Raw genomic sequence first — 142,284 nt, 5'->3', positions numbered from 1 at the left:
GATAAAAATACCCACTAAAATGTGCTCCAAAGGGCAGAAATGTTTTAACTGAGAGGCTACAGCTCACTCAGTCACAAGAAAGAGTTAAAAGAAAAAAGCTCCCATAGTAATTTTAGAGAAGGAAGGAAGTCTCTGAAACTATTTTCTATTCAAGGGAATAATCCTTATTTCTGCTGGGGAAGATGTTTTATAGATTGTGTACATAAAAAGAAGAAATCCTTATTTATCTATTAATTTTGTTCTGAAGGAAAAGCAAAGCATTAAACCACCATACATACAAACTTAGTGGAATGAAACAGAGGGAGAAAAAAATTATGCAGGCTTGTATTGTCTCCATCTCTTAAAACCTTCTCTAATCTATGAGTTAACACCTTAATTAAGCTTTTAGATTAATATTTTAAAAAATAATGAGAACAATAATATGCAAAATATAAAAAATATATGCAGTTGCTTGCTGTTTTCACATCTTAAACTTCAGCTCCACTGAAGACACTGAAATCTATCACTCTGTTAATATTTATGGAAGAATATAAATTGCACTTTCAAAAGATTTGCACATCTTTGATAAGAAAAGGAAATTACATGCGATAATGCACAGTGAACTGGATCTCTAATGTAGTACAAGCTGCCTTGAGGGCAGAATGCAAACTATATGCTGACATTTCTCATTACACATGTGTCAAATTAAGGCTCATTAACTTAAAACCAAAACTCTTTACAGCTTATTATTCTAACTGGAATAGGAAACTCAGGTCCTGCCCTCCCCCTGGCTGAAAATTAAATCAAATAACAATCGCAATAACCCAGATGTCTTCACTCATTGGAAAAGTGGAACAAGTTCCTTATCAGTAGCAGCCCACCAAGTTGTAAATGCTTTAAAATGCAATTTTAACATCAGCCCAAAAGAGCAAAAAACTGTAAGAAAAACTCACATTTTACACTGGGAAATAAAAGCAGCAAGCACTTGACTAGGAAAATCCTCCTAAAGTTCATTTTCAGGGTCAAAAACCATCCAGTGTTGCCTTGTCCAGTGGTAGCTCCTGGCAGGTGAAAGGGTTTTCTGCTGTGAGCAGGCAGTGATGGGACATGTCGGTGCAGCCTCTGTGCCCTCCTCCTCTCCTCCAGCACTTCTCATTTCTAGCAGGGGCGGAAATCAGCCTCAACAGGGTGCTTTGTCTGCATGGAGGCAACGTGGAGACAACAAAGAAAATGGGCACTAAAATACAGGAATGCCCTGGAGGTTTGTCCACCCAGCTGGAGGGCCAGGTGGGGCCCTCATACTCCTCAATGCTCACCTGAGGAGCCCAGTTCCAGCATCCATGTGAAAAATGCCAATCACTTGGGGTTTTTTTAAATTTTAAAAGTTTAATGATAATAAAATGGTTATAAAAATAGCAATATTGTTAGAGTAATAATAATTTGGACAATTTGGATTAGGACAGTATGAGACAACAGAAACAAAGAGTTACAGACATCCAGGTACCTTTTTCTGGGCTTTTCACAATCCACATGCCATCATCCTGGAGGAAAGGATGCAGTTTTTGGGTGGGGGAGTGATGGGAACCCTAATTCCCCTCCACAGCCTCAGCAGCAGCAAGGGGAGAACAAGCCCAGGAGCCCCAGTGAGGTGCAGGAGGCTGCTGGACAAGGCTTGGAAAGGAGACACACTTCCCTTGGAAAGCAGCAGGATCAGCTTGGCATCAACATCTGGGGTATGTATGGGCATGAAAGGGGGGTGAGAACCCTGCCTTGATCCAGCCACAATCCAGCTCTGGAGCTGGCTGCTGTGGGAAAGAGGAAAGAAGCTGTGAGGAGCTAGGTCCAAAAACCATGAGAGAAGCTAATGAGGTCCTTATCCCTGATCCCAGGATGAAACAGATGGAGTGGTGAGGATTTTGAGTCTTATCCTCACCACCATAATTCCTCTGCTGCAGTAGCCACTGAAATGTTCCAGCTCTTTGTGACAGGCACAGGCCAAGAAAGAAGACAGAAGGAAATCTATGGCACCAGATATGTACAAGAGTAGATAAACTTTGCTTGTTCATTCGTGTCATTCCTCTTCCTTGAGGTTAGGTCTTCCTTGTAAGACACCTCCCCTTCTCCAGCTTAATCATTTTTTACTGGTACTAATGAAATTTAAAAAAATAACACTCAGTGCAGGAAAATCTAGTTTTTCTTCCTTCTTTCTGCTATTTTCTTCCTTCTTTCTGCTCTGGTTTCCTTCCAAAGAACACACAAAGGAGGCACACACAAAAGGAGAGAGGAAGCAACAGCAGCAAGATCACATTTCTGTGCCTGCCCTCCACCCTCTGTGGCAAGAAACAAGCTGAGGGCAGGGGCTGCCACACTCAGTGGCACGCTCAATCAAGTTGTGTCAAACTCCTGGACATCTCTGCTTCCAGCCTGGGCACCTAAAGGAATTTGGGTAAAGGCAGCAACCCTGATTTCTCCTCTGTTCTTTGAAGGTGTTTTGCTGGTCCATCAGGTCGAGCAGATGGAGGCCCAGCATGCTGAAACCACTGTCCATGCTCTGCTGAACTTTGTTTCTCTTCTTTTTCTTCAGGCAAACATCTCTCAAAGCCCCTGCCTGCTTCCAGGGTACCCCTGCAGGTTGTCTGTTTGTTGGCGTGTTCACCCGGCCAACACACTGGGATGGGAATTGTCATGGTACAAATGAAATGCAAAGGGAAAGGTGTGTGTGTGTGAGAGAGAGAGAAGAAAGGTAAAGCTCCATAGTGGTAGAACTAGGTGTAAAAGAATCTCCTGTATGCATAATGAAGGCTACTACTTCCAGTTAAGCAGTTTGGTGCCACACACAACCTTCTAAACTCACAACTGAAATGAGTCAAAAGCCCCTATGGTCCAGCACACCAAACACCCCGCTTGCTGTTGGAGCAACAGGTAGGCAGGAGCAAGGACCCATTTGTAAAGGATGTAAAATGTCTGTTCAAAGATGAGCTCACTGTGGGCAGTGAAGAAGCACTTGAGAGAAGGGTGGGGGCTCAATGGCTGATGTCCCATGGTCACTGGACTCACAGAAGTGACACCAAGCCTTGGTATTCCTGAGTACTTGGTGCATGTGCACAAAATCCACCTGCAAGACTTTGCGTAACAAAAGCCAAAAGCACAGCCAAACCTGCAAAAGGGGCACAGCACTCACCTGCAGCACGAGTTCCCCATGAGATCCTGGCACGGTCTGTCCCAAAAGCAGCCCCTCTTCTAACCAACCTCTGAAACCTCCTGCACCATCAGACCCAGCTGGAGAGAGACAAAGCAGCCCATGTCTCTAAGCTCAGTCTTCCTGCCAGATGACAAGTGGGAAAATGTCAATATTCTGCCAGCTTTACCCTTCCTTTCTTGAAAAGTAATGTCATGCTGCAGTCCTGACTGGGTTTTGATCCTCATTTTAGAAGAAGGATTTTTTGGATGTTACTTGGAAGGAGGCACTCTAAGTTGTTGCACCGCTGTCTGTGTTTTCCCTTCAAGGAGAGTCCCAGGAGAAAGCATTGAAGTGCCTGAAGGTGTCTCTGGAAAGCACAGCAGCTCTGGGCTGCTGCCACAGAGGAACCCAAGGAGCCAGCATGTACCTCAGAGATGTGGCAGGGGGTAAACATGCTGAGAGCAGTTCCAGCACAGAGCACTGGCCAGAAATGCCCTCCAAGGTGGAGGGAGTGGCACAGAGAGCGCTGTGGCTGGAGCTCTGTGTGGCCACAGGCCAGGCACTGGCCCAAGCTGTGCTGGGCAGGACACGGAGAGCTGTAGATAGATAACAGCTCTAGATAACAGTGCTCTCACTCTCTTCTCCGCACTGCAGATAGCTCACACAGGAAGTAACACCACTGGATAAAACAAAGCCAGCTAGAAAATGGGCAATGATAGAAAAGCAGATGTCTCCCAGCACAGTGCTGCTAGGCCTGGCTCAGTTAGGCCTGTCCTTAGCATCAAGCTAAGGATGCTGGAGCCCTGTTTAGCCCATTGCACTGCCACACATCCCCATCTTCTGACACGCAGGAGAGCAGAGGACTGAGCACAGCCACAACAATGGGCTGTCTTTGCACACCTCTGCTCTCTCTCTGAGGCATTGTTTCCACTGCAGAAGCCGCAAAGCGCTGCACTCGAGCATTTGCTTTTGTGGCTTGCTCTTTCCTTTACACGGCTGCTCTTTGTAAGACAGCACACAGTTTCCTCACAGGGAATGTAAGTATCATACTCACATTTTCTTCTAAAGGTGACAGAGTCCCCCACATCTGAAGGCAAAATCTCAAGAGACAATATGCAGCTGTTTGCAGCTCTGAGTTCTCAGCTTAGTGATGAGCCAATAAACATTCATGCCTGAGGCTTATTTTTAAAAAATTGTGATAAAAAATACTGTTATTTGATCTACTAGAAATCGAAGCCTACAAAAAGTAGATTTGGAGCCCATCTGATAGTTTGTACCATCTTCTCTGGTATGGAACTTTGGTTATACTAAGTGGCATTCGCAGGTGAGTCAGACATCCTGCACTGAGTATCACCCAAAACCTTCACACCTCTAAATCTCTCAGCATTGAGAGATTTGTGTGTGTGAGGAGAAGAGCAAATGTGATTTTAATTGAAGTGTCAGATAGGTAATATGTGGAGTGGAAGCTTTGGGGAAGGGCAACTTCACTCTTGGGAGCTCTCCTGAGCTTGCACCCTGGCCTGCAAGGCTGGGCTCCATCTGGGATGGCAGCTAAGGGCTTCCTGATGGCACATTCCCCTCCACTGGAGCTTTTCACAAAGCAGGAGGAATTGTGGGCAGTGGCTGGAGCCTGGGAAAAGCAAAGTCAGCCCCAGCAAGGGGCACTGCCCTGCACTATGAAATGCCAAGGAACTGCTGAAACTGTAGAGTTTCAGCCATTTGGTTGGTGGAGGACACATCCTGCCTCCTCTTCACTTCTGCCTCACACAGGGCCAAGAAAGGAAAAACTCCAGTTTGAATCAAGTGGTGGAAATATGAGGATCAATAACTTAAAATAGAGCTTTAGCCAAGGGTTTGGCAGGGATGCTGACTCAGTGCCTCAGAGCTGAGTGCCTGAGCTGCACATGCCCAATGGAAATCTTCCAGAAATAGTGACACACACACACACACGCTACTATTATTGAAAAAGTTGTCTGCACAAACTTTTTCATCCTTCTCTCAAGAACAGTAAACTAACATTTTCAAACCATGAATGATGCAGAATAGTCCTCACCTGATTATTTGAAGAGAAACAATTCCTCAGCAATGTACATAACGCCACATAGAATATTCTGAGGTGGAAGGAATCCACAAAGATTCACCTCCTGTTCCTGAATAGGACAGCCCCAGGAATCACACCCTGAGCCTACATGCATTGTCCAAACAATTCTTCAGCTCAGCCACACTTGGAGTTGTTACCACTCCCCTGCTGAGCCCATCCCAGTGTCCCAAAAGCCCCTGGAAGAAAGGCCTTTTCCTGATATTCCTAAGCCCCCACCCCAACACAGCTTCATGCCATTAAACCTTTAGCCCCAGGTGCTCTCGCTCAGCCACATTTTCTTCCTTTTCAGCTGTAAGCATGTGTCAACAGCCAAACCTCACAAAAACCACCCTTCATTTCTGGTCTGAAGGAATATAATGCCTCTCAGACCAAGCAGTCTGTGGTTCACAGCAACGACTGGGGCTAGAGCAGATGGCAGCATCCCATCAGTTATTCTTGCAGATGGTGCATTTCAGTCTGGCTGATGATTTCCATCATCTGTAATGGCCCCAGATTTAGGAGCTAACTCTCAGCATCTTGTTCCAGTAAATTCAGTGACATTACTACTGCTGCAAAAGGTGTTGGCTTGCTGGCATGCTGCAATCAATCTGTCTCATACCAGAAGCCAGATAAATAACCATAAAAGCCTCTTCTAGTCTTGGCAGTGGTAAATACACAAAGACCTGTGTTAACTATAATGTGCCCCTTCATCATGAGAGAGTGGATGGGCTAGCTACCCAAGAAGGATAATAGAAGAACAGCTGCCCCTAGAAATAGATCTAGGAGAGACAAGTTGTTGCTACCATCTAAGCAATCTTTTGGACAAGATCTGACACTCCCTAGAAGCCATCAGCTTAATAAATGCATGTATACCTGATGTCGTGCCCAGTGTTTTACTCTATTACAGTACCATAAATCCAGAGAGGAATGAGTGACAGTTGGAATGGGCAGGTGGGAGGTTGAGGAGCTATGCAGGAGACTGAGCACAAACAACTGGATAATGCATTTCAGTATTGGGTGCATTTATTTCTAGCAGTGGCCTTTATAAAGGAAAGTCTTTCCTTCAAATGCAAGACACTGTTGGCATTTTTCTACTGGTGCAGCCCCTGGAGGGCATGTTTGTGGGTATAAAATGTCCCTCCTCCTAGAAGACCTAGCATAAACCTCTCTGGAGCATCACTGTGGATCCTGAAAGTGTCTGTAGCTTATTTATTACAGCTGTGATAGCAAAGCCAAAGGACCACTATGTGGCCTTATGCATCCATATAAGGAGGTCTGTCTGTTATTACTGGGAAATTAAGATGTCAATGTCTCAGAAACATCTGAATGACCTGTTAGCATAGTCTTGCTTCCTGCTGAAGGAAGAAAAGTGCCCTGGTGTCTTTCATACCACTTACAGAGATGCCCTTTGCACCATGTGCACCTGGAGCCATGAGATGCAGTGAAAATTCAAGTCCTTTCCTGCTCAGAGCAGATCCTGGCAGCAGCTCAGTTTCCCCCGCTTCTTCTCTCATCCTACAAGTTTCCTGTGCCCTGTGAACCCGGTTTTGGCCTCTCTGATGTTTGTCTGTTCCTAGATTTAAATGCATCACCCCCTGCCAGGTAGCAAGACAATGTTCAGGGACAGCAGAGCGGCAGGATGGGCTCAGCTCTGGGGCCAACACCCCACACCTGCAGCAGGAGCCACACCAATGCTGGCAAAGAGCTCTTCTCACAGCAAAGGAAAGCACAGGCACAAAGCTGCCCATCTCTCTAAACATTTACACCTCACAGCTCCTGCCAGGAAGGGTAATGGCTAAGGAGCTGTGTCACTGCATTTCTGAGAATTTCTGCTTTTTAAGACGTCAGTGAGGCAGGTGCAGGATGTTCTGTGTGATGCAGATGAGCACCTCTCCTGTGTGATGCACGGGTGGCAACTTGTGGTTTTTCACAGCATTTCTACCAGGGCAGTACCTGCAGCCCTTTTGTCACACTCCTGACAGTCAGATGGTGTCACCATTCTTTTCAGCCATCCCTTTACACTTCCATCATGGGAGAGCAGCCTTTTTGTTAATTAACATGTCCCATGTTCCCTACACACATGGCTTTCAGCAGCTCAGTGACAATTTGCTGAATTTCAGAGGGCACTTTGCAGGGCAGGAAGTTTACTGTGCAGCCTCAATGGAAAGTTACTGTGCATGCCCTGTGCCCTCACAGATAGGATGCACTGGGTTAGAACCACAGCTGCCATGGTTATTTGTGTTATATTGATATTCCTTTGAGCTCTTCAGCATCAGTAGTTCAGTATAAAAATGAGCATCTACTTTCCTCTCATGCTGAGGAAACCGTTTAACCATTGGGACTTTTTAAGATAGATGAGATAAAATTCATGGCAATGTTGACTTCTCCTGATTTTCTCTCCAGCAAAGAAAGGACTTTTCATCTGCATCTGGTTTTCCAGAGAAAGCTATAAACAGATCTTTGTACTGGCCAAATAACAAAGCTTTAAACACGCAACAAAAGGCAGGGAAACAAAACTCCTTATCAGACACCAAATCATCTGAAGGAAGGAAAAAAAAGTCCCAAACTCTTGACAGCTGGGCAGAAATGTGTACAAAAAGAAGCTGAAGTTGAACAGCTTTCACTGTGATTGCAAGGGGAATCCTGGCCCAACTTGTGCACAGGAAGGAAAGAGAGCTGGCACATCCCCACCTGTATTCAGGGTACCCAAAAAGCTGGGTGGAGTCCTGCCTTTCCATCACCCTTCTCCCATCTCAGCTAGAAAAACCCTTTCCAGAAAGTGATAAAGAAGCTGGAAAGGGTTTACCAGAACGAGGAGGTGGAGGAAGAAGAAAGGTTATTTCCTGTTTGCTGCTATCAGATTTGGGGTGATTCCTCTTCTTCTCAAAATTAGCACAGCACATTCCCTGCAAAGGGCTCAGGAGAAAGGCAGAGAGGAGGGAGGAGTCCCAGGGGCTCAGTGGGGCTGTGATGTGCCACCAGCAGAGGAGTGCATCTGTCTGGGGAACACCACCCATGGCAAATGCAGGCAGAGCAGGTGTCAGGAGAAAGCAACAGCAGTGCAGCTTTCTGCAGAAAAACACTTCATACTGCCTGAAGAGCTTGCAGGATGATGGAGGACAGACCTGCAGCCTCCCCACCTATTTAAGGGAAGAAAAAGCATCTCTGCCTGCCATTACTCACCAGCACTTCTGTACCCTCAGTCATTAACCCCATGCCCTTTCTCTCTTCCCTCTGGGTTCCTGCAGAGCAGACACTGAGTCTGTGTCCTCACCCCCTTCCTCTTTCTGTCCTGTCATGGCTCATCCTGACACCAGAGGCTGTCCCAGCCAGCAGTGCTCCTGCTCCTGGCTCTGTGTATCCCCTCAGGAAAGCCTCCACCAATTTCTCCAGCTGGCTTCAGGTGAATGGAGTTGACATTCACACACCTTCCTGAATGTGGCACCTGACACATTCCTGAATCCCACCCCTGCTGTCCCAAATTCCCTCTCCATCGGTCTGCCAATTGTTTCAGAGGAGAAATCTGATTCCTATTGCCCTGTGATTGAAAGCAGGGCTGCAACACAAACTCTCAGTGCTCTTTGCCAAAAACACCATCACAATTTCTTTTTCTTTCTTTCCTTTTTTTTTTTCTTGTTTGAAGATACCTCGTTACATGACTCTTCAGTATCAAAAAAAAAAAAAAAGCTTTTAAAACTGTTTCACTCCTTAGTTTAGGGAAAATATGTTTTGGCCTCAAAGAGGAAGTTGTATAAACCAAAGATGAGACAGCAGTGCTGGCTGGAAGATAGGCACCCAGCTGTATTTCCTTGTTCCATTTGCATATGATATGGGAGTAGACAATCATTCTCTCCAATGCACTGCATTTGCAATTCCAAAAGATTTGCTGAAAACTGCCTCCAAGTAATTCTTGGCCTGTAATACATCCAGTTTCTGTAGTGTTAGATAATACTAAAACTATCAGTAGCCATCATCTGTTTTAAAACTTCTGCACAGAATTTCCAATAGTAACTGTATTTATATTAGCTATAAAACACACACTTTAGACCATAGCCCCATTCAGTATTTTGTCATGGATATTGGCTAAGTGTGACACAGAATATGCTAACCAGAAAAATATATCAATTTAAAAATAAGCAGACATTGGCCACCCATATTTTCTGCCTCTGCAGACGGGAACTTTCCTTATGTTAGTGTTTATGGCACAATGAGCACACTACAGCTGTACATGAACTTGCAAGTGCAATGAATGATTTTATAAAGTCAGGTTCCTGCTGACCTCATGGCTGATGGGAGAGTGGGGAAACCTCTGTTGCTTGGGGCTGAAATCCCACCTCAGGCAGGAAATACCTTCATGAAGGTGACAATAATGCCATCAGCATGCATTAAATATATACATATACATATATATATATATGTATAATTAACACCTGCCAGCAAAGACATGGGGCAAAGGCTTCAAACTGAAACAGAATAGGTTTATATTGGGTATCAGGGAGAAATTCTTTTCTGTGAGGATGCTGAAGCACAGGGAACTGTGGCTGCTACATCCCTGGAAATGTTCAAGGCCAGATTGGACAGGGATCTGAGCAACCTGGTCTAGTGGAAGGTGTCCCTGCCCACAGCAGGGGTGTTGGAATTAAATGAACTTTAAGGTCCCTTCCAACCCAAACTTTTCTATGATTTGCTTGCAGGTAAAGTACAAATATCTAGAAGGGCTTAAGGCCTTCTAGGTTCTCAGTAAAGACACCCCTGCTGTCTCCAGCCACATCCTCTGCCTGAGGAGATGAGTCATGTCATCTCACAGAAAGGAAATGCAACATTTACCCTGAACAAAACCCATGCAGGGCTCAGTGGTTGTCAGAGGTCCCAGGCACTGAGCAGCCCCGCAGAAGGCACAAACAGCATCCAAACACCAATCCAAGCTTCTGCAATGACACATCATGGAATTCTGCTTCCACCTCAGACAGAAATGGGTGATGCTGCTGTTTTCACCCACTTCTGTTACCAGTTCTGTGTGTTCACCTGTGGAAATCTGTGGGGCTTCTCACTCCTGCCTGCTGGTAATAATACCAGTTTGGATTTTACAATTACACCACCAGAATTTGCTGTTTCATTTGAAGAAATAGCTTTAAAAATGTTAATCTGTGACACTGCCTGCGACAGATTCATTACACACGAACCTCTTGTTCGCTTGTTTTGAAATGAGCTGTAATAAGTCATAGAAAGTGACATGAACCTACCATGTACATGCCTAAAATCTTGAGGGGTTTTTTTCCAGCTACACAGATTTCTATCAGAAGTTCACACAACCACTGGCCATTATCAGTTTTGTCTATCTGCCCTCAGACTCACCAACTTCTACTCTTGTTTCTGGAGAGCTGAGGGTGACAGGGAAGGCTGGTGCTGCTGGCTCTGGCCCTGGTGTCTCTGCTCCCATGCTGGGTTCTCCAAGGAACAGCACCCCAAACGCTACCTGCACAGCCACAGGGACATCAGGCACAGCAGCCTGTGGTAGAGGTTGAGAAACAAAGCACTGTTTCATTACTGGGATGTGGGAGCTTTTCTGACACGATAGTTGTGTGGGGATGAACTCATCCTGAATGCTAAAGGATATCTAAAGGGATCCTTCCATTTTCTCTGCTCACCATTCTACAATTCACTTCTTGCTTGCTCTTGCTTTCACTTTGATCTTAAGTCAAGTAAGTTCATTCTCTGGTCTCCTTTTATATTCATAACCTAAATTAATTACATGATGAAAAGATTACATATTGCATTTAATGTCAGTTACTGCTTAGCACATGCCACAAGCAAGCTCCTCTCTTCCCTCCATGAGATATTGACATTGTCGCAGACATCTTTTATGAAAAATCCTTTCCTTAGGGTTTTTTCCTCCTGAGAAGCTGAGAGGCCTCAGGAACAAAATGTAAACAATGGTTATCTGCTGCTGTGGAATGCAACAGGTGGGTCTGTGATTGGCCCACGTTGGTTGTTCCTAATTAATGGCCAGTCACAGTCAGCTGGCTCAGACTGTCTCGGTCAGCCACAAGCCTTTGTTATCATTCCTTTTCTATTCTTAACGAGCCTTCTGATGAAATCCTTTCTTCTATTCTTTTAGTATAGTTTTAATGTAATATATATCATAAAATAATAAATCAAGCCTTCTGAAACACGGAGTCAAATCCTCATCTCTTCCCTCATCCTGGGACCCCTGCGAACACAACCACAGACATGGATACAAATCCAAACCTCTATTCTGTACAGTGCTACAAGCCACTGGTGGGAGGATATCACATTCCAAAACATCCACATTTCCCACAGAGCAGAGCTCCTCTCATCCTGCCAGCACTGGATCAGCAGAGAGGTGGAAGCTGCACTGCCCCAAGCCTTACCCAGCCATGACCAGCTCCGGAGAGGATGATGTGGGCGTCAGTTCCATCACCTGGAAAGCTCTCCAGAGGAAGCCAGAGGCACCTGGAGGCACTCTGGCACCAAGGACTCTGCCAGCAGCCCAGAGAAGGCAGGGCTGGCCTGGCACAGCCTCACCAAAGGCACCCAAAGAGGCAGCACAGGCACCTTTGTTTGTGGTCAAATTCCTGAGAGCAGCACGCACATTCATATCCTGTTCTCCTGACAGGCTCAGGCTGGCAAGTGTCCCTGCTCTTTCCTGGGAGATGCAGCACCACGGTCAGACTGGAAAACACCAGGAAATCCAGGCAGATGGCTCCTCAGAGTGTTGGGTTCATAGACTGCAGGGCAGGACCCTCCATGTCCAATCACACCAGCATTCCAGGGATAAACCTGTTATAGTAAACTCCAGGGGTTTGATAGGACATTCCTTTCAACCACAATCTGGGCTCACTTTTCTAAGAATGAGAACACGCCTCCCTCCTCCTTCAAAAGGTGCAGTGCACTTCAGCATCCTCTCTCACAGCTAAGGTGGTTTTAGGTTTTAGCCACAAAAAAAGTACAGATGGATAAAGATGGGTAAAACCAGACCATCCCCCTGCATCCCCACCCTGCTGCTCACAGTTTAGGCACCAGAGCAGGGCTTGGTGAGCTGCCGGGGCACACAGATGTTCTTACACATCAACACACACATTCCAACAGGGACAAGCTTGTGCCACTGTCCCACAGCCTCTCCTGGGGTGACTTACAGATGAATGTTCTCATGATCTCTCTGCCCTTGGCCACCCAAGTCAGCAATAACTTGTTATCACCTCTCCTTTATTTGTTTGTGTATAACTTTGAAAATAAGCCTGTACTTCCTGCAAAAAACAGAAAGAAACAATTATTAAATAACAAAACTTGAACAGATCTGAAACAAGGTAGAAAACAGATCTTTTTATTTGGAACAAAATGAATCACGGGTGGAAAGGAAAAAGAAAAAAAAAAAGACACCAGAAAGAGAAAAGATGGGCATGAAGATATACAGTTAAAGGAGGAGCACAGGCTGCATCACTTCTCTCTGGACCTCACAGTAACAGAACCTTTTGTCCCTTTGGAATGGCACTTTCAGTGGTAAAGGACAGAAAACCAGCCCTGGTTCAGTCTGCCTCACAAAGACCTCTCACCTCTCTATGTGAAAATTCCTTCCAGGGGTGACAGGGGTGATAACAGTGGTGATAGGCACCCCCAGCCCTGGGGCTGGCAGCAGGAAGGCAGCACTAGAATAAACCGGAGCTGGGATGCCCCAGCCCAGCAGGACAAGGCTGGCCCAGCTCTCTCATCCTCAGTGAACAGTTGTCTTCTCCAGTGCAGCTCAGAGCACCGATCAGCCTCTGAATCATGTGCTGGAGTCGAGTGTCCCCTCCTGCCCCTGCCAGAAAGTGCAGCAGTGAAGCAAAGCTGTGTCCTCCCATTCTGGTGACACTGGCCCGGTGACATTCACTGCTGCTTTAGTACTGCCACCCCAAGCACCCCATGCCACTTCTTTTGTCATTCAACTCACAGCCTCTGAGGAATGTTTGTACTGAAAGGAGTTAGAACAGCACCGTAAAGAAAAGAATTATCACCTCCCTCTTACCCTGGAAAGCCCGATTCCTGCGGCAGCCTTTAAAAGCAGAGACAGGCTGAATCACCACCAACACAGCACACAAGAGCCAAACATCTTCTAAAGAGAGTCACAGGACAAGGAAACAGCGAGAACAGTCACCTATGGCTGCGTGTCACTGATGCAGAGCCTTGGCAAGCAAGCAGAGATGAAGGACTCCCAGGTGAGTGTGCAGCCACCCTCCAGCTCCCTCCCTGGGAAACAAACCCTCAGTTTCTCAGTTTAGTTTGGATTCTGCTGGGGTGCTCATCCCTCGTTGGATGGCTTTCACCAGGCACACCTTCAATCCATTTCCAAGGGATTCACAGTGTCAGCACAATATAAAACAGGGACAAAATGACAAGGAAGGAGAGAATGCAGCTCCCCATCCCTTTTGGTCCCAGTCTGTACCATCTCTGCTTTTACCACTGTGCCTTTCTAGCCCAGCAGGCCAATTTAACACTAACAACCAATTTACCACCTCACTCTGACTACTAAAATTGTCCCATGCAGTAAATACCTTACTCTGGCAGCACATCCTGCAGCACTCTCTGGCAGTTTTGCTGGGATTCAGCTGCCTGAGACAGAACCCCTGCCCTCTCTTCACCACATCCTTCTTCCCTGCAGGTCTGACCCAGCTGCTGCACAGGCACAGCTCCCCTGAGCAGAACAGGACAAGCCTAGCAGCAAGACTTACCTAAGAGATCCTATAAACTTCTGCTGTTTGTGCAAAGAGCACAGCCCCAAACAAGCCTACAGGCACAGGCAGATGGCCAGCTTCACCAGCTTGCAGTAGCTAAACTATCACACTAAAGGCACTAATGCTTGCATTGATAAACAATCTCAGCCTTAAAATCAAGGTTTCTGCCAAAATTGCAGCCCCAAGCCCCCTCCTGCTGCAGGCAAGTGAGTGATAGCTCGGGGGCAGCCCAAGCAGTCGGATTTTGGGGAGAAGTGACCTGGACTCTCTGTCATTTGGGGCACCCAGAGGGGAGCAAAGCCAGCACCACCCCAGCTCTGCACACAGCATCTGCAAATGGCACATTTCAAGCCCTGCAAATTTCACTGCTCCTGCTCCAGGCAGCAAGAGGTGAGGGCCAGATCTGGAGCTCAGAGGAGCGGCTCAGGTGAGCACCCAGGACAGTGGGTACCCAGCTGAGACCTCCTCTGAGCTTCCTTGGCAGGGCCGGGGAAGAAACTGCCCTGAAGTCTCCTGAGAGAGAAGAGGCTTTCTCAGGAAACTTCTGGCAAGCACCTCAAGCTGTCTGTAGTGCCTGCAAAGGCAGGCAAGGCATGGGGTGGGCAGGGAGCAGGAGGAGCCCTCTCATGCCAGGCTGTCCCCTGGGCTCCTCAGTTTAGCTGCAGCTCTGTTACCAGGCAAAGCATCATAGAGCTGCCCCTCTTGTTTGTTGGTGAACCTGTCAGGCCTTGAAGCCACGTGTGTGCTTTTCTCTGGATTTTCTTTTTTTGTTTTGAATGAAGTCAGAAGGTTTGACACCTCACTTCTTTCCCCTGCTAAAATTTTCCAGACACAGTGAGACTATGGGATGCAAAGGACAAGTGTCACAGGTTTCAGGGTGGAACAGCAAGCGTGTCAGATCAGTCATCAGCTGGATCTGGGAAACAGTCTGAGGCATCTTCCTGGCCATCCATATCAACTAGGACCTCAGCATCTGGCATTTCCTCAGCTTCTATCTGCACTGGTAGGTTTTCTTCTGCCACTGGCTGGGGCTCAACACCTTGACCAATCTGGGCAGCATCTGGAAAAGGGAGAAATGGTTTATAAGTGCCCACACTATGGCTCACCCTCATGGAAATTCACCCCCTGGTCCCTAATTAGGCTGCAGGATGCCTAATCCACTCAGTCCCCTCACCCCAGGCACCTGCAAGTCAAATTTCAATTTTCTCTGGAACTACTCATTTATGCATCATACCTTAGGGCACTTTGGTATTGAAGCTCTCTGGCTTCTTAGTACCAAAGTACTTTAGTACCAAAATACTGAAGCCAAATCTATTCATTTACATCTGAATAATTCAAGCTGGCTAACAGCACACATTTAGTTCTTGCCTACTTTCCATGTGTATCTTTGCTTTTTCTTTAATTGTAAAAAAATTAAAATATGGACTACTTGTTAGTTAAACTTATAATATTTGATTTTTTTATTAAAAGCTCTACATTTGAAGTATATTAATATTAAGCAATGAGCTGAAAGACTTTTTTCCTCTTTCTTGCTCTATGTTCATGAGTAGCACATAATATTTTGAAAGCAGAGCAAAGAGCATCCAAGGTTAGATTTAAAGCACAGCAGAGCTACAGGAGGCTGTGCATGGTACAGTGAAGGACACCAGAAATGGAGACAGCAGTGCTGAGACCAGGCTATGACCTGTGTAAAGCTGCTCCAGTTCATGATGTCTCTGCTAAACCTACTTCAGCTGATGATGGTGCATTACTAGGCAAAGTGCTGCCAGCATTTGTGTTTGGGAAGCAAAATTAAAGGAAACATAATACAAAAAGTGGAGTACTTATATCAAGCACTTACAGAACAAGACATTTCTGGAGAGTTTTTATCACTGCACTCTCTTAACCATATTGTGCTAAGGCTGTGGGGGTTTATGCTTGATTTCTTTGAAAAATTTAAAACTTGACTATATTTCCACTCCAGCCTCAATTAAAGAAAATACACAAGCCTCTGGCTTTGATAGGATTTAGCTGTGTTTACAGCTCAGCATATTGGCTCCTACTGTCCTGAAGATGACTGCTTAAAAAACAGCACCAATTTTTATAAAATGTTACTCATGAGAAGGGTGAGAAAATTGTAGGAAAGCTGCTGAGTATTGGGGGGATTGCTGTTTCTGAGGTATGTGTTTTAGCACAGGAGATAGTGGAACAGGCAGCCTGCAGCCTGCTGGCAGCACCCTCTGTGGGATGCCTGCCTCTGCCATGAGTAAGGTGCTGAAAAATGCCCTGCTGCCACTCCTGCAGAAGGTGCAGCACCTTCCCTGTGCTGCCATGTCCCAGGCCCCTCTCCACTGTCACCTCCACCCCCAGCAGCCACACACAAACACTGTGTGCCCCCTGAGCAAGGTGTGTCTGACCTCAGACAGGTCTCTGCACTCACCAGGCTTGGCAGGACGGTCACTCTGAGCCTCCAGGCGGTCTCCATTGGGGGGGCTCTTCGTGCCTTCCCCAGACACCACTGACATTGTTAGCCCATCATCCTTCTCCTCCTCTGTGAAAACCAACCAGAGATTTGAAGGAAGAGGCTCCCACAGCCCCAGCAGGGCTGCTGTGAGGCCAAACCTCAGCATGTGTTTGTGTCCCCTCCTGAGGTGATGCTGGCTCTGCTCCCAGAGTGGGCAGATGCCGAGAACAGAGGGTGGTCACTGCCAGCCTGCCAGGGACCAGCCTGGCCAGGCTGCCAGGATCACAGCTTGAGGTGATCTGCATGGGCAGAGTGCTCCCAGGGACAGGGGACTGCCACCAGAAACCATTCTGGGATCACACCTGAATGAGGGTCCATTTTATTGACCATAGGAGAGGTTTTGCTGGGGGTTTTTCTTCTGGCCAGGAGCACAGGGTGAGGGCAATAAAGGAAAAGTGAGGTTTAATTCAAGACCCTGCTAGCCATAGAGGCTGGCTATCAGCAGCAGACTTCTGCTCCAGCAGGTCAAGGGAGGACAGGCTGGATGGAGGACAAGCAGCCACCCAGCTGAGACCAGGTTACTCTAAGGCCACTGCACAAACACAGTCCTCTCCAAAACTCATAACAGGAGGGTCACAGCATTCCCCACTCACCTGAAGGCACTGGGATGAACTTGTGTCTCCTCTTCCTCATGCAGCAACATATGGCTGCAGGCAAAGCCACCAGCAGGATAAGCGCACCCGCTGCACAGCCTGCCAGGATGTAAATGAACCCTGGGTACCGCAGCAGGTCTGCAGGAAGGACACAGCAGTGTTAGCTACCATGGTGGACAAACTCCTTTCTCCCTGTGGGAGAAACCCCACAGCCAGATTAGAGCTTGTTGGCATCACTGTTGCTTTAGTTTGGATCAGGGCAGCTGGCACTGTGAGCTGTGGCACTTAGTGATTTATGTAACATCGTCTAATTATGGCATGGAAATTTTCTTTAAGAGGAGAGGCCTGTGTGCAATCACTTCTGCCTGCTCTGATCACTGACATCTAAGGTAATCTGTAGGTTTAAATCAAATTTAACAGAGAAGGTGGTGGTTTAAAAGATACTACATTTCAACAAGGGAGGGAGACCCAAGGAAGCACCTCCTTGTGGCCACAGCTCTCTTCACAGAGAGCTGCAGGCACAACTTGCCAAGGATTTTTCTCAGGAAGGCAGTGAGAAGTAAAGAGAGAAGAGGAGAAAACAATTCTTATTTCTATTCACTGCTCCTGCTATTGCACACTTGGAATGTGTTATGGAGATTGTTTACCCAACGTGATTTGGTTAATTGGACACCGGTGAAAGTTGTTTTGAGTGATTAGCCAATCACTCAAAGCTGTGTCCTGTACTGTTTTTTGGTAATATAGCATAGTATTCTTTAGTACTCTTTAGCATAGTTAAAATATAGTATTAATGTAATATAGTATAGTTTTAATAAAGCAATTTTCAGCCTTCTGAATCACGGAGTCAGAGCGCATTATTCCCTGGCTGGGGCATTGCCTGCTTCCACTACACCTCCTGCTGAAGGAAAAGCTGCAGAGCCTACCCTCAGAGCTGGCATCAGAGAATCTGCTGAGGACAGTCATGTAATGCCTGCACCAACCCCAGAGCAAGTCTCATCAGAGCCTGCACTGCCTCAAGCACCGAGACTGTGGCCACTCGAGCCAGAGCTGTGGGGGAAAACCCTTCCCTGGCTCTGCTGCTGCTCGGGGAAGGATTCCACCCTGTTCCCCTGCCCAGCCTGAGAGCAGGACACGCAGCAGGAGCGGGGGCTGCAGATGGCTGAGCAGAAGGGCAGCACAAGTCACTGGGGATGATTTCCCAGCTCAGCAGCCCTTGCTCAGGGTTGCTGTGAGGGGGCAGACCCGCACTGAGCAAGCAGCTGGTGCAGGGCACAGAGACCCATCCAGGCTTGCTCCTTCACTGAGATCATCCCCCTACTTGGGGCAGCCTCTAGGAAAACTCTTCTTGCCATATGCAAAAAAAACCCACACATAAATTCCTTAAAATTCCTTAGGTAAGCCAATGCCATCCCTTTCTGAATAATTCAACTGCTTTTCAGCAGCACACATGCCTGCACAGCACAGCAGCAACCAACAGGCTCATTTGGAGCTTATTTCAAGCCCTCAAAAGCACTAATTGCTCCATATCTCCAGAGACTAAGAAGAATTTTAAATGTTCCAGGATATACTACATGCCATCATCCTCCACCTACTCACTGGGACAGTAAAAACAACTGCACACAGGTGCTCGTGGTATTTTCAGAGTGCTTGTTCCAGTCTTTTTAAGAACAGTTACAAAGTTCAAAAAAATCCATATTCAAAATTAAAAACTTTCAGCAACTCAGAAATAATTTCCCTAATTATTTTAGTTGATGAATGCTTAGAGAATATTGTGAAAAATATAAATATAAGTTGGAAATTTTTTCCCTGAATCTTTTTCCTAAAAATTTGCCACTTGTTATTAAGGTCTTTTTGAATAAAATATTGTGTTAAAAATAAGCAATAAACAAAAATAAGTAATTAATCAATAAAAGTCCTTTATATATGTTGACTTCTTAATTTCTGAACCCTGTGTGTTGAGAGCCCTGTGTTGCCTGGTAAGTTCACGGCATTTCTGCCAAATTGTTTTTTGGTTATTCAAAATTAATTTCAACAGCCCAAATGGATGTTTTTACATATATTATATACCTAAACCGAATTCAGCCCTTTCCCTGGAGCAAATAATAACACACAAAAATAGGTTCATTTAATTTAATTGAAAGTTAATGAATTATTTCCCTCTTCAATTCATTTTACTGATATCCAGAATTGCTTTAACTCCCTTTTTCCAAATGTGGTTGCATTTGATGACTGCAAAGTGGAATCACCGCCACTTTCTTTCTTTCAGATCCTTCCAACTACGTGGAGCTGGAGTGTCCCAGACAATTTCTAAAATGATACAGTATAGGTTCTCTAGTGGCAAAAGTGATTAAATTAATCACAGCAAAATTTTCAAAAACCTTATAGTTATGTTATGCCATGCCTGCAGCTTTGATAACCATCTTTTCTGCCAGAGAGCAGAAGAATCTTCACTACTGGAGGTGCAAATTAAATGATACCCAAGGATCCAGATTCTCTGTCTCATTAAACTCTGGCCTTGCTCAAGCAGAATACTCAGCTTGCAGAATACTCAGCTTGCAAATGGATAAAGTCTTAGCCTTCTCACAGACTTACATGTCTGAGCAAGGATATGGAGGGGAAAAAACCCCTACATTCCATAAGTAAATGGCATGTGTCTTTATCCATTTCTGAGGGATGGGGCTGATGGAGAGACATTTGTATAGATCAGAAAATCTTTTGCGCTTCTGGCCTAAATAAGAGGAAAAGAGATGAGGCAAAACACCTCAACTGCGTCCAGAAGCAACAGGGCTGAACCAGTGGAAGGGTTTTTATGGAATGCACTCGAAGGCATCTGGGTCATGGATGCATGTCAGAGTAGGAAGCAGCCTGTGTTTCTAAAGCAGCATAGAGGATTGGTGCACAGGAGGTGCAAATCTCCATCACCAAAAAGTAGGAAAAGAGACAGATGGAGATCCATCCTTGCTGCAGAGGTGGGTAAAAGAACCTGCTCAACAAACTCATCCCATCTGTGGTTGTAGGCTGTGTCAGTCCAAAGCACAGGCGGGAGAAGGAAATTAAGGGGTCATTTTCTAAAGGCAGGATTTGGTAACTCTGGAAGGGCAGAGTTACCAGAGGACAGAAGAATTTGATATTTTGAGGACACCAACAACCTCTCAGTTGGCTGCTGCAAGAGACCAAAAGGAAGATTTTCTGGGGACGCCATTACTCACCGTAGCTGCAAGACAGCGTAATGGGCCTGGTCCTTGTGACACTGTTCCCCTTCAAAATCTCACACACAAACTCCCCAGGCTCGGTTTTGCCCAGGTGAACCTTCTTCCCAGCATCCTTAATGCAAGCCCCCTCGGCTTTCAGGTGGGTGCCATTGAGGAGCCACCTGAAGACCAGGATCTCGTTGCTGGCCACGTTGCAGGACAGCTCTGCAGTTCCGTCAGGGAAGCACTGGATACCAATGGTCGGCTCTGCTCACACACAGCATGGGGCACGGGGAGCAGGGAGGAAAGAGAGAGGTGAGGAGAGGATTCAGGAGTGAACATTAGCTTAACAGAAGCTTCCCTTCCCAGCAATCCCAGCAACACCACATTTACTGTGTGAAGGGAGCGCAGAAACAAGTAACCCATCTCTTGAGAGCCTGCATTCTACCCAAAAATGCTTTACAGTGACTACCCCAACTCTGCTAGCAACTCTTGATCTCTGTTTTGGGGATGCCACCAAAATCTGGCATATTGTCATTTTCCTAACTGACATTAAAAAAAAAAAAAAATAAAAGCCCCTGGTCCAAGAAGATGGTGGAAACATCCAAAGCACATGCCAGCCAAAGCCCTCCTCTGTAATCAGCAGATAATCATAGCTTTGGAGGACACTCAGCCCTCCCCTCCACCTGAGGTTTGTACTTTTGCTGTCACTCTGCCCTTCTTCCATTTTAGAGAGAAACTGGCGCAAATCATGGCCAACATGGACACGAGCACAGGATACCTGCAGTTAGATACAATACCCAGACTAGGACATTTTAAAATAAATTAATTAATCATTGCTCTTACTACATTTCCCTGAATTTCTCTCTTTCAGTCTACTGAAAGGAGGAAACCCATTTCCTACACTTGCCACTTTGCACATACAAACTAGATAGAGAACTGGTATGGTTTTAGGACAGCAGGAGTAACACTGAGAACATGTATCCATGGAAATAAGCTCACAAATCACTTTCTTGCGCTAGGACATCAGTTAAAATTCTCTGCCTCCAGGAACATGTTGGCAGTGAAAGTTTTTCCCTGCCTTAGGGGTGGCAGCAGAACAGAAGGAGGAGGCAAATGTTCCCAAAGTAAATCCACTGAAATGGAAGTTAAACCCAGGTTGCTTCTGCAGTCTTTGACTACTTCCAGTCTAAGCCCCTGTTCCTCACACCAAGGAGTCACATCTTTGACCTAGTGTGCACAGCAGTTCCGCCTGTTTGCACCCAAAAGGTGTAAGGGCTCATTTGTCTTCACTGAAACCAGTTTGCTCAGACATTTTCATTACAGTTTCGTGCGCTTCCATTTATCTTGGAAGCCTGTGCAAGTGAAAGCCCTGCAAAAGGAACAGCAGCGATGAGGAGCAGAGCAAGGCTCTCTGTCTGCCTGGAGCATTGCTCAGCAGCAGGACAAACCCTCCTAAGCCTTCTCCATATTAACCCAAGCAATGATCTGGATCCTGTACAGAGAAGTGACTTTGTGTCTGTCTTTGCTGCCTGCAGGTGGATGAGCAAAAGGGAGCAGGAATTCTGAGGATACAGGGCACAAGAGGGAGACTGGCACAGCTCCCAGGGGCACCCATAGCTCCTGCAAGCTCAAACAGTTTCTTTGGAAAAATTTCAAGGCATCAGGCTTCCAACAAGTTCAAAAGCTTTTTGTTGCTAAGAAGGCCACTTACCAAACACTTCCAGTGTAAAATTTCTGGCGGTGTTCTGAAAAACAAATCCGTATTTTCCTTCGTCATCTTTCTCCACACTCCTCAGCACCAGGGAGCCGTTCTCTAAGTTCAGCCATCTGCTGGCAGAAGTGCCACACTTGGCCAACAAGGTATCATTTAGGACAGTTGTAGAGCATTTCTTGTCCTCCTTGCTCATGCTGGAGAAGTTCTGCAGGCTTTGGATTTCCAAAGAAAAGATTGCTGAGTCGCCGCTGAGCACGCCAGTCCAGATGGCAGAGCCTAAAAGGAGAGCAAGCTTGCCATGTCCATCCATCCCCTCCTGGCTGCCCCCCAGGAAGAAAAATGCCCAGGTGAGACATAAGAGGGACCCAACCCTAGGGACACTGGATCACCAGTGATTGAAAATCTGAGGAATGGGATGCCTTCTATAAGGTCCAACTTCCCCCACCTCAACAGCACAGGAATGGTGTGAACACCATGCACAACAGGGAAACAAAAGGCTGAACAGCGGGTCTTTTATCTCCCTGAATTTAAGATGACCATCTACCAGCCCCCATCAGAGATGAGAGACTAAGCAAAGAAAGGTCCTCAGGGCATCAGTGCCATGGACCTTGCACAGAGGGTAGCAGAAACAACAGCTGCAGGTGCCCAGCTGCTTTCACCCAAAGAGTAAGGTCAGAGTTTTAAATTGAACAGTCTTGCACATTATTAAGTTATTGTGTGTAAATCAGAGGTGGGTAAATGGCAGGAGCTTGGGGACTAATCCAAGGTCACACTGAGTGCTGGGACCTGGACCATGTCGCTCTCCAGCCAGCAGTCTGCCTACAAGGACCTTACATTCCCCAGTGAAAAGTTTCTCCAGACCCAGGACACTCAGAAAGTACAATATTGTTAGATATTGTTACTTTACTCAAAAAATAATCTATCTTACTTTGGTCTGACTTCCCTTTTCATGCATTAGCAGCTATTTGATGTCACCCCAAACCTGGTAGCGTCCCTAAAAGATCTTGGAGCAAAATTAGGGTGTCAGCTCATCTAGGCAAACCTGTGCTAACCCCAACAAAGAAAAATCCTACCTACCTTGAGTAACAGTTATTACCACCAGCAAGCAGAGCAGAGTCAAAGGAGAGCTGAAATCCATCTCAAAGAGCTCCTGGCATCCTACGCTGAGGAGACGATCTGGCTACAGAGCTCGGTGAATTTAGTGCTCAGGAAATGATGTCAGAAGCAAGAGTGGGAAAAAAAAAAAAAAAAAAAAAAAAGAAACTCCATAGTGGACAGATTGAATGATGTTTCAAAATAGACCTGCAAGGTTTTGGGTGACTGAACTCGGGCTGAGCCAATGCAAGCCACAATGTGCTCTGCAAAGTCCTGCAGCTCAAAGGTAGCTGAGAGTGTGAGAGTAGGGCTGAGAGGTGAGGGGAGACAAAAATATCTCCTGGTCAGCTCACCCCATTCAGGAAGATGCTAATGGAGCAGGCAAAGGAAGAACACCTATTTCTTTTATCCTTTACTAGTTTATCAAAGTACAGCATCCCCACCCAGGGAGAAGAAAGTCCAATGAGATAAAGCACTGCACATGAAAACCAGCTGATTTTCTGCAATACTAAAAATTATCACTCCTTGACACCTCATCAGCAGGAAGGAGGTGTGGGACAAGGCTCTCCCTCTGCTCCCAAAGGCTGTGTTGCCAAAGTGAACTTTTCCAGGCTCTTTTAGTGACTGAGTGGTACCTGCCATGCAGGAAAGGCTCCATACAGCCACCCCAGGCAGAGTAAAGCTTATGGGAAATCAAATTGCATTGCAAAACTAAACTGAATGTAGCCCAGAAGCCACCCCAGCTCTGCTTGGAGTGCAAATCTCAGAGATGAAACTGAAAAGCCAATCCTGAAGAAACTCTGTGAGCCAGTTATCTGGAGAGACAGGTAGGGCCAGACACTTGGCACTTTTTGAATGGCTTAAAGTGCACTGGGCATTGCACCGAGTGCCATGATGGGTTGCACAAACAACACAGGGACAGCAGGAACTGTCTCACTCACTGAAGGAAGTACACTGGTATAGCATTAGAGCCAACATCTGGATGCTTTCAGATGCTTAGCAGATGTGCTGGGGAATAATTACAAGAGCTGGGTTCAGGATGCAGCTGGGAACGTTGTATTTTTGTTTCTCTGGACACAGATATAGACACAGCCCCCTAAGGAAGCTCCATGCAGTGGGTTCACGTGTACACACACATTTCTGAGAATTGGGTAAAACCCTTGCATTGTGGTCTGCACTATTTCTCAAACAACCTGGCTATGCTTGAAAAATTCCACCTTTTAGCCACTGGTTTGGCCACTCTGACTTCTTTACCAATGATAGCTGCACCTCCTGCTCCCAGTGTTCCAGACTTACAAATTTGGTTCAAGGCTATCACAGCAATATGCTGTCTTTATCATATGTGCATAGGACAGGCCTAAATTGATCTAAGATGAGACAGAAATAGACTTCTCTGAAAAAGCAGTGAAGTGAGTCTTCAGACAGTCACAGCAGCGCCAGAGGAAGGGAGAGAGAAAAAAGTATTTACAGTAAGAAACACTTTCATTTCCTTCTGTGCTGCTGAAGTAACATGAAGAAAATCTCCCTCAAATATCACTGCAAGACTGGGGCTAACCATCTGCCTCAGATGTGCACATTCATCTTCATTTCACCTTCATGCTTGAAGGGCAGGCTGGTGGAGCTGGGGGCTGCAGTGCTGTGGTGGAGACACGAGACAGAACAGACAGCACACGCAGGGTCACTCCCAAACAGCGCCCCAAAATCTCAGAATCTCAGCAAAACAAGGTGCAAAAGGGGACTAATCCAGCAAAAGTTCACCTTTTCTTCCAGCCAACGAGAGCAGAGCCCGTTTGCAGTAAAATCCAATAAAAATATTGCCCTTCTGGTGCGGCTCTGTTGTCACAGAAGTGACTCTGCACGGCTGTGACATTGCGGTGTCCTGCATTCCGTCTCCCTCTCGGTGACTCCAGGGCAAATGAGCACATTTATGAGTTCAATATTCCTCACTGCAAGTGCCCCATACATCACACAGTATATGAAGTCCCATTAGGCTTCTTCTGTCCCTCACATCCTCACTAGCTAAAAAAAAACCCCAAAAGGAATCACAGCCGGGATAAAGATGACAGCACACACACAATCTGTGTTGTCATCAATCAGCAACCTCTTCAAGGGGCAACACTCTCAAATTTCACTCATAATGAAACTGTTAGATGAGATCTGGCAATAATTTCTAGCATTGGCTAATGAGTGATCTTGCAGCACCCTTGGCAAGGCAGAGAACTCAGTTCCCCTTTTTATAAAAAGACACAGAGTTTTGTGTGATTACTGCAGACAAAAAACACCTTGTAAGGCTTCACAGAAATCACAAGTAGAAAAAGGGGGGAGGGAAGGTGGACCAAATAAAAAACCCAAGAATTTGTAGTTAGAAGGTGAACTAAAACCTTTTTTACTTGGTGAGCTGCAAGCTCACAGGGTCATTTTGCCCCTTCACACCGAAGGCTTCATGAAAGGGGAATGGAGATTCATTCCATAGATGGCATAAGGCCTTGATGGGAAAACCTGAGCTAGCAAATAAAGCAGGAAATAACCTGTGAAATATTATGGAGAAATCTGCCCATATCAACTCTGCACAGGCTGGTAAGCATAGGCAGCACACCTATTTTTACTGTCATTAATGTGTGTCAGTGCTCACTGGGGAAACACACAAGCCCAGATTCACTCAGAGGTACCCAGCAGAGCTAAATGCAGAAGCTCAACACATGCAAACAGAAAACAGGCCTGCAGCTCCAGCCATGCACAGCTGCAGTTGCCCTTCTGTCCATCCATCCATCCATCCAAGGCAGGAATGGGGCACACACCTGAGAAAAGCTTCTGTGTGGGCCAGCAGGACCCCAGAGACTGATAAATATTCTTATGAACTCTTCCTTTGGTACATTAAACTAGTCAGAGAGCTGTGCTTAACCTCAAGATCTTTTTTGATCATAGCAATAGAAATAGCAAGCAAAAACAAAAGCAAATGCTAATGTCAGAGCCTCAAGTACAGATGATATCTCCATGACAGGGACTTTTAAACCCACAAATTAAGAAAAGGGACGTTGCAGAAACGTGCTGAGATCAGAAAGGCTCCAGACCTAACTATAGACAAGGTGCATGTGGTTTCTCCATGCTGTGGTACCTCTGGGGAAGGCACAGCCCAGCACTTGCAAGAGTCAGGGCCAATAGGAATGCACTCTCTTCTTCAGAGCACCCATGGATATTTTCATCCTTCTCTTGCTAAGATATGGAAGGAATGTCCAACATCCTATAAACACCTACAGCTCCCCTGAAATGGCTCTCCCAGCCTGCCCCACCATGACAAGTGAAAAAGAAGAGCCTGTATATGGAAAACCTGCTGGAAATGACACAATTTATATTTAGCTGTGTGCAGGGTGAAATGCTTTGTGTTTGCATGAAAAAAAAAAAGAAAGAAAAAACCCCAAACCAAATGGTTGATAATTGCAGAGCTATTCAGACACATGGGTTCAATCCTGTCACCACATGAGCAACACTCAACTGCAGGAGCACACTCCTCTTCCTTCTTGCTTTGTCTTGCCTCAGTTTGAGGGGAAAGCAGACCTTGCTAAACCCCAACTTGGAAGATGAGCTTGGGAAATTTCACTAATGTTGCCACCTTCAAACTAATATAAGCATTATTTACAAAGGCAAAGAGATTTCACAGGTTGAAATTCTCTGCAGGATTCACTGAACAGTCTGAGCATTACATCTGCTCTGGTTAGGAGAAGGTTAATGCCAGGCTCATTTTTTAAAAATCTTCAAATACAGTGCAGAATGGGGACAAAAACCACCAGAACAGCTTTACAACCATAAGACTGCTGGTGGTTGTGACAGGGATTCCCTGTCACACTCTGGCATGTGAATAACCTAAAGTGACAGTCAGAAAACTTGAAAAAGCAGCAAAAACACACTTGGTGCTTTTTCCTAAAGCTTTGCTACCACACACAAGAAACTGCAGCCACTGATACCTGCAGCAAATTAAACCATTCAAGAGCTTTAAAAAGTTGCCTTTAAGCAGCAGAGAATATTCTTTGATTACAAAAAAACAACCAAAACCCTCGGGTCATATAACTTTGTATTACTTACTAGAAGTGCTCAGAAAATGCAGACATTTGGGATAATGGCTGTCTTGACAGCAGACTGAAATTTGTTGTAAAGGCACCAGAACAGCACTGAAAAAAAAATTTAGGAGAGCCACAAACTCAAAGAGGCTGAAAAAGAGTGTTTTATAGGATCAAAGCTGGAAACACAGCTTCAGCATGCCAAGTAGGACTTAAAAGGCAGATTGCAAAGTCCTTGGTCATGACACTCTTTAACAAGGTAGCCTGGCTGGGGCCAAAACAGCAAATACTTGAGGTCTTTTATGACTAGATTAAATTTTTGCATACCCTGCTATTGTGAAATGAGTAAGATTTTCTGAAAGTGCAGGCATGGAGGCAGTTACCCAATGAAATGAATGTCTGACCATGCTCTGAGAGCAAGCCCAGGACCCACAGATCCAGCTAACACACTCATCCCTGGTTCTTTCCTCTGGAACCCTTCTGCATAGATATTTCTTTTTATCTCCTTAGAGATAGGGAGATCTGTGTGTATTTAACAAACATTTGGATCTCAGGGTCTCTCCAGTAATACAGGTCATAAAAAAAAGGCAACTTTGCAGCCAAGATTGTGTTCATAATATGAATATTCCAGCCACAGAACACTTGTGCTTGGCCAGTCTCAATTTATTTGGCCTTTACTCCTCACGTGCATTAAAGCAAATGAATCCAGGTACAGCATCTGGCCATTTATGTTTCTGCACAAATCTTTGTTGTCTCTAATGCTTCGATTAATTCTTTCTTTCTTTCTCTAATGATTGAGGATGGGACAGAGAACACAACTTTTCTCTATTCCTAAGTTGTAGGCTTAGACATACCTTGGAGAGGTTTTGTTCAGTTATGTGGTACCTCCCTGCCCTCTCCTGACAAAAAACAAATCTCCCAAACACCCTCCCTTTTCTTTACAGAATTGTAATTTGGCTGGGGAGACTTGATAGCTTTTAGCTATCAAAGCAACTGGAATTACATGTGTATTCCAATTTTCCCTGTTTGTACTTGCCATTAGCACATCATCCACACACTGTATTAATACAAAGTTATTGGTTTACTCTCCTCTAAATCTGCCTAGGATTTTCAGAAATTAAGTTGACAATCCTGCAAACCCTTGAGGAAATCCAGTCCACATTTACTGTTTTCATTCACAGATGTAGACAAAATTAAACTGGATGCACTATTATGCTGGGCACAAATCAATTACTGCAAAATATTTTGCATTAGTCAGTATCATGTTTATAGCTGTTGAAGTATCAGGAACTAGAGTCCTGGACAAATTTATAAACTGATCTTCCATCTGAGCTTAATTGAGATTTTTTTTTTTAATCAGCAAGACAGGAGTATTACAGGGAGACTCACAATGGAGAAAATGCTCAATTATTTGTCTTATACCTTCTCTTGCTTCCAGAGATAACAGGTTCTGTTTTAAGGAGGGAGGTTTGCCTCCCTGCATTTTGAGCTGTACTGGATTAGCTGACTATAAAGACCCACACGACACCCCTGAGTTCCTGGGGTATTTCTTTCCCCCTTCAGTCACATAACCATCATGTTTTGGCACATTACCCACAATATGAACACACAAATTCCTTGTGGCGAGCACTGCAACTGTGCCCAAAATTGTGTCACAAATACCTTCCCACCAAGTCTGCTGGTGCTGATTCCAACAGCAGAAAAAGAATTATTATCAGACTGTGGACGTATCTGTGCCATCATGCCTTGGGTACAAAGGTAGCTTTACCTTCTATTCATACAACATTTACTTAACCCTTAATTGTTGATCCTTCCTGGGGGGTTGTTAATATCACATAAACTGTGCTGGTATCTATCAAACATGCCTTAAATTTCATCTCCAATTTTTTAATCTGTAATTGGTTCACCAAAGCCCCCCAAGGTGATTGCTTTTCTATCTCCTTCCACTGCCAGGGCTTGGGGGTCTGCTCTGATCATTGTTCTTTGCTTTCATTCGGGTCCCGATTGATTTGATTTTCGCTTTGTTGCTCTCATCATTCCTGCCTCAGGATCACAGGACATTCTCTTTCCAGTGTCTTGGTTTTATTGCAGTAATCCTTCGGACTTCTCCAATTTAAATTTCCATTTCCCTTATTTCCATTATTACCCTTTTGTCCCATGAAATTCCTGCCTTGCAGAGCAGCTGCTAACAAGCCAGCCTTCTCTTCCTGCTGTTTTCTCTTCTGCCTTATCTTAAACTTATCCCTTACATTACACACAAATGTTGCAAGAATTAATGTCTCCTCCATGAGCTTCCCATGCCAGCCCAGAAAACACTGGTGAAAATGATTAACATCTGGGATCTACAAATAAGGAGACAAGCAAAGACCCATCCTGCAGGGCTTCTGGGTTCATTCCACCACCGAGTGAACGCCTTGTCAGCATTATTTTCTCTTTGTCTCATTAACCATTTCTTAAATCCTCTTCAGCAAAATCTTAAGGCATCTGATCCTGCCTTGGTCTGGTAATAGGAACTGTCTGGCTCTGCCCACGCAGGCCTACCATCCAGCAGACAGTTCTTTATTTTCCTGCATAATCAACACTTTCTCTTTATGGGGTAAACAGTTTCCAGTAACCATCAAACATCTGAACAAAAAGGGTCACATGCAGTAAAAATTCCCCCAATCACTTCCTGAGCCTTTCACTGCAGACTCCTTCCTGGAGCCTGGGCATTTGCTGCTGCCAAACCACCAAACCTGCCAGACCAAACGGCACCATGGCTTCTGCCCCCACTGCTGCAGAACGAATGGGGGCTTGCACAGCTGCTGAAGGGAAAGCAGAAGGTGCAGAAAGAGGAACAGAAGGAGTGATAGAGCAAATAGGAAGCAAAGGAAACAGAGACACATCTGCAGCAGCTGAGTTTGTATGCATAGCAGTGACTAAGGAGATGCCTTGGTTTTGTTCTCATTCTTTACCTTACCTTGTAAGACTGGCTTGTATAATGGTCAGTACATCCCTCAGGTCACCAATTACTCCAAACATGCCAAAAATCAGCCTGAGCTGGGAAATGGTTTTCAATATTAGCATTAAACACGTTATGCAGTCACAGATAAAACTGCCCAGTGATGGCCCCTTTTGGTCTCTGCTCCCAAATGCAGCCACAGCCAGACAGGTATCTCAACAAATCCAGAGCCCTTTTTCTTGACAGGCCATGGGTACCCCCAATTTTGCTACGATTACTCAAAATTTCTAAAAATGAAGTACCTCTCACTAAGCCTTGTCTCCTTTCCAAACTGAATGAATTATATAGAATTACAGAAATTCAACTTGTCACCCCCTCACCTCTTTCTGGTTGGGTCCCAGCACACTCCCTGTGACAGAAGTAGATGAACTCACGTGTCCCACAGATCAGACACACTCCATGATATACCACAGCCTAACAGTGGATGAGAGGGCTCCATCTGGGTTAAAAATTCTGCTGCAAAATGGATTTGAGATGTTTGTCAGCTGAGGAAGAAAGGGACACAAGAACAGAACTACAAAGTGTTTACTTCATTATCATGAGACCCCTCCTTCATCAGAAGGGATTTTTAAGGAATTTATATACCACTAGAAAAGAAAGACTAAGCATGGTCATCTGACAGCACAGACACATTTTGCCCTGTTCCCTCATGCTCAGGACCTTCACAGCATTTTCAGACACACAGTTGTGCACTGCCTTTGCCACCCTGTGGTTAACACAGGCACAGCTCTAGACCTTCCCCTGGCACTGCCCAGCACAAGTTGCTCTTTATTAATCCCTCTCTTTAGAGCAACCTGCCAACATTCCACCTCATGGCTCTCACTACCTCAAAATTCAGCAAGGATATTGTGGTCAGTTTTGAAAACCAAAAGTTAAGAAATCTTAAAATAACACAGCCACCCTTCAAATCCTCAAATCCTGCAGGGCTGCAGCAACTGAATTCTGCAGGAGAACAGCCATCAAACACCAGCAAGGACAGTCTGTGACCTGTACCTGCAGTTTTAAAGCATTTTCACCCAAACATCATTACAACTCGTCCTGCAAAACATTCCCATAAGAATCTAACTTGTTTTCCTCGGGTCCTCATGGATCAGTCTGGTGTTGGCAGGAAAATAATCAGTGTGGGGACTCACACCATGGTAGGGAATGGCTACAGGATGCTCCATAAGTAATTATGGAAATCTGAGCTGAGTAACATCCTCCATGAGGAAGTATGTTGTTTAAAGAAGAAAGCAAACAAAAATGTCTGTTCACAGCTGAAGCCAAGTTTCTACAGCTACTAGATTTGTCTATTTACTGAAAACTCAGAAAAAGTGTAAATTGAAAGCTCAGTCTTTGCCACGTCTCTCAAGCAAAACATCTGAATTTCACTTTGCTTTACCCAGTACCTCCATCACTTCTTAGAACTATAAAACCCAGCAGGAGAGGAGCCCAAGAGGACACATCTGCTCCCTGGACAGCCCAGCTCACCCCTGATGCTCTGGTGCTGCAGTGCTCAGCAGTATCCCATGCAGGAATCACTTCTGCCCACACCTGACACAGCCAGCCCAGGGCCAGCTCCCTCTGCTCCCTGCAGATCACATCCTGCTGTTGAAAGGGGAGGCTCTGTTATTTACCTCTGTAGAGCATCTGCCAGTGTCATATTCCTGCATCCTGCCTGCTCTGAGATGGTCTAGAACAGCCTCAGAACTCTTCCCATGTCCCTTGTGGCACCAAAAGCATGAAGCATTTGTCCAAGCCATTTCTGCATTTTCTTTTTTTCCCGGATAACCTGAAAGAAATGTTTCAGCTTTGTCTCTGTTAGATTCAAGAACGTGGATTCACCAATAAGTTCTGTAATTCCTTTAAATGTTTATGCTCCTGAGGGAAGAAAAACATATCTGCTCATTATTGGGATACATTCCACAGAGAGTGACCACAAGCAGGATTATTCCTTTTATCTCTTGTTAATTGGAAATGTTCTTCCTTTACTATATTTATTTGAAATACTAGCCTGAAACCAATACAGAGAGATTCACTGAGAATGCTTTAATACCTTACCTTGTAATAAAATAGCTTTTTTCATTTTAACAGCATTTCTTCCATCTCACATGCTTACACTGATTTTCCTCACCACAACAAGATGTGCAGGAGGGATGGACAAGAGGAAGCAGTAACCTTAATTAATATTCTATTTTTAATTTAATTAAATAAATATTTGTTTTCTGAAATCTACTACTACTACCTTGGAAGCAGTGCCACACAGGTTTACAAATGATCAGCTGGGAGCCTGCACACAGCCAGGGCTTGCTGTTGAGAAGGCAGCAGGTAACAAATGAGATCCCTGAACAGTTCCCCCACCAGGAGAAGGTCCATTTCCTTGTCAGGCTGAGGAAGCATTTTAGTTGTATTTGATTTAGAAAGAGAGAATCCTACTGGGAGGTCACAAGTCATAGCAAGAGTGTGTTTTGAATCAGTGTCCATCAGATATATTAATGCCTAGGGACACATCTAGAATATTGTCTTTGACACTGCAAGAAACTAAACCAGTCATTTTTAACAGCTTCCCTACAAAACTGGATCCTGACATTTGCAACAGCTGCTATGTCAGAAGCAGAAACAAACACTGTCCTTTTGTCACAAGTTGAATTTGGCATGTCTGAGTTATACAATTACTGTAGTCTGAATGAAAATAACTCCCATACAAATGATAATTGCTTGCTTCTAAAAATCTAACTGCTTCTGGGCCAAGATTATTTTGTTCTGACTAGCAAAGACTCTGCCCACATTGAAACCACCTGCCATAAGATATTTGAGTCCTTCAGCTATTTCAAAATAAGATAGGACACATTTCAAACAGCTTCCTATTGGCCTGTTGTGCCTTCTCATCCAAAGTAAATGGAAAAAAAATTCCTTGGTTCCCATCTCCAGGAACCAGAGTAAAGTGCACAAATACCAAGTCACCCCACACAGCAGCATCATCAGAACCCCTTTTCTGCTTCATGTTCTTGTACTGCTCTGGCTTGAGTCAGAGATGGCAAATTCAAGCCACTGAAGCACAAAACATGAGATTTCCTTTGATATCCAGGGCTACAGGAGGGCAGCCAGAGTGCCTGGCTGGGTACTGACAGCAGTGCAAGGAGGAAACTCAGTGCCATCCTCTACTCCAGCTGCAAAATGATGGAACCAGAGGGGAAGACAAGGAGTCACTGGGGACAGAGGCAAGCACTGACTTTTGCAGCTCTCCAGCAGCCCTGAACCCACAGAGGGACGGAGGGGTGTTGAGACAGGGAAGCAGGAAGGCAGAACAAGGCATAACACTCAAACTTCTGTGCTAGGTAAAAGACAGTAACATCTCACAGGCCAGGATGTTCAGAATAGGGAGGAGAGTCCTAACCAGTATTTTGTAGGTCCCAATATCTGCACATTATTCCACTGTGGGTCAGACTTCATGAAGGCTAAGGCAGCTTTCAGTAAGCCTTGCTGGCCTGGGTTGACCTCAATATCTATGTTAACACATATTTTTAAAAATTTCTAGCTGGCAAAGTCAAGCACTGTATAAAGACAAAAAAACTACAACAAGATGTGATGTGAAAATTTAAAATTAGCACCCAACAACTAAACAAGGAAGCTCAGTAAGAGCTCAGCACATTTAGGAGCTTAAATGGCTGGGTTTAAAAGTCTTAACTGCAATATCTTCCTTTCAGTCTTGTAACAAAAGTGTAAATGCTAATTGCAAGGATAACAAACCTTAAATCAAGAATATAACATGCAGGAGTCTCATTTAAATTATCCTATGAGCTCAAAATGAACTGACATGAACTTTTGCCAGGGGAGGTTCACATTAAATATTAAAAAAGAAAAAATCACACTGGAGGAGTGGACAGCATTGGAATAAGTTGCCCAGGGAGGTGATGGAGTTGCCATCTCTGGAAGTCTTAGAGGCATCTAGATGTGGCACTTGGAAATATGGTTTAGGAGTGATTGTGGTTGGTGCTGGGTTGAGAGTTGGACTGGATGATCTCAAAGGTCTCTTCCAACCTCGATGATATTTTGGAGAACAGAGGCAGCAGCTGCCATCTTTAACATATAATCTCTACATCATAACACAAACCAGTGTCTGATCCACACAGCCCAACACAGAAAGACAAGGACTTTAGAGTGAGAATTTCCACCCATCACACACACACACCTGGAGGTCTCTTTGGAAGAGACAAAGCTGTGGGAGCTGCTGCACACGTGGCCATGTGCCATCCCCATCCTCCTTCCCAAACGCACGGAGCCCCCATTAGGGAAGAGAGGGATGTGCTGGCCAAGCTCGGTGTTCCTGGGCATCCAGCACTGTGAGCACATAGTTCTTGGTGACAGCTGATCCAAAAATGCTGCTCCAAGGTCAAGGTCAAGGTCTCCACGCTCTCCCATCCATCATGGACACAGCACTGTGAGTTGAAAACACAGCACATGGAAAAACATCACTAACAAAGAGTTCAACACAATTAGAGGCATCAGGCTGAAACTCTGGTGATGATGGAGGGCTGAGAACATCACCTGGGAGCTGGGATTTAAAAGTGAGGACTGGGATTCACTTCCAAATCCAGCTACTGAAGTGTATGGTCTCTAAGTAAGCACTAAAGCCTGGCTTGTCCATGCATTATGCACAGAAAGCTTTGTACCAGTCTTCCTCCTTAGCAGTCTCATAAAGCTGAAATGAGAAATTTCTTTTAACTCCTGTCAAGATTTTTTATGAAATAAAGCCACAAAAGGCATAAACTGATTTTAAAAAGTATTACTGACAGCTAATGAACCAGCTATTCCTATTCCCTGCAAACACTAAGACACAACTCTCAACTCATACTCAATTAATAATGTCTAATAAGCCAACTCTGTCAAATTATATTTGTTTTATTATTATTATCTTGCTAGAGTTTATTACAGTGCTCCTTCAAACATTAAATCTTTAAGAGGAAGCTGTAAGCTTAATTAATTAATATTCTATTTTTAATTGCTTGCCTTTTTTATATTCTAAATATACTGACGTAATTCCATTAGCCGAGGCCTTTTATTTCCCAGTGGAATTCATTTCAAGCAGAAGCTGCTTAACAACAGCAAGTGCAGCATGCTTAAACACTTTAGGAACATCATTTCAAGCCAGCACTAAAATGTTGTTCTGGTCCTGCAGCTAATAAACCCACAAGCATAAACCTCTAAGAACACATCCATGACAAACTAGATATTCCAAACCAGATTAGCACAAAAACATGCTGCTAACTAGGGAATTACTAGGAATTACATAAATTTTCTTGCCTTCAAAAATGACAAGTGCACACAAAGCAGCCTGTAATGAATATTTAATATTTTAATAATTAATATAAGAATAATTATTAAATGATTTTAAATAGGTAACACTTCAAAAGTGACCTTTTCTTTGCAATTACGTATACATTTCTTCATGGGCTTGTTCATCAGGTAACCTTCAAATCCCATCAACTTAGATCCAAGTATTCTTGCATGCTAATTATTTCCTTACTATCATCTGAGCCAAGAATTTTTAGATAGAATAGCTGTTTCATTTTAAAAGAAACCCCACACCTGTAGTTTCATCAATTGCCAGCAGTGTCTGCTATGAACTTGTGGGTGAGTTTCCCTTTGTTCCATGCCACAAGCGTGGCACTGGAGATTCACATTGTCAGGCAATTGTTCAGAGGCAAAAGAAACCCAAAGGCATAGCTGCAGGTCAGACAAGGAAGATTAATTGCTAGAGACAGACTTGCATGTCTGGACTAGCAACTGCTCCTCTGGCCCTCAGCAAAAATCTTCAAACACTGCCAAATCTCCTGTTTGTGTCTGCTCTTCATCATCAAAAATGGAGATGTCTCAGAAAAAACCCTACATTACAGCTCCCTGCAGCATCAGGGCTTCCCCCAAGGAAACAAAATTCATGTAAAAAAATGTAACCTCACACAGAAACCCAAAGCTTTCTCCTCAGCTTCCAGTTTTGCCTCTGGATGTGACAAGCCATGCGAAGACACAGCAGACAGTGCAAAGCACTCCCTTGCCAAGGGAGAAATATGTGAAGGAGCCAAAATCCTGCAAGTCTCTGGAGAAGCCCGTGGTTCCAACACCTCTCTGCAGTCACCTCAGGAAGTAAATTTATTTCTGGAGTTCACAGAATCGGATTTCCCAGCCTGACAGGCAGCCTGAAACAGAAGTTTCCCTTTGCACTACGTGCACTGCACCAAGGCTGCATCTTGAGCAGGAAATTGTGGATTGAACCTGTGTTTGCTGCTTTTCTTTGCACAAATCACTCCCTTCAACAAGGACCAAGGCAAACTGCACACAGGGCAGGGCTGACACTCAGGATGAGCACCAAAACCAGGCAGAACTCCTGAGGAGGAGAACAGGCTGTCTCCCTGCTTGCCAAGCAATGCCTTGAACCCCAATTCAGCAAGTTCATGGTCAGAGAAAAGCACATTTCCAAAAGTTTTCAAATGAAACAAATGTCAGCTGCCTCACAGTGACTATCCAAAAAAACCTGCTTGCTGTTGTTCACAGACTTGCAGAAGTGAGAGACAAATCTCAAAGGCAACCATCTGAAAGATTTCAGCCTGACTAAAAATATGTGTTGCCATCCAGCCAACAAGCCAAGCACTTCTCACATGCTGACTTTACCAGAGCCTCCACAGCTTTCATTGCTACCTCCATGGGATGTGTTTGACCACAGCTTTGTGGGTCTCTTTATTGCCTGATTTCTGCAAACATGGAGACTGCTGTGAAAACCACAGCATTTGGAAAACAAACCACCTATGATTACATATTCATAAGAAAAGCGAGGCAAAAAACCACAAACCAGCTCCTTTCAACAAAAAAGCAACTAAATTAAATATTAAAACAGCAAGAAACAAGCACAAAAAGCCAGCAAATACAAGAAGTCTAAACCATGTGCAGAGATCTAAATGAGCAGGGCAGCTTAATGGAACCAGATAAAAGCTGGATGCCTGTCAGTGTCTTTGGCAGCAAATGCCATTCAGCTTCCCAAGATGTCTGAAGGAGAGCAGCTACACCAATAATTAACACATTGTGCTGTAACAGGGATGGACAGAGTGCAGCCCCAGAGGCACCTTCCCAGTACCAATCCTTGCACAACAATCTGCACAAAGGCTCATGGAATGACATCCACAAGGAGTGCAGAGGCACCAGCCCATTCACCCTCCTGCAGATCTGCTGGCCATGGCACAGCTCCTCTGCCTGCCTGCCACACTAAACTGGGGTGTTCCTCAAGTGGATAACAAGGCAGAACATTTATTGGGCAGCCAGTAAGTGGCTGAGCCTTTGCACAGTCCAAATCTGTGGTAGCCACATTTTCTGGAAAATTCCCTTGGCCCAGGATTTTGCTCCTGGGAAGCTAAGAAGCCTCAGAGAAAAGTGAAAACAATAATTCTTATCTCATTTGCTTCTCCTGTGTTTTGCTGCTTTGGAATGTGTTTGGACATTGTCTCCCAACAGCTGATTGTTCATTGGTTTCAGGTGAATTGTTTTGACTTCTTGGCCAATCAGTGCCAAGCTGTGTCTGGACTCTGGAAAGAGTCAGGAGTTTTCATTATTATCTTTTTAACATTCTGTACATATCCTTTCTGTATTCTTTAGTATAGTTTAGTATGCTTTAATATAATATAATATTATATTATTATAATTATATAATACATATAACTGTATATAATAATTGTTTTATTATATAATATATTCTCTATATTATATAATTATATATTATAATATAATAATATAACTATATTATATTATATAAATATATTATATGTAAATTATATAATTATAAATATATAATATATAAATATCTTATTATATTATATAATATATATTATATAATTATATTATATATAATTATGTTATATATAATTATATTATATATAATTATATATATTATATATTATTACATTATTATATTACATTAAAGAATGCTATACTAAACTATAGCATTCTTAAAAAAGAATATACATAAATAATATAATAGATATAAATAATATAATAAATTACCCCTCTGAGATCATGGAGTCAGATTCATCATTCCTTCCTGCCACAGGGCACCCCACAAATACAACACAAACCACCAGCAAGACCTGCTGAGCAGTGCTAGTTGGGGTTTTGGCCACAGATTTACACCAGGTTCAAAGTGGAAAGATGCTGCTTTGCAGCACCAGTCTTGCTAAAACCATTGTGCCCTTCATTATTCTCCTGCTCTGAAGAGCTGCGTGCCTGTACCTGCCCAGGTGTGCCTGTACCTGTGCAGGTGTTTGCAGGCAGCCATGCCTGAGCTTTTTGTTTTAAGCTTTGTCTTGCTGTTGGATCCTCAGGCAGGCATTGTAATCAGAGAAAGCTCAGGAGGAAATCAGCTGAATAACTCCAGCCTCCCTTGGCAGGCCTGCTGAGCAAAACCTTCCCAGAGCAGCATCCTCATGATCACTGTTAATCATTTCTTCTCAGCACCCACAGAGCTCTGGAGCCCAGATAATTTGCCTGTGCCATTACTTTGGGCAGAGAAGGCTGGTGCAGGCATTTTCAGGTGCACAGATGCACCTGGAGCTTGTCAGCCCATGGGCTCCCAGAGAAATGGAGCTGCAGGGGAACCCTCCCTTTTCACTTTGCATAATGTGATTACCCTGATGAGGCTGGGAAAATAAATATTTAAACAAATAACTGTGCTAATATAGCTCAGTCCCTAGATCAGCCATAACCTAAAATGAAGTCATTCTACAACACACTGCCTGAGGAAAAAAGTGGGGAAAGACTGACCCCTTCAGTACAAGAATGTCTCATTCCCCAGATATCACACAGCTTTCTTAGCACACTCCAGGAGGTTTATGTAATTTTAAAAATGAACAAAGCAGAGTTAAAGTGATTAAAAACAAGTTTCAAGTTCCCTCTGGTGAAAAACAAGTCAAATACAGATAACAAGCACGTCATTCATGCTTCTCCTTCCAATTCTCCCACAATTGTACACAATATTTCCCTTCACCCATTCTGACTGGCTTCCCAATGCAGTTATCTGCCTGATGTCTTTCCATCCACAGGACTACATCAGAACTGCTTTGTTACTTCCCCAAAAACTGCTGAAAAAATGCACACATACTGGTCACTGCCTTCTGCCTAACTTCTGCTGCTCAGCATGATCTTTTTGAATGTTTTCTTCTAAATACCTAATCAATGCTCTGACACAGACTCTGCATCCCCAACGGAACTGATCTCTTAATTCATTTAGCACAAACAGAAAATAATGAGGGAACTGACTCACAAATCACCAAGCACAATATTGAAATATGTCTGGGTATTACAAATACACTGGCAGACAACAGCAAGCTTCATCAATGCCACACTCAAGGGACAATTGCAGGCCATGATCTATGATGTTTGCCTTTCACTTGAGGGTGTTTCATCCACATTCCTTGAACAAGCCTTTTTTCCTCCCACAGGCAAGTGTCAGTGAAGTGAGGGAGACCACATTATACTTCAAACAGCCTGAAATGCCTCAGTGAAAAACAAGAGTGACAACCACAGTGTTTCACTGCAAAACTTACACATTTTAAGGGCACTCTACCCTTTATATGCAGGGTTCTCCCTCTAGACCTCTAAGATTACATTTTGAGCTTAATTAAAACTAAGAAATCAGTAGGTAGTATTGTTTGCAGATATGGAAAGCTCAAGAAAGAAGTTGACTAGAATATCACATTCAGATATTTACAAGGAAAACACTATTAAAAACAAATGTGCAAAACTGTGATGTAAATGACAATACAAGTTACAACATAAGAGAGCCCTGCTGCTGCAATCACAGGAACAAAAAGCTGGGGGCACAGCCTTTGGGAAAAGCAGTCAGGGCACAGGTCAGCTGGACTTAGAAGGGTCTCACAAAGGAAGCATCACTCAATAACTCACCTTTCTTATGGGCAGGCCTTCACCTTCAAGAGAATCTTCAGTGTGACTCAGTATGACAGCCCTTTCTATGCCCAGCTGTGCTTTCAGTGAAGAATTTTCTTCTAATATCCAATCTGAGCCTCCCCTGGTGCAACTTGGGGCCCATTTAACCAGCCAACTACTTAAACCTTGTCTGTTTTCTAAAGATGCAACAAAACTGAGCACCTATTGAAAAACATCTCAGCACAGTATTACTGGTTGCTTCTCTGGGGTTCCTCCAGCTCTCAGCCCCTGGCTGCTTTTGTAAGGGCATGGCCAAAAAGCCAGGTAACAGGAAATTGGGCAATTACTGTAATTAGGCAAATTAGGCAAAAACTGACAAACTGACAAGCTTTTCTGGGGATACAAACACAGCCTCCACTGACAAGATGCACCAATGTGCTGGCCAGCTGTCCCAGCAGTCTTGGGAGCTGGCTCTGATAAATTCACACAGGTGTGTTCACTTGTTCTTTGTTCTCTTTAATATTTTTTTCCAGTTACTCAAAGCTGGGAATGCCTCTGCTGCCCCTGGCTGATTCTCCTCCCTTAGCTGTTACACTCCTTAATGTCTACAAGGGATTTTTTCCTTGAATTTTCCTTAGGGGGCCTTAAAAATCCCACAATGACAGCTACTGTCTGTTTGGGTGAGGGAAGATTCCCTCTCAGATTCCTTACATTAACCCTCACACATGCCACCTACAGACTGCTGGTACACAATGTGTACCTAAGAAAACCCCCAGTGATAAATCTTTTCAAGTTCATGGCACTTGCCAAAGGGGTGAACCTGGTGCACAAACATAACTTTGATTTTGCATTTCATATGTAATTGGCCAAACACAGAGGTCAATTTCTTCATAAAGGGAGCTCACCTCATCATTTGTAAACAAAACAGGGCATTAAAAACAGCAGGTGAAATAAACAGGGCCAGGAGACTTCTTCTCCTGTGTAATGCCTTTATTAAAAAGTGATCAGCTCAGGATTGGGCGGCTCGACGGGTCTGCAGCGTCCGTCGTCTCCCAGGGCGACTCAGAGGAGGAGGATATGCGCAGCTCTGTCCACCAGGGGCAGAGCTGGGGATCAGATCCTCTCTGGGAGCCTTTTTCGGGTCTCCTGATCCCATAAGATGGTGTCAGATGTTAGTTTTTCCCACTCAGTCGGCCTGGTCTCAGCTCCGGGGTCACCTCCCATTGTCAGGGCGAGAGGGTCCGAAGGTGTTCCGCGTCTCTGCAGGCTCAGCACTCGGTTCCTCACGTCCAGACATCACTCTAGTCTCTCAACTCTTAGGTGGCTCGTTGTTTTAGGGGTTTCTCCATGAGTTTGGAGATGGGGGTCCCACAAAGCATTCTGGTCTTGCGAGTCACTTTGCATAACCCCCCCCACCTTCTCAGGTGTCTTCACTATTCTGGGAAAGGTACAACTTAGCCTCGGGCAAGGTCCCCACCCAGGAGAAGGGCCATTACCTCGCCCCGGCCAGGGCTTTTACTAATACAAAAACAACCATTAACGACAACGACCCGTGATTACAATAACAAAACACACAGAACTTGGGCAGAGCCAGTGGTCTGGCTGCCTTTTTGAAACTTTTTCTCATAAAAAAATATTAACCGAGTTTTTGTTCATAACAGTCCCCCCTCTTTTTCTTTGATCGAGCTTAAACTCTAAGCTCGCATCAACTCTCGATTTTTGTTTTGAATCTACTATAAATCTCTTGTGCACTTTGGTAATCACGGTTACTTGAACTTGTTACTTTTTTTGGTTTCTTCAGGTTTGTCTTCACGGCAAACACTATTTTACTGAAACAGATAAATAAGCATAGTAAAAATAGCAATCCTCCAAGTGCACACACAGCGAGAAAAACTACCTTTTCCCACACATCCTTTTTGAAAATCTCCAGGTTCTCCCACCCACTGGGATCAAGTGTAGGAGTTTGATCTTCATTATTTACACATGCTAACCTTTTTATTTCGTTTGAAATGTTCCTAATAATTGAATTCTTAATTTTTAATACTGCCTGGAGCCGGATAACTTTGTTTAACATAGATAGTGGGATCCGAATTTGGCTTTTACAATTTTGGATTTTCTCAATTTCTATTTCACTGTGCCTGTTCTGTTTAATTTCTCCCAAATCATTATATATAGGAACTCCCAAACTTGATCCAGTTTCTTTGGGTAATAAGAAAATTGGTTTTATCACTCTAGCAGTGCAGCTGCCAGACGAGATCAAATCTAGGGGTTTAAGGCTCCCCTGAAATGTGTTCTTAAAGGAGTTTATCTCTTTTCCAGTACACTCATATAAATACTTGTAACAAACAATTTTTCTTACTATTTTCACCATTTCTTTGCTTTTTACTAGATCTGATGAGCATCCCATTCAGCAGCATCCCATTCAAAGCACAACCAGGCTTCCCCTATAGGGCACTCTCCTAGGAGTGGCTGCCTAAAAGTGGCAGTATTGTATATTATCCAATACACTCTCTTATTTTTTTGATAAAAGACCAATTGGGAGAGGTTAACACAATCAGGGTTAGAACTGATGTGGACTCTCGACAAGGAGCTCACTTCCTCCTCACAGAGGGGTTGGTAGCATTCATTGCACGGCTCAGCTGGGCTCCCCTGAGCACCACCAGCAATCAAAGCCATCAGCACTACCCTTCCCAAGAGTCCGGTATGGGTCATCTCACACAGCCTGCCCACCCGGCCTTGCCTCTTGGGGAATTTTACTGAGGAAAAGCTTCCAAGCTCTTTAGAGTCCCTTCTACCCGCTTCTCTGGTTAAACCTCTCTTGGTCTGTTCCTTACCAATTTTGGTTTCCCCTCCCAGGGGAGTGTTCTGTAGAGGATTAACCTGGAGTCTTTAGAAATAAATTGGGGAACTTAACCAGAATTACTTATTTACAGTCCTAAACTTTTTACCAACATAATTTACACAGAACAGTCTTAAAACATTTTAAGCAATATTAGAACTCTGATACCAATTTTTTTTTTTTCTACACAGTTCAGTCTTTTTGACTCTTCCTTCTGAGAGTCATCTTTAAATCACAGTATACTCAGGTGAATTAACTTGTGAAGCAGATGAATCTTGTCCAGCACCGGGGGGTGAGAGTGATGTGGACTCTGGTCCAATGCCAGAGGGAAAAACTGGGACTCTGGCCCAATGCCAGAAGGACAAAGGGGTGGAGTCCGATCCAATGCTAGAATGCCAGAGGGAAAAAAAAACAAAAAACTGGTGTTGAATCCTGGTCCAATGCCAGGAGGTGAGAGTGATGTGAGTCCAACCTTTTTCTTTTGGTCTGCACAGTCGAATTAGTAATGAAGAGTACCTGAAACGGGCTTTCAAACACAGGCATTAATGGTCTGCAATTTAATGATTTTATCAAAACTCAGTTTCTCTGTTTAATGTTATTGGTTAATTTCTCATTTTCCATAGCTTGCATGTTTCTCTCATCAACTTCTACATACTCTGTATTTTGCAAGGAGTTGTATTTCTCAGCTAACTTAACTCCCAAAGTATTTTTATTCTCCTATTTTTCTGTGTATTTAATTCACTAGTTTTTCTGTTCTATTTTTCAAGATCTTATCTATTTATCTCTTGCTTCTGTTTCTCACTTTCACTTACAGCTTAAATACTTCTTTCAACCCCTTACACTTGAATTTTTTTTCTCTTTTTTTTCTCTTACGCCATTCTTCTACACAATACACTTCCCTCTAAGGAGATGTGGTAAAACTTATAATGCACAATCTACATTACCTCTATTCTAATTTGTCTATATTTATTCTCACACATTCCTTCACACCCTCAAGACACAAACTGGATCATTATTGCTAGAAAATCACTGTGGCTCCCCTTTACCTTGGGGTTGGCCCACAGGTCTCAGCATCTCTGGGCCTCCTGGAAGGGCCCTGGCTCTGGTTGCCTCTGGTGCATATTCACCTGTGAGGCTGTCTGCGTGTCACTCACGCTCTTACAGCTACGGCTCCCTCACACACCTGAGGAGCACTAGTCTCGTTTGCAGGTCACACACACTCTTTGGCCACAGCCCCCACCCGCCTGGGGGACACAAGCCTGGTTTGCAGGTCACACATACACACACTTTCACTGCCCCCTTCCCACGTGCCTGGGAAGTTGAGGCTGACTTTGTGACTCGCTCTCACACACACAACAAGACAACAATAAGGTACCTTTTACTTTCACATCACTTATTACAAGTTAAGTATTACTGGCCAGTTTTGGTGCTATTGGATATCCTTTCTACCTAGCTGGTTTTTTCTAACTTCAGATGTTTTTCACTATACTATACTATACTATACTATACTATACTATACTATACTATACTATACTTCTTAGTACTTTGTTGAGACAGGACATATCTGCTCCTGTATCTACTCAAAAATTCTAATCTTCATTTAAGGGTCCCACTTCAAAGTTTACCAAGGGCTCTTCTAGATGTTACATCAGGTCCCCTATAGTGTAAAGCCCCTGACCCTCTAATCGTCACCTTTAAGGATCTTCCCTAAATTATTTTGTTCCCTGGCTATTGCCTCATCAAGACTGAGTTTTCTACAAAACCTCCTGACGTGTCCTGCCTTTCCACAGTAAGAGCAATGTCGCTCTCTCAAAGGGCCTTGAGGTGTCTCCATCCCTCTTGCACCTGACAGTACTGACCTATCCTTGCCTCCTCCTGGTGGTGGACCCGCCCACCCTGCACTTTCTCTAGCTACAGCAACCATGATCTTAGCCTTGGCCTTTGCTTTATCTTCCTCCCTCCTTAAATACACCTTCAGTGCCTCTTTTAATAACTCATTAATGTCCTTCTCTTGCCAATCTTCTATCTTTTCCAATTTTCTCCGTATATCAGGCCAAGATTTGGTAACAAATTGGACTTTTAGTAGCATTTGACCTTCCGGGGTGTCTGGGTCTATTCTAGAGTACAACTGAAAGTTCCGCCTTAGGCGATTAAGCCAGGCAGCAGGAGCTTCATCTTTCTCCTGTGCACCCTCAAATGCCAATTGGGTATTAGTTCCTTTGGGAACTGACTCTTTGATCCCCCGTATTATCAAAGACCTATATTCCCTCATGGCCTTCCTCCCCTCCTCCTGGTTAGGGTTCCAGTTGGGCTCCGTTAGTGGCAATTTCTGTTCACCTGATGGCACCTGGGGTCCTGGACTGTTATCTTTCTCCCAAATTTTTATGCCAGCCGCCCTTATCATCTGGACTTCTTCTGGGGAAAATAATATACTCAGGATGGAATTCATTTCCCCCCAAGTGTAGATATTTGGACCTAGAAATTGATCCACTTGTTTGGCTATGCCCACTGGGTCTTCAACTAAATGCCCCAACTCTTTCTTGAATCCCCTCACCTCAGAAGCAGTTAGGGGAGCATTCACAAAGCCAACACCTCCCGCCACTCCTCCCATAGGAACCTCTCTGAGGGGAAAGAGTCTCTCTGCCTTGGAGGTCTTGGATCTGGTGCTACAGTATGGCCCATCTTCAGATGCCAAACTACTTTGAGGGTTCTCTGGGTTACCCTGAATGTTCTGCCCATCAGCAGGTGTATTTGCTGATAGCTGTCTATCGGGCGAGGAGGCATTTGTGTCCCAGGTAGAAGGAGGTAAAGGGACAGCAATAGGAGGGGGAGAAGAGCCTGAGTAGATATTAAGTGCAGCTGGAGAAGGCGTGGAGAATGCAGCAGGTGGAGTAGGCACTTGTGGTGGTGCAGAAGGAACTGGAGGAGATACTGGGTTTATCATAGCTGAAGCTGAAGAGGTAGAAGGAGGAATTTGAGCAGGTGGTAATGAGATGGCAGCCGGGGGAGGAACCGGACCTGCCATTTGAGGTGCTTGAAGAAGAGGATTATAAGGTGGAGGGGCAGAAGGAGGCAAATAATCCAGGGGGTCCCATCTTTTACTAGTCCTATCATCCCCTCCTTCATTCCCCTCTTTCTTCCTCTGTACCTTACAAATTCGCACCCCTTCATCCCCAACAGCACTCTTTAACCAGCAAGCTACATACAATAATTGCTCAGGATCAGTATCCCCTCGAGCTGTCAGATAATTATTTAATTGTTGGCACATCCACTTATCCTTTGTCCCACACCAAGGCCATCCTCCTTGCACCTCTAATTCTGGCCAGACTTCCATACAATAATGGATCATTTTCACTTTATCTAATCCCTCCGTGGCCTCTATAGAATCCCATTTTACTAACAGTTCTCCTAAGGGACTATTGGGATGTATATACCTCAGTCTCTTGCCGGTCTTTTTACTACTACAACATCCCATTTTTCAAGTCTCAATAAAAAATATCCCGAAGGTGCCTCTACTGACCGGGAATTTCAAAAAAAACCTTCCTCGAGGAGCTCCAGCCTCCTCCACTGAACTTCAAATTTACTGCCTGATGCTCAGGACTTTATACTGAAACAACTGCCCAATCTCTTGATTGCCCAACTTCCCAGCGTCAGGTCTTACATCTATCGGGACTTAAACACACGAAGCCTCGGCCAAGAATCCGGGTCGTGCCTGACACCCTCAGTCAGGAAAAACAACTGCCTGATTTTTAGTTTGCCTAACCCGCCAATTTTTAGGCTTCACCGTATCAGGACTTAAAAGCAAACCGCAGCCTCCTTCGCTGGGGTTTGTGCCTGACTCCTTTGTCAGGACTTACTTTGCCTGCAGGGCTTGTGAACCACCCGAATCCTTCTCGGGACTGACAAATCTTACTCGAATCCTTCTCGAGACTTACAAAAGTGCCTGACCTCCCTTTGTCAGGACTTTGGGGTGCGTGCCACTCATACACAGTAATTCACTCCGCACGCCCGGAGTGGGGGGGCCCTTTATTCCCCCTTGGGAGACGACTCACTCACACTAATTCCACTCGCGTCCCCCTGTTCCTGGCCGCTTTTCTCGCGAAAAAACGGAACCGCAGTACTAAGGGGTCCACTCTCGCTTCGAAGGTCCGGCTGCCGGCCCTCGTCTCACTCACACACACATGCGCACGTCTCCCGCTCCCGCCACCGAGTTTCTCACCAGTCCGGTGCTTCGGTGCTCCTCTGCGTCGCTGTCCTGAGCCGGTCCCTCTGGTCCTGGTAGCCAGCTGTCCTCTGAAGATCCAAGATGGCCAGTCCTGAGTCCTCTTGCGGCGTGGCTATCCCGGACGAGAGCCCCCAGCTGAAATAAACAGGGCCAGGAGACTTCTTCTCCTGTGTAATGCCTTTATTAAAAAGTGATCAGCTCAGGATTGGGCGGCTCGACGGGTCTGCAGCGTCCGTCGTCTCCCAGGGCGACTCAGAGGAGGAGGATATGCGCAGCTCTGTCCACCAGGGGCAGAGCTGGGGATCAGATCCTCTCTGGGAGCCTTTTTCGGGTCTCCTGATCCCATAAGATGGTGTCAGATGTTAGTTTTTCCCACTCAGTCGGCCTGGTCTCAGCTCCGGGGTCACCTCCCATTGTCAGGGCGAGAGGGTCCGAAGGTGTTCCGCGTCTCTGCAGGCTCAGCACTCGGTTCCTCACGTCCAGACATCACTCTAGTCTCTCAACTCTTAGGTGGCTCGTTGTTTTAGGGGTTTCTCCATGAGTTTGGAGATGGGGGTCCCACAAAGCATTCTGGTCTTGCGAGTCACTTTGCATAACCCCCCCCACCTTCTCAGGTGTCTTCACTATTCTGGGAAAGGTACAACTTAGCCTCGGGCAAGGTCCCCACCCAGGAGAAGGGCCATTACCTCGCCCCGGCCAGGGCTTTTACTAATACAAAAACAACCATTAACGACAACGACCCGTGATTACAATAACAAAACACACAGAACTTGGGCAGAGCCAGTGGTCTGGCTGCCTTTTTGAAACTTTTTCTCATAAAAAAATATTAACCGAGTTTTTGTTCATAACAGCAGGTCCAGCATGTGCGCACACTTCCATTATTTTTTATTTGGAAAATCTGCAATTTTTCCAGTCTGGGCAAGCTTGAATCAAACCTAGCAAGAAGTTTGTGGCACCACTTTGCTGCCCTCACCACACGTCTGTAATCACTTTGATGGCCATTTCAGTCTGTCCTAGGTGTCCTTGGGTGTCCTGACAGAAAGCTCTTCTTTCTGCACCCATTTTTAAGGCTGCTAGTAGATTCACCTCAATGTAAGAAGCTTAAAGCAGCAATTCTTAATCAAACAAAATATGAATACCTTAAGATGGAATTCTCCTGCAGTACCGGCACCTGCTGTGTTGTGAAGAATGTGCATCTCCAACATCATAAACCACTGGGAGAGGGGGAAGATTTAATACTTCACATCCAAACCAAGGGCTGCCATTATCTGCTTGGAAAGCACTTCACTTAACTTTCTGCAGTGTTAACAAGCAATCTTCTCCAGGCTACAAAAACTCCTTGTTTTGATGGGGCTGGAATGCTTGGAATAGAGTTTCCTGTCAAATGGGCTTGAAGAAGAGTAAGGCAGCAAACTGCTCTCCTTGTTTATTTCTCTTTTAGCAGCTCCTCAGAGTGTTGGTGCTCTCTGCATATAAGTGATTGATGTATCAACAAAAGTTTTTTCAGTGCAGGTGAAAATGGTAGATCAATACCTAAGTTTAAGAAACAATCTTCAGTGGGCAGCCACAATTCTTCAAATGCCTTTATTAAACTTACTTCTTTCTATTTAGATGGCAGTTTTGCTCAGCGTAAATGAATTTCTAAAAAAGTGTGTGTAAATTCATTTCTAAAATGAATTTCTATAAAAGCTGCTGGGTAGGTACAGTGTTCCTTTCAGCACTGCAATTCCAAGAGAAATGCAAAGGCCAAGACTAGCTGGAGCTTGCTGCAAAATGGAAGAACAGTTCAGTTTCTCTCCTTACTCTGTCATTCCCACCAGGGTTTTTTCACTGCTTTTCTCCAATTGAGAAAGTTTGGTCATTTCAATTATTTAAGCATCGTGGACTTTTTAGAGACAAAATACTTTTAACAATAAAAGCATGGGGACTTTTAAAACTGATATATTGGTCTTGTCAAAACAAAACCAAAAATAAAGGAAAGGTGATTGTTAAATCACTAGCCAGCTGAAGTTCAAAGTCATCAAAGACTGAAATTGCTCTGATGTAAAAAAATGGAGCCAAGGCTTGATATGGTAGTGTTTATGAACTATTACAGATATTTTGAAATGCAAGATGTTTTTTTATACCTTCTGTCTACATTCAGGCAGTTTTATTTTAATAGTGATGTAGTAAATGCTGGCTTGTCATTTATATCAACCTGCGGTTACTTTGTTTCTTTCCCTTTTCCTTGAAATACAGTCACATTGACCATTTTGTACATTTCATTGCTTTACACATTTTCAAGACAGACAAATCTTTTTCTGAAGATTTCTCCCAAATTACCTACTTATAATTGTTGAACTGTCTGCAGGATGGAGACAATATGGCACAAAAAGAGTTCTCAGATTTCAAAAAAATCTGTAATAGCTCAGAAACTGCTGAAATAATACACAGAATGCTGATTGGAAGAAACTTTTGGAATCCACCTCCTGCTCAAAGCAGGACTGTCACCAGCACCAGATCAGATTAGGCAGGGCCATGTCACAGTCATATTTTCTGGAAAATCCCTTTGCCCAGGATTTGCTCCTGGGAAGCTGAGAGGCCTCAGAGAAAAAGGAAAACAAATTCTTATCTCATTTGCTTCTCCTGTGTTTTGCTGCTTTGGAATGTGTTTGGACATTGTTTACCAATAGGTTATTGTTTCATTGGTTTCATGTGAATTGCTTTGACTCTTTGGCCAATCAGTGCCAAGCTGTGTCAGGACTCTGGAAAGAGTAATGAGTTTTCATTATTATCTTTTTAGCCTTCTGTAAGTATCCTTTCTGTATTCTTTAGTATAGTTTAGTATAGCATTCTTTAACATAATATAGTATCAAAAAATAATAAATTAGCCTTCTGAGAACATGGAGTCAGATTCATCATTCCTTCCTGCCACGGGGCTCCCTGCAAATACAACAGAGCCACACTCCAAAATCCTCCAGTGATGGAGTTCCAGCAACCAGCCAGCTTCCCCTTTTTGTCCTTCTGCATACATTCATGCTTAGCCTGTGAGCACAGTGATCTCCAACCCTGCACACTTCTAAGCAAATGTGCTGCATGGCACAAGCACGAGGAGGATACAGCAATGTGCCTGTCAGCTGTAGTGTTTTGTAAATTGATGGGGTTGTGTTTTCCCTTTCATTCTGCTTCAGTATTCCCATCTTATTTTGTTGACGACTGTTTCTCCATCTGTACACAGCCACGGAGCCTAATGAGCCTGTATCAGTCATCACTTCTCCAACAGAAAAGGTCTTTAATGCAAATTGGTATTTTAACTTTAACAAACAAAGCCTCAGCAGGACAGCACTGAACCCTGTTCGTGTCTCACTGCAGTTCCCAAACAATTCGGGGCACACTGTGACTAAGGTAGCTGACTAATTCCCATTGTTTCTGCCCTGCTAACAATAGCTTGAAGTGAAAAGGGAATCTGGAGGCTTTTACAGTATTTTTCTCTTCGTTACCAGGAAAGATTTTCACATTCCTGAAAAAACACTCCTTTCTTTGCCATCCTGTGGGTCCTTAACTCATGGCCAGCCTGTTTTGTACCACTGCTAAGCACAAACTAGGCACTTGGATGTTTTAGCTCCTAGAAAGGCTGGGTAATTTTCTATATTGTAAGCTGTGAGCAAAACCATCACCCATAAATGCAGTGTATTCATCAGTTGGGATACCAGGGCCAAGGTGAAAAACAACTTGGTTTTTTTACAGCTTCAGGAAATCCATCTGCACTCTCATGCCTGTGGCCACAGGGTGGCTTCCTCTGTCTGCAAACCTGCTCACGGTGCTCGGGTAATGTGGCAGGGAAACCCAAGTGTTACCGTGCCTAAGCAAACCCTTTCCCATGTCACCTCCTGTGTAGGGAGAACATCTCCAGCATCAGTGTGGGAGGAACTCAAGAAAACACACCCAAGCTCTCACATCTTCCCCCACATTTCATGGAAACATGCAGAGTCAAATTATTTCCTCTCTCCAGGTATGTGTTATCTGGAGAAATTAAGAGCCGGCAGCACAGTGTAAAAACGTGTACATTTCATTCCACTGGGGAAGCTACACATAAAGGCAAATAATTCCAGAACAGTGACTTTCCATTTCTTGTCCCATCTTGCACAGCACAGTGTCCTCACAAGGAACTCCTGCTGTGTGTCCTGTTTTCCACCACTGATTAAGTGCTATACCCCCCCAGATCAGCTGCTTTCCTGTCTGCCTTGAAGCTAAGCCTGGCAGTGAGATGTCACAGCTCCTGCTTGCTCCGTGCTGTAAGCCCAGCTGGAAATGAGGCACCACAGAACCTCTTGTTCCACCTCCCTCTCTCCATTTCAGCCTGGTGGAGTGGGGAGCAGAATCAGAAGTAAAACTTTTAGGTTGAGATAAGAACAGTTTCATGACTGAAAACGAAGTAAAATGTAATTATAATGGTAAATAATAATCATAATATAAAGGGAAAGGGGAAACAAACAAACAAACAAAACAATAGAGTGAGCACAACGCAATTGTTCACCATCCCCTTCCTGAACCCAGATTGGTCCCACTCCCAAGTAACCCCCAGTTTATACACTGGGCATGAGTTCTGAGGTGTGGAATATCCCTCCAGCCAGTTCCAGTCACCCATCCCAGCTGTGCTCCCTCCCAGTTTTCTTTCATGTAGCTGGCAGAGCATCACACACACACATACTATCATATTATCTAATCACATATATTCATTATTATCTTTTCAGTATTCTGTAAGTATCCTTTCTGTATTCTTTAGTTAGTTAGTACAGTATTCTTTAATATAATATAGTATCATAAAATAATAAATTAGCCTTCTGAGAACATGGAGTCAGATTCATCATTCCTTCCTGACATGGGGATTGTGGCAAATGCAATCAGTGTGGAGCTCTGCACTGGGATGAGTCCCATGACCTCCACACCTCACTCCAGCCATGGCAGGAATACAGGGCTGAGTGGTCAGAACAGAAATTGAGTAGCCAAGGTAAAGAGCATCCATTGTAGGACTCAGATGCAAAAACAGGCTATGACAACAATAAAGCCAAAGCCCTGGGAACAGTATGATGTGTTTGCAAAGCCTCAGTGGAGGTCCAGATTGAGTACCATCCATGCCTTGTCTTAGTAAAGCTGTGGGCATTGCCTACAGGAACCTCACACACACAGATGATCTCCCTGTTCTGGTTTTCACGTTCAAGCACTAACTCAATACACCCAAGGCTATGCTTCTGCTAGTGTTAACAGGCTATGCATGTGCTAACAGATGAAATCCCTGCAGGAGTGTCCTCTCTGTTGGTGCAGTTTGTGCCCTCCTTTCACGGAGACATGACTGTGACACTGGGAAAAGGAGGAAGTTCTCTCTTCCTCCTGACTATCTTGTTCTATAGAAGTTACCTGCTTCCTGCCACAGCCAATCTGAGCATAGCAGCAGTGTGCCAGGAACTAGGAATTTTTGCAGGGTCAGAAGGGAACTCTTCCTTCTACCCTGCCTCTCTGCTGAGATGCTCCCCAGGGCAGCGGTTGTTGGGCATTTGTCAGGTGCTGGTAGCACCTCTGAAATGCTGATGGATTTGCTCTCCAAAGTTCCTGTTTGCTAACAGCTTTCAGAGCAAAACCCTCCTGTTTGTGGTGAGCTGCCCAGGGGAAAATATCTGTGTGTGGACAGGGTTCTGACTGCAGCTCTGGAGCAGGGGCTGCCCATCAGGTGCACCTTGCAGCATGGAAATAGCTTGGAGAGGCAAAATCCTGAGAGCTGCAGGGCTGCAGAAAGCAACCTCCCTTTATATATCAGCTTGGAGCTGCTGGAAACAATCCATCTGCACAGGTGGCCCACTTCAGCATTCAGCAAATATTTGAAGTAGGGACTCAGATTAAGGTGTTTTTTTTAATTATTTTTGCTAAAACTTCCATTTTGCTCGTCTGTTTATGTTTTCCTTCATGATTCTGCAGCTTACAATTGCAGCCTTTCTCTTTTGCTTGCTCACTTTCCTTCTGTCCAGCTTTGCCATGGAGAATAAAAGATTTCAAGACTGGTGGTTTTGCAATCCCTGGCATCTGAGGTACAAAACTGTCCTGTTCACCTGAGCTGTCTCCTTGGTTCTGACACTATCCAATCCCTTATTCCCACAGTCAAATAGCTGGTGGTGCATGGAGGGGTCTGGGCACCCATCAGTTTGCAGTGTTTTGCCCACCAGTCCAGTAAGTCAGCTCCATCTGGAGCTTGAGTGGTTCTGCAGCATCTTTGAAGTGATGAAAACATGTAACTCTAAAACCACTAATGTCTTAAAAGCTTTAAAAATATTCCCATGAGTGATCTCAGCTTTAGCTGTGGTACACACCACTCCCTGCTCCTAGATTTATCCCCCCAGCATCTCTTTCCTGCTATCTTTGATTCTTACCTTTTAAAATAAAATGGGATCTTTCTTACCATTATATTTTCCCTGTTCTTCTGCTTTTTTTTTCCTGCAGCAGCTGCTAATGCCAGCCCTCTTGATTCTAACTGCTGTTGCTTACAGTTTGGCTGGTTTTGGCCTCAAAATAGTAAATACTGACAGAAAAATTCTTGTCTTGGGTGTTGATGGCATTTGCAAGGGCAGCCTGCCCAACAGTTGCATTCATGGCGGCTGTTGGAGCTCAGCAGGGATGCCAGGCTGGGAAGTGACAGAATCCAGCAAGAGCAGACAAGACATCAAATTGGGGGGGTTTTTTGGGCTTTTCTGCCTCAAGACTGAGAGTCTTGGAGGAGAAAGAAGAGATAGCAAATTTAGCAAATACAAAAATCAGGTTTTGGTGTCTAAGAAGTAAACTTCTACTTAAAATACTTTTAGGAGAGTAATAAGACTTTTGGCTGTCATTATTGAAGAAGTAAGCGTGACTGGGTTTTGCTCTTTTCTGACACCTGTATCTATGATTACTGTCAACCAATTCTGAGCCCAGCACATCTGGTGCATGTTCTGACATGCTTCAGTAGTACACAAGATGTCCATAAATGTTTGTTGCTCAGTTGACTCCATTCTTTCAAGTAACCACTCTGTTTGTTCCCAATATTCAGCAGGGGCAGTAGATTTTAAGACCTCTTAAATATTCAACTAAGATTGCTTTTGTTTGCTCCAGCAGGAAAGGTTCCTGGTTGCTGAACCTGATGGAAATGCACAGATGGACCAAGGAGAAGAGCAAGAATACAAAGCCTTGGAGGAGACACACGTGGGTGAGGAACAAGTGATGTAAGTTTACAAACACAGAGCAAGCAAAATGCTCTCTGGGCTGCCTCAGTGCTATTTGAGCTGCTCTGTTTTATGCAGGTCACATTGAGACTTTGCTCTTTCCCCCTCAGGGAAGGCAGCCTGCTTGCTTTGTCAGCTTGCAGGTAAGGGTGTGCAGGAAAATGGAATATTAGGAATGTGGGAAGGATTTTGGGGATAGGGAGACACCTGTAGCATTGCCCTTGGCTCTGCTGTTCATGGTACCTTCAAGGACAGAAAGAACCTAGAGATGTTATGAGGATCAGTGTCTTTTTCTGTTATTTCTAGAGATGAGTGATTTTTATCCCAGTAAAAACCAGCTAAAAATTGTACCTGTTTCCTGTACCAGCTGCCTGTGTTTTCCCTCACAGTAAGGTCACAGCCTGGGATGATTGCTTCCAGTAGAATCCACATCTCCCACATGCCAGTACGTGGTGTTTTTGGGGTTTCTAGGATGAAGGAGGAATTCGGAATTTGATTCTATGTTTTTAGAAGGTTAATTTATTATTTTATGTACTTATATTAAAGAAATGTTATACTAAAACTATATTAAAGATTATAGAAAGGATACTTACAGAAGGCTTAACAAGATACTAATTAAAAACCTCTTCCAGGGTCCTGACACAGCTGGTCATTCTGTTAAAACAATTCACATTGTTTTAACTTAATGTTAAACAATTTCTAAACTACATTCCAAAGCAGCAATAACAGGAGAAGCAATCAGATAATTATTGTTTTCATTTTTCTCTGAGGCTTCTCAGCTTCCTAGGAGAAGAAATCTTGGCGAAGGAATTTTTCCAGAAAATATGATTATGACACCAGTAGTCTTGGTTTTAGATGATGTTTGCATCTATTTATTTCAAACCCCCACAATGCTGTGCTGGGTGCCTGTGTGTGCATATTGTGGGTCCAGCTGATGCTGTTCTGGGGCCATGTCTGTGGAACAGTGTGTTTGCTGGGTTGTTTCATTGTTAAATTGACAATTCCACAAATCATGCTACTGTCTGACAGCTTAGTCCTGAGCAGCAGTTAACTAAACTAAAATCCTAATAGGTGTTTCTCTCAGAGTTTTGTTTAGGTGTTTTTGTGGCTGGCACTTTATGAATGTTTTTGTAAGTCTTTAAAAAGTATTTAGGATGACTTTTTCAATTCTAATCTTTTAATTGTCTGATGAACTGAAAATGAACAGGAAAATGATGAACAGAAGAATGATGGCACTTGAAAAATAAGCTGTGTCAAACTGATTTTCTATTAAATGTTCAACATTTTCTCTTGGATAAAACTTTTGAATTCAAATACCATGGTTTTGCATTGTTAATGACTACAAAGAGGTAATTACGATTTCTTGACTGACTCCGAGCATTTCTGTGATGTTTCTGTGAGTGGTTTTGACAGTTTTAATAATTACTTTCTAAGGAACATGAAGGATGCAGGATTCTGAGAAAGCAGAAGGATCTGACCTCTGAAGTGATCTTCTTCACTTTGAGGAGGAGAATACTACTACTGGAAGTGTGTCCTCAACAGGAATTCTAGCTCAGGCAACCGCTTGGTACGGGGGAGGAGGAGGGAACTGGCAGTAATAACAAAGATGTTAATATCTCTAGCATGGAAGAACTCCCTGTAATGAGTGTGGCAGTATAGACTGAAATGCCTGTTCCACCCACGAAGACAAACAAGGGAAGAAATCACAGTGTGCTTCAGGCAAGAGAGCGAAGCCATCGAATCTGTTGTGCTGCAGAATTTTTATTTTCAGCACCACATACAGGCCTGGTGCAAACAGCGATCTTTCACACAGGGGTGAGCTCCCAAACAGGGGAGATCATTCCTCAGCATGAGGAGCACAGGATCCCTAGGAAGCAAGGAGGCTGTGACCAGAATATGACTGGAATATCAGTCTGAGTAATGTGGATACATCCATGCCTCCCTTAGCCACCAACTGCTGCCACAAAGGGCACAACTTCTTGCTCCACTGGCAGCAGATCTGGTTTAAGTCATTTGGTCTCTACTCCCACCTTCTCCCTGAGAGCCTGAATAATACAGTTGTGCTGAGTAAGTGTTCACATGGCTGTGCTCTTAAGATCCATGAGATGATCCATGCTTTTTAAATGACAGACTTCTCAGAGTTCAATTAGCCCAATTTGGACCACAGGCTCATGAGGAGCATGGTATGTACCACTGAGAGGTCTGGAGTCAGAGAAAAGACTGGCCAAAAAAAAAAAAGAAATAAATAATGTGGCCAGTATTGCTGTTAGTTCCCAAAAAATACATATTTTAAGAGGTTTGTTGCTTTTCTTCCTCTTTTTGTTTTATATTTCCAAGAAGGGCTAGACCTGAAAAATCCTGTCACATTGTCGTTGTTTCTGCTTTCCCAGACCCATCAGAAAGTCCATTGCCACCAGAAGATGGAAACTACAATTCATTTTGGTGCTGTCCTTGCTGCACAAGCTGTTACCAAAGCATTTATTTATTCTGAATGGTAATTCTGCCCCCATAAAGCAGCTGAAAAGATGTCTCTTGCCTCAGAGCTGGAGTTGCAGCCAATTGTGTACATTTGTGGAAGGGACAAAGCAAGGCCAGGGGGGTGGCACTTACAGAGTAAAAGGTGCCAGGGGCACAGAAGCCAAGCAGTATTAACCCAGGTGAACTCTTCTGCTATAAAATTGTTTCTGTTCAATTTTCAAATGAGCCCACAGCATCCAATTCAGCTTCATTGCATGGTTAATTCAGGTTCCCTTAGCTGGGAGCCAGGCAGAGTGGGAGAGCTATGAACAGCTGAGGACATTTTCTGTGCCACACTTTTCATGTTCTCTCTTAGTCATTCATTGAGGTACAGGAAGAACAGGCAGAGGGCCATTTTGGGATCAGCCTCTTTCTAGAGATGATGGCAAACAAAACTCTGTGAGGACTTGCCTGACTGCATGACTTCTCAGAGAGATGGCTGTCATGTTCTAAAAATGCCAGGTTGCCACCTAACTGGTTGTGGCCAGGACCACGTGTTGGCTTTGGTGCACCTTGTGCCCCCATGGACAGCCTGGCAATGAGAGTGACTGAATGTGGGCTGTGGCAAATAATTTTACTCCAGAATATACCATACATAGAGAATATAGTACACTGATACTTCATGCAGAGCAGATGGGCAGGGACAGCACCCAGGTTCACTCCCTGGAGTTGTATTGCACAGGGTGAAACAACATAAGAGTCCTGATCAGCTGAGTGAGGTGATCAATGCTCATGCAGCATTTTTGTGTTGCCACTTGATGTCTGAAGCACCCCAGCGTGTTACCTTTCCCTTTGCTTGAATTTAGTGCTCATCTGCAGGCAGCTGTTTTCCTTTTCCAGACTCTCCTAGCTGCTTCACAAACACCAGTGTTTTCTCTCACTCCCCTAAACTGTTCTTTCTGTATTTTGACCATGACTTTTTTTTGTTTTCCCATTAATCTGAATGAGTTTAATCATGAAATCAAGTGTAATTGAGATGCTCAAACAGGAAATCATTCAAGCTTAGCTGCAAGGGCAGCTTTTCAATTGATTTTCTTGCAAGTGAGGTTGAGCTTTTCACAGAAGTGTGTGGATCTCAGATGTTCCCAGCAATACTTGGGATGCTATCCACACTCTGCCTTTCAAAGATCTGTGAAGCAGTACAAACTAGGCTTCTGCTCTTCAAAAACATTTTGAAATGTGTTCTCTGCATGCTGCACATGCTTCAGTGTTGAACTTTTAGACTTATAACTCTCTTGAAATCCTCTAAAGCCCCTTGTTGTTGGGAGCTCTGTAACTCCAGGCTCATTGATATGATGAGGGAAGTTGGGACACAGGAATGTTTCCCCTACAATGCAGCATCTTCTCTTAATTAAGAAGTGTCTCTCATCAGGATGACAGTCTGTCCATGGAGACCTCTTGATTACAGAGTTCTGCTACAGCAACTTTCCTTTTACAGCTATTCACAAGAACCAGCCTGGGTTGCATTTTACTGAAACTGGGGAGAGAGATTTTTCATGCAGGCACATTACTGGCCTGAACAGAAGGCAGCCTCAGATCTCTCTTCTGAGGAGCGAAGACAAAAAATTTTATATAGATAAATGTGTATTTCTATTTAAAGAGGAAAAAGAAAGGAAGAATAAAAAACCAAACACACACAGACTGGTCCTTAAGAAGGACACAGCAGTGGGCAGTGTATCTTTACACGTTTTACACACTTTACACATCTCTTACACACTTTACACAAGGTAAAGCTTTTAACTTTTTTGTCCTGCTGCTTTACCTGATCTCCACCCTACTGGATGTTAAAACTCCTTGCCAAAACTTTAATTCCAAGGTGAGCAGGCCTGAGGCCTGTAGAAACACACATTCTGGTTTTGCCAGGAAGCAAAGAACTTTCAAAGACTAAATTAATTAATGATTTAGAAGGCTCTTGACTGTGAAATGCAACCAGTTGGAGCCCTGCCTCTCACTACCCTGGAGTACCTATTCAGAGACAAGTGCACTGAGTGATTTGTTGCTCCAAGAGAAGATCTGATAACTGGGACATGAAAATCACTCCCACCTGCTCTGGAGAGGCTGATGGAAACAACATGACATGTAAACAGAAAGGATTTCTCTCACATAGCAAGGACTAAATGAAAACACTACACCTGCTGTAATAGGTTGTCCTGTGCCATTTGAGGCAATTTTTTCAGACTCCTTTCTCTAATTCAGAAATGGCCCTGAACCACAAATGTGTTCCTACAGCCAAGTGCTTATGGATATGTGTACAAGTTGTAACCAGGAATTGCAGTGGGAGCTGCAGGGCACCTCTCCTTGGCTGGCACAGACACCTTCCCACCCAAAGTGATTTCCTGCAGAGCTCTGAGCTGGGTGAAGCTCTGAAGCTCTGTTGTAAGGTCTTCCTCACCCTCATTAGTCTTTAATGTATGGACACCTTTCCTGCTCCATGTTGGCTTGGAGACTTCTGCAGAGGGGGAGCATTGAGGGATGGACAGAGGAGTGATAAAGAAGCCCAAAGAAACACTGAGCACTTTCACAGGTGGTAAAATAGAGGATGAGTGACAATTTTCAGAGCCAAGGGATGGTCTTGCAGAGGGAAATACAGGGCAGAGCTGGGAGCTGCTGCTCCTGCACCTGACTGCTGATAACACCTATCAGACACGATCTAAACATGTAAATGCTGTTTAGGTTACACCTACAAACGATGTGAGTCTTAATCCATTATTTACAACACTGAGACAGGATCCAAATGAAGTTGATTGTTTGTGACACAAAAATAATCAGTCCAGAGTACAGCAGATCTTAGGACAAAGAGACCACAAGAATATATTTGTACTAAAAAGATAAAAGTTTTCTGAATAAAAGTTTTACATCTCCAAGAGCAGGGGAGAGTTTATCCTTTCTCTGAAGGAGTGTGGCTCCATACAGTACCTGCATGGGTTTTTTATATAAAAATACTGGGCAGAATGGTTTTTTGTATGTTATCCTGTGAATGGTATGAGATTTATAGAGGGTCTGCTGCTCCACTGGAAAATATTTGGTTTATTGCCCAGTAATCAAAAAAATGGATTGAAAACTACTCATGTAAACTGCTCATATCTTAGAAAAAATTGGGCAGATTATTTGCCTGCAGGATAATAAAAAGGCAGATTGGTGGGAGCTTTTCCTGCTTTTATTCTCCATGGTGACAACTCAAATGCAACGACTTCGATGCTGTATGCATGGCAAATGTATAATGCCTGGTAATTGGGGATGTGGATGTCTCCCCAAAAGCTATAAAAGTGTTACATTTTCATTATAGAGTATTGTTACGTCCTTCTCCCCCTCATATTGAAAAAGTTCATTACAGGGGAGGACAATCTAAGTAAAATGACAGCAGCAAAGAAAGCCACTCACTCCCTGTGTAATGGCTGTGGTAGGCAGCAACAGAGGCAGGAAAAAAGCCCAGGCATTTGTAAACAGCAAGAAAATTGTACCCCTGGGCCAGGGCTCAAGCTTCCCTGGACTGAATTTTGCTTTTAGGCCAAGCCTGTCAACTTCTAGTTCACACTTCTAACTCACCTGCAAGTAACAGCACCCTGGAACTCCATTTGCTTTCTGAGTCATTAAATGCTGCTCCTTTTTGCCACTGCTCTCACCAAGGACAATGAAACCTGAATGCATTTGCTCCTGCTCTTTGCACTCCACACCTCTGACTGCAGCTGCCCTGGGGATGGAAACAATACGGACCCGTTTTGAAATTATGTTCAGCTTTCATTTTTAAAATGTTTCCAGTAACACCACTGCTTAGGCTTGAGAGAATATCTGGAGGGCTTGGGGTTTTGTTGTGGGCATTCTGTAATTTTTGTTTTTATAGGGGGTAAAAGTGCCTTTTTACAAAATGCCACTCATTCTACATCCAAACATCTCCATTGGAATCCCTAGGCACCACACTGAAGGCTGACTGGAGAGAGCCAAAGGAAAGCAGAGGGGTCAGAGAAGCACTACAAGCATGACAAAAAATGACAGGCAAAAGGGAGAGGAGGTGATGGCCTGCCCTGGCAAGGCCCCAGTGCAGGCAGGGGTGAACGTCAGAAAGAATTATAAAGGTCACAAGAGAATTCATGTGGGAATCACAGCAGGTTCCTTCCTTTGGTATAAGCTAACTTTATTCTTTAGATTTCTGCTCTTTCTAATGCTGGTAAATCCAGCTGGCATTTCTGAGATCACATCAAAATGATTGCTGTTTCTTCAGATTATGCAGTAGATACCTTCTGTGATCTTCCAGGAAATGAGAAAGGGACTTCATGAGCCCCAGGTGACACGAGGGTGGTTTCAGCATCACAGCTGTTGCAGAAAGCATGTACAGCCAGCACAGCCTGATGCAGATGCTACACCACAGAGGTTTCTGGAATTATAGAGGCAAATCTGCAGCACCTGGTAGATGCGAAAGGCATCTTGGCTCCTGGATTCTACTCTGCTCCAGTAAAAAATGGGCTAAAGCCCCTTTAGCTTTTATTGCCACGTGCCAAATCCTGTAACTGCTGACCAAGAACAGATCCTCATGCACATCTTGTGAAAGCTACCTGGAGAAACAGCTCCGTGCAGTTTCTCAACAATCTCCACACCATTAAAACTATGTTCAGAATAGCCCAGGCATGACAAACACTGTAGTGCTGCATTTATGTACCTGGAACAGTTTGTGGCAAGGTTCGACTGCTGCAGTATTTTGCGATTGCTCCTTCTCAGGGATTTCTCCCAGCAGCTGTCCTTTATCTCTCAGGGATGGAGCAGCTCTGGGGAGCACTGCTGATGGCCACTTCTAATCCAACTCCAGTAACAAAGGTGGGGATGTCACAGCTCCAGTCCCCTGTACCATGTGCCAGCACAAAGACCTGAGCAATTCTGGCTGCCTCTTTCAGCTCATAAATGTTGAGGGTTTCTCAAAAATTTAAAGTATTCAGAGTGCTAATTTTGTTAATTTTCCATTTCAGTGGTAATGGAGTGTTCTGAGGATCTTCACACTGAAGCCACCCATTGGAACTTTTACAATGTACTTTGAAGGAATAATGGGATTGATGAAAAGTCATTACCATTGATATTTATTTGCCCATTCCATTATATAAAAACCTTTTTTTTCCTCCAGTAGCAAAGATTACTTTTTTTGACAGTACAGTCAAATCTACTGCTAAAGCTTGATCCTGCTTTTGCTCTAGGGGCTCTTTTAAATTTTTACACGATTCTTTCTCAGTATCTGTTTTCTTAGCAAATCACTGTTGTGATGCTGTCATTTGAAGACCACAAAACTCTCCGTGTCCTTGACATAACCGAGACATCCATATCCAGTAAGAAAAGGATTTTAATTTTATGCCAGCAATAAAAATTCATCACTGGAAAACTTATAACTTAAGACCCCATATTAACCAGGCTCATTATTTCCCAGCACCAGCATTCTGCGGGTGTTCTGAAAGATGGCATAGACACAAACCATTACTCCTCTCCTGAAAAATGAGCTGTCTGTCTGTCTCTGGCCCCCTGCTCCCCTGCTGCAGGAGTCACAGGTCATTAGGGTTGTGTAGCTGTGCAGACAGTCACCCCTCACTTCTTGATTTGGTCCATTTGCTGCTGCTGCTGCAGACACATTTCTAATGGGAAAAATAAAGGCGGCCTGAGGACAGACATGATCAGTAACTGAAAATTCCTGCAGATTTGTACAGAGAGATAGGGAATTCAAAATTGTAGAGCAAGGTTGCTGCTGCTCAGATCTGACTTCAGGAAATTAAGACCTCCTTTTTTTTTCTTCAGCTGAATCTTTTATCATCTGGTTCAAACTCACAGAATCACTAGTCATAAAATCTTCAGTACTTTTCCAGGTACTTCGATTCAAGAGATGCTTCCAAATTCTCACAAACAGTTGTTTGTACAATTAAAACAGTTTTCTTAAAAGAATTGGCTTGCAACTACTATTGGCTTGCAACTATTTATAAGCTAGATACGCAAATGGCAACTTCTTACACACAGTGTACAGATGCCCTAAAGTACCAGCACTGAACAAACAAAACTGACTCAAACAAATGAAGATTTGTATTTTTAATACGCACAGCTCATTCCTGAGGGCTTGATCAAATAAACTACATTGACTGAGATAAGGGACAGAACATAACTGAAATGAAGAGATTGTAATGCTCAGGCTTTCAGTATGAGCTTAAAATATAGAGGTATTCAGAGACTGTAAAACCACTGGTTTGACCCCTTTTTGGGATAGTCAGATGCATTTTAAAATTTCTGTCAACTGTTTCCTGGATCTGATGGAAACGATAGCAGGGCTAAGCTGCCTTGAAATTCATGGCACAGGGGTTGCCAAGATTGAAACTTTAAATCTTTAAATCTTGGAAGGCTACCTCTGCACAAACAATTCTGCAATTCCACAACTGTATGTTCCTGCTGGCTATTCCCTCTCTGGCCAGGAAGACCCAGGATAGAGATTTCCAAAACTACAGCCATCACTAGAGGAGTGTGAGAGAAGAACATCATCCTTTCATCAACTCACCTTCTCACATGAAAACTGGCATCAAATCAATGGAGATTATTTCTGTGGAGAAACATCAAATCTATGGAGATTATTCTTCCTCTCCCCTGACAATTCCTGGTGGATAAACTATCTGGCAAAGGAGTAACACAGAAATTAATCTATCATTTTTATGGAGAACTGCAGTGATGTTAATATACCTTGTGTTCCAAACAGTAGTGCCAGTATGAGCATCTGAGGCCAGACAGGTTCCCAAGTTCCCAGAGGAGCAACAAAGATGTCATTTCAGAGGGTGATAAAAATAAAAGTCCATAACACAATAGGGCATTATGTTGTTTCTAGGTGTAATAGGGATCAAGATACTGGACCTTAAAATGTTCTCATCATCTTCCCTCACATGGTGATTTTAGCAGCTAAATAAATGACTATATAATACTCTATGAAAACCAGAATGTCAGGCTTCCACATGGTGTGAAGCACTCACTTCTAAATAAAGCTATTCCTGAGACAACAGCCACTAAAACCACATCCCAACCAACGTGAATGGAATGGTTTTAAGTGAAAAGGGTGACTTTCAAAGCTTGTAGCAATCCACAGTGCTTGTTCTTTTCCCACTGCTGTTACTGCTCTCTTCAGTAGTAGCTTCTTCTGGGAAACTATTCCCAGAAAGGAGTGATACCAGTGGCACAGGATGAAGGTCTGCAGCTGCCCTCTCACTGAGACTGTCCCCTTTTTGCTTCCTTGGAACAAAAAGGCCACTCACTAGAGTGGCAGAAGTGTCTGGTGGTGCTGGAAGCAGAGCACTAGGAAGGCCAGAGCACTGCTTTTAAAACAGTGGAGCAGGTGCTCCAGTTTGAAGCTCTACAGGCTCACAGCTGAGCTGCAAGGAAATGCAACAGCATCAAAACAAAACACAGTTGGGGGGGCAGGGGGGAAACAAATCATGCTCTCATCACAATAAAAGCTACTTTGACCCACTTTCAGAACAATACATCAATCTCACCTGCAACTCTCATTACACAACGAACAGAACTAAATATATTGAACAAACCAGCTCATAATTGTCTCTTTCCCCATTCAGCCCTTATCAAGGTAACATCTCATCAGTCATTTTCTTACAGTATCTGAAAGGATGTGGATTTTCTTTCGTGATTTGGGGCCTGATCAGCTGGAGGCAGTCTGCAGTTGTAAGAACAAGGCCTCCTCCCAGCACAGGTGATACAGAAAAGGCTTTAGGTATGGAGACAATTTTGATCCAAACAAGAGGAGACAGAGAGAGCAAGAGGCCTCCCTCTGCACATAGGACAGGGCAAGAGGCACAAAGGCAGCCTCACTTGTAGTTCAGGGCTGCAGGGAGGGCTGCAGAGGCAGTAGGGACGTGGCTGCCATCCAGAGCAGAATGGAGGGCACTGGAAAACAGGGCACCAAAGAGAGCCCCAGCCTCATTTTCCTGGCAGACTCCCAGAGCCTCTGAGAGCGAGTGCTGTCCATGGGAGTCTGTCTCTTACAAAAGCCTCAGCTCCCCTGGATGGAACAAAAAGTTGAAACAGTCCATGGCTGATGGCTGCAAAGGTTCACAGAGGCATGTCTTGCTTGTTGCTCTGCATCTTCTCCACTGCAGTCACCTCATGATATCCAGCCCATCAACATGACAGGTCCACAACAACTTCAAACCACAAGGGACATCCTTGTTGGGAAATCATTCTGAGAGGAAAGAGAGAAGATTAAATGTCAACAGGAAATCTCCCATTGGTACAGACAAAGGGACAGACAAAGCTTTGACAGAGACAAAACTAAACAGCAATAGCTTTGCCCACTCACAATCCAGTCCTCTCTCCCACAGCCAAGTTATTCTAATGATAAGGTTTCCCTCGTGGTGCAGATTTCCCCAGCTGGGTTAGATGGGGAAGATCCCCTTCCCCAGCAACTATGACCTTATCAGTCCTCACCAGCTTAGGCTGTGGCAGGATGTTTTGCACTTGCTGGTATCCTGGGTGAGGAATGCCTTTGGCATGAATGGCCCCCATGGGCTCACGCACCCATGGGAGTCTGTGATCTCACCCCTTCCAGAAAGATGCCCTTACATCATCCCCTGATAGCAGCCCTGTTCCAGTCCAGAAAAACAAGAGCCTTTCAACCTTTCTTTAACAAGAATCAAAGCCAAAGCAAAGCCCTGTAATTTCTGTAAGGCCTGGGTAACTTCCCTACCCCATTCCTCCTGAACTCTAGATAAACTCCCTCCGCCTTGGATTACCAGGCCACAGATGCCAAAGACATCCCTTACCTCCCCAGTCCCAGGCACATCTGGCTTTCCCCTCCATCATGGGCTCCTGTGTAGGAGCTATTACCCTTTCTGGCTGCCTATCCCCCCAATTCCTTCCCCTCTTCCCACAGCGAGTGACACCCAGATGTCGCAGACATCTCTTATGAAAAATCCTTTCCTTAGGATTTTTCCTCCTGAGAAGTTGAGAGGCCTCAGGAACAAAATGTAAACAATGGTTATCTGCTGCTGTGGAATGCAATAGGTGCATCTGTGATTGGCCCATGTTGGTTGTTTCTAATTAATGGATAATCACAGTCAGCTGGCTCGGACAGAGAGTGCGAGACACAAGCCTTTGTTATCATTCCTTCTTATTCTGTTCTTAGCTGGCCTTCTTATTAAATCCTTTCTTCTATTCTTTTAGTATAGTTTTAATGTAATATATATCATAAAATAATAAATCAAGCCTCCTGAACCATGGAGTCAAATCCTCGTCTCTTCTCTCAACCTGAGACCCCTGTGAACACCGTCACACCCAGACTCCAGGTGTCACCCTCCTGGAAAACCCCCTTCCCCATCAACTCTGGTTGGTAACCCCTGCCTGGTGGCTCTCCACTCAGCCTATTTGGACCAGGACCACCAGACATGGCCTCACTGTTTTCTTGGGGTCCTTTTTCCTCTTCTTGTCAGAGGCATTGAGGTAGGCCTGTTCCCTGGCCCTGTAGGAAGGGCCTCGGCTCAGCTCCCTCTCACTGTAGGGAGGCAGGCTGTCCTCCTCCTCCTCGTCCTGCTCGGGGGACGACGACTGCGGCGGCGGCGGCTGCGACTTCTCGCCTTTGTAGGTGGAGGGCGGCGACCAGGCGTAGTAGGTGCTGCCTCCCCTCTGGCTGGGCTGCGAGCTCAGCTTCGAGGGGGTGGCACAGTGGTCACCGCTCTCATCGTAGCTCCGCGATTTCCTGTCCAGGACGCTGCTGAGGTAGGAGTGATCGTATTTCTGGCTCCCTCCGGGCGTGCGGCTCACCAGCCGGGGAAGGTGCTTCTCCTCGTGGGCGCGCCGGCGGGGCGGGCTGTAGGACCAGCCCCGCTCCGAGTCCGTCAGCGGCTCGCGGCTGGCCCTGCAGCGCTTGCTGTAGTATTCCTCCAGGGAGCTGTCCTGGCGGGGCAGGGCCCCGCCGCGCCCGCCGTGCGACTCGGAGCGCTCGAAGCGCCGCAGCTCCTGGCTGTCCGCCCGCCGCGGCCGCTGCTGCTGCTGCTGCCCGTAGGACTCGGCAAAGGCCGCCAGCTCGTCCATGGACACGGCCGGCACGCCCACCGAGAAGCTCTTACGGGACAGCATCTCCGACTTGGATCTCTGCTGGCTGCAACAGGGAGGAGGTAGAGTTAGATCCAGCTGCACTCTTCCCCCCGGCTGCCTGCACAGACAATGGAGGGAAACACGCCCTCCTGGGGGCATGTATCATCTGAGCTGTTTTCATCGTCTTCCATAGGAAGAGAATCTATCACATCCTTGAAACCTCGGGTTCTCTCTGCTGAGTATAAAGGCAGCTTAGTGCACATAGCTCAGGTCCTTTGTGTCTAATGTTACCTGAGGTTATCCCCAGGGTGCATCTGCCCTGTCCTCCAATATGCAGGGCTGGACCTGCTTCTCCTTCATCCCAGAGCTTGTAGGTGTATATCCTGCTGGAAAAACCCAAGAGCCCAGCCATAGAAGCTCACAGCAGGGCAGTTTTGAAGCAGGTTTAAAGACAGTGAGCTGGTACAATAACCCAGTACCGAAGGAAGAAAATCCCTGCCATTGCTTTTGGAATACTGGGCTGCTTGAGGGAAGGTTGGGCTATCTCTCTTTACGCACCAGAGTGCGAGTCCTTCAGGCCTGGAGCACTGGTCTAGCTGCACCAAAGCAGGAGGGTGTGACTGCTATATAATAAAGCACACCAGCATTGGGAAGTGCTGCATGCATCAGGTATAAAGCTCAAGAGAGAGATTTGCACTTTCCCACCATGGGAAGAGTGGCTTAGTTCCCTATTGATCTCACTTTTACATCCCACTGGGACTGGGGTTTGTACCTATCTTCACCCAGCTAGGGAATCTTCAGCAGGCTCATTGTTCCTTAATGGATATGGCTTTGCAATACTCAGAAGGGGCAGAAATAAGAATAAATATCTACTTCAGGAAGAAAGAAGTATTATGACTCTTAATATGAGCAGGAATAGATGATTTTTACAGATCTGCTTGCCAGTGCACAAGTGCAGCTCTTGTTACATGTTACGAGTTGCAATCAGCTTCATTCTGACCTCATCTAATAATCTGTCCAGATTTCCTATTTCTCCCTAGCCCCTCTCTCCCACTAAGCAGAGCAAAGGCAGCAGGAAACAGGGGAGAGCTACCAGTCCATCTGTCCCTTCTGCTTTCTTCAGCCCTTTGCCAGACAGAGCTGTCCCCTGCCGCGGTGTCCCTCACCTGTGCCAGTAGCCGTCCCGCTCGTCCCTGTAGTCAGACACGGCCTGGGAGCGGGAGGTGCTGCCCACCATTCCCGCCCAGTACTCGGCGTCGCCGTCCGCGTCCCCCGCGGGGGGCAGGGGCTTCCTGCGCGCCTGCCGGTAGGGCTGGCGGAAATTCAGGTCCTCCTCGTGCAGGGAGCTCAGCTCAGACACGGTGTTGTTATCTGCAGGGGAGAAATGAGATGGGCATGGCCTGATGGCAGCCAGGCGGGGATTCTGAGGGTATCACAAACAGCGGGAGATGCCTGCGTTCCACATAAGTGACCTCACCCTCTGGGAAGAGCTTTCCACCTGTCAGCTCCCTGTCCTTGCAAGGTGGTCACCGAGCTTGGTGGGACACCACTACAGCACAGAAGTTGTGCCCCCTCCCCTTTTCCTGGCTGCCTCTGGATTTGGCCTGACTTGCCCAGCTGAAACAAAAGCAACCCCCTCAAAAAAAGATTAAGGAAAAAGTAAAAGTCTGTCTGAATCACTGTCAGTCTCTACCCCATCAAGCACACTGACATCTGTAGGCCTGACATACCAATCTGCAGAGGTCTTTTTATAGTAAATCTTGTGGGTGGAGAAGACAGTGTGCTCAGCAATGACTGTTTTAGAAGTATATATAATTTGTTCGTTATGCCTAATCTGTACAGAGCTTTGATGTAGTGTCATTCCTTAAAGCCCTTCCCTTCAATGATTTTCAGGATCCCACACGTCTGTTTCAAGTGAGCCTCTAGCAGTGCCTAACATGGGTTAGCTCTGTGTGCTGCCCACAGGAACTGAGCCCCCAGCCTGCGCTGTCCTCTGCACACAGCAGCCACAGGACAAGGAGCAGCACTGCAAGCCCTTCCCACACTCCTTGCTCCATTCTGCACCTCTGCCTCCTAATGTGGAAAGATCCTCTCTTGGGTTTGTATTCTGACACACATTAAGTGCAGCCTCGGCCTTTATTTAGGAAATAAAGCTTACCAGAGGCTATGGGAAGTTCCACAGAGAAGCTCAGTTCTCATTTTGCACCATGTCCCTATTCACCACCCTGCACCTTCTGCAGGGCAACAGCCACTCCAAACGAATGTCCTGCTTCCTTCAAGCCACACTGTGGTCACCGAGCCCACAAAAGACACTTTCAATAAAATCATCCCTCTTCTATTTTGCTATGCTGGGAATATACAGACATCACACTCTCAAGAAATTGTGAAAACAATATCCCAGCTATTATCACACCACAGGCTGTAGAAGGTATGAGTAGGATTTGGCTTTTCAGAAGCTGACGATCCCAAAGTTTAATTATACAAGTGGACAATTTTAATGAGCTTTTCAGTATCCCTCATTTTGCTGTAAGAATGATTAGGTAAGCACCAGACTTTTAAAACCAGAACATACCTGTAGATACCTACAACGTAGACTTTATCTGTCTCAACTAGCTTATCCTGGATATCATATCCTAGGGGCTGACTCTGAGACAAACCAAGTGAACTTTTAACTATGAATTTTCCAGTCTTCCTTAGGTCAGTGGGGAAAAAAAAATCAAACCATGCTTGTTTCTCACATCGTTCTCGCATCCTCCTAGCCGGGTCAAACTGAGCCAATTCCTTCTCCACATAGTACAGCACCTTCATGGAGTCCCTGTCCTTGTCAGCCTGGATCCTGTACCCTTTGCGCACTGCTAGGGAGACAAAAAGAAAACATTAGAGGAAAACCCATGTAAGAACAAGGAGCCCTTCCCACAACACTGCTAATTCTATAGCTGAGCTCACGTCTGCAGGCAGGTAGGCTGCGTCAAAACACACTGAGTCAGCCGCTGCTTCACAAGAAATTCGTCTACAGTGTGGGTTGTGAAGTTGTAAGAACTTGCATCATTTTAGAAGTTTGCAGGAACAGCAAAAACGGTTTGGAAATGCCCAGTTTGTACAACCCAGTGCATCCAGTGATGGACACTGAGCATGGTGGGACATCCTCACAGCACCTCACCCTCCCTCCTTTGAGACAGGCTCGCTCTGGAGTTGGTCTGCTTTGCCCAGCTAAAACAAAAGCAACCCCCTCATTGCCACAGAGTGATTCCAACTTCCAACTCCCACAGATGATGGCAGAGAGAAAAGCAGAACTCTTTTCTCCTTCCTCAGCACTACTGAAAGGATTCGTCATGGTATGGGAGAAGCAGTCTCAGAAGATCAGGCTTCCTCTAAGCTCTGAGTCTGCAGGAGAAGCAGGTGGCTGAGCATTTGGGAGCTGTCACTGTGCAAGACCACTCCACCCTCCCACCCCCAAGAATTCTCCTCACACAGGTTGAAGAGCATGTGGCAGAAGCTCCAGTGAATATAGAAGGAAACACCAAGTCCCACAAAGCACACCACACTGCTTTGAGATTTATACTGACTCCAGGGTGAGGCCAGCCAGGTCACTGGTAGCTGTGAAAACTGTCTGCTCTGGGATTTTTTACAAGCTTTACTTTACAGAAATGTATATATCTTAGACATGCATGAAATGCTTGACTTCTGGGAAGTCTGGACAGCTTTTTGACTTGTCCATATACCTGTGTGTAAAAAAGAAGACCCTGTACACATGGAGCCACAGCAGATTTAACTCTGGCAGGTTAGCTCCATGCACACTTTACCTACTAATAATAGCTACAAACAGCCTGACTACCTTAAGGCAGGTCTATGATCAGCAAGCAGAGAACTCCACCTTTCCACTCCTTCTTTGAAGAAAATAAAGTTTTTATAGCAGATTATTTAAGAAAGGTGCCAGCCAGGAGCTATTCCAGGATCGACAGAAATTCAAGTCAAGGTACAAGAGAGGACTACAACCCTCAAATTCAGCCTTATTAGAGAACCATCTTAAGGACAATTCACTGAGCACTACAAAATGGAACCTGCCTGCCTTGCATGGGGTTAACATGTTCCCTTGTGGGAATACTGCAGTGTTGCATGAATGCTCCTGCTGGGGAACAACTTAAACACTTGCACAGTGGTTCTGAGCCAACCTGTTCCTTCTGTTTCATCCCTCACCACCGCAACACATCGAGCTATTACCATATGGGTTGGGTAGTACGTCGCATAGTATGTGCTGTGTGGGCTGAGCAAGGACTTGGCAGAGGTATTCTTAGGCACCTCCTGCCCTAAACTGCTGTGCATGTGTCTCTGTGCACTAGGAAATAACCATGCTGTGCTTCAGGAATGGCTGTGCCATGGGCAGACTTCAGAAGCAAAATGCTTCACTGTGGGTTTGACTGTGTAAGGTAAGTGATTACATCTTGAGATATTACCTTGTGTGTCTGCACTTGGGAATGGTATAGGATGTAAAAATATAGTAGAGGTCTATCAGGGTCCTTCTTTTAATGTGCCTCCAGACAGCTGAGCTGACAGCAGTGTGTGCTTTATTATCCCAGTGAGTGAGTGAGTGAGTGCACAGTGCTGGAAATGCAGACAGTGGTTTACAAAACACAAGGAATCCTGCCTCTGCCTCCCAAAGTGGAAGCACAGCAGGCCTCCTCAAGTGAGGCTGCACTGGCTGGCCTCAGAAGTGACAGCTCTGGCTGTACTGCATGAGCAGCAAGGGCAGTTCTCCACCCCACCATCATGGCTGGTACCTCACTTCTGTCTGGTACTGTGCCAGCAAAGGCCTCTCTCTATTCCTTCTTCTCATGTGTGGGCTAGGAGCTCAGCTAAGCTGCCACCTCATTTATACACAGCCAGCAAACCACTCTGACCTGCTCATAACCTCTGGGGAACTTGAACAGGCAGCTCCCAGACTCTGTCTCCCCAGAGCCACTGCTCACACTGAGGCTGTGCCAAACACTATTTGGGCAACCTCTACAGCTCCTGGAACTGATGGAGAATTAGCCAGGCTTCATGCTAGCTTCACACTAAGCTTGCTACTGCAGCTGTGTATGAAAAAGTAAATTTCTTGGTTAACTCTGCAAGAATCCAGAAATCAATTTTGGATTTAAATCTGCAAAGATGACTGTGAACAGCTCATAAAAAGTATTTTCCACTACAGAGGAAGCGGTTTTGTCTCTATGTTTGTTTATCAAATATTTCTCATAATGATACTAAATGTACAACTTATTAAATCTCTTCATTATTCCTTCAGCTGAGAACCAAAGATATTATTGTTTCTTCCTCACACTCTTCATCTGTAAATTGCCATAATCCTTTAATCAGGTCTGAAGCATTTTAAGCTCATTTTAATTATAAAGAAATAAAGATGCAGAGATGTTGACCACATGTCCAGAACCACTTGCTGAAGTGAAAGGGAAAGGAACATTCTTCCCATATTTTCTTCTCTTGAACAGTTAATAAATTTCTAATGTTTAATTTGTATTTAAGTGGACACTATTTTTATTCTTCTGTGGGTGGAACCAACTCAGCCAAAACTCTAAGCTGTCTCCCTCCCCTGAAAGGGCAGCACTACTATTTTTTTTTCAGACAAGTATGTTTAGGAAGTAAATGATGTCTCATCCTATACCCTTTTCATGTTAAAGATCTAGGACCAAAAGCTTCCCTGTGTGCAGAGTTTAAAGGATCTATGCAAGAGCCTTTAGGTAACCACTGCACTTAAAACAGTGCATAAATTTTAACTTATGTGGTGTCAACACTTCTAAATGAGAGAGCTAAATATTTTGGGAGTTTTTTTTTTTTTTTCTTCATTCAGCCCTAAGTTTAGAATAGAGTTCCTAGGCTTAATCTGAGCTTTGCCACATGGCGTTTATGTAACGCCAGAAAATTTTCTAAATATCCTCAGGCCTGAGTTTTCCCATTAGATCCCCTCAGAGGGGTCATTTATAAGCATGGAATCCATCTAGGGCAAAATGTAAGCCAGAATTACAGAATCTTCCAATCTCTGTCCCCCAGCACTTCCGATCCCATTTTTTAAATGGACTTGACAGAAAGGTGGAAGTCCCAAAGATACACAGCTTCAGACCAGACCTACACCAGCTGTGTGGAGGACACAGAGGGTTTTTATTCTCCTTCTGAGAAAGGCTTTTATTATAAACTCAACCATTACCTGTTTTGTTTAGCTTGCTGCCTGGCCAACAAGCAAATAAGTAGCTTGGAAAAGCCACACAATGTTTTCTCTTCTATGGCCTGTCATTAGGGGATATTCTGGCATTGTGGAGAACCTTAAAAGAACAGAGTATACAGGCTATAACTCTCCCTTAGCTTCATAGCTCAAGCACCTTGAACAACAGATCCATGATCCAGACTAAGGGTTTGTCCACATTATTGCAAAAAACATTAACTAATTTTTTAAAAAGCTTAAGAATCTCTGTTGTCTTGCTAGAAAGGTTAAAGCTCTGTGATATATATACTACTTCCTGTCAAGTCCTGAGGTGAGGGATTGAGTCCAGACACCTGATTTGGCTGCATCATCTATTAAATGCATCCTTCTGTGTAAGGATCATAGGATCCTAAGAACCATTCCATTTGGCTACCAAACATATCCACTGTTTTTTATTCTGAACTTGTGCTCTGCTAGCAGAGACAAGACTGGGAGCTGTGATCTGACTCTTAAAAATCCCTGGAGTTCCCACAACCAACACCACACTCTATATGCAGTGACATCTTTCACAGGAGAAAAAAACTGAAGCACTGGGGTGTCATTCATCATTTTCTGACAATGGTTTTTGAATTGGATACATTCTGCGTTGGATCAGTGATTGATTTATTTCCTATTTCAAAATAGGAAATTTCTCCATTCCAGAGCTCTGTTTTGATTTCAGTGACCAAAAAAAAAAGTATGATTGTAGAAAGAAAATACTTTTTGTAATTCCAGAAAGATTAATATACTGACTGGGGCAGCAGAAGCATGCATAGGGTTGTTCCAGAAGCTTAATTAATTATGCTACCAAATCTTGTCTTTTCAGATGTGTTTTATCAACACACTGTCGTGAGTTAATTTAACAACTGATAGTTAGTGTGGTGCTTTGAAATCAGCCATGTAGCTGGGTCAGTGATGACTCTACATTGGTGAGAGTCGTTTCTGCTGCAGAATGTTTGAATTTAGACAGCCACTCTGATCCTGAAATGCATGTGGCTGAATAGCTGCCCTCTTTTCTCCTTGATGGCAGCTTCCTTTGCAGCAGCAGAAATGACCCTCCCCGAGACAAGAGGCACCACACTGAGATTCTAGGTCTGCTACTGCTCCACAACTCCTTTCTAGTCAGAAGCCTTTCATCTTTCACATTTCACAAATGCAAAGGCTGAACAAAAATGTGACCTACTGACTTCTGTAAAGTAGAGGACAGAGTCCAGCCCCAAAAGATCTTGGGCAGAAATACCAAGGGAATGGGTTACTTTGCCCAAAATGCCACAGGGACAGTAAAACATGCTGCAGCAAAAACTGCTGCCAGAGTCCAAGCAGTGCCCTACAGAGGGTTGGAAGGACAGTTTACAAAGAGAAAGCAGCTTGCAAGGCATTAGCTCTAAGAGGAAAATGACTCCTGCCTCTGCTCTCCTGAAATCACCTTCATCCTTTTGTCCCCTGCAAGCGCACATTTGCAGCAGTAATGAGAGGGGTCCTGCACACGAACTTGGCTTCCCATTCCCTGCTGACCTAATTAAGCACCCACAAACTGACTCTGTGTTGATGGCCCTAGAAAAGTTAGGCCATGTGCCCTAATGCAAATGTCATTGTCAGAGACAGGATTAAAATGCAGTTTCCCTGTGTTTCTTCTCTTCACACCACTCGACCAGTGACAACCGTTCCTCCCCTTCCCAGCCCAGCTCCCAGTAAGAGGACTGAAAGTTGTGCCTGGCACTGCAAATTACCATTTTGGCTTCCTGCACTGGCCTCACTTGGGGCTAAGGGAGGGGGGTGTGACTTGTCCATCAGCACAGCAGGAGATGGGACACCAGCTACAGGAACACTGGGGATGTAGTATGGACCTGGCATGGCAGAGACTGCAGGAGGGTACCCAGCTTTTGCTGCTTTGCCTGCTACATACACTGAAAAAGAAAAAGAACAAGAATCAGCATCACGCACCAGCCCCTCCAGACCCACTGGACACATGGACAAAACCTGCACCACCAACCCCACAGGAGACAATCAGACAAACGAATTAAAAGGACCAACCTGAATTTCTCTAAGCCTCAAAGGGTACTGAGGGGAGTCTAAAATATGTGCTGCATATAATAATAGTGCATATAGTAATAATGGCACTGAGAGATGCCCAGCATTACCGCTGCCATGATTTAGTGGCAGTTCAGCTTTAAAAATAACTGATGACTCAAGCAGCAGGATGAGGCTCATGGAATCTGACAGATCTGACTGAGCCTGACCAGGAACCTTGCTGGGTTGCAAGGATTTTGCACTGTTGTAGAGGACAGCTGATTTGCATTGCCAGGAAGAAACCTCCCAGGATGCTCTTAGCTCTGACCCACAACATTCACTGACACAACAACAACTTTGGAATGGGAGCATGACACTTTGGAAAAGCAGGCACAGCTGCCAAGGCAGGGAGGGCTTGGGGAATTACATTTGTAATTAACTTTGAGCATTCAACCATTGAGTAATAGGTCAGATGCTTCACTCCCTAAGAACCAGTTCTTTAGCCAAGCAAAGTGCTCAGGGCAAAGGAAACAGTATTAGCAGATTCTCCTCCTGTTCTGCCAGGGAGCAGAAGTAGCAGGGCAGATTTGCAGCAGGGTCACTCACGTGCCCGGGGACAGCAGCAGGACTCGGGACAGCAGGGGCAGCGGACGTAACAGCAGCAGCTGTGTGGGCAGCACTGGCACCAGCAGATCCCCACCAGGAGGAAGAACAGGAACGCCCCCAGGATCACCAGGCCCACAAAGACCCACTCTGGAAAACAAGGGGAGAAAGGGAGATAGTTACAGGACTGCACGTTGCTGTGGAAGAGAACGTCAGCAACATCCTCCCAGCGGAGAGCACGGGGACAAAACACACAGGTGAATAACAGAAATGGACTGGTTCTCTGTGGGTCTAGGACTGGGTCTACTCCTCCTCTTGTGTCAGAGCAGAAATGGCACATGACAGTGAGAAATGAGCTACCAAAATGTGGTCCCTTCCAGCAGCACAGAGGCAGGAGCCCTGGCTCCCCAGCCAGAAACCCTTCGCCCCACAGCAGACCTGCGCCAATGCCGCAGGACGTGCTCCATTAGCACTTGGCCCTCATCAAAGACTCATTCTTCTTGGCCATGTTCATGCCCTGCTTATGTGTTTGTTCCCTAGCCACATTCTGTTTTAATGGGACAAACCATGGTGAAAAGCAGGCTATAAATAGCCCAGCAAACGAGCCAGGCCTGCCCCTTCGCAGCGAGGCCTACGCGCGCAATTATTCTTTTGAATGCGCCGAGCGAGCATCCTATTCAGGCACCACCGCCAGCCAGGAAACCTAACAACCACTTTTTTCTTCCCCCATTGAAGCCTCAGATGATGTGTGCCAGGCCCCAAAAGGGAGCAGCTGAAAAACCCTACAAGTGAAAGCACGAAAGAGCTGGCCCACAAAAACCAGGATGGGGCTTAAAGGGGAAAGGGAGGGAGAAAACATTTCTCAGACTTTGCTGCTGGAAAATGTGGTGGGAGCAGGGCTCAGCTTGTGCCAGGGCAGCACCTACTGCCACACAGGAGTTCCACAGACTAAGGGAATGATCAGTGAACACATCTGGATCAAGAAATTACAAGACTCTGAACATACAGGAGGCCTGGACTTGGTTTTAAGTCAGAGAAATGCACCAACCTATCTCAAAGCAAGAGACAGGAGTTAGCAAGAGATTTTCCCCACTGCTGGTGGGGAAAAGACTTTAGGTGTGTACCCAGGTGGTTATTCAGCCACCTAGGAAACATGGCACAAAGCAAATAAAGACATGGTGGGGCTGCAGAGGGAAAGGGTTTATCCCCACTTCAGAGTAAAAAAAGCAGCAGACCATTATTTCCAAGCAGAAGTCCAGCATTCACTAGAGTCTCCTGGTATGGTATTATTTGAGATAAAGAAGTATTGACACAAGGATTGCAATGTGCATGAAGAATCACACTGGAAAAACAGTGCACCCCTCACCTGTGTTGCTAAGCTAAAAAGTCAAGTAAAAATGTTTCACTTTGACCATTCAAAATAGAATTTTTCCTAGTTCTTAATACAACACAAAAATAAGAAGTGTCATTTTTGATCCATCCACAGCATTCTGTTTGAACAAAAGTATGATTCTTTACTTTGCTGAAGTTTTCCTTAACTCTTTTACAAACAATTCCCCTTTTTAAAAAATGCCATTTTAAATCTAGAATTTAAAATTTCCTTTGAAAAATGTCAGTCAAAGATCTGGCATCTACAAATCAACACTTCAGAAGTGTGAAGTGAAATTTTTTTAGTCCTTTAGTTCTTTTTTGGCTGACACACATGAATTTCATTTAAATTTGCATTTAATTTTGGTTCCTGTGGAATAATATGTTGGGGTTGAACTTACTATATGCTGAGAAAAATTCAGCTAACAAGTAAGGAAAGGGCAGAAGGGAAGCATTCATGAATGGGAAAGCAAGAGCTGAGAGATTACTGACCCAGTCCCTCAAGTTCTGCTTCTAGCAGCTGTTTTGCTTAATATTTTCATAAATTACCTTGACATAGAAAATAAGAATGTGCTAAAATATCATGACAGTAAGCAGTAGGGATGCACTAAAGACTGGGACATGTTATACAAAGGGCCAGTTGTCCTTGGGTCTAAAATAGGAAATATGAAAAGCAGTATTATCCTGAATTTCAAAGTATGCAGTGTCACAGGTTCAAAGATAAGAACAATTTCTGTTCTGAACAGGACTTCACTGGTTGAGAAAAACTGAACAAGACAAATGATCCAGTATACATAGCATTACTGTCACCACTCATGCAATACAGCCACAAAAAATGGCAAATGTAATCCTAGGCCAAATAAGGGAAGAATTTCCAGCAGTATTAAGAAAATATCTGTGCCATCACACAATGCCTCCTCTGCACTTAGCTTCATCTGGAGTTACTGATGTTATACAGCTCTGGTCATCTTTGCAGCAGAAAAGATGAATTTAGGCCAAAGTCAACGGAGAGCTGGGATTTATTTGAGGGATGAAGGGACTCTGGAGCTTGCCTGGCAGCAGGGGAGCTGAAGCCTGCTGAGTTACTCTATTAAACAGAAGGCTGAGGGAAGATGTAGCTCCTGCCTGTAAATATGGTAGGAGGATAAATGCAGCAGGAAAAGCAGGTATTATAGTTAAAGATCTTACATAAATGGACAGAAATAGATGAGCAGTGATGTAGAGAGAAGCTAAAAGAAGCCCATCAAAGAAAGTGGGCCAATGGGAAAGAGAAAGGCCAAACCTTAGGCCACTCCTAAGCTTGCTGATCTTACAGAAAGATGAAATTACATGGTGCTGGGGAGAGAATGCAAGATAGTGAGCCAGACTATCCTTTCCAGTCCTGTACTTCCTAATCTGTGCCAATCTAAGCAACATCTTAGTGGCTTTTTCTTTGTTCTGCTCTCATCTTGTTTTCTGCAACCACCATGGACACAGAGAAAGAGGTGAAATGGTCCTGCTTGACACAAGTGGCCAGCTACAGCTATCCAGTGAAACTCAGATGTCAGATCTCCAGAGCTATTAGTGAACAGTTCACAACCACTCCATAAAGGACAAAAGCCTGGTAGAGGAAAAAACAGACAGCAAGTCCATTAGAAGTGTATCTGTGGTCTCCCTGAAAGCATCCTAGGAGTACAAAAGGGGGTCAGATTAGTGTGTACATTGCACATTGCAGGATACTCACTCAGCATATAAAGTGGATGTTTGAAATCAGTGTCCCAGCCACAGGGACCTGTGAGTCAGGATTTTACTTCACAGGAAGTTAGACCATTTCCTTTTCTGATGAGGTTAAGAAAACAGCAAAAAGAGCCTGCTGGCTCTTCCTTTAAAACAAAACAAAACTGGGATTCAACCAGTTCCCAATACAACTGTATAATGCTGAGATTAAAATGACTACCAAGCCAACATGCTCTGTGTCCCCCTGTCTGGAAACTACTGGTTTGTGCTCACAGAAGTATCTGCTTTTCTTTATTCAGGCAACACCAACAGCTGAAATGTGGTTTGCTGCTGCATCTTACAGTTTCTTGTTGTCTACTCACGCAGTGAGGGTACCAGAAAGATATCTGGCCTACACACCATATTTTTATACCCATTCAATAAAATTCTAAATAATGGGGAGAAAAGTGTTAGGCAATAGAGAACCAACTGTTATCTATCTGTGCTGAAAAGACCAATCCCTCTCCTGCCATGCAGGAATTCTAGGGAGCTTTGGTTTACACTGGAGGTGGGTGAGTGTCTGCCTTCTCTCTGTTTGCATCTCTGGGACAGGCTCTAAAATAGCTTCACACATTTATGTGGAGTTGCATTTTTGCACAAACGTGTGAAAGAAATGCTCCTCGGGCACCACCAGGGAATGATCAGATGACTCGAGGGCTAAATATTCTCACAGCTTTTCCCTTTCAAGAACAATCTGTTGCACAGCCTCTGTCTCCTGTGCAAGCAGTGCCAGAACTGGTGGCTCCAGTTTTGGCTAGCAAGGGATTCATCGCGGGCACGGAGCTCTCACGTCGGGCCCAGCCACCTGGTGCCACCAAGAACATGGCCTGGCCGTGCAGCACGAGAGGGGCTGTGCCACTGATGGGGGGCTAGCCAATGCTCCATTCCCAGCATTGCTGTGCTACCATCTGTGCTGATGCTGGAGCAGAGCACAGGCCAGCTCTGGGGAGCTGAGTGACTGCACAGCTGACACACAGAGCCAGCAGGGCTGAGGGGTCTCCCAGGCTGAAGCACACTTTCCTCTGTGCTAGCAGGGGGAGAGCAGAGAGCTTGAGAGAAAACATGCCCAGAACAGCTCTGGCATTTCTGCTCTCACACTGATGCATGCTGGCATGACATCACCCATCTCTGTATGTGGCTCCCAGCATCAGCTCTCTGGGATCCAAACCCAGCACTTTCCCAGTAACTGAAAGGCTTTTCTCTTTAAATCCCCAGGTAAAACACACACACAAGTGAAACATGCACCACATAAAGATGCTGCAGAAGGATAAACAGACAAGATGACAGAGGAATGGATGATTAAGGGTGAAATGACTGAATACCTGGCATAATCTCCACAGCAAAACTGGGCAAGAGATCAGCAAGCAGCCCTGTCCTGCCTAGAAAAGACAGAAGGAGGAGAAGAAGGAGAGAGGTTACTGCAAGAAAAACACACTCCCCAGCCCCTGCCTTAGCCTCCAGCTCCCTTCCTCATCAGCCCACTTGCACTCTGTGTTATGTGAATTCCTATCAACCACAGATGTCATCCTGCTCGATGCCTCTGCACTTCTGCCATTTCTGTGTCCTTGCATTTTATCAGCAGAGCTGGGGGGAAAGAATCTGGAACAGAGCTTCTCCAATCTAGGCACAAAATGACAAGAAAAAGGAGTCCCTTTAGCATGGTTACACATGGTAACATCTTCCTGGAGTTATGCTCTACACATGCAAAAGCTCCTGAAAATGCACAACAGCCCTTAAACAAAAGGACACAGTTTATTTTTGAAACATACTGATGTAGTTTCTACAGATATGAAACATCTTTAACTTAACCCAAGGCTATTGATAAATCAGCCACGTGCTTCCAAAACCCGTGGATGCTGCTCTCCATGTGGGGCTCTGTGAGTGCACTGACAACTCCAGGAAAGGAGCCTTGGAGGAATGCTGTGCATATCTGCTAATTACTTGGAGATGCACGAGAATTATTTAGTGAGACTGTGTGACAAAGCCAACACCCAATGGAAACAAACCAGCCAGGGAAGGATTCGTGTAGAAATTTTGGGATCACTTTGCAAAAGAAAAAGGAAACAAACATAAAACAAACAAAAAAAAAAGGCAAGTCAACTTCAATTTATAATTTACAACCAAATACAAACAAACAAACTCCAAGCACAAAGGCAGCTTGGTGCCTGTTTGTTTTGGCACAGAATGCCTGGGATATTTCCAGTACACAGCAAACATCCTGCACAGTGCTCAGCTGTAATTTACTCACACCTGTGCATTGGCAGAACAGCCCAAAGTGCAGCTGTGCTGTGAACTCTCCCATAGAGCCCCAGGATCATGCTGGGATTTTAAAAGACATGCATATGGTAGGAGAGCTGCACTCTGAAGAGACACACATTGTGGGCATTACAAAGGAGCAGCTAAGGGTAAGCCAATGCAAAAGTGGTATAAAGCTACCTTTAACCTCCCCACATGCCCTCCAGGTCCTGCACTAGCAGCACTCAGACATAGTGATGATGAACTGGATCCCAAGTTCCTCGGCCTCTAGTCTGTCCTTGAAGGATTTTACAATCAAACTCCCACCAGCCGCTTTTTCTCAGTGCTTCAGCAGGGGCTCTGCAGAGATCAAAAATCCACAAGGAAGCCTGCTGGAGCCATAATGAGTGTACCATGACTACAGGCAGTGCTTTGCAACTCATCAGAGCTCACTAGTACTCACAGGAACGCCCGTCCTGATGAAGTGGTCCAGAATCCTTAGCAAAAGGTAGCATGGTGATGCTTCACATAACTGCTCCCCATCTACCACTTTGAGGGAGGACTCCTGCCACCAGTCTGCTGCAACATTCTCATCTACATTTACAGAGAGTTTCATGACATTCTTTGCAGTCCATTTCCTGGAAGGATCAAGTGTCCAAGCAGCTCACAACTAGAGTGCTATGTTCCACGTGCATATTAATTATATTCCTTATTTTGATAAATCAATATGCAATTCTTTTGCAGGCCTTTTGTGCATATGTGAACAGCACCCACATGAACCACATGCATGCAGAATATGGGCAGACATGAGCATGTAGCTCACCTCCCATGTGTTATTACCTCTGCACAAGCTCACATGCAGCCCTGGTGTGAGAGCAGATGCCACTGGACAGATTGCTGGAGGTACACAGCTAATTTAGGGTGTCTATTTGCAGTAAAAAAGGCAAGGAAGTGACACCTTTAAACAGCAGAAACTCCTTCCCAAATGGTCATTAATAAATGGGCGCCTGCTTTATTTGGAACCTACCTGGAGAGCCTCGAACCCTGCTAGTGCTGGGTACCTACTATGTCCAAAAGGAATCACATCATCAACAGGGAAAAAGCATCCCTTAATACAACAGTACCTGAGAACTTGGTTAACAAACAAACACAACCAAAGCAGCTCCTCTGTGCTACCCACGAGCAGCCAGTCTTCCTGCTTGTGCAGCCTCACTTGGCTTGTCAGAGTATGTGCCTGGGGAATTTGCATCCCTGCCTTGCCCACACAGCCCTGGGGGCCCCAGAGCCCCCAGCAGGGATGCACAAAGCCTGGGAGGAGCCGAGGCAGCAGCAAATCCCACCACAGCTCAGCCTGAGCTCTGCCTGCCTCGCCCGGCCCAGCTGAGCACAATGCCCACCCCTGGCCTGCCTGCCCCAGCAGCTTCCACAGCTCAGCCCCCTCCCTGCCCCAGGCTGGACAAATCCCCTGATCAACCCTTCCCCACACCATTCCTTCAGGGAAGCCAGCAGGCTGAGGCTGCCCGTGGTTGCCCCAGCAACGGGAGGCTCCCTCCACTGCCCCCATTGAAGGCAGCTTCCCTCCCTCTGCTGCTGCTGCTGCTGCCAGCAACAAGTGGAGCAAAAATCCCTCTGTCCTGCCAACCAATGGACACAGGGACAGCACTGCCACTGGCTCTCACCTCCTGCCCTCTGCAAGCCTGGCCCACACAGGCACAGCCCAGAGCCACAGAGGGCATCCCAGGGCAGCAGCCTGGTGGGTCACACACTGCCCAAAACAGAGAGCAGGGCATCCTTTTGGATCCACAGCTGTAAGAGCAGGCAAGAGGCAGTCAGAGCACCCACGGCCAGCATCCACCCATCTCTCCATGCCTAGGATGCTCCTTTCATGGGCTTTAAGCTCACCTCCTTCTCTCGTTTCTTTCAAGGAAGTTTTTAAGTGGATGCTGGGGGTAGGTAGCAATTGGTGGGGAAGAAACAATTCAGTAAAACATGCTGCCAAGAGACCATCTGGCCACACCACCTCTACACAAAGCCCTGCCCACCTCAGAAAGGGCTGCAGGCACTCCAAGCCATGGCTGGGCACCACTGCTGGGTCACAGATCTGTGCCCCCACCCAACACAAGCTTTGTGTCCTCTGTGCAAGCTCCCACCACCGAGGGGACAGAGGGAACAGACAGTGGCCCCGTTTTCCAGGGTTGTCCCGGGTGACTGTGTCAGAGCTAGGAGCTTGTCCTCATTCTGCAAGGATCTGGGACATGTGGCATCTCTATTCCCACCGTGCTGCTGAAGGGTTTTACCTGCCCACAGTGGCCTCTCACCAGGCACCTCACACGCCCCAGGCCCCTGCCAGCCTTGAAATGCAACGGAGCTTGCAAGCACCCCATCTGCACTGGCAGAGCACAGGAGGAGGGATGGGAGAGGAAAAGCTGAGGGGATGCAGAGCAGCTCCAAGAGGTGCAGACACACAGCAGAGGCCAGCGAGGACAGGAGTTAATACACAGCAGGCAGGCAGGCGACAGAGCAGTGAGCAAATAGCAGCGGAGCAGGGAAGACCTGGAGTCAAGCACACAATTAGCAGAGAGTCTGCAGAGAAGAGACACAAAAATAATTAGGGTAAGTGGTGCAGCTGAAAAGAAATGATGGCATGAATAAAGTAGGTGCAGGTGCAGTCAGAAACATGGCAATTGGGTAAATATGGGAAATACTGGCAGTTGCATAAATGTGATAAATATTGGGTAACTATGGCAGGAACTGCTGAACTGTTTTCCTGTTTGAAGGCTGCTTCCACAGCCCAACCTGCTGCAGTGTGATCACAGGACACAGCAACTACAGAGGGAATTATTTCCTTCTCAGTGGTGGAAGGCTTTGCCAAGCCATGTCACAGCAAGAGGCCCCTGGCAAGGGACACTGGCCTGAGGAGAGGCTGGAAAGCACAGGAGAGGAAGTGTGGCCCTTGTAAATCAGCCACTTTTCCAAGGCAGCTGCTGTGAGATTTACTGGGGGAGCACGGCTCTGCAAAGCGTCCCTCTGTGCTCCCTCTGCTTGGAGTAAACTTTATCCTTTCTTCCCATCCTTCCCTTCAATTGGAGGGAGAAACAGCAGTAGCCCCTTTTGGAGATCAAAGTTTTAGCAGGCAACAAAGACCTCCAAGGAGGCTGTTGCCATGGCTGCCTTGGTAACCGCGGTCTTTTAATCACACCGGTCTGCTTTGTGAGCAGCAGCGTGTGGCTGTCGCTGGCAAATAAGGAGGAAAACAGGGGTAAAAAACCTTGGCAACAAGTAGCACTTCTAATGGGTGTGAAATAAATAATCAGGAGTAGGCTGGGCTAGGATGAGGGGAACTAGAAGCTGGTTACAAAGGAGGCAGCACAGTGGTCTGGGGCAGTGCATCCACACTTTTCCAGGTTTTTTAAGAGGAAGTGTGCCAATCACTTCCTTCCCCTGCTGGCACCACCCACCTCTGGTCACAGCTCAGGGCTGGTGAGCCCTCTCCATGGAGGTGCTCACAGACATTTTCCCAGCTGAGATGTGGGCCAACACATCCCCAACACAAGGCCACCAGCACAACTCTGCCAGCTCCTGTGACCAAGCACTGGCTCGGATGCTACTGGCAGCTCTTCAGCAAATCAGAGCAAAATCCTAAAACCAACATCATGTAAGGGAAAATTCTGCCAAGAACTTTTCAATCTCCGAAATCATGTCAAATTTCATTATACAGTCTCTCCTGGCATAGAAGAGACTCCAAACCTGGCTATATTTATACCAGCTATTGAGTCACTTTGCTGAGTAAGAACTGCCTTATTAGCATTGCACACCATACACACGTGTCCCAGTGGAGATTTATCCTCACTGAAAGTCAACACATGTCTCTATTAGCACATTAATTACTGTACAATATGCTGTGTGGATATGTATCTACATTCTTTACTTTACATTCTTTACTACTATTACTATGGGTGTGAGACTTTTTAAATTTTGGGTTTAGCCTACATGGATACTGGCTGGTTATATAAACAGCAGAAGAAGTCAGCTTACCAATATTATTTGCCAGCTGTCTCCAGAAATTAACACAAACCTCAAGTGCTAATTGTTATTTAAAGCATAACAATGGGAGAAGCTTCAGCTTCTTACTGGGGGAATTTCAGGTCTGTCAGACTGACCTTGGTGCTTGGGAAGGTTATGGAATAAAACACGGCACATACAGAACAACCAGAGGATCAGAAGGATCCAGCATGGGTTTAGGAAAGGCAAGTCCTCCTTGACCAAGCTGATCTCCTTTTACGACCAAGTGACCCATCCAGAGGATGAGAGAAAGACTCTGGATGTGTCTTCCTGGACTTAATAAAGCCTTTGGGAGTGTCTCCCACAGTATTTTCCAGCCACAGGCTGGGGAAGAGTGGCTGGAAAACTGCAATGAAAGAGGACTTGGAGTGCTGGTCAACAGCAGCTGAACATCAGCCAGAGTATGCCCAGGTGGGCAAGGAGGCCAGTGGCGTCCTGGTTTGGATCAGGAACAGTGTGGCCAGCAGGAGCAGGCAGTGACTGTCCTCTGCTCAGCACTGGTGAGGCCTCTCAAGTCTGGTGTTTATATCTGGGCCCCTCACTCTGAAAGGCATTGAGGGGCTGGAGTGAGTCCAGAGAAGGGAACGGAGCTGGGGAAGGGTCTGGAGCACAAACCTGATGAGGAGTGGCTGAGGATGTTTAACCTGGAAAGAAAAGGAGGCTCAGGGGGGACCTTACCACTCTCTAAAACTGCCTGAAAGGAGGGTGTGGAAAGATGGGTCAAACTCCGCTCCCAGGGAAGAAGTGACAAAATGAGAAGAAATGGCCTCAAGCTGTGCCAGGACAGCTTCAGGTTGGACATCAGAAGAATTTTGTCACTGAAAGGGTGGTTAAGCACTGGAATGGGCTGCCCAGGGAAGTGGTGGAGTCATCATCCCTGGAAGTGTTCAAGAAACAACAGGATGTGGCACTTAGTGCTACAGTTTAGTTGAGGTGGTAGTCATCAATCAAAGGTTGAACTCGGTGACATTGAAGGTCTTCTCCAACCATAATGATTCCGTGATTCACCATAAAATAATATTTCACTGATACACAGTATATGTAAAATTAGCTGCTGAATTGGATGGAAAAGAAAGCTGGCAATATCTGTCTAGCAAAGTGCACAGATCACTAAGCAAAGCATCAAACCAACAAGTGGAATTAGTGGAGTACTTTCTGGCCTCTTCCAGAACCTCCCAGGGAATGGAGTCACTGTTTTGTGAAGCATGTCTAAGCTATGTAAAATTTCAGAATGCAAACATCACCGAGCTTGCACAGACCTATGAGTTCCAGGGTGCCCAGCTGTGCTGAGCTGTACGTTCAGGCACTGCTCTTTAGCTCTTCCAGCTTGGGAAGGGAGCAGTGTAGCAGCTTCCATAGGTCCCTGCACCTGGTTAGTGAATTCTGGCTCTTGGGAAGGCTTATTGGGCTGTATGCAAGGCTATGCAATGAAGCTGGACTGCCTCCTGATGTGAGCTGGTGACACGAAGCCAGGATGACACTGCCACTGCCCCATGGCTCTGGTTTGAAGGTTACTCCAGGCACGCTGCATCCCTGCACTGGTACACGTGCAGCTCCCTTCAGAAAGGCTGCAATGAATTACTTCACTGAAGCCCATTGACGTTCTCATATAAAAAAGCAATACACAGGGGCTACAAATAACAATATGATTAATAGCACTGCCTGTGTTTCAAGAAGCAGGACATTAGCTGCCAGCTACTACAACAGAAATGTAGACTTTGTTCAATTTAGGATTGAGCATTTTAGATTCAATCACATTAAAAAGTTTAAAAATTAAAATGTATAAAGTTTCAAAGGGATTCATTCACACAGCTGTAATGTCAGCAAAGGCTCTCCTTTTCTAATAAAACACATCAGTGCAGGGAGATTCACTTGATTCCTGCTGTGGAATTGCTAAGTTCTGGACTAGTCTGCAGCAGAAGCAGAGTTCATACAGCTGCCAGCACACTACATCCTGTTTGGAGATTCCAAATGCCATCAAAATGCACATATATCAGAGAATCAGAGAGTCTTGTAGGTTGGAAAAGACCTCTGAGATCTTTGAGCCCAACCTATGATCAAACACCACCAGACCATGGAACTGAGTGCCACATCCAGTCTTTCCTTAACCACCTCAGAGACAGTGACTTCAACACCTCCCTGGGCAGCCCATTCCCATGTTTAACCAACCTTTATGTGACAAAATTCCTTCTGATGTCCAACCTGAAACCCCTCCCAATACAGCTTGAGAAAGAGCCCCCACCTTGCTATAACCTCCTTTCAGACAGTTGCAAAGAATAATAAGGTCTCAAGTACATTTTTAAAATATAATAAATATGTATTTTTTATTTAAATTCCCTCCTTACTCTAGAGGAGGTTCACCACCAGAAGCAGTGTTTCTGAGACAGAGATTGCCACTCCTTTTCCCTCACCTGCACTGATTCCCTTAGAGAGGGTTAAAGTCCCTGACTAAGCAGAAGATACTGAATGGTCTTTTCAGCAAAGTACATAATAAACACATGCCTAACATCAGGTATGCCTTACAAATCCTATCAGCTTTGCTGAGCACAAATGGATATAAATAAATGCTTGTATGCTTTTCTGAAATCAGTGTGACATGAGGACAGCACATGGGATTCTCTGATGCCGACCAGCAGCTCGGAGTGTCAACATGACACATCCAGGTAACAAAACCCAACTTGAGATCCCATCATGACCCAGGCTCCCTGGCTACTCAAGAGGCCACTGAAGGTCTCTGTGATCGCTTTCCTAGGAAAAAAGGAAATGCTGTAATTTGCCCAGGTTTTAGGTTTTGCTCTAAGTCATGATAAAGTGCCTTTTGATCAATTTTTCATGGTATGATTCATTGTATAATAGCAGGCCCCTGCACTTCTAGCTAAACAAACTTCCATTAATTTATTGATGCTATTAGTATGATATCTACCATTTTTGCTTCTCAGTCCTTTCATGGTTTCAACATGGTATTAAACTGCCCTTTTATCCTGGCATTAATATGAAACCACTTGAAGGGATATTTTCCTATTTCCTTTTCCATTCTGATTTTTCTGTCACCCCAAGGATAACATGAGTGGATAGAACCTCTGCTCTATTCAAAATTCTAATTTATGCTGAAATCATGCAGCAACCCCAAAATAAGCAATGTAAATTGTATCTGAGAGACCACTGTCAGCAGGGAGCAAACAGCAATGTGCTCTGGGAATCATGGCATCTCTCACACACTATCCCTCTGCTGCTCCAAACTCTCTAACAGGGAATCTGGGTTCCACCCAAAGAGCAGCAGAACAGCAAACAAAACCCTTTTATCACATGTCCTCTAGGACTGTAAAATTGCTGCAACCTACATCTGTATTCAGTGTCTCCCTCCAAGCAATGGGAACAAAAAATATCCCAGAATATGCAGAATATTAAGGAACAGTATTTTCATCACTGGCTGCTTCATCTTTTAGCCATCAATAGGGAGAGATAAAGGAAAACAAAGAGAAAAGTAACAGCAAAGGCAGAAGGAAAAGAAAAAGGTGGGAAGGGGAAGAGGGAGAAGGAGGAAAACAGGCAGGTAATCCTGGATTGCACCAAAAGCTGGAATGTTGCCTCTACCCAGGAAAAGCAATATACAGAAGCTGCCTAACAGCATGAGGCAGAAAGAAGCCCACGACAAGTCTGCTCTCATGCTGCTGCCAAACTTGGCAGAGAGCTGCATGGAGTGCAAGGTCAGCCCCAGAGGTGGAAAAGGAAAGCACATGTGGTCAAGGGTGATGCAGCCTAAGCCACATGTGTCCCCCAACATAACCACAATGAACTGGGGGCAGAGACATCAAGCCAGCTCCAAAGGAAGGGATTTCTGTGTTTTCTCCCCACAGCCCTCTGCACACACTGAAAAACCAATTTTTCCTGTTACCATGGTACTGTTTCACCACTGGTGTCTGAGCACAGTTGTAGATATACAAGAGGAAGACACCAAATCCCAGACAGGAAGGTGAAAAAGGGACAAAAATTCAGCAGCTCATCACTGCAGAGACACAGGACCTCAGGAGAGGATTTTAACAGCTACCACTGCCACCTGGCAGAGATAACCTCACCTGAACTCACACAGGCTGGTCCTGGGCCTGTCGCTAAGTGGCAGATGATACATAGATGTCACACTGTGGATTTACACAGGCATGTGACACTGTTCTCTGGAGTGACCAGACTGACCTTCCACTCCAACTGTCCATTGTTTGGCTGACATTAAAGGAGTGAGAAGAGGCAATGGCACTGTGACAGCCACTCACCCATTCAGTCTGGTTTACCTGGTGATGATAACTACAGCTCCAAATATAAACACCAATTAAACTCTGACCTTTGGTAGGAGATCAAGGGAATGCTTGACATGTTCTACTGTACACCTCCACAGATCACCTACACACTATCAACCCAAGCTTTTTAATATTTCCATCACAGGATGCAAAATCTGTACACAGAAGCGCCATGGTGAGGTCTTAAGGTAAGTTGGGAAAAACTCAGCTAGCTCTCCTGAGGCATCTAGAGTTGAAGTACTACAGCTGGCTCCAGGCATGTCAACAAAAGTCCCTGAAAGGCCCATTGCACTCTGCTTTTCTCCTCTAGCTGGAATGGCTGCTTTTCTGACCTTTACATTAAGCTCTATCATGGAAGCCACCACTGAAAGCAAACCCTGCAAACAGGGAAGAAGCTGATCCTGCTCAGCACCCTGCTCAAGGGAATTTAACAGAAACAGAGCCAAGCACACACACCACAGAGAGGGCAGGTCCTCTTAGTGGCAGCACCAGGTCAGACCAGGTTAGGATGACTGTGAAACTGCACCTCTAACTGGACTAGGGTTATCAGGCACACAAAAAATCTGCCAAACTGACATGTTCAATACAGTGCTTCTTGACAGCCTCACAGGTCAGAGGAGTGGGATGAGGACTGCAAAAATCACAGGATCTGATGTCTTCTGGGTGTCTGCTGATAAAAGACTCTGTCTCAAGTGTTCATTTTGCTGCAAGTTATTTGTTTTATCCCTTAAAAACAAGGGTTCTGCCTTTCCATAGCCCCGCACTCTCTGCAGTCATTTACGCCTGTGTAAGGTGTGAGCAGTGTGGGTGTAAACATTCCTATTCTGGTTTGGTAGCATTTGCCACCCACTTTGCCTAGGTGTGAATGACTGCACAAGGTGCAAGGCAATGGTGACAGCACTGCAGGGACTGTTTTACATAGCTCTTACACCCATAGTAATACAGTGCATGGGGATGGAGAGACAGCAAGAGAGCAGGAGGAAAGATGCATCAGGTATCTGCTGGAAAAGCAGCCCGACAAGAGGCCTCACCAAGCACAAGCAGCTCCACTGATTCTTCATTCTTGCCCTCCACATCATCTGGTGTGATAATAAGGCAGTAATAGAGGCCACTGTCTCCCCACATCAACTTCCCAATTTGCAGGTCTGCATCTGGAAGGCAAAAAAGAAAAGTCAGGTTTTCCCTCCAACACTTACAGGAAGAATGCACTGGATCCATCTCTGTGCCCCAAATCCATTTCATTTCCTTTCTAAGAAGAAGGTTTAACCTCATCCAGAATATCACAGTATTCAGGAAAAAACAACAGGTCAGGACTTCTGGCTGTAGGTGTGAAAACAGACAATGCTGCAGAGGCAGCTCACCCTGCAAGTGCCAAGAGCACAAGGGGTCATTAATGTCTCTCTGTCCTTCCTGTCACCTAGGGCATGGGTCCCAACACTATTCCTGTCATGAAAGAAGGGCTTAGACAGTGTCTCCTTACAGCACCTCAGTCATTTGTGAACAGGTTACACAGAGACAAAGGAAAACACTCCCTCTTGCAAAGGTTGATCACATTCCCTCCACACCAACGAGTCTCCACTTGTGGCTAGGTGGTCTCCCCGGTCAATCAGACACTTTGTACTTTGGAGGGACAAGGTCTCTCACACAGCCTTCCAGACAAAAATGTTTAAGGACCCTGCCATCCCTCATCTCCACCCAACCTGACTTCACCCCACAGAATCTCTTCATTCCACTCTGCCCAAGGCTGTGTGAGTTCAGGTTCATGACAGGGTAAGTCTGTGGCTGAGCAAACATGAGGTGGAGGATAAGCTTGGTATTTCAGAACTAAGAAAACAGCAGTGGCATTTGCAAGGAAGAAAAACCTATCCTGCAGAGACTGAATTTGTATCCCTTGCTGCTACCCCTTTGCTAAGGAAAATCTATATACACAGCAATATGCAGAAGTCAGGAATAAAAAGCTTCCACTTCATGGAAGGGAAAAAAGGATACTGTTTTTGAAGACCTACAGGTAATTTAAGGGAAGTGCCAAAGGAAATTATCTTTGGATCTAGGACTGGTTGGCTGAATCCTAAATGTCTGACATCCAGACATCTCTTCCCACTGAGGGAGTCAAGTGAAAATTTTCTGCCAGACTCCAGTGTCCCAAAGTGCTGAGAGTCCATTCCAGCCCCCACCAAGCATCCCTGGGGTAGGAGAGTTACCATGGACAATGCTGACATCTCTTTCCTTGTAGAAGTCTCCTATGGTGATGGCAGATCCCTGCTTGGAGGCCACGACACGGACTGTCCTCCTGCTGTCCACACAGTCCAGGTAGGGATCCCAGTCCAGGTTCCTCTTGCTCATTGTTTGCAAACCAGAAGTCACCATTCCCAGAGCTTCTCCCATCCTGTCCTGGCAGTAGGATTTGTACCTCCACTGTACCACGGCTGGCTGGGTGGAAGAAGTAGAGAAATGGCAGCGAAGCAGAGCAGGCTGGAATAACATGGCCACCTTCTTCTTCTCAGGCACAGTGACCTGCAACCCTTCCACCTCAGCTAGAAGACAAAAACATGAGTATCATATGCCTTGGCACTGCTTCAAGAGGGAGCTACTGCATTTTATCCCAGTGTTATTCTCCTCACATACAGAAAATTGTCCATCTGTTTCAGGTGCTAGGGAGCAACACTCCCCAACGTATGTAAGCACGGATGCTGGCAGCAGAAATAAGTTTGCTTTTTCATAGCTTACAGTCACAAAGAAAAACACAGCATGATGGGGCTGAGGGCTCAAATGTAGCATCCTTAAGCTGTGGAAGCCCTAACACAATGGTGTGATGCTTCACAGCTTCTGGGGCAAGTTCAAACATAAGGAAGAGGTATTTTAGGGATGGCCATGCTCCACTTGTACAGCAGGTCAGCCAAGGGGCCAGATCCTGAATCCATGACAATCCCACTGCACAATAAGTCACCTCCCTCCCCCTTTCAGTGGCACCACACCTCCTCTTTACAAGTCAGGCAACAAACAGTGCCTGGACCAGCACATTCTGCACTGGTGCCCAGCTAGTGCTGCCTGCTCTGCCAAACTCCAGAGATGCACAAAGGAGCGGATCCAAATCACACAGCTCTTCCCAGGCCTGGCAAGAACCACTGAGACAAACTGCTCCATGTGGGAGGTGTGGAGAAAAAGGGCCCAAACCCTCAAGTTTTCCCAGGGAGGAGAGGGATCTCAACATGTAATGTTTACCTAGCAGCTGACAAGAGAGCTGCAGCCTGGACCTGATGCATCAAGGCCCCAGAGAAGATGCAGGGGACTGCTGTTACACCCTTGTGTAGCTGAGGGAGAGTCAGTGAGCAATGTCAGCCTTCTAGAGAGTGAGGCACTCCATCCACCCACAGGGATATGGCCAAAACTCCCCCATGAGCCCTTCGTTGCTTCCCTCCTTGTGCTGCAGGCAGCGATGTCTGGGAGCACTCACACAACACCAGAAAAAGGGAATCAGGTTCAGTGTGGAAAATGCTACCACACCCCTCACCCAGAGCAGGTGGAAAAGAAGGAATACACAGGGAAACAGGGAAAAATAAGAAAAACAAGGAAACATTCAAGACAACAAAGCAGAAGAGAAAGTCCACACAACATCTGCAGAAGGGACTGGTGGACCTGAGAAAGCTTAGTGAGGAATGAAAAGACTGAGGACAAAGAAAGACTTCCTGATATCAAGAAGCAGTATAAGAGAAGGGAAAATGCAAGAAAGAAGAAAAAAGAGTAAAGATAAAGCATCAGAGCAAATATAAGAAGCAGAATGATGAGCAAGATGACAATCAGGAAGCTCATATTCAGTTGGAAGAAGCTGGAGAAGGTGTCTCAGCCCAGGTCAAAATAAGTACAAAGGGCTGCAGTCAGGTTGCAGGAGATTCAGAAATGATGTAGAGAAGAGAGGAAATGGAGTCAGCAAAAATAACCCACCCACTCCAGAAAGCAGAGATGAAAAGGAGATGGAAATTGGCAAAAGAAAGTGAAATGACAGGAGATATCTTTAGAATGGGGAGGGGGGGAAGGCACAGACTAAAGCACTGGAGCTTGAAGCAGACAGAGAGCAATAAATGCATCAACTGTGTAACAGCAGGCATGAAGAGACAAGGTCAAGCTGGAGACAGCTGTAGACCTGAAAAGCAAGAGTGAGCAGAGACTGCATGATCAGGATTCAGAACCAAAGGGAAGTGAAGAGGCTGATAAACCAGTGAATATTAAATTCAACAAGTTATCACTGTCTGCAGTGATACACTGTCTGCAGTGAACTGCAGAGCACAATGAAGTCTATAAATCCCAGTTGGAAATGGAAAACACAGCGTGGACAGAACCCAGGGGAAAGCTAATTGCAGAGAGGCAAGGTGGTCACTGCTACTAACAGAGTTACTAATCTAGACAGGGTTTGACCTTTGGGACTTCTATGTGAAGGCTTGAGGAGCACAGGGATGCTGTGGCACTGCACAGAAATGCTGTGTTATGCACATAATGAATGCAGGACACCATGCACATTGTGCTTGTGCCATGTGGAAGTTGCACAGCAGGTTATCAGTTCTGCCAGAAGTGCCTGGACCCAAATCCAAACACTGATGTGGCTGCTCTCCAGAGTACCACCAAGCACAGCTGAGGTCTCCCACAGGACAGGCAGGGAATGAGGCAGCTCCTGCACTTTCCTGAGACACAGGCAGAGAGATTATTCAGGAAGGGGCAGCTGGGACATCTCTGCCAGGCTTCCTTTACCCAGGGACCACGTGGCACTAAGGGAATGCCAGCACTTGCTTCTCAAGGTGAACCAAGTGGTGATGCCTAATCCTCTCCAGAGATTCATACATTCTGGGTTGCATCTGAGTGCAAGAAACATGAAGAACACCTTGAAAGCCCAATGGGTCCATGTCAGGCCAGTGTCTGGCAGCTCCAGGACCCCCCAGAGTGTGAGGCCACAGCCAGGATGTGGCATGAGCTGATCAAGTGACTCATCAGGTTACCTCAGCTTCAGGGATAAAACAGTGACACATTGAATATTGAAATCTTTCCCTTGTGAACCAAGTACACTGCTTGGAAAACACAGTGCTCTCAGCTGGCCATGCACCACAGCCCTCCTTCCCTGTTAATGAGATTAATGAGTTTGGCAAGCCAAGGACTGCTTTAATAAATGATTAGCTGAGCTTTAGCAAATTCTCATCTGACTAACTTTCCCCACCCTACCCCCATGTGAATGTCTATATCAAAAAAGAAAAGCAGCTTTTGGGAAAATACAGGAATTCTTTTTCTACCAAAAAGCATTTTGGAGATGTGCAGAAAATTATCTGGCACGTTCTACATCCTATCCCAAGCTCTTTATTAACTTCTTAAGTATTATTTTCAGATTCCTTCCAGGAATAGCATTTAAGAGCAACAGAGTGCCTCAGATTGGGAGAGTAGAGCAGAGGAAACTTTAGATCTATTTAAGTCAAATTATATATAATTATATATGGCTGAATTGGGAAATTATGCACCTGTTATTTCCACTGCCAAAAAAGAATTACTGGAATTGATTCATGCAGTATGTCACTGCTGTAAGAGTGTCCACCAAAAAGGCCACCAGGATGTCTGACTGCCTGAAGACAAGATGGTGGATTAACTGATCAGTTATGTCCAGGCATGGGGATTATAGAACCTCCTCACCTCCAAGAAGAAACTGCTGACCTCAAAATGCAGTGTAGCCAAGACAAGAAAAGCCTCAGATGTATCAGAGGGAAGAATTCAGAGTTGTTAACAGAGCAGAGAAAAAAAAAGAGTGAAATATGTGAAAAATTATGAGAAGCTTAGTGACAGCACCATGGTAGCTCTGTCTAGTTTAATACAACTAGGACTAAAAAGAAACTGAATTGTGTTGTGCTATGTTTTGACTGATGCAGACAGAGCAAAATTAGCCTTTACTTCAAAGTCATGACGGAAATGCAATTCCTGCACTCTAGAGAAGGAACCTGTTCATTGTGAATTTCACAATGTTTCAAGTTCAACAAGAATAAAATCCAGCTCCTGGGAATCTCATGACTACATGACTGTTCTCTTTCCTCTCTTCTTGCTCTCCTAAACCCAAAGAAAAAGGTCTGAAAATATTAATCAATTGCATCTTATAAACACAGTTATCCTTTCTCTTAGAAAATAAAAAGAATCCATGATTTTGTGTGTCTGTACAAATATATATACACACACAGACTCCCAGAGAAAGAGCTTAAAAATAATCACACTTCCGAAATATAATTGTATGGGGTTTGTCTGTTTCAATTGGCAATGTGCATTTGTCTCCTTGCTCTGATTCCTTTCCTGAACTATCCTCAGATTATGCATTCAAACTATGCAATCAACACTCCACACAAGCTACCACTAATACATTTCACTGGTGATTAAAGAAAATTCCAGGAAGCGATTACAGAGGGGATATTTGTAAGGGCGGGTTTGAGCCTGGCGAGCCTGATCTTCCTAAGCCCCTTCCCCGAGCAAGAGAGAAAGCAATTGAGAGGTGATAACTGAGGCTTTTGCTTTGCCACTGACCTCCAGAGAAGCCTCTGCCTCCCTGAGATGAAATGAGCCCCAGGAAGATTTAACTTCACTACACAGCCCCTAGGAACAGCATCACAGAATGGCTTGGGTTGCAGGAGACCTTAAATATCGTGTGGTTAGAATAAAATTGATCTGAAGCACCAAACCCTGGAAGTAATGGCAAAGCCCAGTGCTGTAGTTCAATGGAACATGTGTCAGGCTGCATCCTTCTGGAGCACACAAGACTGGAGTCCAAGAGAAGGAAGGCAGCACACATTATTCTTCAGGTCACATGGGTCTCCCTATATGTTCATCATATCATATCATGCATCTCATCTCTTTCTTTGCAATTATTTGGCTCATGCTACTGCTTGTCTGAGGTAGTACAGCTGATTCTATGAAACTACAAAAATTTCAAATTTTCATGTTCCTTTATTGATAGAGGTGGCAGCTGTGCACACAGCAGAATGGAAACCACTGGGTCCTGAACCAGGCACCTCAGGAAAGCTACTCCTAGACTTCACCTCAGGGCTTTGGCAGAAAAGCATCCATTGCCTGGCAAGAGACAGTGCCCTTAGGGTAGCTTATACCCCTTCCCAAATAACATTAACTGTTGGGCAAAAGTATCCTCGGTTTTGGCACCTTGGATACTCTGCATTTTAAAGTGTTGTCTCCCCCACTGCTGAATACTGGCATACCATTTATACTTTCATATGTGGATCAAGCTTGAATCAGGAAGGGCAAGATCTGGGCTTTGAGACCAGAAAGTCAGAAATTATAAAGAGATGTGTAAACAGATGAATGGACAGTGGGATCACTGAGATTGTATTGTACAGGTTCTCGCCTACTCATGTTGGACTAAGTCCAATTCAGGCAATTTATCAGCAAAAGCCATCACCATCAGACTGTGTCCAGTGCTTATGGGAAATTAATTGGATGTCTTTGTCTGGTTCCTATCAGACTTGTATTCTTAGCAACGTGACCACTAATTGTCAACTTTTTTTGGAAGCAAGAAACCAATGCCTGAACAAGTCAGCTGCAGCTGAGGTGAAAGCATGGCTCTGTTTTCAACAGCTCCACAGCAAACCAAGAATTTCAGCTCTCCAGCTACTTAACCTGGAAAGGGGAAAACCCAAAGCAGCTGCAGAAGAGCGTGGCCTGCACAGGCAGCACTCAGAGCACAGAGCTCTAACACAAAAGCACTCCATGTAGGACAGCCCAGGCTGTGCAGAATGACTGCAGCAGGCACTGGACTATTCCTTGCTTTTCCCCATTCTCTGTGGTGCTCTCCCCAGGCACTCCCAGCTCCTCACTTCACTCTCTTCATCAGCCTCCCTGTGCTCCTTACACTCCCTTTCCACAGCCCCTTTCACACACTCACCAAAGTCACCCTGGATGCTTTCAGGTGAATTATCTCTGCCCACCAGATCAAACCCACCCTGTCTTACTGCTGTCTGAAACCTGTTACAGAAGTAATTCCCAGAATTATCACTCATCAGAAGCCTGAGAGCAAAGCAAAAGAAATGTGAAGAATCCCTCCAAGCCTTGTAACACCAAGCCATAATACCTGTCCTGGGGATGGCATTGGGATTTCCACTGCTGCCAGTCTCACTCAAGGTGACCTCACAGGAATATAAAGTAAGAAAAACATGAGATTTCTTCCCAGTTATGCTACACTTGCTATGCTCTGTGAAGCCAGGCAAGGGAAGTCAGATGAACACTTTAAATCAGGACCAGTAAAAGAGTCCAACCATTTCCCTGCCTTCCCAAGAAGTGTGGTCAGCTGGCCAGAAACAGCCAAGACACAACTGTGCTCCAGCATGCCCCCTCTGCCTGCCCTCCTGAACTGTGGCTGGGAAAGAACAAGTACAGCAACAGTATACAGGGACTGAGTGCTGAATTACTGGTGGAAAAGCACTTATCAGAGAGAAAAGATCTCATTTTAACATGGACAGTCTTCTAATTGTAATTTTTCCAAGCTTGGTCCAAGTTGTGAGGCAGGAAAAATTTGATCTGCTTGTTCTGTACTAAAACTGAAGTTCAGTAGCCAGCACAGCACTATGCTCTTGTTTCAAATGCATTAGAAATTACAGCATTAATAAGAAAATGGTAAACACAAGGGGAGGATTCATTCCAGAATCAAGCTGCACTTGGTAATTTACAAGAACAGGCTTTACACAGGGACTGAGGATACTTGGCAAATTGCGTCTTCTTTTTATAGAATGAGAGCACAGTTCCACACATATCTTAACCCGTGTGACCTCACAGGAAGGAATAAAGAACGACCTGCTCTTCATCCATTTGCTGTTGTTATTAAAACACTCGCTTCAGGCACGTGGGAGAGCAGGACAGGAGGGGGAGAAGCCAAACCAAATCCATTGTGCCTCACACAGGATTTTCTGAAATTGCCCTAAGAACTCACAATGCGCAAAACCAAACAAAAGATAAACGCAAGAGCCAAAAATTAAAGACAAACAAAGGACAGAGAGGAATTGCTGCTGGGAGGAAAGGAACTGAAAGTGCTGATTAGAAATTTCTCAGCCCACCTCGAGGAGGGAGGAGGGGAGGGAAGGGAACGAGAGCCTTCTCTTTCGTGCTCCCTTTTGTCTCCCTGCTTCTTCCCCATCCTGCACTCTGTCCCTCCACCTCCCAACCCCCACTCCTGTTCCCCAGAGTGGAGTGTACCACTCCGGCTGGATTAGGGCTCCTTACCTCGGTGCAGACCTTTCATTCCTTTGCACAGCCACTGGGGAGAGGAAAATCTCGAATCCATGTTTGCTAGCTAGCCCCCTCCTCCTTGTCTGTGCACACACACGCACACACTCACACACCTTTGCTTATTTGCCTTCTGCCGGCTGTGCAAAAGGACAGCAGCACCTGATTTATGGCCGGGCAGCAGCGGCAGGAGGCTGGAGGGGAGCGGGGAGCACGGAGTGCCTCCATCCCTCAGCACACAGCTATGGATAACCTGTTGCCTGCCGGAAGCCTGTGCCTGCCAGCTCTCCACAGCACCAGCTGCACGCAGCCCTGTCTCCAAACCACGGGGCTGGAGGAAACTGGAAGGTCTTCCCACTGCAGCGGTACACCTCTCTCTCTCCCTCTCTCTGCATTGACCCTGCATGCTCCAAACACTGCTCGCTGCCAGGAATCGTGAACTGCCCTCGGTGGAAGGAGAAAAGTGTCAACAGCCCGGTCTTTTAGCTTGATAAAAAAAGTCCTGATTAGCCTGACATGTGCAGATAAAGAAGCTTTTTAGAAAGAGGGAGGAATGTAATGTCATGGGTGCTTGGATGCTATTTATCAACACCACTGTGGCTAGTAGGAAAGGAGGGGCACTGTGGGTGTGCTGCCACTCCGGACCAACTCACTGAAGCGGGATACATTTGGAAGCAGCTAAATGGCAGGGAAGGAAGAAGGGAGAGAAGGGAGGGAGAATGAGCTGGAAGCTGCTGAAGCCCCAGATGAGGCCGTGAAACCCTGGAAGGGAGCAGTAGGCAGGCACCGGTGTTGAGGATGACTCAGAGTGAAAATGCAAGGAAAGGGGTGGGTGGCTGGTGGGAGAGAGGTGTTATGACTAAAAGCCGAATTTACTGCTTGTGAATCCTAAATCTGAATAGGAAGAGGGAAAAGGCTGAGGTCTTTTTTTGTGGGATACATAGGTGACAGTGGGAAATATATGCCACTTAACCCAAGTGTGGCTGTTTTTCTTCTTTCAGTCGGCCTGGCTAAGTCATCCTACTGCAGCTTTTCCTATATCCTGCTGCTCCTGCCTGTGCCTGGCTGCTGCACCGGCTCACGGGAGGCAGATCTTGCTCCTGACCTGACACGGCTTTCTCTTTCTCCCCGGCTGCCCCGCCGCTCTCACCCTGCTGTAACCCCTTCCCTCTTCTCGCTGCCCAGCTCTCAGACCCAGCCCCTTTTCAGCTCGCCCCCCCTGCCCTCTCCCCATCACTGAGCCCTCTCTGCTCGCCTCTCCGGCTCCCTCCCCCTGCCCTGGGGGGGACTTGCCCGACCTTTAGGGGAGGCGAGCGGCGGGCTGGGCTGGGGGGCAACCGGGCTGACAAAGGCCTGGGTGAAGCTGCACCGTCACGGGGAAGGCCCCCCTGGAATTCTGCCCCTCTGGAAGCAGAGGCAGAGCAGCCCCCTCCTCTCACACCTCTGTTGGACGGCGTGTGCGGTCAGGACACGGGGTGAAGGAGAAGTTCCTGCAATTGTTCCCAGCCGGGGGTTCGTCGCCATCCCTCTCGCCAAGGACACTCCGACATCCCCGGGCCGGCCGCCCCTTCCCCGGGACGGGCGCGCTCCCTCCGAGCGCCGCCGGGCCGCTGAGGGAAGGGAAGCGCCGAGGGCCGCCCGGAGCTGCCCCGAGCCCCGGCAGGCACCGGCTGCCCCCCGTTCCCAACCCTCTCCGCCAAGTCCCCGCAAACTGCACCGCGGGACGCCCCCGAGCAGCTCCCGGCCTCACGCCGGCTCCCTCAGGAGCATCTCCCCAACGCCCCCCACAGTTTCCCCCCTCAGGAAAGCCGCGGAGCCCGGCGGGCTGAGCACGGCGCAGGGACGTCGGGGCCAGCCGCGCCTCTGCCCGCGGCCCTACCTGCGATCCACAGGAGGACGATCCATCCCAGGACGTGCCCATCCATGTTCCCAGTGGTCCCGGCGGCGGCGGGAGAGGCGCGGGGGCGGCCCCGCTCGGGCAGCGCCTCCCCGCAGAGCCGGCCGGGCTGGCGGGGCTGGCGGGGCGGGCGCGCCGTGCGGCTCCGCTCGGCTCCGCTCGGCTCCGCTCCTCCCCCGGGCCGACTCCCCGGGGCCGCCCCCGCCGCTGTCCGGGCTCAGAGGGGAGGGGGACGCGGCTGCCCGAAACTGCCTCTCTTCCCGCCCTCCCTCCCTCCCTCCCTCCGGCTAAGGCGCCTTTCGGTTGCCTGGTGCCGCTCCTCAGCCTACGGGCACGTCCCTCTGCAAGTCCTGCAGCCCTCCGGCATCCCCGCTGCTCTTACAACTTCTCCAGTGAGCGCTGGAAAATGTCCCCCCGCCCATCATCTGTCCTCCCCAAATTAGCCAAGTGTATACCTGGGGAAATGAGCGTAGATGGTTCCTGTTCTAAATTTCCCTGGGGTTTCCGTTTCCAGCATGGGCACGGCAGCTAATTATCGTAATTTTAGATAAAGGAGTATCATTATAGATGAGGAGGTGTTCTGTCTGTTAACAACGGGCAGGCAAGTTGCGGGGTGTTAAGTTTTCCTGGTAACATGATACTGAAAGATTATGAGAATTTTTTGTTTGGTTTTGGTTTGTTGCGGGGGTTTTTGTGAGAAAGGGGTCACAAACAGCCTTAAATGACATTTTAGAATATGGATGTTGCTTAGAAATTAAATGGTCCTGGCCGCAGCAAACCCACGTGGGTTTGCAAACCCACAGTACATTAACTGTACTTAAAACTTTTAAAGTTTCTGTGAAAACTTAATAAGTCAGTGGAATTATTCATGGGCCTAAATAGCTGGCTAAAATAGCATCACGCTTTCTTTTGTGGCTCAGCACCGGCGAGAAGCACAGAGTGCAAAATGGCACTCCCCATTCACAGCAGCCAGCACGGCTTCCCTTTGAGTGTTGTTCACCCTCAGGCACTTTTCTTACGGGGTTTGGCTGGTGTTTGAACCAAAGCTGGGATGCTGAAGGCATCAGTGATCCGCATGAGAGATGGGACTAGTCTCCAACTTCGTCTCATCTGGAATCTGCCAAAAAAACAGAAACTATTCTGACATTTCTAAAGCAAAGCGCTCGGTGTGTCCTGCTGCTGAAGGCTCAAGGACGCCTGCAGTAAATCTGCACAAGCTGTTTACATTCTAGCAGGTGTTCTCCGGTTGCTTGTAGATTTCTCATCATTTCGCCTTTCAGACTGAACTTCTCTGCGGGCAAAATAAGCTCTTCTTTAAAAGTGCAAATAAAAAAAAGATCAATAATTTCTGAAGGAAAACCAAACTAGCATGTTTGCTGTGATAAAAAAAAATGTGTTGAAACATCTTTGGTTGTTTTCAGACAGGAGTAGTTCCTCTGTTAGTACAGTTAAAATGGAATTGAACAAGGAGACAATCCTTAGGCAGTTGCTCTGGTTTTAAGTGTTTTATTTGGAGCTATTCAATGCTATTTAAAAATATTTTTCACATGGAAGTTTATTTTTATTCAGCATTGCTTTAAAAATAATACACACCCACCCCAGTCAGCGTCCTAATGTTCCTCTGACCTGATACATTACGAATTTAACTGTTTTGCAGTACTAGCTAAAAGTTACTATTAAGAAGTTCCTGTTACACTAAATAATGTATATATGTGCAGCAGTGCTGTTCTCCTTCAGCACACTGATCTGACACTCCACTGCCTTCCTGCATACTTGCAGGTGGAAGACAAAGTATAAACTCTCAATAGGGGCACAAATTCAGCCTCCAGCAACGTGTGGCTGCAGAAAATTCTGATGGAACTTTGCATCACCACTGTTACCTATCTAGAGGATATAATCCATGAAAGTTTGTATGGGTTGAAATAAGACGCCTAAAAGCTAAACACAAAGCTATTTTTCTCTCATTCCCCCAACTGTTTTTCCTGATAACCCTCCAAAATTTTAAGTGAAATCCCGGTTCCTTGCCTTTTTGTAACTTAGCTGGCCAGGATTCTGATCCAGAGTTTCCTGAGACAATGCTGATGTTGATATTATCTCATCTGTTTAACACTGGGAGCAGTACAATCCCTTATGCGTCACTATTGTTAGCTACCAGTGGGGTTTTTTGTTAGTTGTTATTTTTTAATCTACTCCAGCTTTTGCTAATAAATTTGGCATGCATCACTTCAGCTAAACTTTTGACTCACGACAAAGGAAGGAAAGATTTTCAATAGAAGGAAGCACCATTGTTTCACATGTAACGTTGGATTTATATCTGCTTTGAAATTCTCATAAACTTACTGTATGGTCCTTTCTCACTTAATTTTAGCTGTCATTTGTGTACATCCACCTAAGATGGATGCCCAGGCCCTGAATTGATGTTCCAGATCTCTGCAGACCTTTGATCTCCTGATTGCAACATCCGAGCTGGCTTAATAGTTAATGTTGGGATGTTGCCTTTCCTTTTAGCCCAAGACAGAAAGCTGCATGACTGCAGTTAGCCCCACTTCACCTTCAAACGGTGGGGAAATTCCTGTGCAATTAGCCAGATGGCTCCAAGCCACAGCCCAGCAGGGATTCTGTCCTTTCAAAAACAACACACTGGACTTAAACCTTCATCTCCCTCAGTCACTAGATAACTTCATGAGCAAATTCCCGCTGTTTGCCCTGCGTAATTTAGTCCCAGGCAGAATCGGAGGAATACCACACCGCAACCCTGTTTGATTTCGCTGCTGATATCCGCGACTCCACTGAGGGAGTTCTCTAAGCCGTGGGATCATGAACAAATTCAGCCGAACAATGGGGAAACAAACAAACTAATTTTTACTCATGCTGTAGCAGCTGCTGGCTCTTTTCTCTCCGTGCCAAGTACTTAATTCCTCCCTCCCTCCTCTCATCTTCCAGTACCAATCTTTTGTGGTCGCTTCCTCTGCTGATAAGCACAGTCAGCTTTTTAAGTTACCACCACCACGTGGAGCGATTTACACCAGCACCTCAGTCAGCAAGACCCATCTCGGCAGCATCCCTGCATGAAGATTTTCATGCCGTTCAGCCCCCTGGATTTCCCTGGCAGAAATTTCCATAGAAACAGTGATTCCAACAGCTTTTCTGGGATGCCATGCTAGACTCAGCCATTAGACACTGCTCTCTTGATTTAGTACTGGGATCAGCACGTCGCAGAACTGACTGGGTGACACACCATCAGTTCATAGCGTTTAGTGACTCTCTTCAGATAGCTACCAAGTAAAACTTTTCCTCGTTTGCTGCACTGGAATCTCCTATTAATCCTTGATAGCTTCACAGCAAGACACTGTGGAAATATATTCACTCTCTGTGTTGGTTTTTATCCAAGCTGCCTGGTTGCATTTGATAGCACAATAATACAGAGCTTTTACATCCCATTAACATCAGGAGTGAGTGATATGTATATATAAACTGCTACTGCTTCTTAATCATGATGTTTGTACCAAGAAATGCTTCGAATATTTAATGGAGAAATTTGGCTTTCTCACTACAATGAACCTTCAAGTCTGTAATATAAATTCAGCATTAAGAAGAGCCCAAGAGAACAGCATTCTCCTATAGTATTTACTCCTCTGGATTAATTTCCTATGCTGCTCCTGACTCATTTTTAGACAGCATGCCTTTGCTACACTTACTGACTGAACCTGAAATTTTCATTTAAAACACCAATGGCATGTCAGCAATAATGTTTTGTGAAGTTATCTCACAGGTAAATGATCACAAGTGAATCATCCCAGCTTGCCATCTTCTGTGTGTCATTACGGGCAAAAATACACAATGGGACAAACTTTGCTTGCATATCTACCGATAACCTAGGAGGTAACAAGCTGCTAAATCCTCTGCGGTTTTGGCTGTAGAGGAACTGTGGGCAGCACAAATACCTCCAAGGACTTGGAGTTCACAGCCTGGACTTTTGTGATTGCCCAATTCAGCTCTCCCAATAAAATACGCCACATCACTTCGCCACACTACATCGATTAGTTTGAACTACAGCCTGTATGTTACAAAAACGAGTCACAGATTACTTTGGGTAGGAAGGGACCTCACCCTGCCCCTAATTTAATCTAACTTCACTTTCTAGTACTGCCAAGTCAGAGGGCAAGGCATCCTTAAGGCACTTCTGAAGAGGTAATGGCAGGCTGTGATCAAAGCACCCTTAACATCCTCTCTGGAAGTTCAACAGACTGTTAGTTTGTTTTATTCCTGAGCTAACACCAGAATTGGAGAGCGCATCCCAGGCCCGGTTGCTAAAAGCATGAAAGCAGAAGTATTACAGCATCATCATCCCGGGTCAATATTTGTTTATCCATCCAGGGATGATGCTGTTACTCCTTTTGATGTAGCATCACTTAAAAAGCTCCTCTTTGGTCAACATCCCACTCTATCACCTACCTTATTAAGTATTCCTTCAATCTTTGTATTTTTTGCAAGTAACTGTGATGACTACATGTTTTGTTGAGAGCTACCAACAAGTATTTAGTAGTATGCAGCCAAGAAAAAACCTAAGAAAGATCTTAATAAAAAGCGTGATTACAATTCCTCATTTAAAATTACATTTTGAGACACCTTAAGCTAATGCTTTAACCAGGGACTGGATGGTCTTTGTATCATAAATCTGTATCCCTAATTCAGTGTTGTGTGGTCGAGTCACATGCTTCACATGTCTGAATGCATTACCTTTAGTAACCACACTTAATATCTTCTTGATGCAATTACAAACCAATGTGACAGAATGTATTTGCTGCTAACCCATGTTGATTGGCATTAATTACATTACTTTTCCTTAATTCATTATTGAAGCAAATCCTGTATCAGTGATTCTATTCTTTTGCCTGGGATCTCTGTCAGTCTAACAGGTCTGTAATTACTCAGGTCATGCTACTTAGAGCCAGATCCAAAACAAGACTTTGGAAAATTTTTGGTACCTAACATTTAGAACTTAAATCTAAAAAAAAAACCTAATTCAGCAGCAGATTGAGACTGAAAGCACACATGTCCTGTCAAAGTTGCCTAAAGGCTTACAGTTTTCCTTCTCTGCACACCCAGATAGTCCTGAGCACAGAGATGTCTAACAAACACCTAAGGCAAGGCTTTCACACATTTGGTGTGTCACAGCCAGGTCCTTCATTCCTACCTAAAAACCTGGTCTGATCTGATGCTAAGGATTTCCCAGACTTTGCCCAGGGTGCTTGGGACGATGTGGTGGTTTCACTGGAGCCCTGGCATGAACAGTGTCTGAAACTGATGGCACAGAGGGGCTGCAGCTGTAGCACACCTGGGCTGCTTTAGTGCTCCTGGTCAGCAGGGTTACAGCACTTGCCCAGCAGGTCCTGTGCATCCACAATTCCATGACTGCTGCACTGGAACCCCAACACAAATGCTACCATTTCTGGAGAGAAGACAGAGGCATTATCAGCTGTCATTTGAGTTTCCTGAGAAACCTGGAAGAAAGGTGCTGATACCACCCATGAGGCCTGGTCCAGGACATTCTCAACAGGCCCAACACTCAGCAAAGCCCTGCATGGGAACAGGGCAAGGGGAGTTGTTGTAGAAAGACCTCCTGACTCCTAGGTGTTCTAAGTTACATCCTTGATCACATAGGTGAGGTGTAAGGCACCCTGCACTCTTGCAGTCGTGGCGCTGTTGAAAAAGAAACCCAGGATTCACTAAGTCAAAAGGTCAAAAAAGAAAGCTGACTGGTTAAATCATTCACCTGGGGAAGGGAGGCCTGCAGGCTCTCATCCCTGAGATGTTTATGTATGCATTACACGTGAAACAATAAAAATTACTGGTCTATACTTTGCATCACTCTCCAGAGAATTTGTATGTTTTTTAATTTCCATAACCAGGCTGGGAAAGAAATCAGCCGTGAGATTATGTGACAAAAGCTTGTCTCCAAAGCACACAAAGGACTGCAGAGGGACAATGGCACTTCAATGGTTGGCAGCCCAACTAACAGCCTGCCCTGGCTCGTCCCACACCCACCACAAAAGCTCATCAATGGCCCATTTTCACAAGTCCAAAGAAGCATGGGGACACAATGGCAGATGAGAACCCTCAGATAGGAACTCAGAATAAAGGAAAACCATTCCAGGCTCTTCCTAGGGCTGTCCCAGGAAAGTATCAGCTCCAGGATAGACTCCAGGATACAGACTGGAGCCTGTCGTGATGAGCCAACACCACAGCAACTTTAGCACTGAGGGGACTGTATCCTACAGATCTAGGACTCATTAGGGGATGCAAGGGAAGAGTGTCGCTCGAAGACACGAAATAAAACAATGCAGACACTGGACTCTCCAAGGTAAAAAGGAGGCAAAGTTTAATTCTGACTCCAACGTTTATAGATTTCCAAAAGTGACAGTGGATTGCAGGGTGACAGTGCCTCCTCTCCAATGACACTGGACAAACCAAGAGTCCATCAAATTTCTCCTCCTCCATAAAAATGCAAAACAATACGTTATTTACAGAAAGTGTCTGAGAAAGTTTGTTACAAGAATGTAAACATCAGAAGGCTTAAAAACTTAAAAGAACTTAAAAAACAGGGCGCCAGAAGAGCATCTCAGGATTGCATAGCACTCCTCATGGGGTGCTTAGGGAAAGAATCAAAGGCAAAGAAAGGGAGAGATCTAGGTGATTTAGGAAGGAATAGGTAAGATAAATAGATGGATAAGGGGATAGAAAGAACCAGTTGGTGTGAGGGAGTGACCAGGTTTACTGTCCCCTAGAGCAGACCAGCAGCCCTCATGTCAGTGGTGCCACGAGGGAGGCACAGTGACAGTGTTAGTTACAATCCAGCTGGACTTCTCTGTGGGAAGGTGGTGTGCCCTGAGAGCCAGAAAGGGGGAGAGGATGGCCCATCCCTACTGGGAAAACCACAGCAGGAGCTGGGTTAGGCTGGGAATGCATACTTGACCTCCCTTCACTTGGATCTGGGAGTGTGCAGTTGCATCAGCCTCGCCTCTCCTGGGCTGATGCATCTGGCCTGATTCCTCCAACATAAACACCAAATATTTCCCTTTGTGAGGGAGTGCTGTAGCCCCAGAGCAGCAGGTAAGTGGGGAACAGCAGATGTAGTCACTGCCATGCTTTGTAGAATAACTTTGCTCATTCTTTCTGACAAAAAAAAAAAAAAAAAAACCTTCAAAGAAATATTATAGCCTTGAATCCTGAATTTATGAGAATACATTACTGGCAGAAAAGTCCCAGATAGTTTTTCTGTCCATATAGTACCAGGGTACATAGTCCCTATTTTGAGATGCTGGCAAACTCCATGCATTGATGGAAAAGCAAAGGCTGGCAGAGTTCTCTGGACCATTTATACTGATTTTGTAAATTCTGGAGCTGTGTTTCCAAAGCCAGGTACAGAGGATTTTAAATGTTGGCATATCAATTAACTAAATTAAGTGCTTAAATGAAACAACAACAAAAAAACCCCCCAAGTAATATATAAATACTGGCACAAGACTTCTTGTTATCTGCTGGAAGGGCTCCAGTGGTACAAATGTTATTTTCAAATCAGTGTAAATGGTCCAGAAAAGTCCTTTGCCTGCTAAGTTAAACAGCAGGCAAATGAAGATTTAAAACATGAGCTCTTCAGAGGCACTGGGCTCTCCTCAGGGCCCTGGGGAGGAATACTGATGGTGTGATGCTCTGAGGATGATCTGTTCCCTGTTTTCCTAATCTGACCCCCACCCCACAGAGGAAACTCCTTTCTCTCTCTACTGCTTATGAATTTTATTTTCCAACCACACCTCTAGCCCTAGGAGAGCTATCACTGGAGCCTTGTGTTTTTCAAACAGTTGATGCACACATTATCTGAATTTCTTTAGAAGGAAGGGCTGCTGAAGGGTGGGTCCCAAAGCTGCACATGAGAGAAAAGAATATGATGTGAAGAAAAATAAAACACAAGTGCACAGATGCACTCCTAGCAACGACTCTTACAGTAATATAACAGTAAACACTTGCCTTTCTGCCTGAAAGAACTAGGCTCTGTGCAGATGTTTATATTTACAAGATACAAGTCATTTCTTGCAGTCTTTCCTCAGAGACTTAGCATTAATGTATCTGGCACTAGACTGGAATATAAATTATTTTCCACAGCAGTAAAAGTGACTTCAGAAATGCTTACCTTGAGGTTACATCATGATTTTCTACATTTTTAGCAATGTGATTGACTCCACCTGTATGTTTAACTGCAAATTTCCTAAGTGGAACACAAACTAAACTGTTTCACAAGATTTGAGCAAGACAGAACTGCCTCCAGAATGAGCCAGCATTTTTTAACCCTCAGAGAAACCAGTCACGAGGGAGATGCCAGAGCAATCTGGTCTGAGCTTACCTGACAACAGTTCCAGCATTGACAAACATAATCAGCTAAGTCAAAGGTTTAAGCCTGAACCTCCTTGGGAGCTGAGCAGATTTACCCAAAGATGAAAAAAAGTGGCTAGATTGAGGAAAAGAGGCAGATTTTCCCAGTGATTTGGAAATGCATGGATGTGTTTCATCGCTGTTTTTATCCTCACGTCTGAGTTTATAGAAAATTCAAGAGGATTCTGGGATGGAGAATTGCCAAGACTCTTCCAAGTCAGGGCTGCACCATTTATTTTCATGGAGACTGGATGGCTCCATTGAAGATGGCTGCATGAGAAACTGATGGATACTGAAGGAGATTCCCCTAAAGGCAGGGGAACAGCAAGGAATGTGGGAGACATCACATGCCCTGGCCAAGGAAAATCAGGCCAGAAGTTAATCAGGGCCTATGCCAATATTGCCACTTCAGTAACCCTGTCTCATGTCAAATGCAGGGTCCTCTGGTCCAAGCAACCAAATTTCTGCAAACTGATTAAACTTTGTTTTAAAGCCAATTGTGATTATTGCCCTGCTGTGATTATTGCCCTGCTAGCTTCTCTTTATTAATTTATTTATTTTTTACTATGGCCAATGAAGATCATTTGATGTTTGAGAGATCAATAGAAAGCTTAAGGCAGGAAGCAACTCTGTGCCACTTATCAAGGTGATGCAGATCAGATTATTTCCAGCTCTTATTTTACCTGAACTGTGGTTCCCTATGCAATTTCAGTGAAGGAAGTGTCAGTTATGTCAACAAGACAGATGAAGGGAAAAAACCCCAACAACCACAAAAAGCAAGCCAAAACCACAAAAAGAGTCTGAACAGCAGCCTCAGTTTTGTCTAACATGAGCTTCCAAATAATTTTTAATAAATGAGTTTGCTTTTCCAAGTGCACACATGCCCACTCACCTCCTCCATTTTCCTGCCATATATCTCAAAAGAAAACCCAGGGCTCTCACCTGCTCCCATGGGGTATTTATTATCCTTCAGCACCAAAGAACATTTAAAAAAATAACTTAAGGAAAGCAGCCATACTACACTCTCATCAGGACCTGCTGTGAGGTTGTTGTCCACAAAATCATCTATGTTGTCCACAAAATTCCTCTATGTGGTGTGCAACACACCTATAATTATACACTTGAGAGAGACATTGATTATTTACTTATTCTGGAGCTGCACAAGCCTGGGTGCCTGGTGGTATTTCACAAATCAGGCAGAGCCCACTGGGCTTTCCATGCCATTACTTACACACAAAAGTGTTGTGTTAGTAGCCTCCCAAGTATGATTGGTAATAATTACCATAAAATTACATAGTTCCACCAGACTCCTATGCATGTTCAGGGGAAGGATCTTCACCTGCACAGGGATCTTTTTGACCTGGAGGTGTGATTTTTAATATTGTAATGAAGGTAGTTCACCTATACCCAGGTATGTTTAAGAGGCACCTGGATCTGACCCTGGATGATGTGGTTTTGTGATTTAGGGGTTACAGTGATAGTGCTGAGTTAGACTTAGTGAGATGAGGTTCATCTTAAGGGTCTCTCCCAACCCTGATTTTAGGATTACACAGGATGCAGGGGCTTTAAACCTTTTGCCAAGTTGGCAATATATGCATCAACACCTTGATTTACTTCACCCATAGAGCTTGTTTGCTACAGAAAGTCCTTGACTAAGGCATGCTAACCACTTACCTGGTTCTACTGACATACAGCATCTCGTTTTATTTTATGAAAGACAGGAAACCTAGGTGGATATTAGAAAGGAATTCCCTTCTCTGAGGATGGTGAGGCACAGGAACAGGTTGCCCAGGGAAGTTGCCCATCCCTGGGAAGCGCTCAAGGCCAGGCTGGACGGAGCTCTGAGCAACCTGCTCTGGTGGAAGGCATCCCTGGAACTATATAATCTCTAAGGGCCACTCCAACCCCTTCACATTCCATGGTTCTGTTCACATTGCATGGTTCTGTTCACATTCCGCGGTTCCTTGGGGCTTGTTGGCTGCTACCTGTCCCACTGATAACTCTTCTTTATTGCTGATAAGGAGCAGGCTCTGAAAAACGCTAATCACTTGTTTTTAAAATTTTAAAAGTTTAATAGTAATAAAATGGTTATAAAAATAGCAATATAATTAGAGTAATAAAGAATTTGGACAATTTGAATTAGGACAATATGAGACAATAGAAACAAAGAGTTATGGACATCCAGGTACCTTTTTCTGGGCAGCATAAGCCTGAAAAAGGGTACACGTTAACAGAGGATTAACCCTTAAAAACAACAGCCTGTTGCATATTCATACACCTCATACATGATGCATAAATTCCATTCAAACACAGGATTCTGTCTGGTCAGTGTCAATTTCTTCCTCTTAATCCTAATGGCGTTGTCCCGCCTGAGCGAGGCAGGAACAAGTTAGTTTCTCCTGATAATGGGGCAAAAAAACCCTCTTCCTCTGAAAGATTTGGGTGTCCTGTGACTGCTATCTCGCTGTGAGTCCTTTCTTTAGGAAAAAAAAGTATCCTACATAGCGCAGTTTCTATTTTAACATTTCGTTATCACCTAAAACTACATTTAACACGCTACTTAAGAGACTTAATACACCACCACTTTCTAACGCAACACATATAATATTCATTTTAACATTTGCGAAAAGCCAAATCATAAAATACGCATTTTTTCACACTGGTGAGGAGCAGGCGAAGCTCAAACAGGGCAGCACAGCGCAGGCCCGGCGGGGCTGGAAGGGGCCGCCACGGCCGGCCCGCCCCGGGCACCGCGCCGGCGCCGCCCCGCCCGCCCTCATGAGGGGCCGCGCCGCTGCCGCGTGTGGGCCGCGCTCTTCGGTGAGGCCATGGCGAGGCGCGGTGCTCACCGCACCGCCTTCCTGTGGTTCGTGCACGACCAGCTGCCCGGGCTGGAGCGCCGCGGGCTGTCCGTGGCCTGTGTGGGGGACGCCGTTCCCTACTGCTCCCAGGCATGGGAGGTGAGGGTGGGATGCCGGCAGGGCCTTTCCCGGAGGGTGGGCTCGGCGCCATTTCACTTGGCCGTGCCGCCCTCCCCTCAGGGAACTCCGGTTCGTGTGCCGTGGGTGGGGTGGTGGCGGCGGCGGCGGCATCCCCGGCTGGCAAGAATGGTTCCAGGAGGTCTCCTCATTGTGGCTTGCCCTCACTCGGAGGTTCTTCGCCTTCGCCTTGTTGTGTGTTTCTAATCAAGGCTTACGGCGTTTTTAGGAAAAAAGCGCCTGGGAGTGTTTTAGTTAACTTGGCGGCCATCAATAATGTCCTTTGGGAGGGCAGGAGTGATTTCTTACACACGGAGTTGGTTGGTTTGTGGGACTACTAGAAGGAAGCAGAGAAAAAGGTAGAAACCTTTGTGTAGCAGCTAATTTTTCTTCAAGTCCCTGACAGAGGAAGAGAAGACGATGTATGCAGAGAAGGCTCGTACATGGAATAGCAAGAAACGCTCTCAGAAGACAGTGAAGGAGGTAAATGCTGGCAATGGATGGCCCTCAGTAAGGAGGAGGAGTAGAGGGTATTTGGCTCTGTGTGCTCAGTTCCGTAGGATGCTGTGCAAGTTCCACCTGCTCGCCACATCCTCCAGCCTCTGGAGGGTATGGCTGCTTAGTAGTACCTATCATTATACGGGTTATGCAGGTAATTGTTTTGGCTTGAATTGAAGGTGGAAATACTTGATACCTCTTTAAACCATCACAGCTTGTTCCTTGGGGCTCTTTTACCAAGTAAAATGTAGTTCTCTAACACACTAGCTTTATTTTTAACAGTGTTCTGCAGTGCTTGACTTAATTTCTTTTTTCTAATTTATGCTGAAGTTGGCATTACTTCTTGTCATAGGTTCATGTTGCTTTTGCTTTTTGGGTGTCATTGGTTCAAGTAGTTCTTGTCTGATGGCCTGAAAGCACATCTTAGAGGCAACTGATTTGTTGTTCTGGAGGGGTTGTGTCAACCAGGTCAATGAAGTGTTGTGGCCTATGCACAAATAGAATAATTATACCCTGCCATTGTCTTTAGGTTGGTTGGATGTGGGAGAGAGTAGTAACAGTGTTGTGGAGAACAATACAGATGTAGGCAATTGGTTGAGTGTGTATGGTTGTGTCTGAAATGGTGCTAAACAGATAATTTCTGCTATTTACTGCGTTGAAAAGGTGTTTGTCCCTTTTGTTTGCTTCTGTCTCTTTTCCTCTCCCAGCACTTCTCTGAAGCAGAGTTACTTAAGAGTTTGAATTATATGAGGTGTCAGCTTATTTTATTTAATTTCAGTCTTTGTTGGTAGTGTAAAAAACGGTGTGTCCAAGGAAAGAAAGTCACGTTTACTGTCTGAGCAAATGGATAATACTGCATTTACTTCTTAGTGCTCTATTACAAGGTAATGACTGTGAACTATGAATTAATGGTGAAGATAAATTCAAGGATTTACATGGTGATAGAGGGAATGACAGGATGAGTGTAGTTTGCTGTAACTAGCAAAAATGGATTAGTTAAATTAGTCTAGACTAGAAGGGAGGTGTTAGGCAATGTTTTCTGGTTTTGAGGGCCTGCATGTCTGGGAAAAAGCTGTTTAAAATGTGATCATCCTTGTGTGGTGTAGCAGGCTGAGTGTGTGAAGAACTCAGAACTCCATTTTTATGTCAGAGAGAACTAAGTGAAATGGCTGGTAACTCACACATGGAGGCTTCTGTGTTTCTTTCCACAAGTTGTAGCATTTTAGAAGATTGTAATCAGGGAGAGATATGAATAATTGCTTTACCAGAGTAAATAACACCATCCTTACTGTATCAGTGGAAATAGGCAAAAATGGATATATGAGATCATGTGCTCTTGTTTTATTAATCCCAGCCCTGTACATAGACAACCATGGTCACTTTGTGTAGTGAAAGTCCACGTTCCTCTTTTGGAGGTGGCCAAAGCCTGCTTAGATGGGAATAATTCATGATTTTGTTCTAAATAGTTCAAACTGATAATTAACTTCAGCTGAGATAGTTATCTGCAGTCAGTGTACCTGGGTGTGGATGTTATTCCCAATCTGGGTTTGAGTGATCAGATCTGTAAGGCTGCCAGGTTTCTTTTCCCTTCCTATTAAAAGCCTATTGTTCATGAATGGATTTTCAGAGCAATCCAATGACTTCCTTAAGGCTTTATCAGCTTTTCATGAACCTTTTCCTAGTCAAAGACAACTCACACATGTGCCTGGTGCTTTTTTCATAAAACTTAGGGAGAAAAGTTATAGATTCCAGTTTGAAGAGTTCCTTGCCTGTGGCAAGAGGTTGAATTTAAGAAAATACTTCTTTTTTTCTTTGTATTACATTTTGTAAGTTTAGCTGTAGCTCTTCAAAGCAGTAATGGGTTGACAGAGGTACTGAAGACAAATCTTGCTTTCCTGGCCTGTAAGGATAAAGGCACTTTAATATGTTAAACTTTTCCACCTAACCACAGCTAGTAGTGGATATTGCATTTTCCTCTGATATAAGGAGCTGAAGGATTTTATTTGGAGCAAGAAGACTTTTGTTGTTGTGTTTGGTTTTTGTTTTTTTTTTTTTTTTTTAACTTTCTCATCTTTTCCAGACTCGTAGTGTGCCTGATCCAGTTCCTGCTCCTCTGACCACAAAGATGCCCTGTGTTACTCCTTTGCCAGATGCCTCTGCTCTCTCTTGGAAGAATGATCAGGGTATGGTGATTTTAGAGCAGTTGATCCTGGTAGATGAGAGCTTGCCCTTTGAGGGTATTCTCAGTGGTACCTGCACAAAGACTGTTTACATTTTGCTAAAAGCCATCTGTGTCAGTTACTTTACACTACTGGGCTACTGCTGTAAAAGGTAGAAGGACATCAAAGAAAATACTGTTCCCCCCTCCAACCTCCAAGAATTGTATCCTCTGTTTTTTAGCTCAATGAGAGTATAGCCACTAACAGTTTCTTAACAGTTACTTCAAGGCTTTAAAGAAAAAGGTAATTTTTCAAGTCCTATATTTATGATTTGACAAGGTTAATCCAAGTTCAGCATAAAAGAATACTTGTATTGATTTCAAAGGGTTAAGAATTGCTAGACATCAATGTTCAAAATTGGTATGATAGAGGTATTAAATAAAACAGGGGCCTGGCCTCATTGGGAAAATAAAAGAGGGAATATGCACTTTATGACATCCTGACATGGTTCCTTATTGAAAGAACTCTCAAAAACTAAACCTTTCTAACCTGTGCCTGGCTTCAGATAGTTGTAGTGAACACATTTGTAATCTTCTACCCAATGAATATTACATTATCCTGAAAAATGATAAAAGGTAGTGCTTACAAGGTAAGTCAAGAAGCCAGTTCATATAAGCTGTGTCTGCTGTGTGGTTAAGTCTCAGCTCCAGCTTTTTACCTCAGTCTCTTGAACTGTTTTCATGTTGTCATGGTTATGGGGGAGCAAGAAACAGTAGCTCCATAAAAAGTGAAATGCTTATTAGTGCCCTCTGTGCCAGGGGTCATGCTCTCCTATCATTGTGATGCAGATTTGATTGGGCTGATCATGCTGGCTGCCTTGAGTTGGCACAATTCATCTTTTAGCTGAATGAAAAGCATTATGATAAAGGATAATTGAGATCCATTTCATGATGCTGCTCTTAATATTTCCCAGTTGAAGTTCTGTATGGTTCCCTGGAGCTGTATCCATTTTTTCATAAGGTAGGAGAGGTGTTTTTCCTATGACCCCTGGGCTCATACAGTTGTACAGTTTAAAACCCACATAAGAGGGAGCATGACCATTCAGGCTTAGGGCAGCTGGTGTTAAATGTCCTAAAGTCTGGCATATAAAATTATTTATGTGTGAGTTACACATCTCTAGTAGAGCAAGTGGGGCTTTTTTGATGAGGGGCAGTAGAGTAAGGTTTAAACAGCTGTGTTCAACTTCACTGACAACATTGTGACCATCATGAAGAGAAGGATTAAGGTGTATTGTAAAATATTTGTCATAGTTGGATACTTTTTAATTAGTAAATGATAAATCTGTTCCTTAACATTTGTGTTGGGTATTCTTGCCACTTTCTTTGGGAGCTCATTTGGTGGAGAAACAATCCTTTTAATTAGCAGACTTCTCATCTTCTTGCCCCACAGGATTACTACCAGCTCATTTAAGTGGTGTAAGCTGCCAAATGTAGCTTGTGAGGCTGTTTTGCAGCTACTGATTTGGTTTTTCCCTAACCTTATTTTATGAAAGAGCAAAGAGATCTATCCTTAAAAAGAATTATGGTTCCTGTTGGATTGCAGGCCTCTTAACATCATGTGGGTTTAGTTGCTTGTACTTGTTGGGTTTTTTGCCCCATCTCTGCACACAGCAGGATCTCTGGAAGGTGTCCAGTGTGCCTGAGTTCTGCATGAGTGTTGTTATCTTGGATACAGAGCAAGAGCTGTGTGTTTTGCATGGTTGTTACTCTTCACTCAGTCATAGGAGAAATTTCACCAAAGCTTTCCCTGGGTGAGGGGAGACCAGCGTGGCTTCTGTAACCTCTGAAGGTGGGTTTGTTCTTTTTCTTCCAGACATGGTTGCAGACATCTTCTACTTCCTGGACATTTACAGCTACGGGAGGCTGCCCCCCCACTGCGAGCAGCGCTTCCTTCCCTGTGAGATTGGGTGTGTCAGGTACTCCCTGCAGGATGGCATCCTGGCTGATTTCCACCACTTCATAGACCCAGGTGACTTCCAGCAAAGTCAGAAGTACTGGGGTGACAGGGAGGCTTTCTGGGCTCACTGCTGCCCAGCTTACACTTCTGGTATTCAGACAAGTTTATTTCTTTGATTGTAAATGGTCAGACTTCTTAAAATACCAGAGCAGTGCTTGGTATTTTAAGAATACCAAGCAGTGAGCTTGTTTCTGAAGAGAATTACTGTCAGAACTTCATGTAACTCCCAAGAGGGTAGGCTAAACCCAGGAGGACCTGCATGTATTTGTGCTTTATATTTCATGTCAATGCATGTTTTTTAGTTGGACCTAAACCCACTCTACAATGCACTTTGTTTTTTAAAATGCATGGAACTGAAAATAAGTTTTCCAAAAACAGTTGTGGCACGTTCACAAGGCCACCAGGGAAGATGAAGCTGTTCCTTTCTGTATGGGAAGCTGTGGTGTATAGTGGAGAGTTAAGGATCTGTCCTTGGTGGTGCTGGATGCTGATTGTGCTTTCTCCTCTTGTTTGCAGAAGTACCACCACGTGGTTTTCGGTACCACTGCCAGGCTGCTAGTGAGTATTAATGGAGAAAAGGGATGGTGTGCAGAGGTGTGCAGTTTTAGACTCAGCTTATCTGACCTCTGTCCAAATGTTTTGTAAGTCTTGATAGTCCTTGTGTGTATCTTCAGCATGAAGTGCTGATTATCATCAGGGTAACTCAAAGATACTACTTTATATTTAAAAGTTCTGTTTAGCAGCTTGGCATATATTAGGAAAATTAAAATACCTGCACCATTGTTGTGTCTGGCTTGGCCTGCCTGTTTCCTTTGTGACTCTCAGTAATGTTTATAGACTCCAGTTTGTTTCTATTAGGACACTTCCTCTCCTTGTGTACAGAGGGAACAAACTTGGCCTGTGTACATCTAATACTTGCCTTTTAGAAGTGGCAGGAGTGTGAGTGTTTGCTCACAGCCCAGAGCTGCTGACAGAAGCAAGATTTTGGTAGCTTAAACACAGACCCTGTCTGTGGAGAGGAGTGTGTGTGTTTGTGTGCATATCTATGTATACAGAAAGATAAAAAGGAAGTGGGAACTGTATCTCTTAAGGAAACTGGACTTCTCACAATTTTGTGGTTTTTTTGTTGCTGTTTGTTTTTCCCTGTCCCCTTGCCCCTCCACAGGTGATGAAACCCACAAGATCCCCATATCTGGATTTCACCATCCTCGTGCTTGTTACGCGGTTGTCCTGCGGGAACTCGTTGAGTTTGCCCAGCCAGCCAGGGGTGCTCGGCCTCGCTTCTTCTGCAGGGTATGGCCAAGGGCAAAGCTCTCAATCTCCCCTTCTTTCACTCCTGCTGGATGGCTAAGGAGAGAGTTTACTCTAAAACCTAATCAGTGTGCATGTAAGTGAGCAAAGACACTTTTCCCGGAGTGTCCCAGTTCCATGCAGGAGGAAATGGCCTCTGGAAGCCAACCTTTTTATAAAGCAGAGACCTAATTTTCTGCCTTTTTATTTTCAGCCTGCACTTCTGGCTGTAATCTACTGATGAACAGGGTCTTTTGTTCTCTGACATTGTTATGACTTTGGTTAAGGGCTCCTAAGATTTGACTTAAATTGGATGTGCTCAATAATAGTCAGAAATCCTGCTTTTTTGAAAGGATATTTTTACGTTTTCGTGACTCCTTTCCCCATGAGAATTACACGTATCTTAAATTTTTGCTCAAGTTTCATTTTTCCAGGCAACAGAACAAAATGTTAGGATTCAGGCATGTTTAAGTTTCATAACAGGTCTATTATGTTTCAATTCAATTCAAATCTAGTCTTAATCCTTAAAAAGTAGGGAGGAACAAGATACTGGGTTCCATCCATAAATACAGGGCTTTGAAGAAGTATGCATGAAAGTTGGATCTTCTTCAAGATAGTCGTCAGGGAGATTGCATTCAGTGCCACAAACAATTTTGGTTTGGAGGTGGCTTTTTCAGACCTGGATAGAAGTCATGGAAGTGTCAGAATTCTGTACTGTACTCCTTTGAGATGACAGAAATTCTTTTCCCTGCAGTCTAATGACAGATTCCGAATTAACTGGTGTCTTGGTCGAATGGCCAGCATAACAGGTAAGGAATGGATCATTTTTGTCCGTCCTTTTCCCCTCCTACCCCCAGAAATAAGGGCTGTGTAATCATGGACATCTGTATTTGTTTGAAAAGCATGTCTCAAAGTTTTCATAAAAGCTGGTTCTGATAGCTAGAACTCCTTTGCATGCTCTTTCCTCTTCCTTTCTCCCACCACTTTCCAGGAAGCCAGGTTTTATTAAATCCACTGGTGGAATATCTTTGAGCTTTGATGCTGTGATTAGAGGCTGGGCTGTGAACAGGGACTGAGGGAGAAATGAGCTGAGCAGGATATCCAGTGACTCCTGTTCTCCTGGCCTGGATTTTCACTTCACTGCAGGCATTGAGAGCCACTGGGAGCTTTTTGCAGTAGAAGACCTGATAATGAAACTGTACCAGAAGAAATACCAAAAGGAGCCATCCAACGTCTGGGTGTATAGAAAACTGGATGTGTGCCTGTGGGATTTCTCCAGTAATACCAGGTGTGTTGGGTGACTCTTGGTGTAGATGTGCCTGCTTTCAGATTCTTGTGTGTTGGTACAAAAAGTGATATTTGCTTGCAGTGCTGCAGGAGAATATTGGGTGATTATGCAGTTAATTTAGAAATAGACTCTAGTGCTTCCTCTGCTACTAATTTAAGAAAAGAACCGATAATATGATCTTAGTTTTTTTTAAATCTACTGAAATTTATGTAAGTTATTCTTGGAAGTTTGCTTGGAATATGGATTTTAAGATCCATTGGGGTTATGGTTGTCTTTTTATAGTTGGGCAGTTTTGTGTTCCCATGAGTGTCTTCACCCTAGAGGGGAACCTTAAGGAGGAAGGAAGAATGTACTTTACAAGACATGTTTGGAGAGGAAGGTGAGGGTGTTTATGCTAGGAGGAACTATTTCACATTAATGGGGAGCTTGAAATGGTTCAAATGGTTTAAATTCCATTTGTGTCTTAGGGTTCTCTTTTCTCCCTGCCCCCATCTCAGCATGAAGCAGATTTCCTGATAAGCAGAGCTTTAAGCTCTGCATAAACTACTTAGGGCAAAGCTATTGAAATTTTGTCAAGTTCTGTGAAATTTTAAAGGTACTGCATGATCACTGCAACAAAAAGATGCCATTTTTAATATTTGTTCCTGTTCATCTGGCCAGACCAACTGTTCTTGTTGAGTAACAATGTAGGTGCTTCTGAAATAAGCCTGAGCTTCATTTCATGTAGGTGCAAGTGGCATGAGGAGAATGATATAATCTGCTGTGCTCTGGCATCCTGTAAGAAAATGGGGTGAGTATTGCTTGAGGAGTTGACTCCAGAATGATGGCTTTTATTTTGTTAGCATTGCAGTGCTGAGAAAAGTGTTAATTACATTAGAATTCATTGTTTGACTTCAGAGGTATTCTCATTATGCTCTGGCATATCTCTACTTTGGATACTTCTGTACTGCCTGACTTATAGTGTAGGTACACAAGGTTTTGTAACCTTTTTTTGGGGAGAAAAGAAAAGTAAATAGTTTGGAAATGAGGAAATGCCATTTATGATCTCTCTTGGCAGCAGTGGTAGCACTTAGAGAGGCAATAATAAATAGTTGTCATTCAAAAAATTCATCATGGAGTGCTATGCCCTGAAAAAAAAAAAAGTTGCTTTTCACACTTCTAAGTGCTGCATTTGATAATGTGGGGAAGCAGTTTGTTTTTATTTATGTGTAGTTGTACAACACACTGGTGGTCTTGGAAGAATGCAGGGATGCTGGCAGAAAGTCCCTCTGCCCTCTGCTATCTGTTCTGTGCATCTCAGGCTTTGGCTGCTTTTGTTTGCCAGCTGAAGAACATAAAATGCTGTGCTTCCACACATCAGCATTCAAACCCTTAGCCAGACCTTTCTTGTTTTCCTTTTTTTCTTGGTCAAGTTACTGCATCAGTAAATCCTTTGCTGGTGTGTATGGAGTCCCACTAACAGCAGCTCACCTCCCTCTGCAAGACTCTGATTGTGATCAAGGCACAAATACCAGGATTGTAAAACTGGATGCTGGACATAACCAGGTCAGATTTTTTTCAGTTGATACCCTGATTTATTTCCAGTTACCAATTTCACATGAGGTGTTTTGTCTTTGGATGCTGTCCTTTGTGACATATGTTGGGCAGCCTGATGAACTTGCAGGGTTTTGACCATGATCCATAGCTTTGATGGATGGTGCTGTATATTTCATGTTAGCAGATAAATGTACCTTATTTTGAATATTTATATTTTCATACAGAAAATGAAAGCTGAGAGTTCTGGATGCAACAAACCTTTGGGCTCTCCAAGACAGGATCAAGAGTTTGTTCCTTCTAATTGTGAGTTTGAAGCTTCCACATTTTTTTAGTGGAAACTTAATGCAGTTGTTACTTTGTCAAATTTCTGGGCTTAGATGTTGCCTGGAAGTGGTGCACAGCTCACACACTGGAGACTCAAGCAGGAAGAGCTGGCCTTTTCTTACAGGGCAGAATCTTAGGGTCAAAAACATCTCTTAATTTTGAGTTTTTCTTAGAAATGTTGCTCTCTGATTTATGCTCTTGTGTTACCTGAAGCCATTCCCATGCCCAAGTACTTTGAGGCAGGGTCATGTTTAAAATATCCTCCATGTTCATAAATCATTGTACGTACAGACTGAGCTGGTCCTTGTTCCAAGTGTTCTGACACAACTCAGTTAAAAGACTTCTCTTTTAAGGTTTCTATTTGCAGAAAAGATGTTTTACTAGAAGGCCTCTGAGCTCAGTTCATTTGGGTATTTCATGGCTAACCTTCAGAGGAGCAGGTCTGCAAAATAAATAAGAATTGAGAGTTTGCAGCTTGATACCTTATGCATAAGATCCATGCTGAGTTCAACTCTGTTCCACATGGAAATCATGATCTTATGGCATTGGTGTTTGTGGAGGACACAGCCTGCCTGATGTTTTGTATCAGAGCTGTTGAATAGGTTCAGCTCCACAGCATGAAATACAATTTCATTACTTTATGCAAGCTTTAAAGGCTGATTTGATGTGCAAACTGTATTTAATTTATTAGGTGATTCTCCATGTGGTGTGAAGACCTCCCCTTGTGGAACAAGTGTTGTACAAGGAAGAGGAGTTATTCGATTGCTGAGAAGTGCATCTGATCTATCCAAGTCTTTCAGTAATTGAAAATCTTTCACATCCAGGACAGCTGTAAATTATAGTTTTCTGTATTTCCCTAAGATAACTAGTAGTTTCTCCAGACTGCAGTTTTTCATCTTCTGTGCAAACCTTGACAGTTGAAGTTCTTGTTAGAATGATGAAACTATGGAGTGGATTTAAAGAATCTTGTTCATTATGTACAGGAAGACTTAATTTGAAGGGACCTAACAGTCACATCTTTAAAACTGCATGCTGTACTAGTTATATTTCTTAATGAATAGAGTGCAAATTCAAGATTGATTAATCAATATAATTGAATTAAAAGAATTCTTTAGTGACCAGTGTGTAAACAACTTAAACTTTTTGCTTTATTTCTTTTTTTAATAGCCTTCCCATCTCCTACATGTGGAAGATGGACTGTGTGTAGCAGTCCTGCTTCAAAAACTGATGCAGGGGAGAAAGTATTGAAGGTGTGAGGGGCTACCCTAGGGGAATTAATTAAAAGTCAGTAGTCCCAAAAGTTTGCTGTAGTAGCCATGGAAAATTTGAGTGGTCTTTCAAGGCAAAAAAGCAGATTTTATGTAAAATGTCTTGAAAGAAATACTGTGTCAAATTTATCTATCTGTTCATGTTCTTAGAGGCACAGGCTGTATTATATACATCAGGGACAAGTACTGCATATATTTTTTTTTTTTTTGCTTGCATCAGTTTTCTTTTTAAGAAATGCATGTCCCTCAAACCTTAGAGACTGAAGAGAAGTGTAGGTGTTATGGGATTGGTTTGTTTTTGGTTTTCTGATAGTTTTTTTTGGAAAGAGTATCAGATTCAGACTGATATATTTCACAAGAGTTTTGTCAGGCTGGGTAGATACCAGTCATCATTATTTGGGGGCACATAAGAAGTGCCTTGACATTTTCTAGGGAAGTTAGGTGTTCCTTTTTATGGAGGTAGTGCTGGGACTACTCCCCAAAAAGTTGTCTGTCTGAGCCTTGTGCTTAGTCCATGTGTCTCCTAAGCAAGTGATTCTGAGAAATAAGAGCTTATTTTGTTAAGTTGTTCCTAGATTTTGTAGCAACAGATGTCCAGTTTTGAAATACTATTTCCATAGCAACTAACTGTGTGAAGATTTCATTCCTTGGTAGGTACTGAAACTCAAGATGAGGTGGTTCATTCCCTTGCATAAGGAAAAAACCCAACAAAACAAATGCAAGCACAACCCAAAATGCAGCCAAAATAAGAGGTTTATTTGAGCATGCTGATCAGTGTGTCAGAAAAGGCCAAGTGCTGGTTTAGTTGGAAACCTGTTACAGTTGCTGTAAGGCCAGTTGAACCCTTTCTTCCAGTGTTCTAGGATCACTGAAGCATTTCTATTCTTAGCCAGCTGTTCACCTCTATCACTGAATTTCCTCAATTGATTCTGTATTTCCTTCCTTGGAGGCTGCTGTCCTACCTGCTGATTTTCACCAAATAAGGGCCATTAAAGCTGTAATGCTGAAATTTACCAATGAAGCACCTGGGAATGTGTGAAGTGACTGACAGTGTCTATCAAGTAGTGCTAAAGGCTTTTCTGCATTTGTATGGACTTGTCCAACTTCCTTAACTGACAGCCACTGCTGCATTGATATTTCATAATGTACAGAACTATTGTTTTTGAAGTATTTTCAGAGTTCACTGTTGCAATAAAAGTTTGTTTCAGTTCTTATGTAGGAGAGAATTTATTAAAAATTGTTGTTAAAACACTTACTCAGTATTAAGTACATAAACCTAAGAACATTTTTTACTAAGCTTAATGTATTACATATCAAGAGTGAGATAAAGAATGTGAGCAGAAGTGGGAAAATGCCATTAGGATTCTATGGCATATCTGTACCTTAGCACCTGTAAATTAAAATAGCACATAAGATGTAGAAGATCTAATTATATGCTGTAGGCAGTGGGTTGTTAACTAGGGCAGTGACTGTCTTAGTGTAATAACCAACAGCTCTAGAGGGGGTTTTTTGTAGTGAAAATGGTAATACCTGGGAGTACACACTTAGAATGAGTACACTAAGTTAAAGTAGCCCATTTCATAGTGTTACTCTGCATTTATTGAGGGGGAGCCCTAACAGCTGCTGTAGGATGATAGAAAATTCTTTCATTTTGGAGCTCTGCTTCCTTAACTGTTCTGCATTTTGCAGCTCTTGATTTCTGGAAGAAAAAATTCTGGAAAACGAGTTAATGAAGTAATGCTTCTCTCCTTTAAGTAAAGATGAGGGTTTGCAGCCTTAGCCCACATTCTAACTGCAAGGAGTAGTACTGATAAGGCACAAACTGTGTCAAAATCAGGCCAAAATTCTCACCACTTGAATGATAGAATTCTCAAGGGGACACAAAACTAAGACAGGGCAGAATGGCTCTTGAGCAGAGTTTGAGTGGTGCAGCCTGGGAGCTCTGAACATGCACCTTCCACAGGATAAAACCTAATGGTGACAGCACTCTGCATGTGGTTGGTGGCACATCTGCTGAACTGGCTAAAGAGCTGGTTTTGTAGCTAATAGATTCTATCAGACCTTTCTGCCCTCCTGTTAGAGCAGCTGACTCTCTGCTGTGACAGGAATGAGTAAAAAGTCATCCTGGTTTAGCACACACATTGCAGAATTATTAGGTATTTTTGCTCATTATAATAGCAGTAGACAAGTGGTTAATTGCACTTTGCTGCTCTGAATAGTTTTGGCCAGAATAGTTGTCTGAGGATCATGGAAACAATGACTGCAGTGACAGCTCTGCTGATCTGGTCTGCATCAGTACACTGACCTGTAATGTTCTTTTACATTCTGTTCAGGGATGTTAACATGGAGTAAGCAGCAGTTGCTGCTGCTTCTGTTACTTATGCATTGCTGGCTTGTCCACCTTCTCCTTCCAGTAAACTGCAGGAACTTGGGATGTGGCAGAAGTTCCAGCATTCTCTCAGAAGCACACATACATACTGTAGATACAACAAAACCAGGTTTTGACACCTTTAACTTGAATTTTGCTTTGGAAGGCTGATCTTACCATTAAATCTCAAGGTGAATGTGGGTTTAGCCTTGTCCTTCATGGCCAGCTGCTCATTCCCACTCAGCTGCACCACAGCAATCCTTCTTTTTGCCCTCCATGTGCTTCACCAGATGCAGCTTTGGGTGTGCTTTGGCTTTCCTGTCCCCATACCTGCACACACACAGCACTCTGTGTTTCTCCCAGGCACTTGTCTCCTGTGTGTTCCTTTTCAGGGGCGAGTTCTGTCAGGAGCTCTGTGGTCAGCCTCTGCTTGCTTTGCTGTTTGTCTTGGAGGAGGTGATACTTGAAAAATCACCAGGCTCACCTGGACCTCTTTCCAGCACTGTGTGCCGCAGGAGTCTTCCAGGCAGATCTCTGAAGAAGGCCAAGGGCTGTTCTCCTGACCTCCAGGGCTGTGATGCTGCTTTTTGCTGTTTTCCTCCCTCTTTGGAGGTTTGTGGTTACTGAAGCTAAATTTGCCCCCTGGCCTTCACATCCCTGAGCAGTTATTTCTTGTCCATAAGGATGAGATCCAGCAGGGACCACCTTGGCTCCTTGGTCACTTCTGAGTGTCAGGCTCCCCACAGGTGTCTGAAGAAGGCCTTGAGAGCTCCCCTCTGGCAGGGCTGTCTGCAGCAGACATCCCCTGTTGGCCTGTCCTCTGTGTCCAACACAAGAGCTTCAGCTGGCTCATTGTCTGTTCCCAGGTGGAGCTCTGCATCCCAGCTGCTCTCTCACCTCCCAGGGGTGAGAGAAGAAGCTGGCAGTGTGTGATAGGTGGGAAGGGATGTCATACCACCTCTGATGTCTGCCAGTTCTGGGGTCTGCATTATAACTCTAATGTTATCAGAGAGTGTGTGCCATGTCTGAGGTAAGATAAATCTTTATTGCATCCTTGGCAATGTGTCACTCATCCAGATCCTAAAAGATAGAAACAAGGCAGCAGTTTGGTGGGGATTTTCTGTGTGGAGGATCTGTCAGGTGTCAGGCTGGGCTGGAGGAAGCAGTGCTGTGATCCTGGCTAACAGCAACAGCTGATATTGGTTCCACGGGGTGTGTCCTGTGCCAGCTGCCTGGAGTGAGGTCCATGCTGAGTCACTCCCCATTAGCAAACTTGCTGCCATTTCAGGGATTCTGGCCCTTGAGCTGTTACAGTCAAGTGGTGATGTGCTGAAGGTCAGAATCTTCTGAATAAGTACTTGTCTGGGGTGAATGAAAATGTCTATTCTAGGAAACCCTGTTTCAATTTTTTTGTAAAATAGTTGTATTTTTCTTTCTTGATAAGTTATTTTTAAAACCTGCATAATTGTCATAGAGTGGCTGTGCTTTTGGACCTGTTAGTTGAATTAAAAATTCTAACCCTTTCTGCTAGCAAGGATTTCAGACTTTGCCCAAAAGTGAAGTCACTCAAGTGTATGTGTGAAACTGAGTTTATTTTCTGGCTGATAGATAGAAGTAGCAGCAGCTGACTGCAAAGACTTTAACAACATCATTCCTTTTGGCAGAGTAAATGTACTGTGGTGGAGCAGGAGAAAAACAAGTTTGTTATCTAGTTTCTGCCCTCCTGATGACTTCTGCAGGATTATCATCTCTCACTGTCACCCCAGAGTGGCCAGCCAATCAATTTTATTGCAATGATTTAGTAAAATGAAGAAATTGGCAAACACTTCTATTAATCTAACCCTGAATTATCTCTATTCCCTCACTTTTCTATGGTTCTGTCTTAGAGGTTCCCATTAAACTTCTCTGCCACTTTCAGATAATTCCCTTCAATCCCTAGTGAACAGGTGAAGTGCAGCAGAAGTTACAAATTCCCTTCTGTTGGGCTGCAATAATTTTAGTAGAGCTCTAACACATCCAGAATTAATCTTGGAGGTTTGATCATTGTATTGTGACCTTCATCAGGCAGAACATTGCCTCGGTGTCTTTCCTGGAACACTTGGTACAAATAAACAGAAAAGGAGTGCAGTTGCTCTAGCAACAGGGATGCTGGGATAATTAACTCCTGTCTTCCTGACAAGCTGTGAATTGTGCACTGTACTGAATCTGGAAGTGGGCTGTGGCAGCACCAGCTTTTGTGTGTTTGTAATACTGGAAACACTTCCCAAGACCCTGAGAAGAGTGGGGAAGGCAGTGAGAGCAGATCTTGGTGGTTGTGTGGGAAATGGGGAGGGGTGGAATCCCTGGTGCCAGCTCTGTGTGCATTAAGGCTGGCAGTTCATTGGGGACAGTGTCTCCCAAACACAAGAGCAGTCCAGGAATGCAGGGAGATTGATTGGGAAGACTCTCTTGTCTTCACAGGGATCTTGTGGCTGCATCCTGGTGCATTGTAAAGCAGGAAGAAGCAGGTGTGGGCTACAAGGGAAGAATCCCTAACCACTGGCCAGGGCTGTAGGGGTGTTGTTGGGAAAGCAGATCTGTTCTCAGGAAGGGTTCAGGGATGAGAGCAGCAGCACTGGGAGTTCCAGAGCCATGCAGTCCCTCCAGCCAGGTGTGCTGCATCCCAGGATGCTGAGGAAACTGACTGACACCTTTTCCAGGCTGTTCTCTCACCTTTGAAAGTCACAGAGAGCACAGGAAATCCACAGCAATGGGAGGCAAATGCTGCACCCATCTGTCAAAAGGATGATCCAGGAAAGCCTGGGCTGCTCAGTTCCACTGCACTCCTTGGAAAAATCATGGAGCAAGCCTTCTTGGGATGTGTTTGGGTACATGAAGGAGAAGTGGGGGACTGGAAAGAGTCAGCATGGATTTGCCAATGCTAAATCATGCCTGACAAGCCCATTTGCTTTCTGTGATAAGTTTGTGAATAGAGTTGAACATAACTAAACAGTAGTTTACTGATTGCTATGTAAAGAATAAAGTAGAAATTTACTTTTCTACCTGGTTATACATTTTCTCCCTCCTTCCTGTCTTCTGAGGGAAGTGGTTATTGAAGTTCAGTATAGATACATTAAATCTTTGGAATTAGTTAAGTATCACTAGCTTAATATATCTTCCCTCCAAACTCATTATTGCTGGTTTAATTCTGCATAAGGTTGTGGCTATACTAGAGGTAGCTCTTGGAGTTATTCCTTTTTCAAAAGACATACAAGACAGGCAGGACATTAATTCAGTCACAGGAAAACCCTGGAATAAGGCATGAGTTTGAATATGTGTGTTTGTGTATTTCTGGCTGACAGAGTAGAACAAATTGGTTGAGGAAAAATGCATGAAGCATTCTAATAAATGCACTACTTCCAAGGTATTTTAAAAAAGGTAAAAAATGATGCAACACTGAATTATCTCAGCCATAGCTCCATGTGCTTGGTTGATTTCTCATTGCAGAAGTGAGCTTAGTGTTGCAGAACTTGAAGCAGTTCTGTTTTAAATGTTGTCAAGTTGGACTCTTGCTTTTCCTCTGCTAGCTGTTATGGAATCTGCTTGCAGAGAATTAAATACATGGGTTTGGGAGTAATTTGGTAAACTCCTCTGTATTCTGTGGCTGCTTTCTTTAGATAACTTAGTGCAGTTGCTTACTGCTAATCTGTGTTTTCTTCATGCCTGAAATGACCACTGTGCAAGTGTTATTGAAGACTTCTGAAGCTGACAAACAACAATTAAACTTCACCTATCCCAAAAGTGAAGTGTGGGACAGGTAGCAGAGTGTTACAATGGTTTAGTGGCCACTGCCAGTTTCTGGCTATATTCTGGCATTATTCTGCTGATAATTTTCAAGTCCTTTCTGTGGACTTTCCAGCTGGGATCTTTGAGAATCCACAGTTATCCCTCACTGTTATTCCTGGTGGAGGAAACAGGTTGTGCTGACTAATGTCTGTAACATTTATAAAAGAAATAGCTTTTGTTTCACAGGAGAAATGTGTTACAATGGTAATTAGATAATTCACACTAGCCTTGCTTGTTACAGTGAGACTGGAATACATACCAGCTCTGAGCTATGCACCAAACTTTTTATCTGCCTTCAGCTTCTCTGTGAAATGTTCTTTTTTAGCCATCCATTTTTGCCAAGTTTTCTCATGCATCATGAGAAAAGGTACTCAGAATATCTTGCATTTCAGATTATCCATTGCCAGAGAGATTTGGATTTGTGTGTTCTTTGTAAAGAACTCCTGTGGTTGGTCTTTGCAGTTGTTATTACTACAAATGAGTAATTGTATTTTAAGTATTATGTAAAACAAAGGTAGTCAGAAAGCAAGCCAGAATTACAGTTCTGGTAGGGTGGTTTTCATAGTTTGAAATCTAGAAAATGCTGGTCCTGAGTGGGAGGATGGCTGGTTCTTCTTTGAAGTTAAATTTTAGATTTTTATTACACTAACTGTTTGGGGGTAAAGGGTATGTGGGAGGCATTGCTGAACCTCCCAAAGTTGAAGATGCAGTAAGGAGTTTTGAAAGGAGAAATCTTTTACTGCAAAAGTATCTTAAAAAACCCCCGACTTTTAATTGGCTTTAATAGCCAATGATAGTCCTTGGGGATGGACAGTCCATTCTCTTCCAAAGATACCAGTGGTAGGATTTCCCTCCACATTTGCACATAAAATGCAGTGCTTCTGATTAAATTGTTACAGTTTTGAACAAAAAGTTATTTTTCCTTTTTCCTTCCACTCCCTCCCCCATTTTGCTTTAATTAAGGATGTACTTGCCATGTACACGCTCTCACATTGTCATTTTTTCAGAAGCAGCAGGAGCAGTGGACTATTTCTGACTTGCCCATGCAACAATCAGCAGGAAAAAGTAATGTAATGAAAATTAGGAGCTCTGGGAGCTAGAACTCAGAAACTCAGGAGTCAGACAGTAAATGGGCTACTAGAGTGTTTCTAGTTCTTCTCAGCTGCCCATCTAAGTTCTTACCTTATCTGTGACATTATTATGTACTGTAGTCCCAAACAGGGGACTCACTGTTGTTTTTTCCATATATTTATTTATATGTGTATGTATAATACATAAAAAATACACATTTAACAAAATGTCTTTAAAAATCATCTTGCTTCAACCTCCATAAAAACAGTTCCTGTGTTTGAACAGTGGTGAAAGCTGTGACATTTGCATGACTCAGTAATAAACAAGACCACCTTTCCTTGATGAAATGCAGTTGGTGACCTTCAAACCTTTTGTGGATCTGGGGATAGATACATGAGCAGCTCTGTTCCTCTGTTTTCCAAGTAGACCTGATAGTTTCTTTTTTCAGAAAGTTGGAAGGCTGGAAGACTGGTTATTTTTGGGTGACTGGGTGCAGCAGTGCTCCATGTGCATCTTTCTGCTGTGAGAGTGTGTGTTATTGCTCACTGTACATCAGCTCTTATTTCCAGGGAAGCAAGAATGTTCTCTCCCAGAACTTGAAGGCAGAGCCTTTGGCTTTCATTTTATAATTCAACTTGTTGCAGTAAGAAAGAGGGATTGATTTCTTTTATACAGTCATGTCTATGCCTCAGCAGATCCTGGAGATGGCAGTGGTTTCTTCATTCGTTCTCCTCATTCTCCACATACTCCCCTTCATTCTCATGCCTTGGTGGCATCTGCCTGGAGGGTTCATTTCTGTCTTCTTGTGCCCTAAAATATTGTTTGAGAGTAGATATTTTAAAACCAGCCAGAAACCTTGCTGAAGAGATTTTGTGTTAGAATACTTTTAAACTGCTCTAAGCTGATCTAGAACTGCACCCAGCTGAAGTCCACAACTTCAGTCTTGCTGGTGATGCAAGAGGTGTGGGAGCTACTTGTTTATTTTTCATAGCATGTGTGCTAATTCACATCCAGGGTTTGAATTTGTGCTAATTCACATCCAAGGTTTGAATTTGTGCTAATTCACATCCAAGGTTTGGATAATTTGGTTCTGCCCAGAGACACAAGGTGTCTGGGATTCCTGGGCATCTCCCATGAGGAGAGATGGGAGCCACTGGGGTGGACACTGAAAGGAGAAGGCAGTGCATGCTTTCCCAGATTTTTCTCCCCAGTTTTCCACTCCATCTGTTGGTGCTGGAGGGAGAAGGAGAACCCTTGATCTGTTCATTCAGGGCTGCAGGGAGAGGTACTCACGTCATCTCGTAGTCAGTGTCCTTGCTCTCCCGGCAGCAGCAGAAGTAGGCAATGATCCCAACCACCACAATGGCAGCCACAACTCCCCCAATGATGCCAGCATACAGAGCTATGTTCATGGATGCTGTGTGGGAAGGGAGGAGTTAGCAGGGGCAGTGATGTCAGAGGGGATCAGCACAATCACTGCACTTCAAACCCCCCCACCAAACAAATGTGGAAGCCACATCTGTTTGACTACAGCAACTGGAAACAATTCTGTACTGGGTAGTACAGGAGCAGTTAGCTACTGACAGGGAGGAGCCCCTGGATCTGAACACCTGCTCTTCTTTGTCTGTAAAGTTTAGTTTCAGACATTTTAAATTCAGTGCTGACTCTGCACAGCTTTCATCACTTTTTGAACTTATCCAGTGCATTGGTGAGTGCTCTACTAGCATGTAAACCACTGGAGAGGGTCTCTCTTAAAGGTGTTCAGAAACCAGATGGTAACATTCCTCTCCTTTGATGCTTTGGCTCTGAGCTGAGATGTTCTCTCTGGTACTTCTCTTCCCCAAGGCAGCCCCATCTCTTACGTGGCACAACGCTGACTGTCATGTTGCAAAACTCCGTTCCCACACTGTTGGTTGAAGTGCAGATGTAAAAGCCAGAGGTGTCTGCTGAGATGTTCTTCAGAGTTATTTTTTGCCCTGTTGTGAAACACAAATCAGGCCAAAAAAGATAAGAATAAAAGCAGGGAAGGAAGTGGCAACAGTGGCGCTCCAGTTCCAGCCCAGGGTGGCTGGAGTGATGAGAGGTTATTAAAGCTGATGGATTGCTCTGTCTTGCTCAGGAGCTGCCATGCTCATCCCTAGGTTTTAGAGTGATTTGTGGGAGGATAAACAGAAGTGTGCTGTTTTGATTACAGGGAACATGGTATTTGAACATTCCTTTTAGAAAGAAAATTGTAGGTGGAGGGTAGAGAAGTGTTTGTGCTTAGAGAAAGCTTTTTTTTTTTTTTGCTGTTGTTTTGGCATTGGATTTTGAGAAATGTCAGATGCCCAAATCAGGACCTGGCTCTGAGAACTGGCCATCTTGATAAATTAACTTGTTCAACAAGAGAAAGCTCTTCGGTCCTGCATCTCTTAGGATTTCAGATATGAGTTATTTAGCAGTGGGGGGAAATGTTTTCTAGTCTGGGAGAAGCCACATAGGCTGTGTAGATAAACAAGAAGAACTCTAGTGACAGGGTTGCAGTGATGCTGATGCTTTCTGTCCAGCCTCACACAGCTCAGAACCACGGGCTGAAGCTCAGCTCTGTCTGCTCAGGCAGTCAGTTTGTTTGTTACATCTCCAGCTGATATGGGATGTGTAGTCCATGCTTTTGGTTTGTGAGAGAGGTCCAGATCCCTGCTCTGAAAGTAAAAGCCTGAATACTTCTTAATGACTTTCCTGTTTCCCTGGGATCTCACTGTTTTACATTTAGGATTTGCTGGCACCTAGTGCCAGATAGTAGAAGAGCATGCAAGCTGAGAAATGACAGGTCATATGCTTGCTTGATTGATTTTTTATTTTTATTTTTTTTTTAGTCTCTACATACTCCTTGTGTTTACTTGTCTCCCTCCTGGTTGATTTTTTTTTTTTTTTTTTTTGTTTTTGTTGGCTTTGTTGGGTTTTTTTTGGGTGGGGGGGTATGCGTGATGTTTGTAGCTCTTAAAGTCTCAGTCTAGAAGTGGAATTTAAATGCTCCTAATAAATCAAAAGTGATTGAGTGAGTGAAATGGGGGAAATGTGGGTCAGGTGCTGTGAGCTCTGAAGTTTCTCCTGAGGGGGTTCTGCACGCTTTGCAGCAGTGGGGCTTGTTTAGCACAGAAGCCATTGCTGGTGGTGACAGCAGGGCACCCAGCCAGCCTGGGGCACCTGGGGACAGTCACACAGGGCTTGGCCGCGGGTGCTCCGATGAGAGCACAAATGAGGTGGGAATGGGCCAGCAGAGATTGCTGTTCCAGGGAAGAACAGGGCGGCAGCAGAAGCTGTGACAGTCTGCTGTGCTCGGGGCTGTGTGTGATGCGCTGGCACCACTTAGTGGCCACTGAAATGAATGAAGTTCCTGCCCCTGGTGATACATATTTCATGCAAGAACGGGCTCTGAGTGTGGAATATCCTGTGGAGTCTCATCATCTTTAGTGTACTTCCCTTAAACCAGGAAGGGTAGGTACAAACACTTAGTCTTCCTGAAGCTGGACAGGCCAGAAAAAGCAAAGTTGTTTAATGAAATAAATCTGAGTCCTCTGTCACTGTTACACTTGAAAGAGTATTAAACCCTCCTTCCTGTATAAATAGTTCTGTCAAAGTTCTGTTGTGGAAATTCAGTTCCTTTTTCCTTCTAGAATCTGACTTAAAGTGAAAGCAAATACAGTGTTAGGGCCTGTGTGTCAGTCCTAAAGAACCAGAAGCCTTTTTCATGCTCAAAGTAGCAATGGTGTAACTTTCTCATACCCCCTTCCTCTAAGTGAGGGGTCGTCTCTGGAAGAAAGCTTCCAGAGCCAGCTTGTGTTTCCTTCAGTTTAGAAAGAGATCTGCTCATGGTCAAGTAAGCTGGGATGTAAAGACACTTAGAAAACTCAATGTTGTTCCTCATGTTATGCCTTACTCCCAGCAACTGAGAAATAATTATTTCTGACTGCTTCCAGAGCCATCCATCTTTCTCCCTAGGGGACAGATGAAGTGAAAGCCTTTCTGACCATTCTTATTTCAGGTGAGAGTCCTTTCTGCTAAGTTACTCCTGAGCATGTCTTGTATCAAAAGGACAAGTTTTCAAACTCCTGTTCAGAGAACATCCTAGAATAAGCCTGAAGAGTGTTTTTGTATTTGCATTTTAGAATCTTCCCAGCCCTCATCTGCAGAGACCTCAATGCTTTGATGTGTTTCAGTTTCTCATACCTTCTGTGTGTGCTAGCGGACGGGGCTCATTTTGCACATTGAAGCTTTTCCAGGTGTATTTGGGCGCTGGGGAGCCCTCCTGAGAAGCACAGGTCAGGTTGATTGTCTGTCCATATTCTGGTGTCCCCACAATCTTGCATTCGGGCTTGGATGGTGCAACTGAAGGAAGGAAAAAGGAATTGTATTAATCAGAAGCAGTTTCTTGTTTCAGCCCATTTGCATCTCTGTTTTTTATTCTTGCAAGAAGAGGCTGGTCTTGCACCTGCCACCTTCTTCTTAAAGGAACTTAAAGTGAATTTGGATCTAATTTGTTCCTCCCTTTTTGGGAGAAACAAGGAAAGCCAAGAAGGAATTGCAAGATGCTTTTTGGGATCTGCCTGATGGTGTTAGGTGACCCATCCTTTGATAAGTGGAGCATGACAGGCCATAGGGGGAATGAGGAAAGCCCTGTAATGATGCTTGGGTTATGAGGAGAGCGAGCTGTACCCACAGCCAGTGTGTACAGTGTCTGAGGGAGCTGCCTGCTCTACGCATCGCAGCGTCCTTCCGCAGGGAGTAGGAAAAGACCAAAGGTGGAATTGGCTGTGATATTTTTTGCTATTAGAAGATCTGTTTAAGCCAATGTGGACATCAGAGGAAGGGCGGGTGTGTGTGACAGGGCTGTGGCACTCCCGTGTCCCCGCACCCAGGACGAAGAGGTCCACGAGCGCGCTCTGGCGCGGCGGGTCGGCCCGGAGGCGGACGCTGCAGACGTAGGTGCCGTTGTCCTCCATGGTGACGGCGCCCATGGTGACGCTGATGTCCCCGCCGTCCACGTCGCCGTTGAACTCGAGGCGGTTGTCGTAGCCCTCCCCGAACTGCAGCAGCCCGTCGAAGTAGCGTGTCACGGCGTCAACCTGGCACGTGGGCACAGCGTCAGTCCCTGCCTCTGCTGTGGCATCTGCCATCTAACTTGATCCATCAGCCCACTCCTAAGGAGCAGCTTGGAAAAGAGAACCTTAAACTGCAGCAGTTTGGGAGAAAGCCAAGAAAAACCTAGAAATTCATCTCTGTTTCCATCTGGAATCCCCTTCTCACACCTTACCTGATTTCTTTTGCTGCGGCTTATTCACCTTTCCTCACCATGAGGAGAGGACAGCCCAAGACTCATCTGAGACCTGTGTCAGTCAGATTGCCCTATGGGTGCACAAACTGCCAGCAAGGATCTCCAGAGAAGAAACCTTTGCCGGTTCTTGCAAGGAGATCTCCGAAAGCTGCTCCCCCTCTCACTAATTCCCAAGCATCAAGAAGAACTTTAAAAGTTTCTTAATTTTCCAATACTTCAAATGGATGTAGGAGACCTCAAGAATCTCTCCATGTACTGTTATCATCAACTTAAAACTTTTTATATAGTATCAAAGATATGGGTACTACATATACATTTTATATATTTATATTTATTTAGAAATTGTGTGTTTCACATATTTTAATAGATGTAAATCCCACAGTACATACAGTGCTGTATCCTCAGTAAGACCAGTAGGGATGGGAGCTTTCCTGGTGTTGTGCAATAGATTTGGGATAAATTGCATCCAGTCTGAGCATTTCTGTTTGCACAGTTCTGGGATTAAAAAAAAATAATCTGGAAGAAGTCTTTTTCTTCCAGCATCCATTCCCACTAAGATTCCCTCTCCTGCCCCTTCTTGGTTGCCCTCTCATCTGTTTCCTTATGCAGCTCAGTTTACCTTGCTATCGATTTTCTTCCAGACAACCAGGTCTCCTCTGTCAATGGCTGAGTTTGTTCTAAAATTACAGCGCAGGACAGCATCTCTTCCTCTTGCCACTTGGATTTGCCTCTCAGGTGCTTCCACAGTGAGGGCATGAGCAGACACGAGAACTAGGAAGAGAACAAATGCTGCACTCAGCAAAAATAACAACATCTGGATTCCATGGTAGTGTCTTTGGCTTCCTTAGATGCCACAATAACCCCTAATTCCCTGTCATCCAGGACATTCCCCACTGAGCAAGAGGTGATGTCTGCTGCAGCTGATTGGCTCTGGGGAGCTGCTGCACAGGATGGCTTAGAGCTAAACTCTGCTCTCTGTTCCTTGCTTCCCTCTTCTTCACCTGCTCCTGTATTGCCATGGAGTTTAGAAAGATGCTGTACTTTTTTCTCTGAGCCCTCCTTCAGCGTGACTGACACCCTTTGACAGCTCAGGATGTACAGAGGGAGACAGATAAACAGATACTACAAGTGCATCAGCAGTCTTAAGGATTCAGGCTAAACTAACAAACTGATATTGTCAAATTTCAAGGATCAGGAAAACTGTCAAATAACTTGCCTCGATCCAAATCCATAGAAAAGTGACATTTTGTGCTAGGGAATCAAAACCTGTTCATGTTTTTCATCCCTGAAAATAGAAAAACCTAGAGAAGCAAAGAGTGGTTGAAAGAAACAAGGGAAGAAAAGCTCTTAGTTTTTTCTAAAAATGAGTAAGGTAGTAGTCACCTTTGTTCAAAAACTCGAGCTCCTGCCTCTGGAGCACAGGAATAGCTGAGAGCTGAATAAAACAGAAATCCCTCTGTGCCCTGGGGAAGCACGCAGGGCACAGGGCAGGTGGTTTTTTACACTCAATTCCCTCTGACTTGCGCTTAATTCATCATGTCTGTTCATTGCCTGGTGGGCAGGTCTTTGTTATTCTCAGAATTGAGCTGGACATTTATGTCTGCCCTGCCATAGGTGACCTTCATGCCTGCAGGAGTCCATGGTTAAAAACACCTGCTTTCTCCTCACAGTTTGTGTGGGTTCTGTGTTTGGGTTTGTTGCTTTGAGGTTTTGGTTTTGCTTTTTTAATGGCGCTGTCATTTGTGGAAGATATTTGGGAAAACTGTAAATGGCAAGGAAGGAAGTGCTGCTCAGAGGTGCTCCCATGGCAAAGAGGAATGTGGTGCAGTAAGGAGGAAAGAGAAGGAAGGCTTCCACCCATGCTGGGGATGCTGCATGTGGTGATGAAGGTTTGCTTCTGAAAGCTGAATCACTGTTCCCTGGAGAAGATTCATCTGAAAAGTTGCCACCTAGCACACTTTGGGTCCTCATTCTGCCATATCTTTGTCCAGGTTAGATCTATAAGGAAGTGTAACGTATAAGGGAGAGAGCAAAGCATTTCTAGATTGCACCCTGATTGCAAACTGGTTGTGAATAGCCACTTTTTTAGACAGGAAGAGCACACAGCCCCCTGCTCTGGGTCAGTAAGTGAATGCTGTTGGCAAGCTGAGCACTGCCACATCCTTGACTAGCAGTGAACAAGAGTCCTTGGAAAATAACAGTGTGGGGACCCAGAAGGTTGTGTGATCACTGCACTAAGAACCCGGGGTGACAGTTCAGGTAATTACACAGGTGCCATGGGCACAGGGATTTGCTTTTAGCCTAAATTCCATCTTTGGTGCATACTCTCAACATCTGAGTTGTTCTGTATGCTCCCACAGAACAATGAACAACTCAGTGACTGAAATGTTGGGCTCTCACAGCTCAGAGCAAGGTGGTTTTCACCTCTTCCCATGTGATGTGGCAGGAGTGGCTTCTGTTCTCTTGGGGATTACTTCATTTACAATGCTGATAGTCATGAGAAGGAAAGCGGGGCAAAGTATTGCCAGCATGCTTTTATTGCAGCCACTCCCAGATATTTCCCTGCCCTGTAGCACCCAGGGCAAGGCCCATGTTTGCACAGCCCCTGGGCTCTTTCTGACTGCTGTTTTCATGTGCCCTCCCTATGAGAGACACCTGGGAAAGCTTTCTCCTTGCTTGTTGTGACTGGATAGAGATGCTTTCCTGCATTTAAGTGAAAAGCACCACTGTCTGTACTAGGAAATGGAGCAAAACCCATTTCCTGATCTTTTTGTCACTCAGAAACTGGTTCCACTGGGCTGGGGTTCACTGACAGGTCATAAACGCAGCCCTGAGGCAAAGAAACCACCCAACCCTCAGACTTCTTTTCCTTCTTCCAATTGGATGAGTCAAATCCTACAATAAATGAGATCTTTCTTTTATTCCAGACATGTTTGGTGCAGAGTTGGGGAGCAGCTGAACCCAACATTGCATGTGAGGCACAGCCTGTAACACATTTATTCATCTGTTGCTGTCACCCTCATGTCCCACTGCTTCTGGTGCTCTTCATTTGTCACCCACGTCTCTCTGTACATCCCAGAAGGAGCTTCCCTCTCTCAGGGAAGCAACAGTTTCATCCTGGGATGTCACTGACTCAGTGACATCCTTCCCATTTCTCACCACATTTCACTTCACAGTCAGTACATTTAAGAGTTGTGGTTTATTCTTCAAAGGTTGGGGATTTTTGTCTGAGCAGAAACAGAATCTATTCAAAATATGGCTGAAGGCAAGGGAAGTAAATTCTGAAAGAAGTCCAAAAAAGGAGAAGACAAATAGCTTACATACTACTAGAGAGACAATGTCACCTAGATTTAAGCCTTAGAGTTACTTTTTTGCGTGTTATCACTTTGTGTGTTTATAGCATTTTAAAAAATGTGAGAGACATTTTGTATGTTTATAACTTGTTAAAAAATAAGAATGGTTTTCTCCCCCTCTGCTTAGAGATTTGTACTTGTACAAAGGAAGAAGAAAACGAAAGTGACATTTCTGCTTTCACATTCCTTACTGAATAATTGTTAACAGACTGAAGGGTAATTAATACAATTACAGGAATATTTTGTTTGCTGAAATAAATTGAGATTCTGATCAAGCAAAAAAAGGAGCATAATTTGCATAGCATGAAAGGTGAGAATGTTGAAAGAGTGAATATCAATGGCTTTGCAGTAGTTACATAATGATCATCAAACCATGACCTGAGTGATATTTGTTGCATGTGGAGCCCATCCACTTTTTCTGATTACTTTAAACTTTGTGAATTTCCTTTTTGTGGGTCTTAGTGTTGAAGTGAGGTTTTCAGGATTTTTAGTTCAAAAACCCCAAGTAATTCCCATGTGCGTAGCTTGGTCTGAAGCTTGGAATGAGGTGTAGGAACATTGATATAAGAATGAGACAGGATAAAAGTCACTGGAGCTGAGACTTCCAGAGGAGGAGATTCCTTCTTCAGAGATAAGTATTGTATTAACAGAAACCAAGAAAATTGTTTATGAAAAATACTTTCAGCTTCATGAAGAACAGCATTTTTTCCTATTCCAAACAGTCTTGGGAGATGTGTGTGGATGTTCAGCACAGAGATGGTACACACACTTGTCTGGCCATAAGCACAAAGGAACCTTCACTAAACAAAAGAGAAACATACAAAGTGCACTGGAGTCCTTGTACTTTGTAGTGCTGGTTCCTGCCACCCAACCCTTGAGGACATAACCAAATTAGTACTCACTTGCACTGAAAATGAGGAGCCCAAGTCCTTTCGTCGCCGTCCCCCTCATCCCTCCTGTGTTTCACCTCAAGGTGCTCTTCCTTGTAATCTCCAGGAGGCTGGGTAGGTGACTGGCTTTCCCTGAAGGGCTGCCTTGCAGTGGCAATGCAGGTTCACTTCCTCAGTCTCTTAAAAGTGCTTCTGCCCCAGCCTGCCCCTCCCCTCCCCTCCCAGCCCGAATGACAAGCCACATCACCAGTAGGCTTGGACATCACCTGCTGCTCTCTGTAAACTTGGGAGCTCCTTGGCCAGTTGTGAACTTTCTCCCACAGTTAAACAGCCTTTCCCCGTTTCTCCCAACACGCAGGTGCACGGAGCAAGGGAAGGGTGTGGTGGGGCTGGGGCTGGAGTGTGCAGTGCAGCTGAAATCATGCATGTTGATGGCAGGCACCTAGGGGAGGATAAACCTCATTTTTCTTAAGGAACAGAGTTGAAAAGGTATTAAAGTGTTTCACAATGCAGGCAGCAGCCCACATCCAGGCTTTAAGGACCTGAGGGCCTAACTCCATTTACTCTAAATACTCATACAAATACATACTCTATGGCAGTTGGATGACTAATGGGTTATGTAAATATAAGTGATGTAAATATAAGTTATGTAAATATAACCTCAGCCAGGTTCTTACTCTCTGATGCTCACTGTTCCCCTGCCCAGTGTGTGGCTTGCACAACAGGCACAGGTACCAAAGGTGTTGCTCCCTGTCTGTGCAGAAGGCTGCACAGATCACCCAGCCCATGCCTTGCAGCACTCTGGTGATGGGTCTGTCGAGGCATGGGCACTGAACAGCCAGCACTGCTCTCATGCTCTGGAAGGGCACTTGGGAGTCACAAATAACCACTGCTATCATTGACTGAAGAGTAAAAGGGGGACTCATGGCAGCTGGGGCAAATATCTGACATTATGTTTAACTGAGGGCAGTGAGGGATGTGTCCATGTGGGATAATCATCTATGCTCTGTTTCTAGCCATTTGAGGGACAAAGTGACTTCTAGGGTGTGAGTGACCATTTCAGGCATCTAGATGGGACATCATGTTCTTAGATATCATTTTGAGATGAAATTAGTTGAATAATGCAGTATATTATTGATGAACTTTGTTGAGGATTATGAAGAAGGCTTCCTCAAAACACCGCATAGCTGTGTTTAGTGCAGTAAAGCAGATCTGTATCTTGCTGTTGTGCTGACCTCAGGCTTGTGTGGTAAACCTGCCAGAAGCCACGCTGAAGATTTGCCTTTTGGTCTATAGTTGTTTAAAATACCTCTCTGTCTGTGTCATTATTAAACATACTGAGCAGTACTGGTCCCAGTGCAGGATCATGAGGGACACAACTTGTTCACAATCCCTGTTGGGATGCTGAGCCATTGATTGTATTTGGATCCCATCCAGCCACTTCTTTATCCATCAAACAGTCCATCAATCAAATCCACCTCTCTCCAAATGAGAGGTAAGGATGTTGTGTGGGACCATGCCAAAGTCAATACAGAAGTCCAGGTAGCTGACAGGTAGCTTACTTTCCCTTAGGTTGGAGTGGTTTCAGCCTGCACTGCATTTCCCAAGGATATCAGAGGTCGTAGCTGCATTTCAGTTTGTGCCTGCTGGGATCCCCCTTGCCTGGAGGCTCTCTGCAGGCAGAGATCCAGCCTCACTGCCTCTGGACTCTTTCCTGCAACTGAGAAACCATCCAGCCCACAGCAGGGAAGGAGTTAAGTGCTTGACCAGCTGCTGTCTGTGAGGCACTGAATTCCTTCCCGTGCAATCCAGCAGCCAGTGTCAGGACAGCTATATTTAGAAGGCTGATAAAGGTTTGGTGCCAACAGTTGTCCTGCCCCTCGATGAAGAAGCAGTAGAGAGAGTGAGAGGGGGGCAGCTGGTTGCTTTCCCCCCCAGTAGCTCTCCTTGCTGTCTTCAGTGGCCTCCTCTGCCGTGCTGCCAGCAGGGACCCCCAGTGGAGCCATCAGGCACAGGGTAAGTTCCCTTTCCTTGCTCACCCTTCTCCCTGCTCGCTGCCTGTGGGTGACCATGCGGCCGCCATCCCCGGCCTGAGCCCGGCTGCCGCTGCCTCCTGAGGCACTGAGGCACTGAGGCAAGGCTCCCTCTGCCTGGGCCAGGGCAGATGTTGGCTGCTGTGTTTCCATGTTCTGACTGAGCTGTGGTGCCCTTGCTCTCCCACACCCAGGGTGAGAACAGCAGCCTCCACACAAAGGATTACAAGGACAAAGTCCCCAAGCCTTCAAGCTCCTTTGGCCTTAAGCTTTAGGAGCGTTTCATTTTGGGGACACGAGGTCTCATGTTTCTTGCCCCTGACCCTGTTTCCAGCCCAGCTCTGGCTGTGTACAGCTCCTTCCAGCCACCTCGTGCGGTCGGTCAGGCCAGTATAGAGTTTCTGCCCTGCCACCCCTTCCTTCCTGGCCTTCCAGCACCCTTACTCACAGGCAAAGAGCATTGGTGCTCGCTGGGCAGCAGCCAGGGAGCTGCATGAGGCCCTGGGAATGGCAGGTGCCCTGGAAAAGGAGCCAGCACAGCCCTTGTGGAAAGGGCTCCTCACAGGAGCAGTGTGGGAGCCCTTCTGCTGTACCCCTGCCACTTGTGCCGCAGAGCCAGGGACTGGCCTTCTGTGCATCTCTGTGTAATGGCTGTCCCTGCTCCCTGCAGCGGCTCCGCAGCCATGGCCAGCGGCAGAGACTCGGACAGCGAGGAGCCGCCGGTGCCCCAGGAGGAAGAGGAGGAGGAGGAGGCGGGCCCGGACGTGAAGGCCGTGCAGGCCCATTACCTGCGCAGCCCCTCGCCCAGCCGGTGAGTCCCCGGGCACTAACACGGCTCCTGGCAGCACGTGGGAGTGCTGCCCTTCCCTGCTTCCCTTCCTCCTCTCCTCCACCCTGGCACCTGGGCCAAGCTCAGCCCGGGGATTCCCTGCCCTCCCCGAGGTGGGGTCAGTGTGCCACTCACACAGGGCCTGCAGAGACAGGACTCCTGCACTAATTAATCCACCCTGCTGGGAGACTGCAGCAGGGATAAACTGCAGGAAGGATTACTGTGGGCTGCTG

The 142,284-nt window shown here is 45.0% G+C and overlaps 6 protein-coding genes across 8 annotated transcripts in view; 2 read left to right on the top strand and 4 right to left on the bottom strand.

Moving 5' to 3' along the window:
• The window catches only part of CD2 (CD2 molecule), an 11,857-nt gene extending 10,739 nt beyond the window's left edge, over positions 1-1,118 (bottom strand). Inside the window, exon 1 of the mRNA XM_058018305.1 lies at positions 933-1,118. Within this exon, the coding sequence (XP_057874288.1) occupies positions 933-993 (61 nt within the window). The 5' untranslated portion in view covers positions 994-1,118. The remainder of the gene's footprint in view (positions 1-932) is intronic.
• Positions 1,119-12,564: 11,446 nt separating this feature from the next.
• Positions 12,565-23,151, bottom strand: LOC131096976 (uncharacterized). The gene is made up of 6 exons (XM_058045613.1): positions 23,054-23,151; positions 21,974-22,252; positions 20,278-20,526; positions 17,069-17,206; positions 16,392-16,502; positions 12,565-15,032 (listed from the first exon to the last, which is right to left on the bottom strand). The coding sequence occupies exons 1-6, from the start codon at positions 23,112-23,114 to the stop codon at positions 14,872-14,874; spliced, it is 999 nt and encodes a 332-aa protein (XP_057901596.1). The 5' UTR covers positions 23,115-23,151; the 3' UTR covers positions 12,565-14,871.
• A 38,734-nt stretch (positions 23,152-61,885) lies between these two features.
• Positions 61,886-100,689, bottom strand: ILDR2 (immunoglobulin like domain containing receptor 2). Of its 3 annotated transcripts, none has more exons than XM_058019161.1 (10): positions 100,564-100,689; positions 91,643-91,975; positions 90,473-90,592; positions 80,175-80,231; positions 75,733-75,879; positions 74,847-75,023; positions 69,626-69,742; positions 68,054-68,258; positions 66,249-66,951; positions 61,886-65,037 (listed from the first exon to the last, which is right to left on the bottom strand). In XM_058019161.1, the coding sequence occupies exons 1-10, from the start codon at positions 100,607-100,609 to the stop codon at positions 65,002-65,004; spliced, it is 1,941 nt and encodes a 646-aa protein (XP_057875144.1). In that variant the 5' UTR covers positions 100,610-100,689; the 3' UTR covers positions 61,886-65,001. The 3 variants fall into 3 exon arrangements, with proteins under 3 accessions (XP_057875144.1, XP_057875145.1, XP_057875143.1); XM_058019162.1 differs by having other exon boundaries at positions 69,626-69,739; XM_058019160.1 differs by lacking the exon at positions 61,886-65,037 and having other exon boundaries at positions 65,048-66,951.
• Positions 100,690-111,839: 11,150 nt separating this feature from the next.
• Positions 111,840-121,907, top strand: MAEL (maelstrom spermatogenic transposon silencer). Its single transcript, XM_058018676.1, has 12 exons — positions 111,840-111,971; positions 112,386-112,472; positions 114,568-114,670; positions 116,519-116,674; positions 117,179-117,220; positions 117,828-117,955; positions 118,707-118,761; positions 119,099-119,240; positions 119,968-120,030; positions 120,653-120,785; positions 121,001-121,079; positions 121,792-121,907. Exons 1-12 carry the CDS (start codon positions 111,840-111,842, stop codon positions 121,905-121,907), a joined length of 1,236 nt encoding a protein of 411 aa, XP_057874659.1.
• An 8,444-nt stretch (positions 121,908-130,351) lies between these two features.
• On the bottom strand, positions 130,352-139,250 carry GPA33 (glycoprotein A33). Its single transcript, XM_058043733.1, has 7 exons — positions 139,202-139,250; positions 135,566-135,717; positions 134,527-134,737; positions 133,842-134,000; positions 131,495-131,608; positions 130,926-131,049; positions 130,352-130,442 (listed from the first exon to the last, which is right to left on the bottom strand). Exons 1-7 carry the CDS (start codon positions 139,248-139,250, stop codon positions 130,352-130,354), a joined length of 900 nt encoding a protein of 299 aa, XP_057899716.1.
• A 2,655-nt stretch (positions 139,251-141,905) lies between these two features.
• The window catches only part of STYXL2 (serine/threonine/tyrosine interacting like 2), a 9,388-nt gene continuing 9,009 nt past the window's right edge, over positions 141,906-142,284 (top strand). Inside the window, exon 1 of the mRNA XM_058018523.1 lies at positions 141,906-142,033. Within this exon, the coding sequence (XP_057874506.1) occupies positions 141,906-142,033 (128 nt within the window). The remainder of the gene's footprint in view (positions 142,034-142,284) is intronic.

Source organism: Melospiza georgiana, chromosome 2 (assembly GCF_028018845.1).
Source record: "Melospiza georgiana isolate bMelGeo1 chromosome 2, bMelGeo1.pri, whole genome shotgun sequence".
Lineage (NCBI taxonomy): Eukaryota > Metazoa > Chordata > Aves > Passeriformes > Passerellidae > Melospiza > Melospiza georgiana.
Note: the sequence above shows the minus strand (reverse complement) of the source record. Positions and strands in the feature narration are given on the sequence as shown.

Bases quoted from the DNA above. Each gene is read 5' to 3' on its own strand.
- LOC131096976 (XM_058045613.1), bottom strand. From the start codon at position 23,114: ATGGATTTCAGCTCTCCTTTGACTCTGCTCTGCTTGCTGGTGGTAATA. The intron at 17,207-20,277 runs GTGAGTAATGGC...TCCTTCCTGCAG, and splicing joins TACGCTGTCTTGCAGCTACG to ACCTGCTGCGGTACCCAGGG. The intron at 16,503-17,068 runs GTGAGTGGGGAA...TGGTTTTCACAG, and splicing joins GTTCATCCCAGTGCCTTCAG to AGGAGGAGAAGGATGATGGG.
- ILDR2 (XM_058019160.1), bottom strand. From the start codon at position 100,609: ATGGATGGGCACGTCCTGGGATGGATCGTCCTCCTGTGGATCGCAG. The intron at 75,880-80,174 runs GTATTCAGTCAT...CTTGTTTTCCAG, and splicing joins TGCTGTGGAGATTATGCCAG to AGTGGGTCTTTGTGGGCCTG. The intron at 75,024-75,732 runs GTGAGTGACCCT...TTTCTTTTTCAG, and splicing joins CTGCTGCTGTCCCCGGGCAC to TGTATGTAGCAGGCAAAGCA.
- MAEL (XM_058018676.1), top strand. From the start codon at position 111,840: ATGGCGAGGCGCGGTGCTCACCGCACCGCCTTCCTGTGGTTCGTGCAC. The intron at 117,956-118,706 runs GTATGGCCAAGG...TTTTCCCTGCAG, and splicing joins GGCCTCGCTTCTTCTGCAGG to TCTAATGACAGATTCCGAAT. The intron at 120,031-120,652 runs GTGAGTATTGCT...TTCTTGGTCAAG, and splicing joins GCATCCTGTAAGAAAATGGG to TTACTGCATCAGTAAATCCT.
- GPA33 (XM_058043733.1), bottom strand. From the start codon at position 139,250: ATGAGGGGGACGGCGACGAAAGGACTTGGGCTCCTCATTTTCAGTGCA. The intron at 135,718-139,201 runs GTGAGTACTAAT...TTCTCTTCCTAG, and splicing joins GCTCCTCATTTTCAGTGCAA to TTCTCGTGTCTGCTCATGCC. The intron at 134,738-135,565 runs GTAAACTGAGCT...CCCACGTGCCAG, and splicing joins GGAAGAAAATCGATAGCAAG to GTTGACGCCGTGACACGCTA.